The sequence below is a fragment of the Poeciliopsis prolifica genome, unplaced genomic scaffold, assembly GCF_027474105.1.
Source record: "Poeciliopsis prolifica strain line A6 unplaced genomic scaffold, Auburn_PproV2 SCAFFOLD002, whole genome shotgun sequence".
NCBI lineage: Eukaryota > Metazoa > Chordata > Actinopteri > Cyprinodontiformes > Poeciliidae > Poeciliopsis > Poeciliopsis prolifica.
This window is the reverse complement of record NW_026562377.1, coordinates 16,604,641-16,728,658: the sequence shown is the minus strand read 5'-3', so window position 1 is coordinate 16,728,658 and position 124,018 is coordinate 16,604,641. Positions and strand designations below refer to the sequence as shown.

General features: G+C 38.3%; 1 protein-coding gene across 1 annotated transcript; it reads left to right on the top strand.

The window, feature by feature from the left end:
- Positions 1-2,406: 2,406 nt before the first annotated feature.
- Positions 2,407-77,257, top strand: trabd2b (TraB domain containing 2B). Its single transcript, XM_055058584.1, has 7 exons — positions 2,407-2,801; positions 6,474-7,043; positions 45,022-45,168; positions 49,623-49,797; positions 69,767-69,863; positions 72,735-73,013; positions 76,397-77,257. Exons 1-7 carry the CDS (start codon positions 2,688-2,690, stop codon positions 76,620-76,622), a joined length of 1,608 nt encoding a protein of 535 aa, XP_054914559.1. The 5' UTR covers positions 2,407-2,687; the 3' UTR covers positions 76,623-77,257.
- The last annotated feature ends 46,761 nt before the right edge of the window (positions 77,258-124,018 follow it).

Genomic DNA, 124,018 nt, shown 5'->3' with positions numbered 1-124,018 from the left:
AACGTGCTTAAAATACAAATAAAACAAAGTTACTCGGCACTCGTGAAATGGGAAACACAATAAAGGTGCAGAAGGACGGTCAGCTGTGAGCAGAACAGCCCCACAGCAAAAGTGAATGCTGAGTGGCGGGAAGAGGAGTGGAGAGGACGGGGAGAACACGGCCGAGGACAAAGAAACGCTTGTCTAGGGTCTTTCTACCACCAGCTTGGCTGGGGGGTGGCCTGGTGCCACTTGTTTGAGGGGGTCCCCATGATAAATTTCCACTACTTGACTCTGTCACACAGTCTGCCACTTGAACAATAGCTGAGGTCACAGCTGAGTAGTGGAGCGTTGACATCGTGGCCCAGACAGGAAGGAGGGTCACTTTCTCTCAACACTGGCTGCTATTCCAGATCCGCCTGCTCCACATAATGACTAATGAATCTTTAAAAGAAGACTGCAGGTAACATAAATGAAACAATTCTCACTGTTTTCTTTAATTGTACTTATTTATTTGTGTTCATTAATCATGTGCGTAGGGCTCATGGCTCTTTGCCCCAACAAGACCCCTGCACAAGGGTTTTGTCGAGCAAGAATTCAAAAAGGATGCACACTGTCGCATTTGAAATATTGGTGTATTTACATCTTTGAAATGAAGGTGCTGAAAATAATGCAAAACAAACAAACTTCTCAGGTGCCCTGCAGGTTCTCACATTCAGACAGGAAATAGGAGCCATGGGTCCATACCCACTGTATTAACCATTCATCCATCTGTCTGTCCATCCATCCACTGTTTACACCTGTCTAACCATGTAGGGCAGTGGAAGTTAGTTTGATCCGATTGGACACTGGAAAACACTATGATTGTGTGCAAGTTGTGCAAAAAGGAGGCGGCCAATCACTGAAGCTATTCAAGCCTAACATACCATCTCAATGCAAAATATGTTGCAGCTACCATACATGACCCAAACACTAATGTCAGCGTCCAAACTCCACATTTCTGAAAATTTATTTTTCACAGAAATTACACGAATGATCAGGGTTTGAAAGCTGAATGTATAATAACACTTTGCGCTAATCTGATGGTTGAATGACATTCATGAATGTTTTTGTTGTTGAGCTCACATGTGCACTTAATCAATAATTTTGCAGCAAAGCATTTGAATCCAGAATGTTGCCAATTTAGTCAATATATGGGTTTAGATTAAAATGCTTTCAATTGTAATTAATCAATTAACTTTATTAAAAATTTTAATTGAGGTCCACCACTAATTATTAATTTTAAAAAATGCCAAAATTTAATGTCAACATGTGTGATATAATCTAGTCCTTTAAGTTAAAATAAAAAAAGCATTGTTTATTCTCATGGATGCTAAAAATATGATTGATTCAGTAAGAAGTGCTCCCTATAGCCTCAATTTACGTCAGTTTTGGCAAACTTCAAAAGCACATGAAGCTGATATTAACTACATATCTGCTGAGGCAGCCAGCCTGCAACCCAGTGCTTTACAGTCATGCTGCTGTAACCTGTCAACTGCAGTTTTGTAACAATGTACTGACAGCTGGTGCTCCTCTCCACCACAACACAACCGTCCAGGTTCTACTGGACTCTAAATGTTTTCAGTCAAAATGATCTTTCTTGCAAGCAAGACATGCAGTTATTTTTAGCAAGCTGATAAGCAGTGTGCAGCAACAGGTGGTAGTGAGATTTGGGGGGCTATTTTAACCCTTGGTATACCGATACTGTAATACTGAAGCACATGTTATGCACATTTCAATTTTTTTTCCTGTCATTTTACTTAAACGTGATCAAGTTTGATGTGCTAACAAGAACTCTCCTCACACCCCCCCTCTAAAAAAAGACAATCTCAGGCGACAGAAGCTGGAATTTAGCTCTAGGTCATCGGTTTGTTGTCAAAACTTTCAAACTATTGATTTTTTTTTATATGTCTCCGCGTGTGCAAATGTAGTGTGAGCAGCTTCTGTGTTAAGTTATCCTGAGCCCTAAGGCAAGCAGCTGCACCATTCGGTGTTACCAACCGGCCCCTGAACAATCACCAACTCCATAAGATTTGTAGATTTGAAGTGATTATTTGGAGGCACTCGTTAATACCGATTAGTACACTGTACAGATCCGGCTGTGATAAACATGATATTGAAGTAAATTCAAGAATAGAAGGCGACTTAAACCTCGCAGCGTTCTCTCTGCGTCTATCTTTAGGGTCTTTTCTCACGCACGCATGTCCTTCTCCGCTCTGGACCTGCTGGTCTCTCCTCTCTGAAGGGGCTGTGGTGGCGTATGCATACTTTGTGTTTAATGTTATGGAGGGGTGTACTCATGTCGTTCCACCTCTCTCTCTCTCTTTCCCTTTTCTCTCTCTCTCTCTCTCTCTCTCTCTCTCTCGCCCCCGTCCTAACTCGCGCAGCGCAAACTTTCCCCCAAGACTTTTTCAGCTCGTGCCCCCGGAGCGCACCGTGCGGAGAGACACGAGAAAAACTGCAGACAGAAACATAACAAACTCAGAGGCGGAGTGGCGTGAAGAGGCGGGATGGTGCTCCAGCCGAGCTGCACATGTGAGCCCAGAGGCCACCGGTAGCGCTTCTTAATTCAAAGCACAGAGAGCAAGAGGAGAGGACGCAGTCTGACAGAGAAAGTTAAAAAAAAAAAAAAGTTCTGTGCTACGAGTGGCCCTGTCACCTCGGAGAAGATGTTCTACTCGCCGGTGTTCAGCTGGATACTCCTGGGCGGTCTGCTGCAAACTGTGGCACCCTGGAGCGCAGGGCGCACGGGCAGACCGAGGCAGTGCGACCCACCGAAGTCGGTGAGTTTTATTGGGGAACTTTATTGCGCAGAAGCGTCCTTTTATTAGACCCGTTACATAACTGGCTTCTGAGAAAACAAGTCCGTGGCAAAAATGCACAGAGCTGAGTGTTTTGCAGCACTACGAGCAAAATAGAAGACAATTGTTCTGTTTTATGCTTGCATTTACACTATAACAGTTTGTATGGAGAAAGTTAGAAAAAAAAACTGGAATTAACTTCGAATAACAGCTGTAAAACTGAACGGCACAAAAAAAAATATTCAGAAATCTATTTTATTGATGCCTTAATGCTTGAAAAAAAATGCAGCTTTGAACCAAATATATAATTTATAATCAATATATTCTTCTTAATAACAATAATACTAACAATATTAATAACCACTATATTATTATTAATTATTATTATTATTATTATTATTATTATTATTATTATTATTATTATTATTTGTACACATGTAAAAATATAAAGAGATCCTTCAGAGGACTGTATAGATCTCGGCCTTCCCAATGAGCGGGTTTGCCAAAGGAAACCACGCGCCTGCCAACTTTACGGCTGTTTATGTGACAAAGTGGAGAACACCCACGGTTGACTTAACTTCATTTGGAAAAGTTTCATTGACCTTTCAGAAGTGGTCATGTTTCAACACAGTGTGCGGCTTATTAAACAAATAAAGGTTATTACAGGGCAAATCAAAGATTTTCCTATGTGCGCAGAGGAACACTAATCATACATCCCACACGCTTTTTCTTTCTTTTCTTTTTTTTTTGGCTGCTGACAGGAAGGATAGAAAAAAAAAGAAAAGCATCACCTAAGAAACAGGTGTATGACACTTGAAAATCGCCCTCCAAGTATTCGCAGCGAGGCTTTTCTCATTATGTCGTTATACCATTATGTCTAAAAAAAAAAAAGGTTTTGTTTTTAGAGTTCAATGTAAAGACTTCGTACGCTGCGCTTCGTGTGATTTGTATGCGTCAGTACAGTGGTCTCTGTTTTGCATTAGGAGTAATTGCCCTCATAAAAAAGGAGCACCGCGCGTCAAGGCTCTCCAGAAAAAGTCAACACTGCCTCAGCAGAGGGGATCTCTCCTCTTGACGGTTGTAAGTCATGCACGACCACACTTTCCGTGTCTAAAAGTCATCTTAACCCTTTAAAGCCAACATAAGTAATAAGAGTCAGGAAATTATGCTCTTTTAAAACTAAATTGTTTACTGGACTTTTCTTTTTCACAACAACAAAAGAAAAAGTTACAAAATGTCCTCTCTTTTTTGTATTTGATCTAAAAGGTCTGCCTGTTCTCTATGCTTTCTTGACAATATTTAACACTTATAAAAACTACATTGCGTTTTTTGTCTGGCAGTGTTAAATATTTTCAAATATGTTCTGCAACACTTTTACTTCACATGGAGGATTGAACTCAATTATTGAATCCATCCCTCCTTATATTTGCATACGTGCTTGTTTTTCAGTTGTTGATGTTTTCCAATATTTGCCACCGCTCTATTTGTGTTGGCCACATACGAAACGCACACAAATTTGTGTTTAAAGATTATTTAATAATTGAGTCAAGAAAACAGTGTATGCACGTGTCAACTATTTGTGACAAGATCAAGAGGGAACAGGAGCAAGATTGGATATGAACACTATATTGAACTTGGAAATATACAGTCATATTCAGTAAATGATATATCGTTACGAATATGCATTCAATATTAAAATATTTTTTGAAAATAACAACCATTAAGCAGGTAATAAACATGCACTTTATTAAACCCAGATTTCTACATTAAAAATGTTTTTATTGGCCATATGCAGTTGTCCAATCTTATAAGAAATTAAGCATTTTTTGCCATCATAAATAATTGAAATAGAAGCTTAAGACCATCAGTCTGTGTAAGGCACCGCATTACACATTTTTTGTTCAATTAATTGGAGGTTTTGTAAGTAATTACTCCAAATTAATCAGATTTTTCTAAATTAATTTCACTTCAAATGTCACCTTTATGAATTAACAATATGCATTACCATCAGGAATCATTGAGAATGAAATTTCAGTCATGACTGAATCAATCGTGACTATGCACATGCATGAATAGTTTTGTCAGATGTAGACTTACTTATTTTGGCTCTGAGTCCCGTCATCTATTTTGTTGCTGCCTGTTATAGCTAAAGTTAGCCCTGGTGTCAGTGCTCACACAACATGTTTTGCATTAAAGTAAAACTGTAGTCTTGAAGTACTCAATGCATGATCCGTTCGGTTGGCAGACATGGTTTAGATGCATTATGACCATCTACTGGGGTGGAGTGTGTGCATCAGTGTTACCAGTGTGCCAGGAATCAGGGAATCCCCACAAATAAATATCTGAAAATTTATATTCAGTATGCTTTACCCTAATACCCCTAAGATGGAATTCGGTGAAAGCCACTGATTTTGCTGAACACTATAGTGGACAGTATAAAGGGAGGTCAGTAGTGTTGTGGTGGATGGTGGACTTAAATGGAGCTTGGCTCCAAATTGATTTCTGCTTCAGTTCTCAAACTACTTGGGCTGGCACTGGTGCTCAGAACAAAAATACTCTATCCCCAATTCTCAGAAATACGATGAAGGGAGAATTTACAAATCCAACCCTGACAGGAAAATATTAAAAACGAAATAAAACTCAAAATCTACTCTTCTTAAGTACCCCAGCTTATCTGCAAAGACTTCAAACCACTGTAATGAAATCATCCAGACCATAGCAGCTCTGTTTGGTTTGCCCTTGCAGCAGACTGCCAGGAAAAATACTGGATGCTCATTGCAATTAATTAAAGAGAACATCCCGCAAGAAGTCTTTGCTCATTTTGGCTGCTATTTGAAATTTTAAAGGCAAACTTGGCAGTATGCAGGATGGCTGGAGCGCAGATGAGGGAAATCTTGATTTAATTGTAGCGGTAAACATTTTCTAAGAATAACTTTATTCTACTGTAATGGGTTTCATCCCCTCAGTCGCCTGATTACACTGTGCGTCGGTGGCCAGCAGCTTCATATTGTTTAGAGAAGCAATTTTTTTTTTCATATTCGAATAATGCCAACATCAAAGCTATAGCACATGCACGGCACATTCGATGAGCTCTTAACAAGAAACATATTTAAAATGCAACACGGTCTGATGTTTATTTAAAATGACTATGATTATTTAATTTCCTTTGTGACATTGTTTTTTATGAATATAAGCACAACAGACAAATGCTTCCTGTTATGGAAACCACAGAAAAAACACAATGCTGTGTTTAGGAATGTCAGCATCGCATCTCTTGTCTTGTGGCGAGCACAAAAACATCACAAACAAAAGTATCACAGTGAGGTCAGAATGGAGAGCAGGTTTCTTTCGGCTTTTTGTTTTTATAAGCTTCAACGCCGCATTATATTTGCACTGTTGCCTTGAAAATGCTACACATGGTGAAAAGAGGCTTTGGCAACAGAAGTATGTACCTCAACAATACACGAGGGTCTGTTTACAACCCCGGAGGCTTCGCTATAAACTCCTTCAAATTCTCAATTCTGTCACTGAACAAAAACCCGTTTTTATTTTAGTTCCTTTTTAAGCTCAGAGGAAATTTCTTCAGCTCTAGTTCTAATGTAAGCTTAACTACTCTGAAGTGATACTTTTGGTTTTCCTCTCCCTTTTCCACAGCAAAGCGAGCTGAATTCTTTCCTGTGGAGAATAAACCGCACACCTCCTCTGCCACCCTCTTACTTGTTTGGTACCATCCATGTTCCCTACACCCGAGTCTGGGACTTCATCCCCAATAGCTCCAAGCAAGCCTTCCGAAGCAGCAGTAACGTGTTCTTTGAGCTGGACCTCACAGATCCTCTGACCATCTCCAAGCTCACTAGTTGCCAGCTGCTCCCCCACGGAGAAAACCTGCAGACCCTTTTGCCTCGAGACCTGTACCGTCGCCTCAAACGCCACCTGGACTACGTCAAACACATGATGCCTTATTGGATGACGGCGGACCAGAAAGGTCGTGGCCTGTATGCCGACTACCTGTTCAACGCTATCGCGGGGAACTGGGAGAGGAAGAGGCCCGTGTGGGTGATGCTGATGGTAAACTCGTTGACAGAGTGGGACGTCCGGTCCAGAGGGACTCCGGTGTTGGACTTGTTCTTGGCTCAAGAGGCAGAACGAATGAGGAAGAAGACGGGGGCAGTGGAGCGGGTTGAGGAGCAGTGTCACCCCCTTAATGGGCTAAATTTCTCTCAGGTAAGAAGGAGAAAGGTAAACTCCTCTATGTCGTCTACATTCTGGTGTTTTGTTTTTGAGTCCAGACAGCTGGAACATCTGGAGAACTTGAGCAGAATCTTACTTTGTGTGTCGGTCATAACTCTGGCTGCAGTAAAGTAGCTCTGAAGGAGGAGGAGGTTGGGCTTTATAGTCTACTATAAAAGTTTAGTGTATATGGATGGATTCTAAAAGAGCGAGCAAAAAAAGAGGGAGAGGACAATATGAGGAGAAAGAAGCGCTGAAAATGTGTCTGTATGGAGACAGCTTTATGGTTATGGATGTCGCTCCACCTCCCTAGACAAACATGCTCAGCAGCTGAATCTGCAGAACGGATATCAGTGTGAGTGGAGTACATGAGACCAGATTAGCGAAGGTAAAGAGAGCGTGGAGCTCTCCCTTCCATCAGCATAGAGCGGCTCTGTCTCTGCCAAATTGTTTGACTAGGACTGTTACTGGAGACTAAAATATTAGTGAGACACTAATTAGCTGATGAGTAAAACATGAGAATTTTTGTATAAGGATAAAGAAAACATGAATGTAGTTTGTTCTGGCATAAAATCATGAGACGCATTTGATGTAATGGAAAACCCAGCAGTGAGTCGGAGCGGCTAGAAAAGATGCTCTCCTCTACTGTGTAAAGAGGCTTGCTGTAGCCATGCAGAGGCTTCACATAGGAACATTTATGGTGCGCTGCAACAGAATCTGCAGGGGGCCATGACGGCACAGATTGGTTCACAGCTAATTTGAGCGGCAGAGCGGTTTGAGCCTCTCCGCTTTCATCAGTGCTTTCTAACTATGCTGTCAAAACGGCACTGCGTGCACTGCACATGTCTGGGAGCTTTGCTGCTCCTAGAAATAAGCAGCTGCAAGGATCACCGTTTTTTGGTAATGACGAGGGTAAAGGCTTCCAGCTTTGGGTGGGCTTACCAGTGATCTGTTTTGTGCCGCAGACATGGTGTTTCCCTAATGTGTGCCGCAGTATTCTCATCCTATGTGTGTAGTTGAAGCTTGCATTTAAAGTGGGCCTGCGTCGCCATAAAACTTTGTTGCAAAGCATGTCCTGCATAGCTGAACACAAGGTGAATTTAAAAAAATGCTGAAACCCTTTGATATTTATCAAAACCACTAATGACAATGTAACTGGATTTATTGGTAAGGACAAAGTACTGCAAAATCATGAACTGGGAGCGACAGGACAGTTAACTTCCAATAATATTTAAGCATAGAAAATTTAAATTTGCATTCTTATTCACTTCTCTTTACTTTTACAGCCCTAAATATAAGCAAGCTAAACCATATGCCTTCAGAAGTCACCTAATGAGTGAAAATAGTCCACCTGTGTGTAATTTATTCTCAGTATCTTTACCACCAGTCAGTAAAGGCCTCAGAGCTTTTTTGGAGGATGTTAGGAAACAAGCAGTTCCATGAAGTTTAAAGATCACAGCAGTGGTCCGGGAGAAAGTTGTTGTGTTTAAAGCAGAGTTATGTTATAAAATAATGTCTCAAGCATTGAAGTTCTCACAGAGCACTGTTTAATCCACAATCTTAAAATGGAAGGGAAGGAGTTTGACACAACTTCTTACCTATTAAGCTGACAGACTGTGCAAGGACAGCATTAATAAGTGGACCAGGAGCTGTGGAGGATCTGCAGAGATAAACAGCTGTGGTGGGAGAATCAGTTGAAAAAAAAAAAAGGCTAACATGAAATCAGTCCTTCGCTTTCCACATATGTATAAGTTCAATTCAGAGCTGGAGTGAAACTGATATGGCAACCATTATTCTCAATTACTATAATGTGAGGTTTAATCTGAAGATCACAGTTGATTGGATCTTTTTACGCTTGACTGTAACAATGATGAGGTCAGGAGAATGGCTAGACCTCAAGTCAAAAGGGAAAACTGTGTGGGTGTGAACTAAAGAACAGTGAAGCACCAGAAAGACGGTCAAAGACACACACACACGCACGCGCACACATGCACACACACACACACACACGCACGCACGCACGCACGCACGCACACACACACCCCCACATACTATGGATAGACGGTGTGTTGAAACAGCGGTAAGGCTGAGTCTGGGGTGCGTCATTTCCCTGCTAACACGAATCTGAATCACTAAGAAAAGGGCAATCTGAATTCGTAAAGATTCCAAACCTCACAGTATTTTTTTTTCTTTCTCAGCTAGTTATAGCTTGTGATATTTAAAGAGAAACTTTTGCAGAAAGTTAAACTGTCTTGCCAGAGGCTTCTTCAACAGGACGTGGTCCTGAAGATAAATGTAATTTCAATACAATTTCATGCAAAAATTCCATACTTTTCCAGACTCCATTTTCCGAGGTTGCCAAACTTACTCAGTCTGTTCTTAAAGTATAGAAAGAAGAGGTTACATTGGATTTATGGCAGGTAGATGGATAGACAGACAGATGCGTGGATGGACAAATGGACGAGCAGATAGATGCTTACATAGAAAGTAATCTATATCGTGGGGCATATAGAAACGTTAGACACACCAGAGTGTTCTTTTGATAATAAACTATGGCGGTCTAACATGAGCGCTGGCCGTCTGAGACTCTGTGGTCTCTTTAGATCTCATAGAGGTGTGAATATTACTGTGAGAAACAGTTTAGAGGCAGTGGAAATAAAGGCAAGTCATGGTGCATGGCTCTTCTCTGGCTCTTTGAGGGCTGATGCAACTTGACAGGTGGGCAGGACAGCGAGTAGCGCATGCTTTGAGCGCAGATTGGAAAAGGCTGGAGAAAGTTTAGTCAGTTCAAAGAGTGCACACTGCACATCAGTATCCCTTTAAAGGCTTCCTTTTTTCCCACAGGGGTAGGTCATTAAAGTGCCATCAGTATTTATCAAGTAAACGCATCCATCAAATATCTAAAAATTGCTTCAAATAAAAAAAATGTTTCTCTTTGATCAAATCTCTTAATAATATCAGCTGTCACAAAATAGCAATAGCGGTATGTAACTGTGATGTACATTACCAAACTGAAATTGATTATTTATGCGACTTTGTATGTCACTTAGCCCCCTGAACATGGAAGCAAGAAATTTCTCTAATTTAAGTTTTGTTCCATTCCACCAAGCAAACACACATATTTATTTTCCCAGGGTCACGTTTCAGCTGACATGAGGCCAGTGGCCCATGTTGAGGAGAAATTACATCATATTGGTGGCGCCTTTCTCCTGGGCAGAGGTCAGAGGTCATAGTAGGAGGTGGTGGAGTCATGAGCAATGAAGCAGTAAGGAGACTGGCAGTCTGCTGGAGTCTTTTCTAGGTTCTGCTGAGCTGGACGACAACGTCACTGCCCACCTCGGTCTCTGACCAAGTTGAGTTTCCATCGGCTGCTTTTTATGGGTACCAGTGGAATCACAGAGAGAGAGATGTCACTTGTCACTTCATGACTTAGGATCAAATAGGGTTAAAGGTTTTGAGATTGTGAGGTGACAGAATCTGGTTTCCTCTTGGTCTCCTCCTTTTTGTAAGGGCTGCGATGTTTACAATGCCTATTTCAGTCAGCGTGAGTTCTGCAGTGTCCTTCTGCTTAAGTGGGATTCTCCACCAACCAAATGCAACCCTATTGGTCATTTGTTCATGCAGGAATTTACAATCAGTAGTTACAAGAATAGTTTTCAGAAGCAGGTGGCATTTAGTGGGTAGTGGAACAACATATGAAGCTTTAAAAATGTGTTTTAAATGACAGTGAAACACCTGTTAGTGATAGAAGAAAATAAATTGACAGAAAAGCAGAAATCACTTGTTGTATGTGGTCACAGGTTTCTAGTTGAAAGCATTCTGTGTGCAGCATGCATACACGTGCATGTGTTTGGATGCTTGTTTGTATTAATAGTGCTATTTTTCTTCCTTGAGAGGATTCTGACAAGACAAACACTTGATTGAAGTCTGCTGTGAAGTGGAAATGCTCATTTAAGTGTTTATTCTTGTGGTTGTAAGAAGCTATGTCAAACGATCGTAAAAACATAAACAGTCACTTTCGAGCTCTTTCATAACATATGCATAACATAATTTACCCAAACTGTGTCTGAAAGGCTAATTCTTACCATCCTGTTTCCCATCTTGGATGGCGGTGCAACAGCAGTTCGAACTAGTTTATAGGCGCAGGCTGTCGGATGATGCAGGTATTGCTGCATAGAACTGAGCTAGGTGGAAAAAAATAATTCTCTAGTTGGAGGTGTGTCGGAAAGACAAAATAAGGAGAACCTTCCCATAAAATTTGATAAAAGTTTCAATCAAATCTCAAGACAGTGATCAGGCTTAAGCTCTATGTTGGCTAGGCTTCTTCTTTATGGGTTTGTGATACAATTTCTCCTTTCTGAGTCTCAGCACTGAGACGCCTTGAAAGCCAGCAGCTTCTGGTGATGGAAATCATTATGAGAGCTTGATTAGCCAATCAGATGTAGAAAGTGGATTATTTTCAACCAGGTCATACTAGCCAACCAGTAAGAAAAGTTAATTCTATTTTCCTACTATTGCTTATAATAGTTTTAATTTAGTGAACATTTCAGGCTCATAATACTTTTTTAAGATTGAAGATTCAGAATAACATCTGTGTTGGATAAGGAGTGCTTTGTAGCTAATGAAACACTCCAGCAATGACATTTTGAAGGACCTCAATATTAGAAGTATGTGAAATGTCACGGCTGGTGTTTGTAAACATTACTTACTATATTGTAGATTTGATCCTGCAAAAGTAAAAGTAAATCCTGCTTTTTGTTCCACCATCAAACTTGAAATATGAATAAACAAACATTTGTTTTTGCCTCCTACGGTTTAGGAACCAACACTCTCCACCATTTGGCACGGATTTGCTGACTGTGCTTATTATGTTAGCAAACAGCAACAATAAATCTCCAAGTCAAAGGGTGGCGCCAAACACACAGCTGTCAGAGAAACCCGCAAGTTATAAAACAAGTGGGAGAAGTAAAACCAACAACATAGAGACTTTGTAATTTCTTAGATTTGTAGTATCCTTAGTCCATTCTACTTTCATTTCTTATTTGCAAGTGTTCAATTATTACATGTGTTCTTAATTTTGCATATCAATTTGTTTTTCTTTTCAACAGTTACATAAAATCAGAAAATTGGATTTAATTTCATTTTATTAATTTTTTTTTATTATTTTCAAAAAAAAAAAAAATTATACAATGCTAATAAACATTTCAATCTGGAGAGACTCACACAGAGAAGAGAATAGCAGTTAGAGATTTAATAATACAGAATCTTTGGCGCTCGGCCCCGGCTGAAGACTGTGAGTCGCGGATCACCGCGGGCAGGACATCAGCTCGGCCGAGCTCGGACAGTCTTCCCCGGGGCCGAAACCGGTAGTGGAGCTGGGTGCAGAAGAATCCTGGAAACATCCATCAGAACGGAGGTGGAGAAGAGGGGAGGAGGTGGGTTGTGCACAGCGACGAGCGGGTCGACCCTCCGGTAGCTTGGCTTTTGAAGACGGTCCTGGATGTTGATAGGCCCAAAGCGGAGAGTTGCTCCAGCCCTGATTGGTTGAGGTAGGACGTGGCGATTGCGAGATGAATGTCAGCTGGATCGAGTATCCCAGGTTGAATTTACGCCTAAGCTTCATTTCAGTTTATTATGATTTATTATGGGATTTTATGAAAGATGTCAGATTAAGACCCATTAGCAAATTTTTATATTTTTTGCACCACTTGCAGAAAACTGAGTAGATTAAATAAAATTCATAAATAACACAAGTCAGGTACCAAAGTCAGGTGAAAAAACCGACACCCTTTAAGAATAAAAACAATCAACCTGTGGGTGGATGAACTTGGTGGATTCTTCAGACTTGTTTATTGCTATGACTTCAGCCTCATATGTGCTTGGTCATATTATGCTCCAGACCCTGTAGATCTCAAAATATGGCCATGGTTTTAGAACTGTGGATGTCATCAGGGTAGTATTATGTCCAATATGTTAACATTTAGACTTTATTATTTTTATGGAGACATACTGTATAATGAAAAATAAACCCTAATGACACTCCTGAAGATACTTTTTTCTGAATGACAGAACAAAGCAGCTCAATATGGTGAGCAGCTCAATATTCATAGTTCAGAGCAGTAAATGTCTGCACTGACTGAGCAAGTCACAGTCAAGGATCCTCACATGCCATATATCATGCTAAATATTTGCCTTAGATTGTATTTATCCAAAACAACATATTTAAGGGAGGATTTTGAATACCATGCAACCATGCCAAAATCCAAATATTTACATACAGTGATGGGGTGTGTATGTCTATGTTTAAAGACATGTGCGGACCATTATCTGACTAATGGAAAAGACAATTCTTTGTCTGAACTCTGCTCTACTTTGCTCTAACCTTGTGCCTCCCTTTTGATTCTTTCTTTTTTCTTTCTGACATGAAAGAAAGAAGAAAGGCTGTGTCATTGCTCACTTACTGCTCATTTGAACACACAATAACACGCCCACACCAAGAGGAAAAAAGTGAGAAAGGGAAGGAGAGAGTGTAGGTATTACCTTTAAAGTGTGTTGGTGACGTCCAATGCCTCTTTAAGCGTGACATCTGAGTCACGGTTCACTTGGTCAACTAACCTATAATTACGTGCGCAAATATGTGGAAAACTGCTAGGTAAACCCTATCAGGCTGATCATCTGGTCCCTTCGGCAGGCAGACGGCAGTCTCACTGTTACTCTAATGACTTAATAGACTTCTTAATGACCAAATAGCTCTCTGCCATCCAGAAGCATTTAGAGAATTATATCCTGGACAGAACTTTGTAGGAGAGATGGAGCACATTACATCGACTCTGTACACAGTAGGCAAAACAAACATCAACAAATCTTCAGCTTGATTCATATTTTGGGAGAAAAGTAATGCATTTCTTGAACACATGTCTGGAAAAGTCAGCAGTAATTGAAAATTACAAAGTGGCCACACAAAGCCTCGGTAGAAGTTAATCAGCAAATGTTTTTCCTGTATGGAAAAAACATATTCGCTCTCTTCCAATTTAACAAACATAGAATAAATGACTGGAGAGTGTTAATGCTAAAAGTTAATTGCATATCCAGAAGTTTTTCTCTTTTTTCCTTCAAAGAAATTGCATCAAACTGTTTTTCAAAATCATACTCAGTCAAACCAAGACGCCTGTAAAACATGTTCGTCCCTATAAACTTTCAGTCCTGTCTCCATTCCCTGACTCCAACTGAGGCCATGTCCCTCTTTCACTCAGACTACCTGAAATCTAAAGTAATGACTCCACCATATTTTCAGTACACTGGAAAGAATAGATTTTGGGTGGCATTTAATTTACTAAATTCTGTCAAATAAAGAGATACAATATATGGTATTAATTAGATATTTACCACCATTGAGAAGCCCTTCTAATCTAAAAATATATTTTAGTTTTACACCAAAACATTGAGAAATAAATCATTAAAATTGAATTATAATGAATGTAATGTTTAACTGAGTTTATTTATTTTTTTAATCAAGCCATGACTTTTTAACAAAACTATTTTGCTGTCTGTTTGAAAACATAGTCCCTTTTTAAATCCCATGTGGACAGCCACAATTTAATGGCAGAACAAATGTAGCTGACATCTCAGAATCAACAGGTGACAGCTGGGCAGTAAGCTACATGTTCCCTCTGAGTCCATCATGATACATCATTGTTAATAAAAACAAATAAGCCATGCTTTACTGAAAAAACTTTTTTTATTTGTTATAGACAGTAAAACTTATGCCAATTCCTTTGAGGAGAGATCTAAAGAATATCATACAAGTTTTATCGAGACTTGTCTCCGACACTGCAAAGCGCTTTATGTTAGGTTCAGTAAAGGCTTCAACATACTATGGTGTTCTGTGTGTATTGCATATTGCATACATTGCTTCTGACAAATGCCTTAATTTCCCTCAATCCCAATGAATACTCGCAGGTTTGATGATCTAGTTGAACGCCGAGCTGTGTTTCTTCTCTGCCAGTGAAGCCACAGGACAACTGTTAGTGCAACACAAAGTGGCAGTCTTGCTGATATGCATCCCTTCCACTGGTTTCCCTGACTCAACCTTTTCAGCTTGGTGTCGCATACAGTTCAATGTGAATGTCGTTTCCCGCTGTTACCTTGATAGGATCATGCAAATTACCTGTGCAATAATGTTTGCATCGAGTCTACATTGAATGTGTCTCAAGTATGTGCAACAGCTGTGGAGTGAAGTATGCAGGGGCATTAAGACCACCTTTATGAGCCTCTGGATGAGGGGTATTCAGCTTCTGCCCTCTAGGGCCAGTGTCCTGCAACAATGTCAAATTATCAGATCATTAGCAGGACTCTGGAGATTGTAACTGTGTACAAAGAAGATAATTCAACCATTTGGATAAAGTCTGTTGGACCAGAAACAGATCTAGAAGTTGTAGGATACGAGGCTTGAAGCCCAGAGTGGCAGAGCCTTGCTCTAGTTTTATATGATTGCTTCTCCATGCTTCTTTTAACTGGAACACTCACACATAAACACATCTGTCCAGAAATTGTGTTTTTCAGGTACTAAACTTTGGTTAAACAGTTAAACTGTTAGACTTCCACTTTCACTGTATATTTTAAAATCTCTTTTAGCTGCCTGTGTTCAAGTGGCCTTCAGCACAGTGTGTTTATTTCACATTAGTTTTTTTTTTTCCTCCTCTGTGACACAACTTATGTCTATTTCTATTGTTGTGTTAAGTTTTATGTGTTGTACATATTTTATCAATGTTTACACACTTAATTGTTTTGGATTATTTTAACATGAGTTGTAGATATAATTTGGACTTGGACTGTGACTAATTTATTGGTTATGTTCTGACATTTCTTCTCCCCAGTGTAAGCTGAGTGCTGCTGAGACTGGGAGTAAAGCATGGTAGACTAAAGTACTCTTTCATTCCACTTTTCTTCGCCCACAGAGAAAACAAATGTTCCTTACTGCTTAAATTGTAACTACCTCACATCTCTCATCATCTTTATACACACTTCTTCCCTTCAAATGAGAAACAGGCTGCCAAGCACACCTACACAGTAGTTAGTTTCTATGTACTTATTGTGTCAACCTTAAGGAAAAGGAGGAAATTGCAATAAAGGGTGGTTGAATTGTTTTGTTGTTGGCAGGTGGTCTTGTTTATGTTCATTTTTTTTCAGATACAGTATTTGTTCAAAAAAAGAGACGGCTAGACATTACAAAGAGCACGAGGTTATTTTTTGTGCCAAGGGCAGGTAGTTTTAAAGATGGGTTGGTTTGACCTGGGTTTGGCTGGGGCCAGAGGCTGATTGATCACAGACAAGAATGTGACTGACTGATTTCCTCAGAGACCCACGTGGCCCCTCAGGAATGTTGTCTTTTGGGACATTGTTGTTTTATAACCTTTGTTTAACCAAGGATCATCTTTTGTTTGAGGCCAGGAGTGTAGAGAATCAAGGATATTGCATGTCCTCTCTAAAAAAAAAAGTTCAGGAAACAGAGCAGACTCAATGCAAAATTTTGTTTTAGTTCGTAACAGTAGCCTTTTCGATTTCTGAGCAATATCTGCTAATAAGATAAATAACCCATTCTATCAATGTTGCATTTCTTCACCTTTATTAGATGAGCTTCTAATAAGGCTCACGAATCTCAAGGAAATTCACAAATTTTGACCTAGTCCCTTTTCACTCCATCGTCCAACTTCGTAGCTCTACCATCACATAGATGCCCCAAGACCCTGGTGTTTCGTTTTTCTTCCTATAATGTAGGAAAAATATATCTTATTTATTCACAATGACAGCTTAAAGCAGGTGCCATTTAAAACATCCTCTGCATGTCATGCTATTCTAATTTGTGGTACATTCACTGATTTAAAGGAAAAAATCGGATTTTTGAAAATCTGACTTCTTTATTCAGAGCTGCTGATTTTCAAGAAAATTAGTTATCTTTATCTGTTCAAATCTACTATAACAGTTTTTACTCTGCTTACAAAATTATTGCATTTTGTAAAAGTGTTGAATCATTTCATAGACAAATAACACTCTTGAATTATCTTGCTTCAAACTGTACACTGTAGCATTCACAATTTCATTCCCAGCCTGTCACAGATTTTTAGGACATGAAAAAGTCCATCTCATGAATGCCACAGCTTCCCCACATTACATACATAATGCATGTACCTCACTGCTGCAGAAATGACACAACTGTGACTCACACATCACTGCAATGATCCAATAAGACCCTATCCCAATCTAGAGATCAAATACATATACAGTAAGGAGTATTGTCACTAAATGTCCCTTACACTGTTCTTCAAGGTTTTTGTTTTTTTTACCTGATTTTGTTAATTTGTATTTATTTTAGTCCTTACAATACTAGAATTTATTCATTTTTTGTATATATTTTTGTCTCTTCTGTCATTTTTAAATGTTAAATCAGATCTTATAATCAATTCATCTTTAATTATTTACCAAAACATTTTTGGTTCTTTTTACTTTTAGTTGAGAAAAATATGTTGAAGTAGTGGGATTCATACTTGACTAAAGTTTTTAGTAGTCTATGTAACAGAAATGCTAAAGGCACAGCTTAAAGTTTCATTGGGTTTAGGTTTAAGAATCAAGTAATTATCATAATTACTTTTTGTTTTGTTAGGGTTACACTGTGTTTATCGAAAACAGGAAGCAACTGTTTGTAAATGTTAAAGTCAAATGCTTAGTGGAGTCATGAACCCACCCTGAACTCGCTCTTTGTTGACTGTGTAAGTCAATATAATTGCCAGTTTTAGCACTTCCCCTGTTCCCTGTTGCAAAAAGATATTTCACGGGCAAGTTAAAAGGGATTTATAACTATTAAAAAACAGCCTAAAAATCAGTTAGTCATCAATTTTGCAATGTTTATTTCTGCTTGTTTTGAAAGGAACATTAAGTTGATTGTTGGAAACACTACGCACTCTTGTGAACAAACAATAGAGCCTCAGTTGACATTTAACTATACAGGGATCAATTTGAGTCGAAGTAAGTAAGCATAGAAACAGGATCGTCAGCACGCCATGGTATGCAACTTTCCATGTTGTATGCTTGGTCCGTGATTAAATTAGTTTCCTGGTCTGTCCGTGATTTTAGCTACACATACACCGCAGTCCAACAATCCAAAATAGGGAGCCGTGTGTATGTTATTCGTTGTGAGCTCCAGGCTTCTTTAGGATTAAATAGCATTAGCTAAAACCTCTCGCTGAACCTGCTTTTAATATGACCTGTGCTTCTCTTCAGCCCCCCTCAGCCCATTTCTCATTACATACAACCCAGCGGAGCGCTTTGTCTTTCCTCACACTCTGCTCCTGTACCTCTTCCCTGTCTACGCCCCACCACAAAAATGAAACTATAAGATCAAACTTGTTTCTGTTATGTCATACTGCAACTACAAACTTCTTGGGATTTTATATGACAGACCAATACAAAGCAGAGTATATTTGTGAAGCATAAAGAAAGTAATACATTGTTTTATTATTTTACTTATTCAAATGAGTTTCATAAAATATAGCTTGGATTTGTCTTCAATCTTTTATCTGGTGTATCTAAATAAAACACAGTGAAACAAATTGGCCTCCTGAGTTGAGTGAATTAGTAAAAAAAATTAAATAAAAAATATTAAAGCTACTTGAGAAAAGAAAGTAATTTTTGATTTGGCAAAGAACATATAGGAACTTGTGAGTGATGGTGCTTTGGTCAGATGAGAGCACAACCGTAGCTGTCTAAATGCAAAATGCTTTGTATTTTGTAAATTATGTCAGATTAATACATAATTTACACTGCTCTGCTGCATGTTTCCCTTCTCCGCTCTGCTTTGCTGTGAACCGCAGAGGTGCTACAAGAAGCGTGCATGGGGAGTAGTTCTCAACTCCCAAAATTAGTATTTTTCCCTCCACTGCTCTCTCACTTCACCTCTCTTAGGCGGTGATTAACAGCACTCTTGACCTCAGATTGGGACAGATTTTTCAGTTTTTAATACAGTTGCAAAAATTAACAAAATATTTTTATGAAGAACTTTGAGGAAATTAAAAATCTGCACACAAATTAATTTAATCCAATTTGGAATAAGGATGTAGCACACAATGTGGGAAAAAATAAAGACTTGAATAGTTTTCAGATGCAGACCTAACTTTGAATTTATTTTGACAGACCTTAAGCTATTTTGCACAGATGAATTGGAAAACACTTGAGTTTCTAGACGTGCTGCACTGGATTATACATTCACCAAATGTCTTGTAATTGCATACATTGGGATGGTTGAGGTCACGGGTTCAAAGTTTTGATATTTTCTCCAATACTTTTGAGCTTATAAACAAAAAGTATTTTTTAAAAGACCTTTTCCCCCCAAAGGAGTGAAAAAAGAGGACTTCAAACAAGATTTTGCTCATAAATTTTACTGCAGAACACATAAGACTTCTTGTGTTATCTGCATTATAAGCAGGTTTAGTGACTCCCTTTGCACACCTCTCCTTTAAAGAAAGCTTCTTTACTGAAGCCGAAGTGTTTGGGGTCAGTGGGTCAATAGATTAATGAGAAAAGTGATCCACAATCAGACAGGCAGGCAGCCAAGGCGCAGGTAGGTCAACAGGGAAAAAAGGCAGGCAGGGAAGCTGAATAAAGGCTCTTGTGTTAACAAAAACATCAAATGTTATCATATTAGTACAAACAGCATTTTTTGCATAGATGGATTACATCAGAAATGGAAGAAAGTGTAAACACAGAACTTTACAAGTTAAATTGAACTTCATGTGAAAAATACCAGCCTTCACCCAGACATTCATCCTCCCTTACAAACGTGTTCTGAGTTAAAAATGTTTTTCTTAAAGTGTAGCCAGGTTGTCAACCATAACACATAACAGAAGTATGAAGTTTGGGATGATTGTAGCAAACATGCAGACATTTAAAAGAACTATAAATTAAAATGAATGAATCCCAATCAGTAGTTTGGAAACTTTATAACAATAATCCTTGTCATGTTGTCTAGATTTTCCCTGTAAACGCTTAATTCCTAATCCATATATTTCTTTTAAGATGGTGTTTTCTGTCTATGGATTAGAGGACTCTGTTTCACCTTCGAAACTAGAGTTTGAAGAATTTAGTTTGCGTGTTGGGGAGATGGTTTTGCAGTTGCCCTCTGGGTGACCCCACTCCTTTGGCTGAGGCCCAGTATGTTCAACCCCTCCCTGCTCTCCAGTTGTACATGGCATTTTAGTCCTTTCTAATAAAACAGACCTAAGTCAATAAGTCATTGCCTATTTGGCTTTAACGAGATAAGAGGCTTAGTGAACACCTCAGTGGAGGATTATAGCCAAATATTTTTTAAAGTGGGTATAGAGCACCATGACAATAGTGCTATATATTTTCTGCTGCATGAAACTCCCTGTGTGTCAGGAAATTTTGAAAGCAAGACCAAAGAACATGGAGATGAAGCAAGAGAAGCGCAACTGGATGGAAAAAAAAACAAAAAACAAAAGTGTATTTTCCAGACAATTAGTCATTCCAGATTGTATATTTAAAAAAATGTGTCATGACCAAAGCACATATGTCACAATGGATTAAATTAATTTATAAATTGGACCTCATCACTGTTGATGATGTAATCTGATGAAACTTTATGTCCAGTTGCCTGCTTCACAGTCATGGAAATCACTGTCTTTGGCTTGGAGGTCTGTTTGCAACTGTGCTCCACTGGTGGAGTGGGCTGTGTAGCGAGGACACATGCAGTGTAAATCTGTGGCGATAGAGAGGTGGTTCTTGATAACTCCTTGGCTCACATCCATCAATATGAACTAACATTTAGCACATCAGTCAAAAAAAAAAATACATAAGAAACAGGAAAAAGTTTCACCAACCAAACTATGAAAATAAGTTCAGAAAATATGGCAGCTTAATTTGGTGAAACTGATGAGCCAAATCAAGAATTTTACCAGAAGACTTTCGTTCTCCTTTCTCAACAGTTTTCTGTGTGCTGAAATAAAGAATGACAACAAAAAAATGAGAGTCTGCTGCGAAGGTTTCCCCTTCTTTTCTTGTGCTGATTTTTTCCCCCCTCTCTAATCATGCTCAATTTAACCTGCCATTCACCAGAGCAATTTTTCTAGCACAATTCCTCCACTTTTCCCAAGGCATGCATTCTCTTGGCATCCACTGGAACTGTTTAAATATAATATTAACCACATGGTAGAGTGTACAGAATGTAAAAAAATAAAATAAAATTACTTCGTGAGTCAGAGCAGTGCTGAAGTTCTCAGGAGGACACATGGGTGCTACAGTTAAGGGACATCCTAAAAGATGAGCATCTGCAATTACACCCACAAACTGTGTGTGATACGTGAAGGAGCCAGGAGCAGAGGCATCATGGGAGGTGGAAATAGGTTCAAGGAAAGGAAAACCAGGGTGAAAAGGGGAAGAAATTGTGAAAGAGAGGGGGGCTCTCAGTGGGTGGCTCTTTACTCATTTTTCTTTTTCATTCTGTCTTGTGGGTGTGCTTCATGTGACCATGTGTAATTGGCCTGTGGTCACACCAGAGTTGTGCAAACAGATTAGCAAGGAAACATGTCAGCCTGAGGTGAATGTGTGTGTTGTCTGATTCACAGATGTGGGGATAGTGTGGGAAATTGTTTGATGGAGTAAAGCCTGTATTAATAGTGAACAGGTGGGACAGTTGACTTTGTCATTGACAAATTTGCTGTCCTGGGCACTTGAGGAATGTGGTAGAGTAATAGAGGTCTGTTTTTGGACCATTATATATGCACTGTATGTCCAATGCAAACACTCTTGCATAAACTTGCTCCAAACGTTACTAGTCTGCTTATAGCATATGATGTCAAGTTAAAGTTTTGACATTGACCTCAAAACCAAAGTTACACCACAAAAACAACATTCTGAATAAATGTAAAGAGCTGTGGATGCAACAAAGACCTAAAGAGTTCAGGGTCAAGCTCTTTTCCCACTAGTAGCTACCACTGATTTATACCCATGGAATTTGATTTTGTCCCAACCTATTTTCTGTTGGTTAAGTAATTTGATGATTGATTGCAATAAATAATTATAAAATGCTCAAATCCCATGGATAATTTAAAAGTTCACTGTTAATCTTAATATAATATTTATACCTCTGCCCAGCTCCAATTGCAGGTTTTCCTTTAAAACTTCCAAATATGACAACTTTCTTTCCAAGAATAAAAACAAATACTGAAAATATCGTTTGCATTTATAGTCTGATTAAAAATTTAACTCATCAGCTACATTATGAAAATAGTGGCTGTAGAAACTGTTTTTTTCAGCCTAAGACCTGAAATAATAATTCCCAGGTACGATTAGTTTTGGGGAAAAAAATAAAAAATAACACTTCCACAAAGTGAGCATTCCTGGAACTTAACTCTGGAGACAGACAATTAGAGACCAGTAAAGAAAATAACAGCTATAAAGAAATGTCATGGACACACTATATGGGCCCATTCACACTTAAGTTTGACTTGGCTGAGGAAAGTAGGTGTGTAAGCAAATTCAGTTATTGCTGTCTACTGCTTCAACTCTGAGCCGAACCCACCTGCTTTCTGCTGTGTGTGTGTGTGTGTGTGTGTGTATATATATATATATATATATATATATATATATATATATATATATATACTATATATATATATATATATATATATATATATATATATATATATATAATGTCTTGTGTTTCCTAAAAGACATAGTGAAAGGTCATAAAAAGCATTGAATAAAGCTGTTTTTACATGAAGGTCTTTGAAAAGTTAAACTACTGTTTTGTTGTTGTCTGTTATTCCTTAGATTCTACCAAAGATCTACTTTCACTGACATGTATTTGCAACATTTATATTGGCACATCTTTCATTTAATTTTTTTTTCACCCCATCTAAAAAATACGACTAAGCCACCACTGGATGATACAGACAAAGCGACCAAAATAACACACAAATGTGAAATTGTGTTGCAGAGAATATAACAGACAGCTAGGAGTTTAATATTCAAAAGGTCTATCACTTAAAATGTGAGTTTTTCTGTTCCTCCTCCTGTTAAATAGGTTCCAGTTACTGATGAGTTTTGTTCCACTGGTTTTACCTGGGTGTATCTTTGGTAGCATTTGAAATACATTCATTTGCATATCAAACATGTTGTTTTCTAGGGCAAAACAAGAAACGCAAAGAAATTATTTAATGTAGTTTAATCACACTGAGCTAAGCTGCACCACATATGATAAGAAACAGAGATTTTAGTCAATATAACTTAGAATACGTGTCCAGAATGCCAGAGTTTTATATAAAAAAAGCATACAGAGAGGATTACACAGGCCTGCAGAAATGCAGAGAGAAGACTGGTTGGCAGACTAATAGGAAGCGAATCGGGAGAGAGGACGGGTTTAGGACCCCTTAAAACCTCTTTACAGAGCCATGGTGTGGAGCCAGTTGAAGCACTTCAGTCGTAGTGTGAATTGCTTTTTAATGCCTGCTAACAGCCAGGGTGTTTAGTGGGATGCTCGCATGGATAAAGTGTTATGGTGAGGAACTGAAAAGATGGGAAGAGGGTGAGAGTAGCAGAGTAGCAACAATGTTTGGACAAGAGGTTTCAGCTGACCACACTGCTGGCTCTACATGGCTGCATGACTTAAATACTGTTTGGGTTTATTGCTATCAGTGATTGTATATTTAACATTGTGATCTTTCTTTGACTTCAGTCTCATTTATCTTGGCTGTCTCTGTCGGCTTTTGCTCAAACTTGTTATTTTGTTCAAGGCTGACAAAAATTAAATTTGTTGCGCTAAAATCACAGCAGCAATTACCTTTATTGTTCTTCTACCCATACATGACTGTCCAGCTGGCTACTGATTATACACTATCTTAATTTTCAATCATTTGCTGGTAAGAAACTTCATCCAACAAAAGTAAAATGCAAGATCCAATATCAATAGCAATTCTAACAAATTTGAATAGCATTACAGTAGTGGTTAGAAGAGTCATTTGCTGTTTTTATCTTGATGTGAACCAAACTCCTGTTTGATCAGTTCTTGGCCATCTATGCCACTTTTTCCTACAACAAATCAAAGCATAAAAGAGAAAGTGTTGCTCTAGTTTTCAAACACAATTTTCTTCATTTACTAAATAAAATGTCAAGGTTAGATTCTGGAAAATAAGTATGGATCAAATGATAAGCAGCTAGAGATGTCAATTAAACTATGTCACAACCAACCCTATCAAACTGCAGGAAACTGTGTGACCAATCCTGCCAGCATTTTGATTCACTGCACTAATGAGCAAATGTAAATTTTCTGAATGTTTTCAGTTCAGCTTAAAAGGAGCAGAAACATATAAAATATGTTCAACAAAAATTTACTGGGTTTGAATCACAAATTCTCATGTTAACTGAATACAAAAACCAAAAATAACATTTCTATACAATAAAAACTAAATGTAAGAAAATCTAGAAAAAAATTGTCATAAAATGGGATGTAACCCCTAAGAAACATCAGACAAAATAGGCTAGATTCAGAATGTATGAAAATTAATTCAAAACAACAGCTTGGACTATAAATATACTGTCAACAAAACTATGACAGTCTGTAGGTTAGATGAAACTGGGATGGGTTTCTTACTTGAAATCACTGCAAATATAGAAAGTATTTCTGGGAGACCAGTGGTTTTCTTCTAAAATGCATGCACAGACACTAAGTGCTCAATAATGGAGTAATGAACACACACTCAAAATGAATTTCTCAAATTTTCACAGCACAGGAAAGATTTCTTTGTGAAACTTCCTCACGCTGTTTTGGGACTGGATTGTGCAACAGTCCAACTTTTGCTGTTCGTTAAAAAAAAAAAAAACAAGAAAAAAAAAAGGTAATACTCTTACCTTTTTTATGGGTGCATAAATGACTGGAGGACGCAGGAAGGGTTAAAAAAGCTGACAGAAAAACTGATAAATCATAAAACAATAAAGCAAGGATGCCTATAGTGTTTTCAGATACAGATATTTCTATTTATTTTACTTTATTTTACTTCTGTGTTTATCTTTCAAAGACCTTTTATGCAAAAATTCCTGAAGGTTTTACTTTACGCATGAATTGCGACCAGTAGGTAGAATTATTTGGAATTTACTAAAGCTGTCACTTTGTAAGATGATATGAGCCATTCTAAGTGCTTGGCAAGGAAATGGCTTCTTACATATCATGAAATTTTGGTTAGACTACACCACTCCAAGGAATTGATCATAACGTGGAATTTTGTAATGACATCTTTCCTGTTGCATGCTTGTTACCCGACACAGCACAAGGGACTTTAACTTAAATTCACCCCCAAACCTTGTGGGAACTAAGGCTCTTCTATACATACAAGTGATAAATTATGAGAATTCCAATTTAGTTTGTAATGATATATGGAGATATCAAACCAGGATAAGTCTATTGCACAAAACACAACACAGTTGCTGTTTTAGTTCAAGATACAATAATTATGGCAACCTAATGATACATGTTTTACATTTTAAACTATGTAAGTTATGTGTTGATCTAGGCTTGAAAATAATTGATTGAATAATAATTGATTGAAAAGGTCAACGAATAAGACCTATAGGTTGACTGGCTGATACTCAGGGACAAAGGTACTTATGTAGTCCATTACTTTTAAGCAGTTTTCTGGCAGTGATTTTGTTACTGCATTGCTTCACTGAGCAAACAAATTTACTGAAACAGAAAAGAACCCTGATTTGAATGCATTACATCACCATGCAAACCTCACACATAGTTATCAAAATATTTTGTGTGCTTTATTTTGTATGAAAGACATTTCTTGAAACGATGCCATGTTGTGATACAGAACCATTTCGAAAGAATATAAATATATTTTTTGTAGATACTCAATTTTAAAATAGATAAGGAAGGCCTATCCAACTTAAAGTTGCACTGATGTATCAATCTATTGTAATTTGCATGCATACAATTGTGTGGAATACACACACCAATGGCATCTGACCTTGTGTGAAACCTTCATTGTATTTGTGAAAAAAAAAATATATATTTTCAAAGTATTACAAAAATCTTGTAGTTCTCATGAGCTCATTCTTCTACACCTCTGGTGTTCAAGGACTTTCGACCCATCCTTCACAGAGCTAACCTGTGGTGTTTTTGAATTATGGATATGATATCACACTGGATGGGAGGAATTTGGTTTCTAAAAAATTATAATTAGGAATGTTTGTGGAACAGTGGGTATTTCTGTCACTGTTGCTATATTCTCTCACATGCAGTGCTTATTTCGGATTTGCTGGAGTCAATAGCACATCAGGGACTGGGGATTAAATCATTTAGAAAGATATCTGGCTTGGGTTGGACACCATTGCCCACCCAAGCGGTTGTGCTGATCTGGGTCTTGTGAAAAAAAAAGAAGAAAAATCTCTATTTCACTTCATCTCTCATAGAAACACAAATAAATTCCTTTTAATCACCGGTGGATTGTCCAGGGCCTCATTTGGAAAGAATGTAATCGAATCTAAGGTAACATTATTCATAAGGTAAATTTGCTTTCCTAAGCTTGATTTCTTTCTACCACAGCTGGCTTTTGGTACACACAAGGGTGATCTTGTGGTTTACATAAAGACCCAGTTATTGGAGATGAACACAGAGCTTGAACTTTTAAGGGCTGCGCCTTGTGAAATGTAGGAATTCACACGGCATTGAAACTATTTTAACAAATGATTAAATATAAACTTTCTGGTATCATGAGAGCTACTTGGCTCTCACTTCCTGTCTGTCCTGTTTCCTCTGTGTTTGCTCCATTCCTGCTTCCACAAGCGCTTGACACTCTGGAAGTGCTGAGGGAAAAAGGTCTGAGGTTCAACTTCTCTGAAAGGGGATCTAAACCGCCTGCTAACAGGAATGCCAAGCCTAACAGGGACTGACAGCTCATCACACTGAACATTGTTGCATGCATGAGTGCATGTGTGTGTATGTGTGTGTACGGGTGGGAGGTTTTTTTTATAGAGTGTGCCAAATATTTCTGCACATTTATTATGAGAATGCAAACATCCTTGATAAGGCTTAATAACTCTTATTGTTTTCTCTCGTGTGCATGCTAGGAATGTGCCAGCATAAACACATGCAGCTGATTAAACTACGCATACAGTCACACATGCTCCATACACATCAATCAGTCAGCAATAATAATATTTAGGAGCTTGATTGGAAATGTAAGGTATATGTCCTCTTAGCTCCCCCTACCTTACTTAACTGCGTCAAGGCCCTAACCACCAGCTTTCTCCACTCGTCAATCTCAGCTCAGATGGAAAGCAGATGGGTGCTTAGGATCGTCAAAGGGAGTCTGAATGAAAGACATGAGGTGGAATAAAACAGGCGTAGAGTCAGATGAAGGCCAGGAGGTCATGGTTAAAGACAGAAGAGATGAAAACGTGAATAAGAGACAGTATGCCCTTGCGTAATTTAGAGACAGCAACCAGCAAGAGGGAGATAAAGGCAGCCAAGGGATCAAGATGGAAACCAGGGACTAGGCAGCCATTTTCAGATGAAAGGAATCCAACCAATCCCAATCCCCTCAATGATAAACATGTGTCTGTATCACCCATCCTAGGGCTCTATTTATCCATGTGTGTGTTTGTGTGAGACTGTGTGTCATTGCGTTGTTATAGACACCGATTCCTGACTCGCGCAGTGCAGATGAAGATATACACTCAGACACATGACACCTTGTTCACCAGCTTGGCAACGGCAAGGGAAATATCCAGCCGGGGTGTCAACTGACAAAAACCATCATGCTCTCAGCACAGCAACAACCCAGATACACAAATATTGAATCTTTTCTCTTCTTTCGTCCAAACTGCTGCTAGTTTAAACTTTTGGATTTGCTCACAAAACATTGTACAGATAAATGTATGATTAGATCATGTATCTTTAAGTATTTCAATAGTTGTGGTACAGCTTTCTCTGTATAATAGTACTTTAAAAATATTTGGTGACTCGTGATCCTTGTAGTGGTTACTCACATGTATTATTCCACTTTAACAACACAGTATTACAGGGTTCTGCAACAACATCTGATTGTGAAAGAGGTAGGGGAATTACAGTGAACCAAGAGTATGGAGAGATTTCCAAGTGAGAAGGAGAATTTTCAAGCTGATGTGAAACTTATCTGAAAGCCAATAAAGTTAAATAAAGGCAGTCAGGATCTGCTGCAAGTATTTGGATGGTCTTGCCTTGCTTAATTTACTGTTGGTGAGTTAAATAAGATTTATTAGCATCCAGTTTTAGAAGCAGGGAGCATGGTGGAGGTACTGAGGGGTAGGGGTTCAGAGATTAGAGAGAAGGTAGATGAGAGGAGACTTGAGACACAACATGTTTGACATGGCACTGTAGGGACAGAATTATCAATGAAGGTAAAACAAAGATTTTCAAGTTAATGGAAAACCTGCACCAGTTTTTATTAACTTGCTTATTCTAATCAAGTTGAATCAAGTGCGTTTCTGTCTCCACGTCTCATATAGGAAGAGATGTATTCTAAGTACAGTCTTAGGCACAGTGCGTAGGGGAGTAGGAGCTATATGTGATAGTATTAGAGCACTACATAATGTAAATATAGGACTACAACCAGAGGGGTGAACCATCAAGCATCTAAATTACATGCTATCAAATAAAAATATGCTTTTTACTATGAAGCATGTAAAAAAATATTCCCAAGAAATGTCTCTTTGAGTAGCCTGTCATGACAAAATCTAAAACTAAGCTTAGAAATATTAGGTAAAAAATGTAGTACCTATATTAAACATGGTTCTGTAATATTTTGTTTACAGGCTCCGTGGAAACATTTATTTCACATCATTTGACACTTCAATAATGTATTTAAAAAAACAAACAAACAAAAACATGTATTCTGACTAAATTATCAGGCTGCATTCTTCATTGAACTTCATCGTACAAAAACAATTTGTACATAAATTCTAAGCTTTTAGATTTCTATAACAAAAGATTACTGGGGCCACTTTAACAGGAAGTGAACATTTCAAATTTCTTTTAACAGTTTACCCTATAATTGTTCAGAAAAACATATATTGGTCAACAGAGTGTCTTAAACAGTGCAAGCCTTTGCTTTAGAAACAAGTGTGGTTTCCAGCAGAACTTTAAGCTAAAGAGAAGGAAGCACCACTGAACAAACCACTTGAGCACAAGAAAAAGTCAACTTCAACCTTTGGTGTGGTTAGAAATTTAGAAATAAGTTGAGTGTTGTTAAATCAGGCTAAAGAGGGAAAAAAAATCAATAAAGTTCCTCTGACTTGGTGGTCTTCTATGGCAAGGACACCAGACAATTTGTAAACAAGACTTCTTAGGATCCACATTAGCTGATGGTTTGGTTGCGTGTTACAAGCTGCTTTTGCCTAACTTCAATAACATACAGAATATGTGTTTCCTTTTCTGTTGTGACGACTGATGTGTTATTTAATGTGGCTTTGTGGCCATGTTTTGTTTATTGTGATAGTGTTGTTCTTTTTAAATCCTAAGCAAGATAAAATGGATTTTACATACTGTGGGTTTTGGTTTACCTGGTTGTGAGCGGGGTTTGTTATGATGACACTGTTGTTGTGTGTGGATACACAAGTTAGGGGATGTACTGCATGATGGAGATTAGCGAACAAATTGTGTTGTTTCTGCTAAATCAGTACAAGAGCTTTGTTGTCTGTTCTACTGCGTTGGTATTTTGAGGTAAAGCGGATGATTGACGTCTTATACTTTCACACAGTTGAAGGTTTGCTGAAGGATAGAAGCAGAACTTTAGAGCCATTCATTTTATTTCAAAGACCATTTCTTTTTGCAGCCATGGATTTTGATTAGTAATATTATGAGCCATCAAAAATGCTCATCTCCATATTTATAGTTTATTGCTAGGCTTTTGGTGAAAATGCAATCAGTAACGCTGCAGCAGAGCTTCCCATGATCATATCTCCATTAGCAAGCAAGTCCTCTTCAGAAATCTGTCCCATTTAGTATGTGTTTGTGTGTATGTTTACCGATGCATGTTTAGTTTGGTGGGTTTGTTTTTTTCATAATAGTTCACAACAATGACTGTGGGTAACATGGTATTTATTTGTGGGACACAAAGTGTACATTCATTCCTTTTTTATTCTTAGTGTGTAAACCCGTAACTGTTTTGAACATCCATCAGCACATCCCCTTCAGTGTGTGTTTGTGAATGTGTGGAGCCATCGAAACCACGGCTACTCACCCGTAACCACACCATAACTACTGGGTCGCTGGCATGCATTCACGCATGCAGAAGAATAGATAAACACTCCAGGACACTCACTCATTCGTATTCTGCGGTATTGCTTCTTGTGGCTCAGCTCCACTCACTGACTTTGACAGATATTGTTTTAGTGAGGTCAATAACATCATGTTGGTGTGACACCTTCTTATTTTTGTTGGCACGTTGTCGCCTGAGTTTCAACTTCGGCACTTAATTACTGTCAAAGCCAGTACTAAACCAACAGCAATCTAGCAAGATTTCAGTGTTAATAAATAGAGGTTTTGGCAGGTAAGGAAAGGAGGTGAGAGAGATATGGAAGGCTATGTGGCCTAGAAAACAAATGCTTCCCAGTTCACTCAAGGCTATCATTAATATATAAATTGAAGTAAATGTGATGAATAGATTTCATATTTTGTGGGTAAAAAAAAGCAAAGAAAATGGTATCTCAAGAAAATAATGAGACAAAGAGCTTGGAAAATTCACAGAACCTTGAAAAGGAATTTGTTTCCTTTGTGGTAACACTTGGCCTATTAAACCTACACAGTATGAGAAACTGTGAGAAAATGTTTGTTTGTGCCTTTTGGGCTCAAATTTAAGTTGAGAGTTGACCAGAAGTGTTTGTCATTGATCGGAAGATATCATTAAAGTTAGGCCACATGGAGAAAGTTGGTGTTTCTGTGTGTTTGGGTTTTGTTCTCTATACAGACATTTAGAAAAAACGTTTCTCTGGGTTTTACCACTTCTCCTTTTCTAAGAGGGGAAGCATGTTGTTTTGAGTTCTTTAAAATTTGCAAAAGAAAGAAATTTTTTCTATCAAATTTCTGATGATTGTCAATTTTGAAGAGTTAATGTGACTTTCAAAGCTGTATTTAAACAGAAAACAGTGATTTCTTGTTTATGTTTTAAAATGACAAGTGCTGATGTAGCTGTACATATTTGTGCTCACATGCAGATAGGCTGTGCTTTCCAGAGATCATTTGCAAATATGTGGTGGACTTTAAAGGCTTTACAATGTACAATAGCTAACAGCGGTTTACTCCAATACAAGACAATAGAAGTATCATTAAATCACAATTTTAGGCCTACTGTGCAGCCTGCTTTAGCATTGCCTCTTGTTGTAGCAACTCTAATCGCTTTAGATTTTGAGTTAGATAGAGATCCACTGATTGAAGATCTTTTTTACTTATTCAAGTGGAAATATATTCCTTTGTAACTACTATAATTAACAGATTTAATACAGCATAGGCTACTGGGAGCTGGAGCTTCTCAGAAATATTTTGTGGTGAGCTTCTGATCAACCAGTGAGAGGACTGAAATTCAGATATAAAAACAAAAATAGAAAAGAAAGAGAGAAAAAATTCAACTCAATAATTTTAAATGGTAACCAATTCTTAATCAAAAAAAAAAAAAAAAATCTTCAAAATTTCTAAATTAGCTAGTTAAAATATTGTATGACAGAGAAAAGACATTCTGAGCATAGTAATTCAGGGTTTTGTTTTTAAAATTAGAAATTTTAGTAACAAATTTTAAAGGTCCATACCTGGCATTTTGAAAGGACTCATTCTAGAGCAGTACTTGTAGGTGAAAGGTCGGATCGGATGTGTTTATAAACGAAAACAACATAATTACAGTTACTTATTATGATTTCTTTTGTATCTTGTGCTGAAAGAGCTGCTAAACAGCAGTCAAAACATGTACTCTGTGGAGAACTTTCCAAGTCTAGCATGTTCCATGACAGAACAAAGGTGGAAGCTCAAAAGAATAAAAAAGAGGAAGTTTGCTATATGTCATTAAACCTTTCTATAAAATGCATAGGTCTCATGACCTTTGCAGTGACTTTTTCTATCTTACATGTTTTATTCATACTCACAATTTCCTTTGTTTGAGACTACTTGCCTCAGTAGCAACTCGTACATCTTTTCCTGTCTCTGTAGTGTTGCACAAGAATCCGGTTTAAAATTAACCATTTAGGGTCGCCTACTGATTTCTGATTTCTCCAAAGTTAGCCTCATTATTGAGCATTTTTTAAGAGACATGGGCACAATCCAACTACAATATAATGACTCTTGCGATCATTGAATGAAGAAATACACGTTATTTTATGCATGACCTAAAAAGAGCTGTTTCCCACATCTGCCGCTGAATATTCACTGCTAACAGACAGCTCTGAAAAAAAAGGATAAACAAGTATTTTCCTATTTCCTATGCTTGCTTAAACCTCGCAGGATTGTGGGGTGCTAGTAGCTATGGGTAGTTGTCATTCTAGATAGTCAAAAAATCCACCCATACACACTGATTACATCAAATTCTACTCCCTCAGCAAGAATTTGAAGCCAGCACCTTCATGATTTGAGGAAAAAATGGAAACAACTTTGTGGCAGTGAAACCCTGAAACAACTTGTTTCAGAAAACCTTAATAAAAATCAGTGATAAAATATGACATGGTGTCATAAAAACCTCTGCAAGACAAAGACGCATAACAATATGCACAACTTCTGTTTTCTGGAGATACCACTGGATGGTTTTCCTTTACATTATTTGCTACACTTAGACCTTTGTTTAAACATATGTTTAATGGGGACCTACATCCAACCAGACTAATAAGCAATAAAAAAGAAACAGTTAAACTATATGTAAACTGTTAGTCACTGACTGGTGTCAACCCAGATGTCTGGGGAGTTAAAAATCCTCCAATAAACACCTTCATTAAAATGAGCTACATGGCTTATAAGACTAATAATGGAGTTACTTTAGAGATTTCACCAATACCTTTATTTTCTTAGGTTATTACAGAAACATATCTTCCAATCTTTGTCAAGCACTGAACAGTTGACAGAACTGCTGTTGCTCTTTGCCTGTAACAAGGAACAGCAGCTGAACAGTTGTGATATGGCAGACATTTAGTAATGACAGCTGGTTTTTGCATTTGGGTAGAAAAACAGAGCTTGCCTTTTAATTGAGAGTACTGCATCCTTGTTAGCTGCTTCTGTGAGTCCAATTTTAGAAATGTGTCAAATAAATCACGAAGGACATGGTGAAAGCACTGCAAGGGCTCATTAGGAAGCTATGTTTTCTCAAATTAGTAGATACTGTTGCTTAAGAGTTAAGACAAGCATCAAATGGCACATACATTTGAGGAAAGTTTCCATGTGAAATGGCAAAACCTCACATATTGTTGTAATTTGCTCTACTTCCACTCTGAGATTTATTTTTCGCTCCACAGGTTTTATTCTTTGTCTTCTTGACAAACTGCAGAGGTTGTAATCTTGTTTATCTTGTTCTCCTCCTTTCTGCTTTGGCATTCCTCCCCATCGGTGTGGCCTCTTTGATGATTTGTGGCCCACTTAAAACCACAATCCTGTGATCTGTTGGTCATGTTGACCACAAACACTCAGCAAGAACATGAGCTCACAGTTTTACGCGCACACAAGAAGAGAGCAGGGGAAAAAGTTAGTCAGGCATATATTCAGATATGTATAAAGCTCACACTTATTTTATCCACATACACAATCTTAAACACTGGATTATAGGTCTCTTATATAGGCTGATCCTCTCTGTCACAAGATTATGCTGTGCTGTGGTTCAAACCTCTCTATTTTTCCTAATAGAGGGTATGGGTGCTAAGACTATTAGACATAGCAATTATAGACTTAATAATACTGTCTTTCTTCATACCAAGCACTTTTCCTTAGAGGCTGTGAGTGCTGGGTGGTTAAAAGGATGATGAATGACATTCATGTGAGGGCAAAAAAAAAAAAGTAATTTTTGTTTAAGTAAGGATACTCGCGAAACTGAGGAAAAATAATAATTGCCACTCCACAGAAATGTGTTTTGAGCCGAGCACAGACTATAAACATATGTTTATAGTCTTCAGCATATGTTTACATTTGAGGTCATGGAGATCTAGACTTTGGAGTTTGGTAGACAGTACGTCAGCAGACAGCATGTTTTCCATTGTGGGGAGTTCACTGATAACAAATATAATGCAGGGATAAAGAAGAAGCCAGGAATGTGACTGGGATAAATAGAATAAAATATGTGTCGCATTTTCATCAAAGGATAATTTCATGTGCACACCAGATGTGGTGGCACTGCGCGAGAATTATCACTTTACAGTTCTTTGTGGTGCACGAATGCAAGCAAAGTGGGTGTGCTCTCCGTTTTACTTTATTTTCACCTACTTTGCATCTTCAATTCATTCTTATTGAAGATGCTAAAACCTTTTTACAGAGGTAAGTGAAATAAACAAATTCCTGCTCCTGTTCTCCCATTTGAAGTCTAAAACAACCAGTCTGTGCACATGTCTTAAGCCTCTTTTAAAGTAATATTATTATGTATACAAGTATTTTCCAGGAATATAGTGCTAATTCAGCTTAATTATAATGTGGACTGGGCAAAACTTCCAGTCTCTGGGTGCAAATGTAATGGGGGAAAACCCCAAAAGCTTGCAGTAAAATGTGCTTTGACAAAGTACTGATACAGGAAAGCTAAATAGTTGTTTACTTAAAACTGATTTATGATGACAGGAACAGTTGTTAGTGTTATTACATGTCGACATGCATGCATGGGTTTCCTTCAGGTATTAAACGGCATCCTCCCACAGTTGATGACGTGCATTTTTAATTAAATACAGATTCTAAAATGCCACTGAGTGGGCATGCTTTTTTTTCTTTTTTGTCCCCTGTGTCTCTGTCCATGGTGTGTCTCGCTTCTCACCTATTGACTACCCATAATAGTTACCATCACCCTGTAGGCCCCAAGGATTAAGTGGCTAGATAGATTGATGTTGTCATTCCATCATCATCTCCCACTTTTGTACTCTTTGATTTTTTATTTATTTATTTTTTTTGTGGTTCTTGCTCTTGCAGCTACACGCATACACACAGCTGTACACACACACATAATTCAAGGCTGTAAATAAATTAAAAAGACTGTAAAAACATTCTCTAATCCCTGGCCGGGGCTCAAGTCAACAGAGCTGACTGCCTAAAGTGCAGATTTATGAAATAATGAGAGTCTTATGAGGGCAGTTAAATGACCAGTCTCTGATGTGATAGCCAGCGCCGCTCTTCATCAAGGCATGCTAGAGGAAGGGCAGCTAATCTTGGAGTGACATCGCTGCATCCTCTAAATCTAATGTTGAACAGACACTGACTCCCAAACCACTGGTAACATGAAGAGGTTACCTCCTTATCCTATCTTTGCTCTCATTTCCCTTTCACTCCTGTTATCTTGGGGCTTCTGTGAGATTTTCATTTTGTCTCCTTCTTGTCTGCTTTGCCCGGTCCCTGTTGACCTCTTTGTCTTCTGCTCTGTTCTCCCTTTTCAACAGACACAGAGATATTTTTCCCTCTGTCTTTATTTCTCTGTCTGTCAAACTCAAACGTGCTTGAACCCTTGAACCAATGGATGTTTTTTTTTTTCTTTTCAGTTTTCTTCCCTCCAGCTTTGATTAGTTGTTTTGAAGATGCAGTCAGACGCATTCATGGGTGGCTCATAAACATGAATAATTCCTCACAAGTCCATACTTCAGAACAGGCTTGATGATTTGATTTCATTTTCATTAACTGGTCATGGTAATAATGACAAGAATATTTCATTTAGAATCCCTGCATCTGAGCACATGTGCTGTAGGTCAATTTTATGGTCGTAAGACAGATATGATAAAGTCAAGCCAACAACACGCCCTTTTCCTAATTCAGATCCAGTTCAATTCTGATATGAGCTGAATGAAGGCAGTTAAGTAGGTTCAGTTGGATGTGGCTCGTGGATGTAATTTAATTGAATGTATGATTTATTTTAGCTTAATTTCACTTAGCTCAGCTCAGTTTTTTTCAATTCTTTCCAGTTTAATTGACTGCAATGCAATTCAGTTCAACTCAGTCATGCACATTTTCATTTAGTTCAATTATTTATTCAATTTAAATAATTTCAGCTCAATTTTAAACTGAATACATAACTGAATACTTCACTTTGCTGAACCTGCACTACATATAACATATAGAACAGCTCAAGTTAGTCCATATTTGTCTCTTTATGGTGGAAGCAGGAATATATTACATTCATGTTTTTTTTTAGTTTCATGCAGCAAAAAGATACCAAACACATCATGTATCGTCAGACAGAATGATACTTGAAGAGCAATTGAAAGGATGCAGCCAATTCGGTTTCCAAGACTTTGTGTGTTAAACACATCAGAGCTTTCCTTGGTGGTCTAACAATTTGAAGTCCTGGCAGACATTGACTGGCAGCATAATAGGAACGGTTGTGAGCAGTGTATTTGTGAACCCTCTTCACTTCTCCCTGTGCTAATGTTAAAGATGAGTAACATTTCCTGATAGAGCTTTAAAATATTCAGGGAATATGACCTTTCATGCCGGTATGATTTCAGATCTTAAGAGACCATAAATGAACACTCCCACACACACATACACATGTACTCACCATTCAGAGTTTGTGCCGCTTTTGTGTCTGAGAGTTTCGCGTTACAGACTTTCTCTCTGTCTCTCTGTTTTCCTGCCGGCTGAATATACTTGCGTGAAATCGAACATTTCTCCTGCTGATTTGCCGTGAAATGGTGTGCTTGTGTGGTATTACCCTGTCAGCTTCGGCTCCGAGCGCAACACGGGCCAGACTGAAGGAAAGGAGGAGAAGAAAGGAAGCTTGGTCCAAGTACTGTGCCTTATGCCACTCAAGTCTATTAGACAATCAGAGCACTGTGCAATTTAGACAAATTTTCTGGTGCAGACAGATGCATGTAGAAATGCAAACAGGGTATCGTCATGCATGAACATATACACACAAGCGTTGCATGCGCGTTTTGGACTGTGTCAGTGTGCATGATGTGAAGCACAGGAAGGAGGAAGGATTTGAAAGCTAAATAAACAGAGATCAGTGACGGTGGAAGGGGATCTGCCACGAGATGAAAGAAAATGTGGAATGCTTTTGGAGAGATTGGCTTGAGTGGAAGGGAGGCAAAACGTTGAATTTCTCACAGGAAACATATAACCTAGAGACATAAAAAGAGAATGGCAGATATTTGAGTGTAAAAGAAAAAAAAAAATTAAGGTTGATGAAGTAACATGAGTGCTTGGAGGGGATGTGGACAGTTCAGAATGAAGAGGGTGTTTGTGAAGTCAAAGAGGACTGAAGGGGTTTAGGAATGGACTGAACCATCTGTGCTGCAGATCTGTTTTCGACCTGGAGGATGAGGAGGTCAGAGAGAATAAAGCTTCAGCCTTATCTCTTAAAACTCTGGGTTAACTGTAAACATCTTGTCTTTTGTTTCTTCTTGTTATTTATTTTTGTTTTGTGGATATTTAATAGATTAACCCTCCAGTTGTGTTTCTTTTTTTTTTTCTGAGGATCTTTCATCTCATCTCCAAGTCTGTCTTTACTGATTGCTGTTTGCTAACTTCCAACAGAAGTTCACATTTGCACAAAGTGGTAGAATTTGTGGTTTTATGTCTATAATTTGCAGCGTTAAACCATGACACAGGACACAATTATAAATGCAATTTACATTGATGTTAAAATTTAATTTTAGTTTTTCAAAGGCTGGGATGTGTAAGTTTGCATAGAAACAGGCTGAGACACAGATGCCACTGACACTGACTGATTGATATTTTATTTGAAATGTTATGTTGCCAGAAAGATTTTTTATTTATTTGTTTTTTAAGAGTCTCTTCAGTGCTCAACAAGGCATCCAGACCCCATGTGACCTTATTTTACGTTACAACCACAATCTTCATTGTATCTAATTAGGATATGATGTTACAGACAAGCCAAAAATATTGTACATCTGTGAAACGAAAAGAAATAATACATGATTTTCAAATTTCAAAATCAGAAAGGCATAATGTGCAATCTCATTAGTTTGTTTTATTATGATAGCTATTAGATAAAATCGAAATACCTTCAGTATTGACCTAAGTTTACTAAATGACTATAGTTTAAGCATCTCTAATGGCTAATGTATCACATTTGGCCATCCAGGGCATTATTATTTTCACTGGTGATCATGATTCGATATGTTGAGTTACGCTATCAAAAACTGTTGGGGCAGAAAATAATCTCAAAAATAAGACCAACAGATTTAATGAAGCGCTTAAAAAAAGGTTAGCAGTAACAACAAAAAGAAAGTAGCATTGTAGCGGAATGATGTGGAATGAATGGGATGATTAAATGTTTCTGTTACTCACACCTTCGGAGATGTCTGCATGGTCTGAATTCGGCCTTTTGCGAGAAAACAGATTATGTGCTGTTCTTGTGTTTCAGCCAGCCTTCAAATGTGGCCTTTGCAACAGACAAATCATTCTGTAGGAATTGTTTTGAATAAATATGTGAGTCCAATCAAAGCAGACTAAAAGAGATAAGACAAAGTGTTTAGGGCTTGAGAAGGTATGTTTTAAATATGCAAAAACTATTCTTTTCTCATGTTGTGGAGATGGCCCTACTCATCTGGTTTGCGTAGCGTCACACATAATAATGGAAAGCCAGATAAAGCCAAGGGATTTCAATAAGAGCTTTTCTTTTGGAAAGAATGAAGATGAGAAATGTGTTGGGATTACTGGCAGCCATGATGCCAGAGATGGCCCACGAGTTATGGGAAAGATAAGGTTAGCATAACCTGATGCAAGGTCTGTCTGTGCAGGACATTAAATTAGATTTTCCTTTAAAAGAAAAGAAGAGACATAACTCTAGAGTCATGTGAAAAAAAAGAAGCACTCTATGAGGTCTAGTATTTTTTTTTATTATTGTTTTTGGATTTTTGAAATAAATTATACTTCAAAAGGAGGTGTGGATAATAAAAAATGACATAAAAACCCAGACTGAACTTTGTCAGAGAGAATGTAAATCAGGGATATCAATGTCTCAGTGTCCTGCAACATTTATATGTGCCTCTGCTGCACCACACCTGAATAGAATAATTAGGTCATTAGCAAGGCTCTGGAGAACTTATTGACACAAGGAGGAAGTAGTTAAGGTATTTCATTCCAGTGTTTTGGACCTGTCACATCTAAAAACTGAGGGCTTGAGGACTGGAGTTTGACACCTGTGATGCAGATAAAGACCAGAACTTATGGAGTAATTTTCGAGGCATAATTACTTCACAACTGAAGTGAAGAACGGGGCAAACGTTCCTACAGTGACACCAGAAACTTTGATTTGGCTACGAAGAGCATTTCACCAACTCAACAATTTAGAATTTTATAAAAGTATTTTGTTTATTGTGGAAATTATAAACAATGTCAGTTTTTATAAACATTTGTTGTTGATAAATGACAAAAATATCAATTATGAGAAAATGAGAATATTTCTTATTAATATCTCAATATTTTATGTGGTGACCAAATATTTCACATAAATACATGTTCTTCACGAGTATATGACTAAGTGACATAAATGTGTATAACAGGGAAATAAAATGCTCCACCTGAAATTGTGTGACAGTTTGTGCTGTTACCTAGTTCCTCCATGACAACAATGAAATCTCTGAACTTGCTCTACTTTCCTTTTATTGTTTTCCATCTTGCACTACTTTCTGGTGGGCGTTCATGGCGAGGATGACTGACGCAGCAGCAGCAGTTCTGCCAAGTCAAACATGGAGGTTTATTTGTGGACAAGTAGATACGGTGGAGACCCCCACCTCAGAGTTCCCTGAGACTCTCATTAAGAGGGAAGATAGGATGTTCTGGTGACGTTTCTCAAGTGTATTTAGGGATGCATTTAGAAAAATCTACGCACAAGGAAAAGAGCGAGCAAAGTCAGGATACGGGTACAGTTAATCAAAAACAGAAACAATTAGAAAAGAGACTAATGGCTTCTATTATAAAGAGATATTGTACACCCCTGCCTCAGAGGAAATTAGGCAGGATGGATGAAAGAGGTGGGGAGGGGGCTCTGGAGAAGCTGGGAGCAGCAGGCCTCTGCCACTTGGATTGTCCCTCTGGTAATCCCTGGATTTCCTGGGCTGAGACAGAGGTAGACCAGGCACGGCGAAGGACTTAGCGAGTGAGGGATAAAAAGAGAAAGGAAGCCAGAAGAGAAGAAAATGAGGCAGAGGAAAACAGAAATGGCCTTCCAAACATTAGTGTTGTAATTTCTGCATTATGTGGTTTGTATACAGGTATTGCTGTAAGAAGACTGCGGTGTTTGTAACTATTTGCACGTGTGTGTGTGTGCGTGTGTGTGTGCGTGTGCGCGCGCCTGTTGTTGCATGTGTTTTTGATAGTGTATGCATGTGTGTTTGAGCGTACTGAAAAGTAACAAGGATAGAAAATTGGAAGAAAACAGATGTGCAGATGTGACGAACTGAAAAGGCGGCTTACCTTTAAAGAAAAATCTAAATAACTACAGAAATAATAAAAAATTCTGTCAAACTATTTTGGAGTTCCTTTGAGTTCTATTATGTTTCCCAATTTTTTAAAAATCAAAACAAATAACATTGAGTTCTGGGTGGCTCCTTAATAAAACAATAGAAGATGACAAAAAAGACATTGCATGCAATAAACCAGATAGTTTTGAAGTTCTGACACCATCATGTACTGACATATTCAAGCTGCCTTTAAGAGCTTGTGACGTGGAAGGTCAGACTGCAGCAAGCCACAACAGTTTCATTACGGCTATTATGTGTAGACAGTAAAAAAAACAAACAAAAAAAAAAAACAAAAGACTTGTAAAAATATTTTCTCATGAGTTAATTTACGGCCCTGTCCTGTGGCTGTACATTGGAAAGCACAAACTCAAACACACACTCTCTCCTGGTAACTACCTCCTTTGGGGCTCCTCTGTGGGGAGCAGAGATGAGATATCGCACTTCTTCTATTCTTGCGTTGCCCAGGATGTTATTTCAACTCCCTACCTCCTTCCCTTTAGTCACCCCTGGGTGTTGTGAACCCAGTGCCTTCTTGTAGTCTGTATAGCTGAAGGCCAGTTACACCCAGAGGAGCTCAGTAGTGTGTGTTTTGGGTCAAAGGTCCGTCTCTTCTCTTTCTCAGGCAGTGAAACACAAGTGGCTCTCGGGGAAACGAGTGTTTGAGGAGAAAGAAGCACCATGAGACTGTTTTCTTTATTGAAGGATGATTAAATGACCAAAGTAAAGAGCTGCAGGGAGAGTGTGAGCAAAATTTCAACCATTTTTTAAATTTAAAGATATCATAGGTTTCTGTTAAAAAAAAAAAAAAAAGATTGCAAGAAGACACTATTGCTGCAGTTATATATTGTGTGTTCTTTCTTTAGAGCACAGAAAGTAAGATATTATTTATCTTACTGTTTCATATTTCAGATTTATCGAAAATACTTATTCTCATACGCAGAATTGAGGTAGCGATTGAAAACCGTATTTTTCAATTATTGTCCTTTTTTAAAGAAATCACGGTAAAATACCATGCATTTGTAGTCAGTTTCTTCACTCTGTTATCCCTAAATAAGTGTGACATTTGTATGATCTAATCTAATCATTAATGTACCCATTCTGTAAAGATCTTAGACATTAGGGAACAAAGAGATTAATTTAAACAAGGAACACAAAAGAGAAATTAAGTTATGGGGAAATTTAAAGTAGAGTTAAGTTATAGAGCAACAACTAATATGTGTTTGATGCAAAGATCTGAGTGGTTTTTGTTGTGCGTGTGATTCACTTTTGTTGTTTCGGACTGTTGAAAGGCTTTGAAGCCCATAATAAATTATTTACTATAGTCGCAAGTTTTTTTTTTGTTACTCACTCTCTCTCTTGTTCAAAGGCACACATACAGGACTAATTTACAGAAGCAGAAATCTATCGATTCCTGCACCTCATCAGCTCATATAATGCACACAACTAAAAAAATTCAACTCACCTAATGCTAATTTGAGGTAACAGCCAGGATTCAATGTACTTCGCGGTCAATTCCCGTGATACACACTCATGTTAATACATGACATTCCTCGTATGCTTCTGGATTTTATTCATCTCCCCCTCTGCCCAGGCCTTCTTTCTGTTTTCTTTCCAGCTCTCACTAATGAATTTTTGGAGTGCTGCATTTTGATTGCAGCTTCCAAGACCATCCGTCTGCCCTTCTCCTTCCAGCTTTGTTCTTATAAACCTTTTTATTTATTCACAACTGGAGTTTCTCACGCATGGATAAAATAATTTTTTCAAGAAATCACAAATCCGAGGCAGGAAAACATCTTGTTGCAACTATTTAACATCCAAAAAGTGTATTTTTGTTATTGTGATGAGGCCCCATTGGCTAAGGAGTTTGTCACCTTAGCAAGGAGGCACCCGAACTGTCAGTCAGCACACATTCACATGTTCAGATGCGTGCTGGAAAACCCAGAGTAATATTTGCACTTTCCTTTTTAAACCTTCTTCCTGCTTTGCCTCCGGTTCGGCGACTGACGGGCTCCCTCATTCTGGCCGGCACAAACTTTGTCACCATGGTCACCGCTGCATGGATGGTCTTTTCCCAGGAGACAGACAATATTGAAGTAACAGCTCCCTTAACGACACAAGGGAGCTGTGTAATCTCTGTCATGTCTGTTGTGTCTCAGCAGAGTTTACCATGTAAGAGAAACAACTGAAGCTGTCAGGGCCACGGTAATCCTGGCGATTATTGTAGTATTTGCTTTGTCAGCTCCTGACCAAGAGTCTACCCAGAGTCTGATGCACTGTTTCCCTTGGAAAATCCTGAAGACATAGAGGTAGTAACCCAGCGCTGCAGCGTCAGTAGATCCTCAGAGTCTAACTAGCAGTGTTAGCATCTCTGGGTTTGGCATCCTATCCTGCTGCAATATTACCAGGAGTAAAGGTTGTAAAACCCAATCAGATGGAAATAGAAACTAAAAAGATGCATAGTGTCACCCTAAAGCTAAAACTGTTTGATGCAAAGAAGTGAAGGAAAGCAACAAAAAGAATCCTTCTGAGGTTGCTTGCCTCTGGCAAAGTAATGCTGAGTGACATACTGCATATTGCAAAAATATTCATTCATCTTTAAGTTTGTTTTGTACTTTGTCGTGTTACAACAACAAACTCCAGCATATTTCATTAGGATGTTTTGTTTTTCCTTTCCCTGCTGTTGACAAGCATCTCTACAGCATGATGCTGCCATTAACGTGTTTTTAGGAGGGTGTGACGTCTGGAGGGAAAATGGTTGCACTGGATTTTATTTAGTGGTATCACACTTAAGTGTTGAATACAAATGTAATCAAATTGTTATTATGAAAATCAGAAAATTCAGTGCTTTTCTTTGTACTTTTTTCCACTGTGCTTGTAACTTTATGTAGTTTGTAAAAGTTCAAAAGGTTTGAAAAAATTTGGAGGATATTAGAAAAATAATAGAACGGCAAGAAGGGATTAGTAAAATAGCTGAATGAATGACAGTCATTCAGCAGCTGTTTCTATGGAACAGAAAAAAAAAGTTTAATGAAACAAAAAGATGGGGAGATAGGAGCTGAGCTTAGAACTTGATTCTTGTTATCCCAGTGAAAAGGTTGTGCAGAGTTTAAACCTATAATGTGAATAGTACTGGCATATATGATTGTGAAAACCCAATTGCAACTCAGAATTTGACCTCAATCAGTTATGCAGCTGCATCGACCTTTAGCTGCTCCTCAAATCAGTCGAGAATACTAACACCAATGTCCTCTCGGTCATATTTTCCCAATTCAGGATTTCTTTGATATTTAAAATCGTAGACTCAGATCAGCCAGGTTTAGATGTAAAACAAAATATGTATCTGCTGAAGCTCAATACAAAAAGAAAAGAAAATCTCCATCTGACGTACCTCTGGTTTCTGTAAGAGAGCTTTACGATGATTGACAACTTGGCCTTGGCTGCCTGGCCAGTTAGGGGAGGCGTGGGACTGTGGAGAGTGTGAGTGAGAAGGTTAACCCCTGGTGTCGAAGACAGCTGTGGAGTTTTTTTTGGCCGAGTGGCGGCTGCACGCTATAAATTCTTTCTAAAGAGGGTTTACTTCTGATTTTAATGGGTGCTGTAAATTTATTGCACGCTAGTACTGGAGAACACGAAGAGGGATTATATTTAGAAAGTCTCTCTCTTTCTTCGCCTTCTTCTTTATACATCCATTATATTCTTCCTGCAAGAACCTGCAATTGCTTTAAGTGGTGAAGTGGAAGAAAAATTATACTCCATCATTAAAAGGGCAGCATTAAGCAAAATTAACGTTTTGCGTTAGAAAACAATTACCTCATCAAAAACATAACTGGAGTGTTGCTTTGATTCTTTCACGGATATTTCAGAAATCTTTTAAACTTACGTGGCAACCATTCAGCTGTGAAAAATGCCTGGATGGACCTTAGCTCCTCCTTGGAGCTGCATCCAAGCTTCCCCCTCACAAAGCAGCATCTCCCTCACTCAGATGAGGTTCATGTTTTGAAGACGTTTAAAGCAGGTTTAGGTCAATGAACAATCTTCCAACTTTTGTACAGGTCATTAAGCACCGTTTAATCCACTATCTCACAATGTAAAGCATATGACACAACTTAAGACCTAACAAAATTTAGTCAAAGCATCATAAATAGCCCATAAAAACCCACAGCTCAGGTGCATTCTGTTGACAGAACAACCAGTTTATGGAAGTGGAAAAAATGCTTTGGTCATTTCAAACTTGTATTTTGCCTTTTAGTGTGACACTCCTTTACTTTGATCGATTTGTCTGCAGGTGCTGTTTGCATTGAATCAGACGCTGTTGCAGCATGAAGGCGTCCGAGCGGGCAGCCTGCAAGGATCCTACACCACAGAAGATCTCATCACACACTACAACTGTGGGGATCTGAACTCCATCATCTTCAACCATGACACCTCCCAGGTTTGCTACATCACTCTGGAACTAATTTATCAAGATAAAGTGCAGTGTGCTGCTTGTTCTTGAATTCAGTTGTTCTGCAGAACAACCGAAACTTTATCTTTCCAACACGTACAAAACTAGATATTATTTCCCACATTTTGCCACTTGCAAAGCTGCAAGTTGTCCAACAACAACAACATGCTCCAACAAAACATTTCCTTTGAATGTGTAAAGGATCTGGCACAGGATTCTGTCAGATAACAAAGTACTTTAATGCTAGGACTGAAGTGGACTGCAGCCCTGATAACAGCTCATCCAGAATCCAAGAAGTCATTATAACATACATCATCAGTAAACCTATAAATTAGTTTAATTTTCTGCAGATGCTTGGCAAGGCTTATTTAGTTTTATGCACTGAGGCAGTGTTTCCACCAAGTTTAACATCAGCAAAGAGTTTTGTTGAAATGTTGCATGCCGCTGTTAATCAGCTCTTGAGTACTTCAGTTTTGGAAACTGATTTAATGCAAAACTCAAACATTGTTTCTGTACTTTGTGCTCCATTCTTTTCTGTTTTAAAACACATATAGTTACTTTCATGCCCTCTTCTCTACATAAAATAATAGACTTTGGTCTGCAGTCTGCCTACAGAGCATAGTTTTGTCAGTAATTCAAATAATAATAATAAAATATTCAACTATTTTATAATGGTCCAACAAAGGATGTGAATTTGACAATCTATAAATTGCCTGTAATTATCTACTTAAAAATAGAGTTTAGTAAAATGATTATGTTTTCCTGTTTACAGATTAAGCTCAGGCAGACTTACAAAACTAAACTTTGTGATGATTTGAGCCATCGGTATCAGATTAAGCGTTCTTAACCTGAACATTAAGTCTTCTCTATATGACGAGCACCAGCTATTTTTAACCTGAGCCCGAAAGCATCCGCCTCAGTGTTACAAAACACCAAATCTGTCAAGACTCTGGATTTAAGTTGGCATAAATCTCTTCCCTGCTCCTCTGCCATTACATAATCATCACCTCAAACATTTAGGCTTCCACATCAGTTCCACAAATCTGCAAACTGACACACATTAATCCTACTCAACCTCGGGTTACTTGATAGTCTGACACTTTAATAGCTCTGAATGTAACTAAAAACTCATCATCTCACCTCTTACTGACACTGACTCAGCTCCTTTGCTGAAAGCTACCGTCACCATTTCCTTAGAGTTGTCAAAAGGCTATTCAGCCCATAACGTACATACATAAATGCTAAACGCTCACATGGTAGAGCCGTACTGGTTATACAAAAAGCCCTTTTTGTAGGACTGCATTGTCAGTGTCCCTCACTGACCCTAAAGGTCCATGCCACACATCAGGCAACCTCAATTCAAAAGTTTACATACAGACTCTTAATCATTTACACTATGGAGACACATAAGGTCTGCCTCTATCCCTCTATTCTCATGCCAAATTACAATGAACACGATATTTTTATTATTCCCGTCTCTCTTGCTCTTGGTATGCTCATCCATCTCTTTAACCGAGGAGACCATTAAGAGAATATTAGCCCTTAGTTTCACCTGCAGACATAGCTTCAGCTGTATCCATTAGTATGTGGCAGCAATTTGCCCCAGCTCCTTGTGTCATATAAAATACACCAACATTCCTGAGCATTTGGTTAAGCGATCAGATACCCGACTACAGAGAGCTGTTGTAGCACGGTGATCTACGACAGGTTTGGGCCTCTGGACTTACCATGCCGTTTTTAAAACATACAATCGGTCCAGAGGCCTCCAACAACTGTAATAGTCTCTCCAAACTCAGTTTCAACTTAAAAAAGAGAAGCTGATGCTGACCTGCAGTCCACTGTTGAGCAACTGAATGCACTGCAACATCAGACAGCCACTAATAAATTAAATTACGACAAAAAAAGAAAGTTGAAGGGCAGAAGAGAGTATATCACTATTTTTTTTTTATTTATTTCCAGTTGTGTTTGGGTAGGTAGAGTACAAAAATTCTAATAATTGGTGTCTGGAGTTGAGAAACACATAAAAAAATCCCATCAAAAAATAAAAGCTGCTAAGATTTGTCCAAGTGTGATGACATTACAAATGAAACATCAAACTCTGGCATCAATGCACAATAAAATATTCCCCAAGGAAAAAAAAAAAGCATTAGCAAAGTCTACAAAATGAAGGTGAATTCATGGATAACTACATCATTTTCTTCTCTCAGTGATTAGGATGCAGACGGGAGGATTTTTTTCAGCGCAATAACATGGAGACATAGCAAGCTGGCACAATACCCAGGGTTTTAAAAGTGTGACAAACCAGTGCGCCTGTCATTTGCCACAGTGGAGAATGACCACATGAGAAATGTCGTTCAAAAAGCAAAAACTGCATTGCAATGTTCACTCTAATTTTGACTTTCATGGTTGCAGAAAGGCAGTGCGTAGCAGGAGTTAGGAGTCCCTGGGAACTATTGTGGTGAGAAGGTTGAGCAGCACAGTGCTGACCATTATGTTTAATTGTAAATACATTCATCATTAATATATAAGTTGTTAGAAAAATGTAGCAGCTGCAAAGGGAAGCAGAATATAATTTCACTTTTCAACTCATAATAAGTTTAATCCTTAAAGTTTTCCTGCAGCCCTGAAGACATTCAAACTGGAAATCCATCAACTCAGGTTTCTTATAACATTTTGTTTTGTATTATAACTAATTTCCAGTGATTAAAAAAAGCAGCAAAAATTCTGAGAAACAATCTGAAACAATTTGACAAAGTGCTTTTTTCCACGACAATCAGCAATTCACCCATTCAGTCACTAAAGGTGGAAAGCTACAAAGTAGCCACAGCCATTCATTCGGCACCACTGAGCCCTCTGACCACCGTCAGCAGGGAAAGTGGATGAAACAATGATATGCTTGAAACAGGAAAGCAGCTGGTTACAGGACAAACCCCTAAGACATCACAAATATCACTCTGGTGGCGGAGCAACATGAGAAAGACCCACTATAATTTAATAAAGCGAATCTTGAATGTCAACAGACATTTTACGTTGACAGAGGACAGATAAAACGTGAAAATCACGGAATAACAATGTGTTTTATAATCAGCTAATACCTACAGTAACCTTGATGTTACAGTTGTCTTAATGTTCACTCTCTTCTCATGAGTTTCATTGCTTCAATACAAAAAGACCAGAAGACGTTTTGAAAAGGAGAACTCAATAGAAAATGTTAGGAATAAAACCAAAGAAAAGATTCTAGGAATGAAGTAAACTTCTGTGTGACAGGAAACCAAAAAAGAGGGGAGATATAACTCCAATAGAAGAGGTTCGGGGGGATAAATCACCGTTATCCTACATTTCCTGTCTGGGTTGGAACATTGGACAGTAAATGGTCTTTCATTGGATAACCTTCTGCATTCGCTGCTGCAATCGCACCATGAAAGAAAACATAATTTGTAGCCACAAAGCTCCCTTCATTGAGCCGAGTTAATACATCTTTTTGACGTATTTCACGTCAGACCAAATTTAATTATATTTTAAACGTTGGGATGTCTGGCCTTCTCTGAAGCAGTCTCACCAGCCCTAATAAAACACAAGCAAGTGCAACTGATTTTAAGTTCCTTATACATTAATTTTAGTTTCAGCATTAGGAAAAGACAGGTCAGATTAGATTAATTTATTTTCATTATTTGAATACCCTGTGCTGCAGAATTAGACTGCACTGACCCCTACTACATTTTCTAATTAAATAAGTATATCACATTGCTTATTTAATTTGCAATTATTACGTCTACACAGTGATTGTGTTGCTGTAATTTCAAGTTCTTCAACTGTGGTGAAATAGTCTTAGTGGATAGATCACAAATTTATTGGGGTATTTATGAGCCTTAAGTCATAAGTCATTTAAACAACACCTCTGAGTCACTAAAGCATACTTGGATCAGAGACAAGATCCAGTTGTAATAGGGAGAAAGTGCTTGTTTAATGAGTGTCATCTGTGAAACTGTGAAGCCAGCTGAGTCATGGAAGGAAGAGGGTTGGGACACTAAGTTTAGCCATTAGAATCAGGTCAAGTTTTCACACCTTTTTGGTATAATCCTATTCTTGATTAAAAGAGAATCTATTTAGCTGGTTTATAAAAAAGTAGAAGTACCAAATGTAAATACAAGAAACACATTCTGTGTTCTAAACTAGATTAAACAGAGTGTAATCATAATTTTTTGTACCATTTCAGGTTAAATCAGAGAAATATCTGGATTTTTTTATTTTTTATTTTTTTTACTTACATCCACACATTGAAACCTCATCAAGGGAGGAAACAAACCAGAGTTTATATTAAACTGACTAAATTCCTCAAGTGTGAAAATGCTCGAAGGGATTTGTAATATAAGTTTCAGATATATTTTTAATGTAATGTCTTTCAACATCTAATTTTCTCACACTACCTTTCTCTATTTCAGCTGCCTCACTTCATCAACAGCTCTCTGCCAGCACATGACCGTATGACCGCCATGCAGATTGACAACTACTTCCGTCAGGAGCTCATCTACAAACGCAATGAGCGAATGGCTCAACGCGTCTCTGCACTGTTGCAGAAGAATCCCAACCAGACTTTCTTTTTCGCTTTTGGAGCAGGTATAGCATGTCCTTATACAACATCTGGAGTTCGCATTAATGCCGATTGTTAATTGTCAAGTAATGGCCACATTAAAACTGCTGTTCTTTAATTTGCTGGTTATGGTTTGCTCCTCTTGCAGCCAAACTCACAAAGCCGTAATTGCACCAAGACCTGTCAGACTCTCTGTTTGCATTCAGTGAGGTTTTTCCAAGCAAATTGTTTTGCAGCTAAAAGTGTGTTTGCATGTAATTGTGAAGAATCGAGAGGAGGTTTACTGTGGTCTGGAACAATTTCGGTTAGTGTTGATGTCTAGTGGTGTTTAACAAATTTCCTGTTATTTGTGATTTAAAGTAAAACTGGAGAAATGCAGAGTGTTCAATTGGTCCCAGGTCTTTGGCATGTGAAGCTCATGTTCATAAATGCAAAAGTACATGGACACACACTTGCACAAAAGTCCTGTTTACAACCAGTTCAGAAATGAAGAAACCATTAGCTTGTTTGTTTCAATTAGCATTCTTGGCAAATGTTGGTTAGGAAAGTATGTGTGTTCATGTGAATCAATAGGTACACGCAAACAGGTGGTGTTCCTGTTTACTGTCCAACTGTGCACCTCTGTTTTCGATTCTGCTAAAGGGTAGTACTCCCTCTGGCCTGTGTAGACATGGGTGTACCAACATGTGAGTGCATACAGTAAGTGCCACACCGTATTATTACCGCAGAATGCCTGGTTCCTTCCTTTGGGTTTGTTGCTCCCAGTTCCTTTTTGTGATTTTTGGACTGTTGCGGGATCCAGCTGCTGAGTTTGTGTCGTCACAGACGTAACTAAACACTGCAAGTATGCATTAGGCTTGTACTTTGGGTGTAACAGGAGGATGGGTGGACGGAATACCACATAAATGTGCGTCGTGTGAATAAATGAAGAAACGCACCATATTTGTGAAACAGCTAATTGTCAATTTATAGTCAGGAGACTGTTTTAGTTTAGAACTTAAAGGCCCTTGAAACTTAAGGTTAAGAAACATAGAATGAATCTGAAATATTTTGCAAGTTATTAAAAGGAGTTATTTGAATTGAAAGTGACACTGGTTTCAGTGGAATGTGACTGGATTAGTTATAAATGAAATAAATGCAGTAATTTTGTATTTTAGATAAAACAAGAAATTGCAAGAGAGGACTAAGAAAATTTCTGTTTAGTGCCGGTCAAGAATTCAATTTTACTTAATTGTTATTAAAAATCATTTGTTAAAATTGAAGAAGCCATGGTCCCTATATTTTGTGACAATATTTCATCCTATTTGATGATTGTTATGAAATATCACCATATTCTACAAACAAACAAGGCAATTAGTCATCAATTATTAAAGGGTTTAAAAATGAAAGTGGCTGGAGTGTGCCACAGCAAAGAGAAAATAAACTGATGAACGGGTGTCAACAACTTTAAACCATTTATATTCTGCTTTTCTTTGCGCTCTGTGTCGGCTTTACTCTACACCCAGACTTGTTTCATGGTAACACCTCCGCTGTCCTGCAATGCAGAGGATAACACATTGGCCAGAATGCCCTGTATTATAGTTCACTTCCTGCTTTTGGAGCGGTCCTCAGTCCACTTGCATTCACCGTGCAGGAGTTTACTTCCAACAAACCAAGACCAGAGTTACCTTTTTTTTTTTTTGGTCCGCATCAGAGTTGATTGCGCATTCACACTTCCCCAAATGAACTGGACCTTCTAGACAGATGGATTTGAGTTTGATTAAAGCAGACCTCACATGGCCGGTGTGAATTCACCCTAAGAATTCACACCCTTCCACAGATTTACTGTCAGAGAATCTTCATTTAGAAAATAATATTTTAATAAATTCAGTTTGAATCTAAATAATGTAATAATGTAACCATATTCCTTTAGGTTTTTGTCGTTTCCCTTGCTTCTTTTTTTTTGTATGTTTGTTATTAGGTTGAATAACATTAAAAATGATGAAGTTGTTTGTAATGTGAAAATGACAACATTTTCACATTACCAGTTTGACTTTTGCATATTCCATGTCTTAAGATTTTTAAAACAGTTTTCAGTCGAAAGTTTTCTTCCTCAGCAAAGGCGCAGACTTTGAGAAGTTTTCCACCGACTCCATTTTGAGCACACTGGAAAACTACAGTGCATCCAACCGCATGCTTTAGAGGTGAACGTGTGTGTTGGGTCACTTGCAGGTTGTAGTCACTACATGTGACAAGACCGACAGCTAGTGTGAAGTGATAGGAACCATTACATTACACTGAGCCTGCTGAGTGAGCTCACACATGTGTGCTTACAGACATGCTAACACAAAGCAGTGCATTCAAAGGTGTGTAACACAGCGCCTCTCACATTTGAGTGTGTATTTCATAATATACACAGTTGCTCTAATATTCATGTAACAACATGAAATTTGTGTTTGATTTGAAACAGTTGGAGTTTTAAATCAAGCACACAAAAAAAATCAGATTTATGTCATTTGAGGAAGTGCTTATTAATGGGTTTATGTAATGTTACGACATTATGTAACAAAAAAATATTTAAATATACGCAAATAATTTATCGCATAAAACCTTTGCACATCCACAGAAATCCAAGCTACAAGTACTGCGAAATGAAAGCAGAGTTTAAATTCCACATATGACCACGTTTTTATAACTCTTGAAAAATGAAACTTGTTAAAAACAACAAAAAGCAAGTCGTTTTCAACAAGTTTGAAGTTTTAAATCAAAACAGATAAAAATCCTCTGAAATCTCTCCCACATTTTAATCACAAATCACTTCCTTTCTCTAACGTCTCTTTTCTCAGTTCAGATCGCTGACACACATCTTTATAGTCTTGTAAATGTCCCTACTGGTCCCACTTCCCCACTGGCCGTAGCCAGCAATGAAATTTTATCATCCAGTGATGCCAGTTTGTATTATGTGACAACCCAGACTCCCTAGATTCTGGCCTTTCTTTTATATCTCTCCTTCAACGTTTTTGGACCTTGTTCTTAGAGCGGCGGTGGTTGCTGTTATATTTTAAAAGACTTTCCTCTAATAATTTCAGAACAGAGAACATTCTAAGTAACAAAGGGATATAAAGAGGTGAAGCTTTGGAAGGTTTTGGGTTTTGCAGACTTTAAAATAAATAGAGCTGATGGAGACGGATGACAGGCATTTTCAGGGCAAATGTGAGCGAAGAATAGTGGTGATCATGTCAAATTAAATCTTTGTTGTTGGATCTCAGATCACGTCAGATGGCATGTGTGTTTACCTCAGAGCAAAGCTTTATAGGGAACTTTATGGCTGACTTGAAAATAGTCATAATATGGATTACATAATATTTTTATTGTAGATGTGTTTCCTGGTGTAGGCTTCCAAGTTTCTGGTTACTACTTTGTTTTTCAGTACATTTCTGCATTACGTCCATATTGATGGGCCTTGTATTGGCGGTTGCTTTCCACCACTAACTTTGGAAGATGGAGAAAAACAGAATTTTGATTTCAGATCAAACTTCTGAAAGTTACCGAGCCGTAGAAGCTCAAATGGAGGAACTTTTTCAAGAACTAATAAAGATATATACTACGTCTATAAAGTGATTCAAGCAGATAAAACTCTTCTCTGCTCACCTCAGCACCTTGCATTCTGCTCTTTCCTGTACTTTGGAAACATTTTCTTCTCGGTTGAGAGCTTAGCACAATATACATGGTTTTCTTACTGATGTTGTTTGACCTATATGTTCCATAACATCAATAACAGAAATAAAAACGCCACAAACATCATCAAAGTCTATATATTAAGACAACAACCCTTTGAAGAACTTTGCATAAGTTGTGTTACAAAAACATTTAATATTCCCTTGGGATCAATGCAGTATTTTTTGAATTTCAGATTCAGACTAACTTTATTTTGATAAATTTACAACATTACGCAAAACGTAAACAAGAAATAAATAGTCCTGAAAAACACAATTTATCAGAAAAGGAACAGGCTGAAGCCAAGGGTAAAACTCATCATTTTACACTAATGAAAGACATTTACTGTCCATATACACAATACACACATTTATATAAATACTCACATTACATATATACATGGTTATGTAATGCATCTATACATTTACATAACAGCATGACCTTTACGATAGCTTCATAACTTTAGATTTTGTCTTTAGCGTTTTCAAATATTAACAAACCTCATGAATGATATTACTCTTTCTTAACTTAAATCATTTTTGAATTCCACAAGGAATACTTTTGTTCTAAGCTTTATGCATTATTTCAAGTATTTTTATTTGTACAATATCTTTTCATTTTAATATATCACTTTGAATAAGAGGTTTTTTAGTTGGTCCATAATGTCTCATTGTATTAGTAAGCCTAATAGCATATTTGTAAATTAACTATGTAATTATCTCAATTTCTCCATATTTCTGAACAATATGGCAAATAGGGCATAACTAAGAACTAATATATAATATTTTAAACGATACTGCAAAAGTTTTAGTTGGTAATTTTGAATTTCAATTTGAGAGCATGATCCTGCCACCACCATGTTGGTGTTCAGAGTGCGGAGCAGTTTTAGTTTTCAATAGTTATTGTTTTCCAGTCAAGTTCATTCTCCTGAAATCAAATGAGTATATATTTATATGAGAGCATTTATCAGTGTCCATCAGTGGAAAAACAATCAAAGATTTTTATAGACCTTAGTTACTTTATATGAGTTTGCGCTTAACATAAAAGATCAGTTTATGGCAAATAAACTCAAAGCTTAACACTATTTTTCTAATAAGCCAGATTAAAGGAAAGGAACCCCCGCTTTTGCAAAGAAAGAAAAAAGAATTAGCAGTTACTGAGTTTAGGCTATTAACAGCAACAGTGATTAATACAGAAATTCTGCCTCTTTCCTTTGGGCTGTTTCGCTCCTGAAGCTTTCTGTGGTTCTTGGCCTGGAGTTCTGTTACTCTATCCAGCAGCTAATTTTGTGTTCTGATTAAAGTACACATTCTAAGTGTGCCTGCGCTATGTGCTCTGCTTGTGATGATGGAATAAATATTTTGAGTCACATTTATGAATCTTTGGGCATTCTGACCAATGAGGGTGTTATATCATGTGTTTTGAGACAAAAAATGTGACAAAATACTTTGAAGATTTACTTTTACAAAAGAGATCACTTCAACATGACTTTCAACATAAGACACGAAAGAAAGCCCTGAAGTTACATATTTTCAACTTTTTTCATTCGGACTCAAATAGCTCTGTATTCTTTATACAGGAGCTTCATCTCTCATTGCTATGCATGTTCAAAAGGTGAAGTTTTCATGCCATCGGAGAATGCGTTGAAGTTGGAGTTTTGTGAGTAATTGTAGACAGACATAAAATAATTTTTTTTATTGCTTTGTGTGTGTAAGATGCTTTGAATGAACTCATTTTACCGTGTTAAAGTTTCACATCAGCTTTCTTTAATCAGTTCTTCATGTCATCTTTTGAGCATCTCGATCAACAGTTTCTCTGATTTTCTTTTCCTCTTTTTCAACTTAGGCTGTTTTTTTCCACAAATTTATAAAAATTGATTTTAACAGAAGAAAAAGTGTTCTTTCTACAAATAATTGGTCAATTAGAAAAAAAGTTAAGTTGGAGTTGAAGACTTTTTGTTGCTTGCAGCTTATTACAGTAGCACACTTTGTTCCCATTTGTTTTGCTGAATGTATGGAAAACAACATGCAATGTGGAATTGTATTTTAGCTCCAACCAGGTGACTCATTAAATAGCTTTTATATTAAAAGTGAATATGCAGAAAATTATCATATAGTATACAACTAGAGTGCATTGATTTGATGATGTCCAAATCATTGAAAGTTGCTGTATTTCATATCTAGATAAACAGCTTTCTTCTTACTTATAAATTGTTTGTAAAAGTAGCTTATAAAGTGAATTTTTCTTCTGATCTATAGAATAAAAATTTGCATAATATACAAATGTGTCTAAGAAATATTGAAAGGGCTTTGGTTTTACTTAGCAGTCATTAGTAAAGCAAACAGTTAATGGAAAAGGACAATTTGGAAGTCAACAGCCCCTTTTGGTTCATTTCAAAAAATGAAGTTACTTGACGCAAGATCTGGCAGCACATCTTCTAGTAGTAAAGGCAGTGCAGAATGGAAAACTCTGGGTAACATGCAGCTTTTGAGGAAAGGGAAAAGCCAAGACACACTGGCAACAAACATGACAATGATGTAGGACATTGGTGTCCCGATCCAGTCCTTCTGGCCCGGTGTCCTGCCAGTTTTAGACATGTCTCTGCTCCAACAACGCTGGTTCAGCTGGTTCAACGCTGGCATGAAAGCCTAGCATGCCAGAGTTCTGCTAGGCTTGCTAATGGACTATCATTTGATTCAGGTTTGTTGAATCAAACTAAAACATGCAGGATTCTGGTCTTTAAAGACTAACTTTGGACCCCACTGATATAGGAACCAGTCAAAGCACTTTACGCTAGAGTAACAGTCACCCAATTCCACTCATTCACACACCAATATGCAGATCAGTGGGGGGAAGAACAAATGGTAGTGCAGTGCTGGTTGTAAAAAAATACAATAAATAACTCCTCAAATGTGCATGTCACACTGTCTAGAATACTTGTAGCCAAGTCCTGCTTCTCTCCAGATCTAGAAAGAGGCAGATGCTTGTCAGGATGAGAAAACTATTACACACAACCTGCTACCTGTGGTCACTTGGATGAGCTAAAAGTAAAATTCTCAGTCAAATGTGAACATGCTAAACAAGCAGGCAATATCAAGTTTTTATCAAACAATAACTTAAATCACAGGTGAGAGCCCAACTTCCTGCAGCGTTTTGTGTGGATGATGGGCTCACACACCACATGTTCAAATGAACCCTAGTTAGAATATCATTGTGTATTACTAAGCTGATCTTAATCAGGCATTTATTTAGGCTTTTCCATGTTCCTCCTCTGTTTATTGGTCTTTGTCTCCTCCAAGTCTCTGATGCTGTGCAGCACTGTGGTCACCACTGTTCACTCTTAAGACCATGTAATGGGGGCTAATTGGTATAATCCACTACAGCATGACCAAGCGTTCAAAAGGCCAAATAAACACTTTGCAAACTCTTAAACACACTTTCTTCCTTGACAAACTGTCACTGCATCACCACATAATAACAGTAAAATCTGTCGCTTACAAACTTTTTATGAAAGCTCAATGAACACTTTTTTTGTTCATTATAAGCCTCAGTTGTAAATGTCTGTGTGTTCTCAGTTCATTGGGTCACAAAAGAAAATCTGTGATCTTACCCAAATGCACATGTGAATTATCTGTGCTAAATTGTGGAGCACTTCAAGGGCAAACAATGTACCACCATGTTCTTCATCGGGTTTTCATTTGCCACTTCCCTGGCTGCTGCAGCCCATCCTTATTGAAAACATCCCCTGGAATTTCCTGACGGTGCACTCACACACAAGTGGCCCTGTACGTTGCGGACAAAAAGAAAGAGTCATATGATCCGCAGATATTTATCGCCAAAATAGTAGCCACTGACAAAAGTGTAGCTTTTTTGGTTGGAAGTCTGGGATTTTGGCGTTATTCTCTGTTTTTTTTTTTTCAGCCAATGATAGTAAATTGTACAGACAGCATGGATCCATGTGTTTTAGGTCCCTTTGTGGCATTGTGATGTCGAGGTGATGAGTTGGGGAGAGAGCCTGCCTGCAGAGCGTGTCACTCTGTGACTCTTCCCCTTTCAGACCATATCTGCCTTTTCAGCCCTTTTCCTGATCTGTTTGTCTGCCGTTGTGTCTCAGCCTTCGCTTCAGTCTGTCTGCAGCAAAACTCGGCTTTCTGTTTGTCTATCAGTCTCTGTCTTATGTCTGCTTTCTTAATCCTTCATATCTGTGTCATTTTCATCAACAACGATTCCACCATCCCTGGATTTTGTCCACCTCTGACTGACTACATGTAGTCTCTTCACTTTCAGACAGTTAGTGGTCAAGCAGTGCCAATTATTGTAGTGATTTTCTTGTTACAGTTTGGTCCCAACACATACACTGAACGAATATAAACATGACATTTTTGTTCCCATTTCTTGTGAGCTGAACTCCAAAGATTTAAAACATTTTCTAAGTACACAAAATAAGAATTTCTCCCAAATATTGTTAACATGTCTGTCTAAATTTGTAACAGTGACCTGTGCATATGCCACATCCCAGGTGGAGCATATCACAGATTAGAGAGATGTGTGATCAATATTTGAGAGGATTATTTTGTGTATGTAGAAAATGTTATAGATCTGCCCAGGTTTTATTTTTGTGCAGTGCATCTAGAGTTTATTGTTTGACTTTGTTTTCTAAGGGGGTAATTGTCTATCCAGCTCCAGTGTCAGAGTTGAACTGCAGCTTAAAGACCAGTGAATTCATTTCTTAAGTGATGTGTTTGGAGTGTGAATCTTTTGAACAAATTGGTTTGGACATGTGGTCAAGGTGTGACACTCATGTTTTCCATTAACATCTTCTGCTCTCTTTGAAGTAGTGTGCTGGAAAAGATTGGCGGAAATAGCAATATTTAAAAAAAAAAAAAAAAAAAAAAAAAAACCTTCCAAGGCTTTTTAGGTGAAAAATGGAAATGCCTTTTGGGAATAAGCTGTGATATTACAAATTCTGGCAGAAACATGCATGACGAGTTGTCTACGTTTGTCTTCCTCATGGACATCTGGATGTGTTGTGTGCTTTGGTTTCCAAAAATCTAGGTATGCATGTTAAATAACTCCACATCAGAAACTTGAGGGAAGCCTTGAATTGCTGCTATGCAATATTTAAGATAATAAAGTATTGGGATTTATGATTGCAGTATCAGTATAATATGCACCTCTGCTGTAGGGAGATTTAGTGTTTCTCCAACACCCAACATGTTTTAAAGAATTTTGTCAGAATGACTTCACTGTACTCATTGAATTAATTGAGAAACAACTGACCATTACAGAAAAACCGTTTGTCCGCCGTCATTGATGGCCATGCGAACTATCAATTAGAACAATTGGGAAGTGCCACTAAACTGTATTTTGGGTCATCAGAGTAAAAGGCAAAAATTACAAATAATTCCCAAGTTTTAGATTTTATTAGGAAATTTGAAACCATGTTCAAAACTGCTCTTCAACCTGTAACTTAGTCAGAAACAAATTGTGCAAAACAATTTTGCCTTAATTTCAGAAATTATACTTACAGGTTTTAGTTATTTCTGTGATAAATTTCTAAAACTTAAAAAAATATTTTTATGAAAAAACAGTCTTACACTTTATCATCAAGCTGCAGTGTATAACTTTTATAAACAACATGCTCTTTTTTTTACATATTTGTTAAAACCGTCGCTATGTTGTGACAGTATAAGATGAGACAATCTGTGAATAGATCAAACTCCTCTGCCTCCTTGCTAACTACCTGCAGAAATACACAGTCAGAAAAACAATCAGAGCCAGGTGGAGGGTGTTATCGCTGTCAATCACTCCATATATGCTCTGCTGGATTCCAGGTAGTTCTCCATACCAGATTCTGTCGTGAATGGTAATGATAGACAGATTCCTCTGGTGTTCACTTCAACCCTGCAGATCTGAGCTCAAATGTAAGTTGCTGCCTCTGCTACATTTGAGCTCAGATCTTGTGCATTTTAAGAAACATAAGCTTTGGGTTTTGTGTATTTTGGTAACTCTTTACTGCACTGATTAGATTTGTCTCTATAATTAAATCAGTACAGCTCATTAGGTTGTTTGAAGATTTCGCGCTTCATTTGGAAGTGAAAATACATGTTATTGCCCGGCAAATTTGATGCAACATTAAACCCACAGTGGTCGCTTCAGGCTCTTTTCTAGTATTTAAACGGGTCTACATGCTCTCAGCAGAAATTACATCTGCTGCAACAGGGACCTGTTCCTTAACTGCATCCACCTGTTGTCCCAGGTGTAAATCAGATCCTGATTAAAGGGGAAGAATAAAAACCAGGTGGTCTGCAGGCTGTGAAAAACAGCTAATGTGATACATTGGATTTAGCCGGGGCCGATACAACTTGAAAGAAAAACACAAAAGAAAAAAAAAAACCCACATACTTATAGTTGGTTAAATTCACAGCCACATTCCTGAACACCTCAAACAGAAATATGTTTGTGCAATTGAGGCCTGCATTTGATTTCTAATTAAAATTATAACAGAGGAAAAAGGCAGTAATAAGTGAAAAAGGAAAAAAATAAAAAGCAGAGGGCAGATGTCACATGTTCTTTCATTACGGTATTTATTTCCTATTAAAGGCTATATTTAGACTAACTTAATAAATGTATTTATAAATGTCAAATGAAGGAAAAATCTAAAATATTTGTTTTTTTATTCATAGAATTTCTTGACCACAATTCTGATTTAAATTATGCACAATTATGAAGGAAAAAACTTCAACACTATGACTTTCCACCTGTTGAATGGAGTTATGACACAGTGCTGAAAATTTAAGTTATTATATCATGTTTCAGCTCTCCAAAATTATGCACAACTTTAATAAACAAAAAATGCTTCTACCTGGCAATCCTGATTGGAATCTCCAAAACAGAGCACTGAGGGTTGTGGTGTTTGACCACAAAGATGTAACGCATCACTCCGCCTCCTTCAAGAGCTCTGAAGACAAATGTATGTTTTGGTCCCGTTTGAAAAACTGCTTAGAAATGTGAAGGATATTCATACTATATATAACAAATACTTTCAAAATGTGTGCTTATTTGAAAACCTGAAGTCGTCTTCATTTATTTTCACCTGCGAAATAAAGACATACAATTTTTATTTCAATATGTGGAGTTCCACTTAATGTTTTCTTTTCTATTTCCTTTTAATTCCTTGTCCCTGTCCAGACGGAAGCAGCAAGTTCAGTCTAAATATTTAAACGTAGAGGATTCCCAAGTCCCCAACAATGGGCGACTGAGCCGTTCCACCAGGTTTTGTTTTTACAGAGACCAGTATCAAGACCACCATGTCTTGACACTGCCCCAGAAACACGTCCTGGGGCATGTGTTTCATGCCCCAGGACGTGATCCCTGTAGCTCTCCTGATCTGTCTTTGACCAGAACTTCAACCAGAACATGCACATGTATGCTCCATCAATGCTTGTCATTCATAAACCCTCACTGCGGTGCAATGGGACAGACTTACGCCTTGCCGCATGGAAAGGAAATGAAGTCATTACTGAGATGAGGAATGGGTGACAGAAGACCGATGGTGAATGGGGCTGTTTGGCAAATACCCATTTATGCTTTTAAAGAAATCCAGCACGATTCTGAAATGTGGATTATAGTTCTTTAGACTCACACTTGATGTGAAAGGCATCAGAACTATGGGGGCAGTTGTTTCTGCAGCTCTGCTCTGTTAATAGAAACGCTCATGTGTGATTTATAGAGGGAGCCCAGTGCTGTTAAACTATACATGGAAGTTCACTGCAAGGCACAGGGGTGCTGGGCTTATTAAAATCTTTGTTGCATTACTCATGCCTTCTGCAAAGGAAAATGTGGGGGTACAACACATAGTTAGTCATAAAGAAACTTTTTCATACAACACAAACAGGTGTACAAATTATTGACTGCTTCTAACAGCAAGGTTAGCACATTTGCGGTTTCATGACCAAGTCTTTTGCAAACAAAAAAGGCATGCATTAGAACAAGTATTCTTGAAGCAAGCTTTAGATATTGATTGCAATGATTCATATTATACTGCACTTGCATTAATACTGGGTTAATGGTGTAAAGTGATGCTAATATAGAAATATATTTTTAAAGAACCATGTAAGATCATTTTGTTTCATGCTGTCTGATAAAGGGTTTTCCTCTAGTGTCAGAAATTTTATTTAAAAAATTCCCATCTCACCCACCGCGGGTGGTTCTTATCCTCTGAGCTCGGGTCCTCTACCAGAGGCCTGGGAGCTTGAGGGTCCTTCGCAGTATCTTGGCTGTGCCTAGGACTGCACATTTCTGGACTGATACATTAGAAATATTCTAACATTAGATAACTGATCCAAAATGTTGCTGTGCATACAAGCTGTCATACCATCTACAGGGGCCAGTGCTGGAGCAGAAACCATCAACCCTGTGATTATGGTACAAGTTTGCTGCTGCCTAAACCATAATCTCTGAAATGTTACATTTCTCAGTGTTTCTAATAAAAGGTTACACATTTACAAAGATAAACAAAATGAGAGACACAGTGTGGAACAAAAATGTGAAGATTCTCATTTTTTTATTTTTTATACCGGCTTAAAATGTTGATGTTTTTCACCTAGTTGGACCAGCTGGAAATAAGTCTTCATACTTCACTGAAATCTGAAATTCACATTTTATGCCATGAAACAGCAGACCTACTCATCACATCATGTCATCCCTTTAAATGTGCAGTTTAATTAATTTACATGGTACATGGTAGAAAATGAAATGAAACCAGAGGAAACAAATGGATTTCAATTTGATTTAATAAGCTAAATTTGTGATTTTAGAAGCTTATGTAATGTCATTTTTGGAAATGTCATATTCCCTTACTGTCTGTTTTGATTTCACACACGTCCTCACACTACACTTTTGCTATTTATATACTGGCTCTCTATTATATTCTGCATCTTCACCAAAAACAAAAGGAAGGGCTAAAAACCAAACCTCCAAACATCCAGTTGGCTTAAAACCGCTGTCGGCCATAGCCACCATGGAGAAGTGTGTATATATATAATCAAACATGAGGAAAAAAAGTCACTACATTGAGCCAATGTACTCGATCAAACAAACATAAAAAAATGACCAAAGTGGCTGAAATGTCACTGAAGGCAGTGAAAAGTACCGCAACTGGCTGCAGTGCCTGCTTGACTTCAGAGACTTGTAAATTGCATTTGCAAAGGCTTTGATACTCCTGTGGTGATTCATGGTGGTCCAATACATTTGATGTATTTATTTTACTACCTCTTTAACACCTACATACACATTGGGAAACACTTAGAAATTAGAGGAATTTTCCCCTCATCATCTCTGTCTGGACATAGATGAGACATTTTCAAATAACCCTAAAGAGGTGCAAACCCACGTCAAATCTATAGAAACGTTTTTCCCTCAGTTCACTGGACTTGTCTCCTTTTTCTGTTCTCAGTTTTGTCTTCCTTTAATTTCTGCCAAGAAAAGAGCTTTGAACAATGATATAGTAACAGTACCAAACATGTAGTTTCAGTGTGGTGGATGGTTCCCACTATTGCATTTTTCTCTTAGTTTATGACCGGACTATATCTCTACTGTTTACAGTTTTGTTTCTTTCTTCTTTTTTTTTTTTTATCCCATATAACTGTAGTAATAATTCTGCTAGCCTGAACCCTGTCTTTCCCTCTTACTCTGCTATTTGTTTGTGCAATTTTCATGTGAGGTGGTCTGTGTGCAAAGGCTTGTGGGATTTTCTAAACCAACCGACATATCAGTTGCTACAGTGTTTACATGGTCTAATTGCAAACACATTTGCTTTGTGAAAAACAACAAAATACATATCGTTCTCATCCGGTTTTCTTCACACTTGGATGAACCTCAGATGACTAATTATTTTTCTTTTTTTCATTTGCTCTTTCTTCTATTCTCTCCACTGTTGCTTTGTAGTTCCACCTGCACATTTCAAAAGGAAATGTTCGCAAGCACGATGAACTGACTGAAGAACAGATAAGCATGGAGATGGAGGCTATGTTTGCGCAAGACCGCTGTCTGGAAACTGCCGGTGTTTTCGGATGTTTATTGGGAAAAGTTCCACATTTAGACAAGACTGCAAAGATTCCTTGAATCCTTAGGTGTCATGTCGAGCCACTATATGGCGCAACAATCTTCAAAACATGGATGTGCTTCCATCCCATTAGTCCAAAAGGTTTCACTCTGACACCTGGTTTCAAAAAGTGCTGGTGTCAGAAACAATAATCACTGGAGATGTGAAACATGTGATCTAATCACTACAAAAATGTTACGGTTTCTCTGAAGAGCTGCTGCTTGTAAAAGGTTTATTGACTCGCTTGGAGTTACACTGTAAAAATGTAACCAAAGACCAGCATACATGGGAATTAAAATGACATTTTTCAGTGGAGTGTTGTGAAATATTTACCAACAACTTGAATGGAAACTTGAATGGAAACTGAAAAAAAGTATTACAATACTGGACCTTTTAATGCATTGTCCAGCTTTGCTGTACCAATCGAAGAAAATCTTACTCAGCATATTGTTCCCAACACCTGATTAGTACTTTAGATAGAGAGATAGGTTGTGACAGGTTTGCAGTTTTACCATATTGTTTTCACTCTCTGATGCCTGTTGAACTTTGTGTTGTGGAATGCTCAAAATGTGGAATATTCTTCTGTAACGTGATCCTATCTTAAATCTTTCTATGACTTCATCAACAACCTGTCTCCTTGGACTTCTTGAGTCCTGTTGCTTTTACGTTCACTTGGAAATCTTTTAGGCCTTCATAAAACAGCTGGAGTTATAGTAGGATTAAATTCCACAGACTTTTACACACAACGTTTATCTTATAATTAGAGGACCTATAAAGACAATTCATGAGTTCAATTTCAGAAGTTGAACAATTTTTTCCAGAGGGGTGTCAGAGTTTAATACAAATGCAGGCGATACTTTTCAGACTTAAATTAACAAAACAAGCGGTTGAGAATCCTGCATTCTAGTTCTTCTACTTGAAAATGATGTGCGGCTTCATGTTGGTGTATCACAGAAAATCACAATAGAATAAATCAAAGTTTGTGGTTGTGGCAAAATGTGAAAAAGCTTAACCGGTATGAACACTGTGCAATTACCGGATTGACAACAGCAAGTAGTTTTTCAGAGAAATATGTCTGTAACACCAGACATAATGACACTGAACTCGGTCAAAAAATGCTTCCAGTCACAGCACACAGATGAAGTGTGCTAGACCACCAATGTAAGATCGGATCAAGATGGAAAGGTTTTTAAACTGAGGAGTCGCTGGGTCATTAACTCTGTTCCCTGGAGCGGCAGATAAGAAAAATCTTGGTTTAAGTGGCATGCGATGCAAAAAGACATAATTGCGCCTCGTGACCAAATATTTTTTAAGCAAACATGAAGTATATCTGCTGAAATAGTGATGACAGCAAATTGGCAGGAAAAATCAGAGGTTGACTGATATGTGAAAGAAGTTGTAAGTGGTTTGTTGCCGCAATTTGCCTGGTGCAGAGCCACAGCTTACTGGAAAGATTAACCACCATGATGATACTGATGAGGATACAATAAACGATGTCTGGTCCAGCAGTTCATACGCCATGAACCTACAAACCTGCCATTCGCAGAGAAACAACATCTACAAACTACTAAAACTGCTGGAAAAACAGACCCTCAGGACACAAGAGAGATCTGCACCATGCACTATATCCAAAAATCACAATTAAATTTACATTGTGAAATATTGTTATGAAACAGTATTTACAGAATTACTGTCCCCTATGGAAATAAAGGAAAACTATAATAGAATAAATGGATTATTCTGGGATATATTAAAAAAGAACAATAAGACTTAAAACAAATTGTAAAGAGCTTGATTTTACTTGATCATTTTTAATATTTTAAACTGCAACACAGTTTCAGTGTTTCTATTCTGACAAGATGTGTTATGTTGTGGTGTTTTAATGTCTGCTTTACATTCTTCTTCGATCTTTAGGTCAAATTACCCAAACCCCTGGCAGGTTGAAATTTTAAGGCAAAACTGATTCAACCAACAGGTTTGTTTGACAGGAAATTTGTCGGGCATCTCCTGCTTCTTCTTGTCATGGTGGTGGCCTTTGGTTTGGTTTGGGTAATGCAGTCTTTGGGGATTCAGCATAACAACATAACAAACACACCTTTTATTTGGTTGTGGTGGATAATATTTAGACTGCCCAATTATACCAGCAAGGGCAATTCAGTTTAATGACTGCCCTCATTTCATAAAACTAAGCTTAAAACTGAAGTTTTATATTATGCCCTTTTAATCGTTTTGTAAAACAAGATTCAGCCTCCCAAGATGTTGTTTTATATGCCAATCCCCACCATGACTCACAAAAAACAAATAAATCAGCAATTAAAAATAATACTCTTTATAGATTAAATTACCAGTTGTTGTTGTTGTTGTTTTTTTAAAGAGGTATTACAGCAATGTGGCCAATGCCAAACATAGACCAACACAATTTCAGAGAAACAAAATACTTTTAGTTGGGTTTTAATAAAATTTTCTAAGTGAAAGATTACAACTATGGATCTGTCACTGTAGATTTTACTGGAACAAGCAGTTTATTTTTTATTGTTTAATCTTTCCAGCCAAATAGGGCAGAGGTGCCATTAGGGATCAGCTGACTTCTTATTACATCTTGACAAGTGAAATTGTTTGTTGGGTCTACTCTCTGCTTCTGACGCACCACAATTTACCGTCTGGACACTTCACTAACAAACACACAAGCTCATCCACCCATGCACATTCAGGAGTTTTTATTTCTAACTCCTTCACATATAGGGAAGAAAACTACGTAAGAACGAAAACGTTTGCCACTGTTGCAAGATGAAAAGCTAGTGTGTATTTCTTGTTCTTTTCCAAAATACCAGATCTGTACGAAACTCGGACACAGCTGTTTGCTTTGACAAATTGCATCAAATCAAGGAGAACCATGTAATCCCTCAAATGTTAGTTCAAACATAAATTTTTAGAAGTGGGTTTTTTTTTCACCCTGACCAGGACGGCTTGATTGTGTTTTGTTTTGAGTCGAGACCCAGACCAGAGATTTGTCATTGTTTACCAATTTTGTTTATGAGTACAGAAGGTTTTTCAAGGACGGGGTGCATGTTAATGATCCTGAACATAACAAACCATCACAATGAACAATGTGGACCGTCTGAAACCCTACAAGGGTTTGGAGGAACATGGTGGAGGAAATATTTTTTTATTAACAGCTTTTACTAAAAAAAAAAAAAAAGCTATTATGTAGGTGAGGTGAACCTTTAGTGACCAAAAGCTGTTTTTTTTTCTTAAATAGTCTTTTATAATAGTGGCCTTTTACTAATATTAGAAATTGTTCCATATTGTTAAGTTTGTTTTTATCTGCATTTGGGTAGTCTGAATACAACACAAAATCGTGAAGTTTCACTTTTCTAATGTCTGTAATTAGAATATTTATTTCACACTTTATGTTTTAATGGTAAATTGTCTTCATGTCAAACTTTCAGACTTGCTTTCAACCTGTGAAAAAGGTTATATAGGTTAAAGTTGCCTCAGTGAGTAAGACAAGTAGTCTTTTGAATAAAAAAGGAGAATATGATGGTAGGATGTTTCTCAAAGATTTCTTTGTAGCTTCTGGGGTAACAGAGAAATAACTTTCAGATAAAGTAAATTTTTGCATCAAATCTTGATACATTTTATCACTTTACATCACTTTACATAAACTAGACATTTACGTAAAGTGAATAAAAAGACGTATACACATTTTTTTCCTCGTTGTCGGAAATCAAATCAGGCCAAACTTCTCCTGTTTTAAGTTGGTTAGAATTACTAAAATTATTTCTATTTGCATATTATTGGAGAATTTAGAAATAGCATTTTTTAAAGGCTTTTTTGTAGCTTTCTTCGAATTTAGAAACTTACATACATTTGGTCAGGGATAATTTTTTTAAACACCATCACTTGGGTCAAACCTTTTGGTGTCCCTTTACAATTGTCTGATAGGTTATGTAGCACATTTGAGTTAATTGGTGGAACACCTGTGGAGTTGTTTTAAGACCATAGCAGGGACAGGTTGGTTTCTTTTTTTGACAAGATGGGAAGGTCAAAAGAAATCAGCCAAGATTCAGAAATCAGGAAGATAATTGTGCAGCTGCATACATCTGGTCCAACGATCGTACCGCTCAGAAAAAAAAGCGAGTTCTGTGTCCCACAGATGAACATATAAATGTGCAAATCAATCCCTGAACAAAAGCCAAAGACCTTGTGAAGAGATGCTGACGTTGGTGATGCAGTGTCATTATCCACAGCGGAAATCTCAGTGAGATGCAAGTGATACCAGATTGGTATTTCTGCGATAGAAATACCAATCTGGTATAAAATATAATACCAATTATATTCATCGAGAAGCAGTTTCTAGCTCTACTTCTTTTGCTATGTTGCTCCAGTGCTACGAATGAAAACAACCTTTCACTGCTGTCAAATGTTTGCCATTAACAGTGCAACTGTTTTTAATAAAGTTTATTGCTTTAACTTTTTCAGTATGAATGTCATAAAGAAAACACGGCAATAACTGAGAAAATTACCTAATTTTACCCTTGGTTTATATTGCCCAGCAGATTAAGAAGCCACTTTCATACACATTTATACATAAATAGACAGAATCACTTTCACCAAGACAAAACCTCACACTCGGTCCTCTGTGTAATCCCATCTGATCTTGCCGACACTGCTGTTAGCAGCCTCCTCTGACTCCGTGGCCTCGTCTTGGACTGCCTTTGAACTTGCCTGCCAAGAAAGTGTAACGCTGCATGTTTCTCTCATTGACTTTCAGGAATGATTGGGAACATTATAATGATAAAATTGACAGGAGGTGGAGAGCTGAGTGGGAGCAGAGGGCCCTGACAGAAAGCAAATAAGAGGCTTGATTATTGTCAGCATGTTGTTAATAAGTTGCTGGAGAGAGCCGAGGTGTGTGAGTGAGAGAGCGAATTCCTTTGTGTGAGCACAAATATGAATTCCTCTCATAGAGCATGTGTGCTTGCAAAGGTGATGTCAGGCTAAAGAACGGCTTATTGCTGAGTTGAGTGACATGCAGGATTATCGGCCGACGGCAGAAATAAAAAAAAAGCTTTCATCAGTGTGTGTCTGAGGCCTGCCTGTTTGATGTTAGACTGAGGGAATCACAGACAAGGTGACTGAAAGTGATGGATGATTGGAGGGAAGGTGAGAGGTTGAGTGTCAACAATGTGGGGTCATTACCAAACAACAAGTAAGCCCAGCAGATATATGGCATGACTGCAACTGAACACTCTCTGCATTTGAAAGCTTCTCTGCTTTTTCTCACTAACAAAATCTAAAATTGTTTGTTAAAGCAATATTTTTTTCCTAAAATCCGTACAGATTTAGTCACCTTGTAAGAATTATTTGAAAGACAATTATTCTCTAACAAGTGTGAAGTTTAAAACAGGAGTGACATGAGCTCTTTTTGTCCCACCTAAAGGTTCTTCCTTAAATTTGACAGCTATATTGACATGCCGACTCTCTTGCTTAATCAGAGAATGCTTGCTTTCTGTGGCAATGATCAGATAATCTGTTAAATTGAAGAGTTCTTTATTTTTTATTTTTTATTTTTTTACCAGTTTGCGGTTTCTTTAAATCTTATAGTGTATGAAAGATGAACAGAATGTTATAAAGACCAAAAAAGCCCTCTGTGAAAAAAAGATACAGAACATGATTTTGAGAATGCTGACTTTCAGCTAAAATTGTTTGGACAGAACTACATAAAACGCGCGATGGTTCACATAGTAGGAAGGCACCTTTTAGACATGCATTATATTTAGTACAATATTCATTGCTACATCAGTCAATGATTTTTGCTATTGCAAAGAATCACTTGCAACATTTGATAATACAGTTTTTCATGTGTTATACATACAAACTGCAAATTAGTAATATATTGTGTATTGATAGTTGAATGGAGTCCAACTTCCCTTAATCCCAATACCAGTGGCTGAGGTAGAAGAGCTCATGAAGAGCGCAGACATTTTATTATTATTGATAAAGAGAGAAACATGTGGAAAATGCATTATCAATCCTGAAAATGTGTCGATTGTTTCATACAGGAATGTCTTCTGAGCCTTTTTTAATTTCCATCAAGCAATATTCTGTCATTAAGATAAAACGAGAACATTGTTACAAGTTGTTTATAAAGTGCATTTTCCCATTACTTTTTTGCTTTTTTCCACTTTTAGGTCACTTCCTTGGAAACCACAGTGTGCTGGATATACTCAAGCTAGACGGTTATGAAATTGTTCACCTTCTCGCTGACCATCATGAACAAGTTACAGAGTAAGTAAGGTAAAAGGGCAATTAACTGTGTGGTAAACAAATCCTACACTTCACAGTAATACAGAACATTCATCAGAAAATTAGAGCTGTTATTTGAAGATCTCAAACGTATTTTGGAGAACATTAATGAAAAATCAGCATTAGAATGACCAAGGAAAACAGCAGATATGTCAGACATAACATTGTGGAGAACTTTGAAGAGGGTTTAAGCTATTTAATCATATCCAGAGCTTTGAACATCCCACAAAGCACCGCTTCATCCATCATCCAAAAATGATGAGTGTGACATAAGCGCAAACCCAACAAGACATACCCATCTAACTAAACCAATAAACTAGACAAGGAGGGCTTAAATCAGACAAGCTTTCAAAAGATCACAGCAACTCTGGAGGAGCAATAGAAAAGATGTTACTCTGGTTAGAAAATTGTATCTTGAGTAGTACTTACTTTTGACTACAAAATACAATGTGTTGATACAGTATATCAGCTTGAATGTACCTTACCCAGAGTAAAACATGGTGGTGGCTGAATCTTGCTGTGGGAATTCTCTAGCAGGGAAAAGGAAGTGGGGCCTTTGGGACCATGCCCCTAATCATTCAAGCTGAGGTTACAACAGACTGGTATTTGTCAAAATCTATTCCTGCGTATGAACGACAGACACAGTCATGCTGTGCTTCAGCAATCATGCAAAGAAAACTGGTCGTAAAGTTCAGTCTCTAGATGTGTAAAGGTGATATACCCCAAAAGACTTGCAGCTGTTATATCAGAGAAAAGCAACGTTACAAAAGTATTTATTCCAGTGGGCTAAAAACATATGCTCCCCAGATTTTCAGATTGTTTGTTGCTGCCAGGTGACGAAATAGGAAAAAAGGTCAAAAGTTTTTTTTTTGTTTTTTTTTTTGTTTGTTTTTTTTTCTGTGTTTTTTTAATGCATTGCAGCTTGGTTTTACTTATTTAATTCTCGACAGCTGAGTTATCTAGACTGTAGATTAATAACAGCTCTTTGTGGACAAATACAACCCAAACTGAGATAAGTAACAAATTCAACTCAGCTATGTTGGAATACTTTTAAACATCATCACCTCCATCACTTTAGTCCATCTCTTCTTCACCACCCTCTGCTCTAATGTTGCAAAAGCAAGCTGCCAGCAGTTGTTCTGCTTGTTCTCACCACAACACATGAGCACATGCCCACACACGTGCTTGCAGGAGTGAGTAGAATGATATACACTGCCAAGGAGGGCCAGTGCTGCACACACTTAAGCTCTCAGATGTTCACTACATGCAAGAACCTCACAGAAAATTGGAGTTGGCTTGGCTGAGAGTCTTTGCAAAAACTTTCTGCCAGCCAGTGTTTGAGTTTGTCTACCTCCAGGTCTTGGCATTCTGCAGCTTCCCTATTACCGTGGGCCTTAATCCATCTGCCCATAAAATGATATCAAAAGCAACTTAAGTCGGAGTAAGACAAAAATAAAAGCAAGGTAAAACAGGAATAATCATGTCGCTGTCATAAAAACAATAGCGTTCATCAATTTAGAGAATTAATCTTTGCGAATTAAAGCATCAAAACTAACCCTCCTAACCCTCTCTGTACAATTGAAGGCTTTATTCATTGGTGGTTTATGTTGTTAAAGTTAACGAGTGAGTTAACTTGCTGTGGTCACAAAACCCACACATGCATGCAAAGATATATTTGCACCTTCCTGATGTGAGATGATACAATATCATGTGTACTTCTAGATGCATGACAGGCGTTCCTGAAAGTTGTAACCCTGATACCTGGATTGTGTCAAGAAATAACCTAAAGAGCAGTAATGCTACCTACCTTATGACAGACAGAACAATTTGAAACTGGGTTTGGCTTCACAGTAACTCAACAGCAGGGCTGGAGATATGACACTGCTGACTGAGCCACTAAGATAGAAATTCCTCTCACTTGCATGAATTTATTGATTTCCTTGATAAGTGAAAAGGCTCCATTTGCGTTCTTCAAATATGATGCTTATATCATACCATGTTCTTTCACCTCCAGATAAAATCACAAAGTAGGCTCATTTTCTTTAATAACAATAAATAACACAGATGATTGTGCAGTTTTATGTGGATTCATCTTAATTACTGTAAAGCACTTCAAAGTGAGACACATCACAAGAGAAGAAAGCTCCAAAAATTTCCTCCTGCAGACCCCTGCAAGCAACTTTTATAGAAAGTATGTGTCTCAATTGACACAAAATTTTCTTTAGCAATATTAGTGTTTAACATCTGCACTGTAAGGAAGAATTCTTAATTAAGTTTCATTTAATTAACTTCCCTTTGCGTCCAATAAAGTATTTTTTTAATTCAGCTAATTGTTCATTGATTTTAAACTGTAATGCCTTGGATACTAAAAGAAACGAACATAAAAAGAGAATGTCAGAAAGATCAGTACGTTGAGTTTTTCAGGGAAGATTCTGGGTGGTCTTTTTTTGGTCAAATTGTTTGTCTTGGTAGACAAAATATGGCAAGCACAAATGTTGAACATTTCTCTAATGTTGGCTGCTTTGTATTTAAGCCACTCCGGGTATCATTAATAGAGTGAGGGTTTTCTTGTGGTGTTCATGTCCTTGATTCAAATTGGGGTATTTGACGAGGAAAGTGACTGAGTGGTCAGAAACCACTAAGAAATAACATTCACTAGCTGCAGGTTAAAACTTGTAGGAAAGCGTAGAGCTACACACAAAAAAAAATCACTCCCATTTCCTATTAGCTGTGGAGCTAAATTGTTTTAGTGAAACCTCTGATTATGTTGGGGTTTATACAATCAAATGTTTTAATAATTGACTCCATGCATGCCTTGTTTTATTTTTCTCTCTTTCTCTTTTTCTGTTCCAGGAGTAAACGAGATCCAGAAGTGCCTGCGGCAAGGTCTGTTGAAGAGCCCTTAGACACCAGTACAGTGACTCCCACCAGCTGGCCAACCAGTCTGGAGGAGGAGATGGAAGACCCAGATGATGTGCCTGGGCTGCAAGGGGAGGAGCTGCCTCACATGCTTCTCCCCGACAGCCTGAATCAGCTGGAGGAGTTTGGACGGCACAAACGGCCCCACAAAGCCCACCGCAGCCATGGAAGGCCCAGACTGTTCAGTGACCTGTGGGTTCGCTTTGGGGATAGGTGAGACGTTTACTGTGATCAAAGTCAAAGCAGACTTTACCAACCAGCTTATGTTGGGGACTTTATTGAATTAATTTAAATTCGGCTTACTTGCACGGCGCCAATTCACAACAGATGTCGGCATGATTTGCAAGACAGTTTACAAGACAAGCGGGTTTAATTTATACCCAGTTCGGTCAAAATGATGTTTAAATTAATGGATTTCACCTAATCTAATCCAATCAGATTCGGATGCAGTTATTCACAGACCAAATCAGTTATAAAACAACACAGTTTTACTTGACTGATTATAAAATGCCAATTAGTAAAGAGTTCTTTGTTGAGGAAACCAACAGATTACTTTCAAAGTTGGTTTTAAAGTGATGCTTCATTCTCATTAAGCATGTTTGGTCAATGAAGAACAGCCACTCCTGAAAGGTTCAACATAAGTAGAACTGGAGAAGAAAAACCAGATAGAGTTTTTGGATAACAATATTTAAGGCTATAAGTAACTAATGGACAAATGATACAGTTTTCTAGCTTTACTCTGAGACCAGTTGTTTTTCTTCTTTTTCAAAATTGTACTTGTGAAAGAAGGGATGTCACAGAAATAGTTTTTAGCAGAGTTTCCTTAAAAATGTTTTAGACAAATTCGAATAATAAGCTGAGCTTACTGGACTGTTTGAAAACTAGGATCAATTAGAATACTTGTGCTATTAATTGAGTTTATTTGTTGCGAAATGGCATAATGAAAATAAACTGAACTGAACAGAATTTGCCTGGCAGGTTCTTGTCAAAGTTAACTCCAATATTCTTTCTAAAGGGTTATTTAAAATCTGGGTTCTTTCAAATTATTGTCAAAGGCCAAATAAATACTTCTAAGTGACTGACTAATCTACAAATGACTGATCCATGAAGAAGATTCATATTTAAAATAAACATTACAATAGCCACTTACTACTGTAACATCAAATATATTCAATTTTAAAGAAATTAGATATAGGTCTAAAAAGTTTAGATCTTTTTTGGGGAGATTTTGTTGTGAGCAGTCAATGTCTTACCTGTAGCAGATGATTCACTAGGGAGTCCTGGTCTATGAGGTACTCTGGTCAATGAGCTTAACATGAACTTATTAAGTGCATTTTATATTGAGTTATTAATGATTCAGTTAGCAAATAAACTTAGACTTAGACTTAGACTTGACTTTATTGATCCCTTGGGAAGACTCCCTCAGGAAATTATAGTTACCAGCAGCTCACAGGCAAAAATGTGGCACACAGTAAGCATACACAAAAGAATACAAAAAAATACAAATTAAATACAAAACAAAGAATATAAATACAACACAAAAGGAAATTATAGCAATTTGGTGGATAGATTGACCAGTGATATGATATTGCACTTTATGGTTTGGCCTGATAAATATGGAGTTCACATTTGTAGAAAAACTACTCCTTCTTCCCTCTGTCCTGTGTCACCTCCGACCCCCCAGTGAGGAGTTGTACAGTCTGAAGGCGTGTGGGACAAAGGAGTTCTTGAATCTATTGGTCCGGCACTTGGGAAGCAGCAGTCTGTCACTGAACAGGCTCCTCTGGCTGCTGATGACGGCGTGTAGAGGGTGGCTGCTATCGTCCATGATGTCCAGCAGTTTGTTCAGTGTCCTCGCCTCTGCCACCGTCACCAGAGAGTCCAGCTTCATGCCGACCACAGAGCCGGCACGCCTGATCAGTTTGTCCAGTCTGGACGTGTCCTTCTTGGATGTGCTGCCTCCCCAGCACACCACGGTGTAGAAGAGGACACTGGCGATCACTGACTGGTAGAACATCCACAGCAGTTTGCTGCAGATGTTAAAGGACTGCAGTCTCCTCAGGAAGTACATCCTGCTCTGCACCTTCCCGTACAGGTGGCTGGTGTGTTTTGACCAATCCAGTTTACTGTCCAGCCACAGCCCGAGGTACTTGTAGGAGCCCACGACCTCAACCTCCGTTCCCTCTAGTACGACTGGTCTCGGCTTTGGTCTGGACCTCCCAAAGTCTATAACCAGCTCCTTCGTCTTAGAGGTGTTGAGTTCCAGGTGGTTTTTGTGGCACCAGAGAGCAAAGTCCCTCACCAGACAGCGATATTCCTCCTCTCCGTCGTCCCTGATACATCCGACTATGGCTGTGTCATCAGCATACTTCTGTATGTGACACAGCTCCGAGTTGTAGTGGAAGTCAGAGGAGTACAAGGTGAAGAGAAGAGGGGCCAGCACTGTGCCCTGAGGGGCTCCTGTGCTGCTGACCACAGTGTCAGACACGGTGTCCTTTAGCCTGACATACTGCGGCCTGTTGGTGAGGTAACTATGGATCCAGGTGACCAGGTGCTGGTCCACTCCCATGCTATTTAGTTTGTCCTGGAGCAGAAGGGGCTGGATTGTATTAAAGGCACTGGAGAAGTCCAAGAAAAGGATCCTCACTGTGCCACTGCCCTTATCCAGGTGGGAGTGGGCCCGGTGCAGCAGGTAGAGGATGGCATCCTCCACACCAACATCTGCCTGGTAGGCGAATTGCAGGAGGTCCTGAGCATGTTCCACCTGAGGTCTGAGGAGGCCGAGGAAGAGCCGCTCCAACGTCTTCATCAGGTGTGAAGTGAGTGCCACGGGCCGAAAGTCATTCAGCTCGCTGGGCCTGTTCTTCTTGGGCACTGGGACGATGCAGGATGTCTTCCAGAGGGTGGGCACTTCCCTTAGCTGCAGGCTGAGGTTGAAGATCCGCTGTAGTGGCTCTCCCAGTTCAGCAGCGCAGGTCTTCAGCAGCCTTGGACACACCTGGTCCAGCCCTCCTGCTTTCCAGGGCTTGAGCTTCCTCAGCTGTTCTCTGACCTGGTCTGTGGTGATGTGGGGTGGAGGTTGTGCTGAGGTGTGTGGGGGGGTTGTCAGTGTTTTGTTGTCTGTGGGGAGGTGTGTGGTAAGGAGCAGAGGTGGCTGCAGTGAGAGAGGGGTTGGGGGGGCACAGACTGGTTGAACCTGTTGAAGAAGTTGTTCAGTTCGTTTGCCCTCTCCATTGTTCCCCCAACGACTCTGGTCTTTGTGTTGAGGCCAGTGATGGTCCTCACACCTTCCCAGACCTCCCTCATGTTGTTCTCTCTCAGCTTCTGCTCCACCTTTCTCCTGTAGCTGTCTTTTGCTACATAAACTTCCATGTAAATAATCATAGAATGCAGATTATGTATTGTTTAATGTTATCAGAGCTACAAGATCAGCTCTGGCAGAAATTGAATATGGAACTGTTCCTGATCTTATTAACTTATAGACAGTTGCAGAGTGAGTAGTAAAAACATCCTAATAATTTCTCAAACTGAGACAACTCTGAATGGTTTGACAAAAAAATTGTTTTAATTAGCTATTTTTTTTATTCCTCCTCCAGCACACCACCACCTAATGTGAGGATAATCAACGGGTATATAACAGTGGAGCCTCCGCTGACCCATCAAGAACAGCACAGGCATCTGGAAATCTTTTCTATAGAGCGACACGCGGACTCTCCTTCGCCCACTCTGCACAGCATCAGCTCAGCCCAGCTGGCTCACACTTCCCTCACCTTGTCTTGTATTTTAGCCTGGTTTTTATCACACATGCTGCTCACCTCCTGACCACAAGACAGAGATATCTCACGGTCAGACACTTAAGACGCTACTACATCCGTACCAGAGCAGAGGAATGTATGTGATAAAGACAAGGGTGGCCAACATCAGCACGTGCAGACATGAGATGGAGAGAAGCTTCAGCCAGCAGGGCGGCGGATCTTCGGAGGGAACACTCCTGACGCCAGCCTTCTCAGTTCAGAGACAACATGGCCGGCATGTTGGAAGTGTTTAATGACTCACTAGGTATCAAATTGTGAGGAAGAGGCTTGTAACAAAGGAACAACAACAACTGGCCGTGGATGAAGGTTTACAGGCCTGTTGAACTATTAGAATAACAAACACATAGCAGTGAATTATTCCAAAGAATTGGAGTCTTGACCTAATGTAATTTTAATATTGTGTACAAAAGATTTACTTTAACATTGAGATTTGAACATATTAATGACGGTTACGATTCTGTGATAAATGGCTTCATTGTACACAGTGCTGTGCATGAGTTGTCACTTTGTAAATTGTGCATTTGTTCATAAGGAAAATTTGTATTGTATTTATTAATTCTGGAAAACAGAGTATATTTTCTTTCTATTTGATAAATAAATAAAAAAAAACTAATGGAACTAATGGAGTTGTTGTTTTTAGTTGATATACAAATTGTGGAAGTGGATTAAAAATAAATAAATAATAATACATCGATAACTACTTCTGTGATGAAGCCAATGCAAAAAAGTATCTTGTTTGATTTTTTATTTATTTATTTTTACTTTTTTGTGTGTGTGTGCGTAGATTTTTGAATCTTCAAATGGAGCAATGAGGAAGTAATTCTCAATCTCCAGTGGTTTATTTCTATTTTTAACTGTATAAAGTTTTAGAGAAGTACAGAAGGAAACTTGTGCAACAGGTTGTCTTAATCCGCCCTCTGCTGGTTAAGTTGAAGACAAGCAGTGAAATTAAAACGTCTTCTCACATTTGTACTTCAGTTTCAGTAATTGTGGAACAATTAAAATCGGCAATGCAAAGAGATATGCTTACAAAAGGTAAGTTGACTGAAAGAAATTAATTCAATACCATGAAATTATTTGTTTGTTTGTTTTTTCATTACAGCCTATAAAGATACAGAGTGGCACTATCTAAAATTACACCAGACAAACGCAATATGATGAGCAACAACTCAGGAAAAGTTAGCCTTCCTCTGTTTCCTCCCTAGATTCCAGTACAGAATAGACCATTAAAAAAAATGGCGACCTCCACGGGTGAAAAGTAAAACAAAAGATGTACATTTTTTGAAGTGATTACGAGTTTTGGCGTATTTCAGACTGCAATTTTTAATTATTCGAAAAAGTACAATATATTTCGGCCAACAGGTTCAACTAATCCTGGATCCCTTTAATACATACATCACCAGTTCTGTCTCATTCATTCTTGAAAAGACCTCCACTACAGCACAAGCTGTAGTTATTATTACTGCCACTAGATGACACTAGAGTCTCGATCTAAGCAGAACAGAAGCAAGCAGCGCGGATGACAGTTTCAGTTTACAGACCTCACGCAAAGGAGACACGTTTAAATTGGACACTGCGTTTGGCAATTCCTTTTTTATTGTCTCTCCTCTCTAATGATGTGCAATTAATTTTAGGACACTGTTAATCTTAAAACGTTAAAAGATTATTAAGCCGCCATGCAACAAAAAAGTGGCATTAGAAATAACTTTACTTTAAAAAACTTTAGAAGAATTTACAAGGAATAATACTCCAAAAAATATAAAATACAATTTCCAGTTTGATACCTATCCATACATATTTTAATATCATAGTACTTTTGCAACTTTTAATAACGTCAATATCCAGCCTCCTATTATCCATAGCAGCTTGTCTTTGCAGACTTGTGGCGGAATTGATCCCTAGAATATTAATACTTAATATTCTATTATTACTGAAAATTTAGGTTTGCAACAAGCATTTGTTTATTTTCACATAACAAAATGTTATCAACAAGAAAGTGAATATATTATATTAAAATGAAAATTGCAACTTAAATGGATCAATTTCCAAAAAAATATCATTATCATTAGATGGACTTGACTGCATTGTTTGTTAACTATAGGGTAAATTTGTAAGGAATTAACTTACTAATATTGTTTGATTTAACTGATTTTTTGGAAAATCTCTTAAGAAAACATTTGCAAAATTGTGCTACAAAATCAATTTTATTTAACTTATGTATTAATTAGATTTATGAACAACTAATTGATCTTTATTTAATTACTTAAGCACTTTTTATGTAAGTAATTTCAGAAGTTCTTTAATAATTTATAATTCAGCAAAATAAATCAAGAGAGCCAGATATGCTAAGAATTTATTTAATCTTATAATGACAAAGTTAAAATGTTAACATCTGGCAATAATACAAAGACTCCAATATTAGATGCCTGAAATGTAATTAATATTACTGTCTCTGCAGAGGTTTTTGTCTGGAAAGGTATTCTATTAATTTTGAAAAAGAGGAACAGACTTTTTTTTTTTTTTATTAAGAGCAAACAGCCCCTTAAGCCAAGACAGGGCAATATTTGCCTTAGTTAGAATACCATTTTCCCTAGGCTTTGGGGTGTTGTTTGAGGGTAGGGGGCCTTGACAGGGTGCTCTGAGGGCTGACCCTCCCTCCACCAGGGACACAACGCCGGCCGCATATAAATAAAAGATTACAGTGGAAAATCAATTTCTGAGCAAACTCATTAAAAATGCCCCTCACCTTAAATGATTCCCATTTCCTTGCATTCAACCTGTTAGCGCCTAGCTGTCCCTTACAACCAACCACACTCACATCACCTACACCTCATCCAACTCCCCCTCCTTCCCCTTCTGCCTCTTCTCCATCCTCCCTTCACCCTGTTGCTCTCCCCCAGTGGTAATTACTTGCACAAGTCGTTTTTGCCCTTTGATTTGCACCGTTTCACAAATGAAGGTTAAGTTTGTTTAACCGTGGTGGATTTGCCAGTCATGTTGGAGCATATAATGTGGCAGATCCTTGGTTTTTTTCCGTATACCTCAGACATGGCTGAGTCTAAAGACACCCACCCACCAAAACACCTCCTTTTCCGTATCCACTTCCCTAGAAAGGGGGACAAGGGGAGAGGCTCCAAGGTTAAGGCTTTGTGGGACTTTGGAAAGCTACCAAGGATCAAGCTGCAGTCTCACTCAAAGGAGACCAGGAAGTTGTTAAAGAGTACCTTTGCTAAAAACAGTTAGAAATCAGAGTTAGATTTAGATTCAGATTTAGAGGCTTATGGATAACTCACAACTCAAAATAATAATTTGTTAAACCAGTTATAACCGGCACTTTTCAAGACCTCTGGGATCCTTTGGGGGCACGGATGAACCTGTGATTGGTGGCTATTAAATGGGTTTCAAGGAGATAATTCTTAGTTGTGCAGCACAGCTATGAGCTGTATTTGTTCCCACTTTTTACCGATAAATGTTCCATAGCAAATCCTACTTGAGGATCATGTTTCAGCTCATTAGCCATCTTTAAAACCATTATTTAAAATACATTTTCAATTTAAAACTGCAGTAAATATTTCAGTTTGTTGCTAAGGCAAAAAATTTAAAAAAATTGATTATTATTATTATTATTTATTTATTTATTTATTTTTTATCTTAATTTTGTGGTAATTCCAGCACTCTTGAGAGGAGCTTACTGTTTTAGACGCCCTAGACAGTCTGAGGGGTTGTCCACAATAGAGCTATTTTAGAAATCTGTGTGCTATGTTTGCATCTCTAGTCCATGTAAAAAAAATTTGGGAAAAAGTCTATAGCATTTCTAAAACTACTGTTGACATTTAAGATTTTTGGAAAACTCATTTTGTGTTTTTACACTGGCTATCCAGTACACATGTACACAGAAGAATTTAAGATAATAAAAAAAAAAGTTAAGTAAACAACAAATGTAAGTAAACAACAAATCTTAAGCTTCCACTGTTTTACTGAACACACGGGAAACATTTTATTGTTCTTATTTTATTTTCAGTGGAGGACAAAAAAAAAAACTGTTTAAAAAATATCCAGGGTGGTGTAGCCGTAGCTGTGGTTCGTCTGCCTGAATCCATGCAGTGTAAAGGACACAATGACAGAAAATGCAGAGTAGCAGATAGAACAAGTGGCATAGCTTAAAACAGGATCAATACCTGATAAAGTGTCACTAGAGCCAAGGAGAACATTGATTTCAGGTAGCTGCAGCTGTTAAGAGCATTTCAAGAGTGTGTTGCTTTGACTGTTAAGCTGCAGCATGCAGACTGATGACAGGGATATTCTCCGGTGGACTTTGCTATCACATTACCCACGAAAAGTGACAGTTCCAGTTAGCTCTGTTTTCTCATATAGTAAATCACGTCTATCAAAGTATCATAAAGAATTTCATCGTGGTTATTGCTGGACTACGAATAAATAAAGCAGCGTTTATTAATTAAACAGTGTATTCGTAAACCTCTCAGTGACCGCGTGTCCTGCATACCAAGGAGAACTTTGATAGTCTGTCTAGCCGAGAGGGAAGCCATAAAGCAATGGGACAACAAAAAGTGTGTTTAGCCCAAGAGCAGATAGCTGTTCTCCTTTTTAGATAATCCCCCTGATAGCGTGTAAAGCAGGGCTTTTTGAATGGTGTTGCAAACTCGCAGTTCATCTCTGTTTGTGTTGGGTGAGATATTATTTTCACCCATTGTCCAAATCTTGTTGAAGGCTTTGTGGGTTAAGCTGCTAAATTGAGCCAAATGGCCTTGTACTGCCAAAACACAGGTCAGGTGCAAGTTGCAAAAAAAAGAAAAACAGACCATATTATTCTGGATTTTATTTAAAGGGCTTATGAAAAGATACACTACGTTATGTCATTAGCTAAACTTAGACTAGTTTATTGTTATTCTGATTGAACTTTCTTTATCTAGATTTTAAAGTTAAAAAAAAAAAGTTTGAACTATATATACATAAAAAAAAAATTCCCTTCTCACCCACCGCAGGTGGTTCTTATCCTCTGAGCTCGGGTCCTCTACCAGAGGCCTGGGAGCTTGAGGGTTCTGCTCAGTATCTTGGCTGTGCCAAGGACTGCACAATTCTGGACTGAGATGTCTGATGTTCCTGGGATCTGTTGTAGCCACTGCTCCAGTTTGGGGTTACTGCCCCGAGGGCCCCGATGACCACAGGCACCACTGTGGTCTTCACCTTCCAGCCCCTCTCCAGTTCTTCCCTGAGGCCCTGGTATTTCTCCAGTTTCTCGTGCTCCTTTTTCCTGATGTTGCAATCACTTGGTATTGCTACATCTACCACAACGGCTTTCCTCTGATGTTTATCCACTACGACAATGTCTGGTTGGTTCGCCATTACCTGGCGAAGGATGAACCATATATATATATATATATATATATATATATATATATATATATATATATATATATATATATATATATATATATATATATATATATATATATATATATATATATATATATATATATATATATATAAAAAAAATATGAGAATAATAATTTTAAATAAAAAAAATGCTTTGCAATTTACTCAAATGTTCATACCTTAACAAATAAAATAACCTTTTGTTGGCAGTAGACCTGCTGTTCATGATAAAGGTAAACAGCCATACAGTGGAGTTCTGTATAGAACACCCGGCAAGACGGGATAGTATGTTTTTAAGTGGCAGGCCAGACAGTGTGAATGTGTACCAAGGAGTGTAAAGTCGCCACAAAGGGGAAAGGAATACCATGTGTGATTGTGTGTTCATATGCACACATGTGTGTCCTTGGGTTGTGCATTGAAGGATGATGGCGAGAGTGTTGTGTTTCACAGTTTTTTGCCATGATGCACTGCTTTATTATTCTGCACAAGGGGCACTTCACATGCGGAATGGGTTCTCTTTGATATCGACAGCAGCTTGAGGGAGAGAGTGCACTCAAAAACAGGCGAGGGCGAATTTATTCTGGGGGGAGAGAAAAACAGATAGTTGTGTACTTCCCTGGCAGCGGTTTCCGCACATATATACGGAGAGCCAACCGCTTTGATGCTCCAGCGGTGACACTCCACACGCTAATGAAATATGGTAATTACAGCCACATGAAAGCCCTCCTAGACACAGTTGGGGGAAAGGGCATAAAACAAATATGACTTTATCCAAAGATACCTACTGAGATTAATTCTTCTTTTCATAAACATATTCTTGTTGTTTACCTGCTACAAAGCATTGTGTGTCAGTTGATCCTAGAAAAAAAGCATCAGGGTAAAGTCCTATGATTAAGAACCCAATTGTTCCCTCTTTTGCCAGAAAATGTTTAAAACCCAAAAGTGACAGATGTGGAAAAAAGAGGGAGAGAGCACTAACTGTGCTGCTGTAACTTGACAGTATGCAGAAAATGACATGTTTTTTTCTAATTGGAAATTCATCCAGTCCAGAGTCCTAAACTCAGGACTGCAGGTCTCAAAACAGGCTCCAACACCAGGTGGCTGTATTTGAGGGCAGGGGCTGGAGGGGGGAGAGCGTGAAAAGAGTTGAGTCAGTTCAGAATTTAAGTGCTAGATATTTATGCAGTGCACTTCTATCATACACTTAAATTTTAAAACCCTCAAGAAGAAGGATCAAAGCTTAATCAGCCACTTGGAGGCTGTAAATTGGGACATTAAATTACCAATTAACATGGAGAATTCAACTTTGGTATGTCTGTAAGAAAAACACTGACACGTCAGACAAGCAAATTAGCAATGTGTTGGAAATCGTTTTTTAAAAGATATTGCATTTTATTGCAGACAACAAAAATCAACAACAAAATCGCTTATCGAATTTTTTTTACGTTTTTGAAGGGGAGAAAATTATATTGGATGATAAAGTTTATTTTTTTTTTAATTAAATTAATTGGTGGCATAATTATTGATTTAAAGAAAAATGTATGCATTTATTTTTTACTTTTAGAATTGATCTGAATGTCATCTGTAATGTTGTGGCAATGGGACATGAACATTACACAGCCTGAACAAAGATCCATATTTATCTGTGCCACCATGGACAATGACCGAGAACTTAAGGAAACTAAAAATAAAACTCTTCGCCGTTAGAGAAGCGTAGCAAAGAGTGGCATCTTTGCATCACACAGTCACCACATCACCTGGAGACAACACATACATGCGAACCGAAAAACATCTTTCATAAACACAAGACTTCTAGGAAATTCCTCTTTGTGCGTATTGTGAACAATGTATGATGTACATTTTAGTGCTGTGAGTATTTTTTATAGCTACAACACCTGCTGGCCTAAATGGACCTCATCATTCAGGTGGTGAGACCCTGGAGGGCAAATTGAAGAGAAGACCCAGAAATCTGGTTGAACTAGAGACATTCTGTAAGCAGGAATGGTCAAATGTCTCACGGTATTTAGTAAAAATTTACAGAAAACCAAATAATTTGGGGTCGGCAGTGATTTTTTTTTTTTTTTGTGTGTGTAGAAGATTTCCTTTTTTTTCTCAAAACTTTAACATTTCTAGTTTTTCAATATCACATCATGTCACGTATGTAAAAGATTAATTTATTTAAATTTCTTTATAACATATGTACCAATTGTGAAAGCTGATGCGTCTATGTCTGTACAGGCAAAACAGAGATAGAAATAATGAATGCATCACCTCTATAACGGCTGTGTTTTCAGTTTTCACTCATGTTACACTACCAAAAAAAATATTAATAATGCATAAATATATGCTCTTTCTATATGTTGAGTGTAGGCAAAATATAGTCAGATATTTTTCTGCAGTTTTGAGCAAAAAAACAAAATATAATTAGATAAAATTGAGCATTTCACAAGCCTACAGTGAGATGCATTACATAACTCTACTGCAAAACTTTTTTTTCTGTAATTGAAGAAAAAAATTAGCTGTGGCTGTGATGTAAATCACACCAAGTAGGGAGATGGCAGTGGAAGTGAAAATGCAAAGGGTGGAGGAAGTGTGTTTGACCATCAGTGTTTGCTCACGGTCAGACAGTGTAGCAGCCCCTCTGTCCCTCATACACGCACTCACACACTTTTGCCCCACTGACCATGGCTCCCCCAAGGGATGGAGCTGGAGGTCAGAGAGAAGGTGGAGGTCAAATGGGCCTTGATAAGTCCTCCTAATAGGTGGCTGTGTCTTTGTGTGTGTTTGGAAAAGAGCGGTCGGGCTAACTGGGAGCTAAAAGCTAAGCGAACAAACACACGCACACACGCACAGGGTCACGCACTGTGTGCATGCATGCTCAGTCTTTAAGGTCAGACCACAGGTTGAGAATGTTAAATGGGGAGGCTGGGGACATCAAATATTTTCCTACCCATCACTGTCTGCAAACCACCTGAAATCCTGAAGTCCCATTTGTGTGCGTGAGTGCGTGCGTGTGTGGGGGTGTGTGCGTGTGTGTGTGTGTGTGTGCAGAGGATATGGATTAAGGTTTAGTTTATGAATCTGTGCACACTGAAACAGACAGATGTGCAGACATAAAGGCAGACAGACACACAGACAGGGTGTGTGTCATGGGCGCCAGTCAGACAGATGGACTTTTGGGTGCAGACTGCGGCCACAGAGATAGGCGCTCACTCCCATCGCTTTTCTAACACCCACTGCTCGTTTTATCGCTCCCCTCCAGATGTATCCAGGTAACTCCAAGGCCAGCCCGGTCTTAAAACCCTGCCAGTCAAGGCAACAGGTAATTGCAGAATGGTACTCGTAAAACAGTGTGTTTGCTAACAGCTGGGCTCCGCCCACAAGGTTTTAATCACCAAACTTGGGGAGATGGCGAACAACAATGCACACTGTGACATAATTGGTCGCTTAATCTGTTTTTTCACTCAGCTTTCCTTTTCCTTTACATCCTGACTTGTTTTCACTTACCAGCATTTGTCTAAAGTTATCCCAGTTGTGACTTATTTTCTGTCTTTGTCTAAACCTCCTTCCCCCTCCTTCTGTGCCTATATTTCTACAACTTTATGAGCGACTCTGGCACCCTCCCTCTTTTAATGTTTGATTCCCGGTGATAAGGCAAGACAGAGAGATGAGTCTGATTGCACTGGTTAATGTGGTCAAAGGTCAGAGGCTGTGTGCTGGGAGTGGAGAACAGAGGAGGGAAGTTAGTCCCAGTGAATCCCAGTTGAAACTAGAGCATGAGCAACTTTTGAACCATCAACATATCTGACACATAAGACATGAAAACTGAAGCGACTGCCCCTATCAGCCTGAAAGTCATTACTTAACAATCTAACAAGATACGCATCAAGAGTTTGTATATGTATCTACTGTCACATGTACTTACCCTCTGAATGATGATAAGATTACTGATCCTCTTGGCAAATAGGCCATTAAATACACTTAAATGGACAAACCTAAAGATCCACAAACATCCCCCTACAGAAGCATTCACAACCCTTGAACTTTTCCAAAGTTTTTACCTTCCACCAGCAAACTTCATTGTATCTAGTGGGATTTTATCGTGTGGGGAAAAAGTGGAAATTAAAAATTATACATGGTTTCATGTTGAAAATAGAAATCTTAACTTTTTGTCATGCAGTTTTGTACAATCCTGATCTAAACCTTTTATAGAACGAACCATTGTTGAAATTATAGTCTTTTAAGATAAGTATCTACCAGCTTTGTGCCTTCAGACTCAGATGTTTTTGGCCACTCCTCTTTGAGAACTAAATGGGGCTCATTTGATTTGGATGGAGAATTTTTAACAATTCAAATGTTAGATTGAATTTAGACTTGGACTTTGATTAGGACAGACTAAATGTGCTTTGATCCCAACCACTCCATTGTAGTTTTTCTGCTCAAGGAACAATTTCCAAAGTCTAAAATATTTTGAATCCTCTAAAAGATTGTGTCAGTATTTAGCTCCATCCATCTTCTTATTATCTCTGGTAGCTTAGTTTAACTTAGGCCAGTGGTGCCCAAAGTCGGTCCTCGAGGGCCGGCATCCTGCATGTTTTAGTTCTCTCCCTGGTTTAATGCACCTGCATCAAATATTGGCTTATCAGAAGACCTAAGAAGAACATTGACATGCTGAAAAGGTTGGTGCTAACACCAGGGAGAGAATTAAAGCATGCAGGATGACTTTGGGCACCATTGGCTTAGCGTGATGCTGAACTTCTCATGTTTCAACATGAAGATAATATTTGCACTGTCGGGCGGTGTTCGCTTTCCACTTCACATGACCCTGTACGTTGAATTGTGTCATGCTCTTCCCATTTTCAGATGATGGCTCTTTTTAGGGGTATGAGAGTAAAGGGGCAGCTGAAAATAATTTTACTTGTGTAGAAGTTCGGAAAGCATAAATCGTTTGCCTTCCACTTTACAATTACGGCCAACCTTTTGTTGTTTTTTCACATACGGTTCAGAAAAAAGACACAGATGTTTTGTGTGGCAAAATGTGAAAATGTTTAAGGGGGGGTGAATACAGAAAGTACATGTGAGCAGCTGCTTGATAGATTTAGTGCACATACAACCTACGCCAAAAAAAAGACATGCAAACATGAAACTTCACACACATGTATACAGTACAGTTTACTGTCAAACAAGGACACAGTTCATCTCCTCTCTCCTCAACAATCTCTTGTTTGTTTCAGACCACAAACAAACAACACACTCCCCCACAACAGTGGTCATTGACACAGACTGAAACTCAATCGTCCTCCGGCTCTTCGCTTCACCCTCTTCTGCTCTATCCTAAACACCCCGACCTTTCTTCTCCCTCTCGTTCGCAGTTCTCATCTGATTCCATTCTTCGCTCGGATCCGGCTATTATAAATTCATTGTGTGCTGTTGTGGCTGATTGAAGTGATGGGCTGATTCCTCAGGGCTTCCTGCCTGATGGAGGGTGCTATAACAAATAGCCCAATGGGTCTGTTTAGATAACACTGACCTCTCGCAAACCACTGCCACATCTGCTGCGAGGGGGAGCTTTTGTGGGATTTGCTGTCATCAGTGGGTGAAAGGAAGGAAAGTGAAACAGACAAATTGGATCAAATAAAATAAATAAATGAAGGTGAAGTTAAAGGAAGGGAAAAGAGAGGTGGGGGGTGCGGAGGAGGGGTCACAGAGGGAAGGAAGTCTTGGGTGGACAATAATTTGAGACGTATTGTAACTCCCACCTGCCCTCTCGAAGAACAAAAGTGTGAGTCATCATCGGGGTGAATTGTGAAGGGGCCGCTGCTTCGTTGGTCTGCCTGATCTGCATTCTGCCCATGAGGTAACCAGGGTAACGAATACAGAAGACAGAGGGGTGAGGAGGGTGAGGGGGTGCATGGAGAGGGCACTCACCCTTTTCCTTGGAAATGGATATTTGTGCCTTTGTTCTGCATGGGGTTATGATCGCGTTGATTAACAAAAATAAAAATTGTTTAAACAGCCCGCCCTCTCCACGCCGGCCTCTAATATCATGAGGCTGATCAGACTTCACCTGGCCAACTCATCAGCATTTAGAAACCTGTGCCCATTAGAAATAGGTTAGATAAAGGAACACACATAATAACCACGGATGAAAAAGCTCAGTGTTGGGAGCTTGACATAATGCTTAAAAGAGAGGGCAATCAGCTCAGTTTTCTTCCACTGACAACCCATCTGCTTCCATTTTGTGGACTTTTTCATACATGAAAATATTTAGCGAGAAGCATCAGCACAGTCTGTTTGGGGTAAAGGCTGATTTTTTACCTCATAACATCCGTCCTATTTCAATGTGGCTTTCTTTACACTGAAAGTGTGCTTCAGTGGTCAAGTCACTTTTTGAATTACAACGGCAAGACTGGCCCAAGGCACAAGCAAGCTAAGCATCAGCTTCAGACCTCCAATAAAACAGGCAGCCCCCAAGGAGTATTGGAACCGTTACACAAATCAGGTTTACAAATGTACGTTTTTTTTTTTTTTGTTGTTTTGTTTTGTTTTTTTCTAGTGATGCATCAGTGGAATTTGTGCAAAACAAACCAGGGCTTCATAATATTTTTAAAAAAAAGTATATGCAAAGAAATGCAATAGGACTGGAAAGATTTTAGTTTGGGTAAAATATTATGCTTAAAATTTTAGAGACTGGATGTCATTGTGCTCAAGAAGCCCAGTTTCTCCTTGAATGCATAAGGACAAACTGCTCAAAAGAAGCAGAATTACTTAGAAATCATCTTTATATGTTTTTTAAAGGCTTGAATGGAAATTGCTGCAATCATTTTAATTCTCTACTCAGTATGTATCATGTTCTGGGCTCCAGAAATTACATTTGACTTTTTTTTTTTGAGCATCACAAATTATATAATTAAGTGATTCAATCAGCCCAGATTTTACAATTGCGTGCCTGGAATTAAATTTTATTTCCGATTCTATTTAGAGCTCCATGCAGCCTTGAACCAGCTCTGACAACAGAACTCACATACTTACTGAGCAGCAGTTAAAAATAATGATCAGTGGCAATATGCATGTTTTCACATATACTAAAAAATATTACAAGGTACAAGATTATAGCGCATCTTTGAAATCCAGCAGCTACAAACCATAACTGTAACTCTCTCATGTGACAAAATGTTTCAGAACCACACTATTAAAAACATTGACCAAGCCTAGGCCAGCGTTTGCAACTGCATGCTATCTATCTTGCCTGACGCAGCAGTTAAAGTAGGACACTCCTCATTCTGAGACTCACAGCTGCCCCTTAAGATAATGTTGTTCTTTAATTAAGCTATCTTTGCTGTGCAGTTTAAAGAAGCAGAGGAGACAAGGGGCTGCCAAAAACAGTCATTTCCAGCGCAAGGGTGGATCATGGGTGTATGAATACATGCTAACAATGCATTGTAAATAAGCTGAGAGGAGGGTTGTTGTTTCCTAAGAGCAAAGACACATCCAATTCTTCAGACACCACAGATTTATTTCAACTTACTAATGCACATTACTATTTATCTGAAAGGAGAGCAGTGCAAACTATGGCAGTGTGTTCGAAATGGGACTGGACATTTGTCTTTATAGTTTCATTCATGTTGTAGCATAATTACATCAGATGGGACTTAAGAACACACAGACTTCTAGTTTAGTTACTTTTATGCTAATTTTGGACTAACCACAAGAATAGAGAATATGAAACATAAATGCTCAGGGTTAAGTGGGTGACATTTTATGAAGGATCTCTGAAGTTCAACCCAAACCTTAACCATGTTATTATTTCTATCATCTAGCAAATTTGTAAACTTTGATGCACAACCTATCCTGATTCATACTGTCAAGCAAACATAGCTGGCCCAAAGTCTTTTGAGACCCTATGATGAATTTCATTATACCTCCAAAAACTTCTATTTGTGTCACACGTGTAGTTTCAAATTGGATACGTATCCAGTAAAGTCCGCTGTCAGAATGGTTATGTTGCATTTTATACCATTGTGTCATAATTTTTCACCAGCAGTAACAATGGCTGAAGAAAGCAGTGCCATACTCAACTTTCTTTTTATTCTTTTAGCTTCCTTCATCTTATGATTATGTAACAATACTCCCATTGTTCAACATATTAAAAATCAATCCACGGACAACGGCATCTATTTCTGCTATTTCTGTAAAATATGCACTGTACTCTTCTGTGCATGAAAGTCACTGAAGGGTCATAACTCGCTATACTGAAGTCTAATTGCAGTCATGCTTAATTAACAGTATGAACAAACATGTAAAACAATTGGATTTCAGTAAAAGAATCAGCGTCAAGACATGCTGTGTAAATGTAGCTTAATGCTTTTTTTTTTTTTTACGTGTCCTGTCTGGGAGTGTGATACTCAGAATTGTTGTCTGAGAGCGAACATGAGGCCCAAAAGATTCACTTTCACAAGCGCAGCATCACAACTATCTCCATTGGCAATTATGAAGCTGTGTTTTTAGTCAGTGGTGATCAGCTCTGCTTTTATTCTGCACATTAACTGCTAGAAAGACCCGACAGCATCCTCGACACAGTGAGGGTAAAGAATGAACAGAAGGATGGAAAGACTGCTGCTCATGTATTTCATTCTGTAGGCACTAGGAGAAGGTGTGAAGGTACATGTACATGGATTCCTACAATAATTCTTCTGCAATGGACAAAAATGCACCAGCATCTGCAACACAAAGACAAATCCAAAATATGTTTCAGGCTATAAATTAAAAAAAAAAAAAAAAAAAAAAAAAAAAAAAAAAAAAAAAAAAAAAACAAAGGTTAGGTTGAACTCCATCAAACATCACATGGGAGGTTTTCAACTTTCAACCTTTATAATACACCACAGTAATGCAGTTTGGCATTTATATGATAATTTATAAATACCAAGGCAAATTAGAAATTTGAAAAGGCGTATATCTAGTCTTTTTTTTTTTAAACACATTTTAGGGTTCAACCAGTGGCAAAGTATGTGCAAAAAATTAATCGCCTGAAGTGGATTCAAGCGGCTTGGCCGAGAGAAACATGTCATTTAGGATTCAAGATTTTCCATTTGGCCACCTGAAAGAGACTTAACGCCAATTGTCCTGCTGGTCATCTCACAGGATAGAATGCAAATGCAGGGGTCCATATAGGGCCTAGTGCGGGGAAAGCCATTGATTTGAGATGAATACAGTGGCTACTCTCAGGCCCTTCACGGTTATTAGGGCTAATGGAGAAACATAAAATAGTGAGCGAGAGAAGCAGAGATCCAGCACAAATGCTCTAAATAGCTGGCTACTCCACAGGCCTCTTGGAGAGTTTGGCTTGCAATTTGCATTCCTTTGTGCGACAACTTGTAATCCTCCCCTCAGCATGCCAAGAAACACACAACAGATTTATTGTCCCAGTCAACAAATCGTTTAGGTCATCCCGAACCTATTACTGCCTAATGCGGAGGGAGACGCCCCTCCCTCACCCTTGTCTCCACTCCCCACCCTGTCCACCGCCTCGTATCCTCCACCGACCAGAGACTTTTGCAAACACAGCCCCCTTTGCTGAGCCGGGGCCCCCAGTGCTCTATCGCTTTGTTGGGGCCCCCACCGGTCCATTCAAGCTCCATATCTACTTCTGGAGCAGAGCTACGACTTCTGTGCATGTCTGCTTGGGAGGTTGGGAGAGACTGAGAGCAGCGGTTGAGGCTCGGATAGTTTGCAGCGCTTTAAAGACATGAGGTTTTCACCGCCGCAGGCCCACACAAGCTGCGCGAAGATTTCACACGACATGACAAAAAAATAAGGGCAAGTTTGTGGGATGACAACGTGTGTTTGTCGCTTTAAAATAACTTCAAATCAGCAACTCTGTCTTCGCTAGCGTTTTATATCTGGGCTGAACGAAAAAAAAAATTGTTTTAAAAAATAAACGCCACAAATCCAGCTGAGTATAATTTAATACTTTTGTAAAGACAGTTGTATAAATCCAGTTATTTTTGACTGTTTCTCATGCTGTTGTTTATATTATCATTGTGCAACAAATTTTCTTTTTTTTTTTTTGAAAGCTTGGGCAGGAGCTTGAGTAAATCATGGTGCGTCATATTGTTTTTGGAGAAGATGTCCCAAGTGTGACAGTTGGTCACTCCTGTTATTATGTTTGATGGAGCACAACCACATCCTCTGTGTGTCAGCAAGAAAACCCAGAAACACTGTATTTTTGTCTGCCTGGGTGTTTGTTGTGGGTCTGAGACAGAAGGATGTTTTTATTATCTTTTTATAGATAGATAGATAGATAGATAGATAGATAGATAGATAGATAGATAGATAGATAGATAGATAGATAGATAGATAGATAGATAGATAGATAGATAGATAGATAGATAGATAGATAGATAGATAGATAGATAGATAGATAGATAGATAGATAGATAGATAGATAGAATTCATATGAAATGAACTGAGACTAATTCTGAGATAATGAAAGCTTGAGAATCAGAGACTGCAGTCCATCTGTGTGTGTTGGCCCCGCTCTGCAGGACTCAAACAAGGGGTCAACCCAGAGAGAACAACTCCCCCCACCGTCATCTTCCCACTAACACAACGGGCCTTTGATTCGTTTGTTTGGACACACACACTCGCGTCTAATCGTTGTTTTTCTTTTTTAGTTTACCCCCACAAGGCGCACATGCATCACGCAGGACAAGCAGCGCATATGGGATCGGTACTCCTCGCAAACCACACCAAACACATTGTGAGACCCCCCATCCCTCCCTGCACCCCCCTACCCCCTCTGTCCCCATTGCATGCAGAGAAGCGGTGCTCGGCGCTTGTGGCCCAACAAGCGTCACTCTTTCTCCGCATTTACGGAGATCAACACGGCCATAATTACAACGCATGGGATTTCTGTTCCATTGAATTGACGTGTGCAAAATGTGTCTCCGAATCAGTGCAAGGCCTGATTTTCGTCGTTAAAATAAATTGAATTGATTAAAAAAAAAAAAAAAACATAATAATTTTAATTGTGTGCTTTGTTGTGCCGCAGAGAAATAGTCGAGACTGATGCGTGATATAATCCACTCATCTATCTATTTCTCAAACAACTGGGCCTGACAACGTCTAATATCCATGTCTAATTTATGTCAGAGGCCGTAATCCGTCTTGTTCTCCTTCTATCCTGGCTTATTGCTCCAGTACATCCTTTTTCTTCCTTAATGTCAGTAATGCATAGGAACGACATTGTACAGGTGAACGAAGGGGTTAAGAAAATAATTCTTCATCTCTGGACCACGGGATGAAAGCTGCATAATAGAGTTAAAGCGGAAACACATGTTCACCATTTCCACACGCTGACTTTGAAGAAGCTGTTGCATCGCATCCAATGAATTGCATTACCTGGAGGGAAATATTTATTCATTCATCAATGTAGTTATAGATTTGTTTTTACACAAAAAATATAAAAGTGTCATTTAATAATAATAATAATAATAATAATAATAATAATAATAATAATAATAATAATAATAATAATAATAATTTATTCATAAAAATAAAAAAAGAAACAACTTCATAAATAAAGATTGTTATTGTTATGCTATTGAGAAGTTTGAAATAACTTCAGTAATAATAATAATAATAATAATAATAATAATAATAATAATAATAATAATAATAATAATAATAATAATAATAATAATAATAAAAGCTTTTCTATTATACGTAATCCAGAATCACTTAAGAGTCCATTAAGAGTGAAAAGCGCTGCGACGTTGACACATTTTACAAGTGCCTTACATCCCAGCAGAACCAGCTACATGACACTGCAGCTGCACGTCCGTTGCAGTAGGGCGCTGGTATTAATTTATTTTGTCAAATTGAATTTTCTCTCGGAGTGCGTCAAGGCCAATAGAAGCGAACATCGGGGGGATGTTTGCAGTTGTGCTTGGCAGAGAAGGCAGGCGACTCCTCAAGACTGCAGGGCCCCGCGGTTCAAAGACAACTTTTATGCGTTTATTTCATTTTGAAGTGTAATTTTTCTTTGGCCTGAGAGCGCTACATTTAAAAAAAAAAATAGGAGCCCCTATGTAGACAATATTCCGCGATAAATAAAAAAAATAAAAAATAAAAATAGCCTAATAAAAAAGATCAGATTTTAAAACCACTCATGGAATGAACCTCATTCGGTTCTCAGAGAATTTTTAGAAGGAAAATTTTCTGCAATAATATCCAGACAGTGAAAGATGGCAAACAAAAGCACCAGATTTGAATGCACAATGCCGAGAGATGATGCGAAATCTAGAGATTGCAGCAAGAGCGCCTCGTTAAGAAATACAAAGGGCCCCAATTAAATACAGCCACCTTGGGTAACATGAATTTGCTTTGAATGCATTTTCTGGGCGCACCGCTCCCTGCACACATGCCCTTGGTTAGGTCGACTCCTTCTGTGATTCCCGCAGAATCGCTGGTAACTCTATCTGGCGACAATCAATTCCTGGCCAGGAGCTTACTAGATGTAGGCCTATACATTATCCAGTTGTTTGCGCCACACCTTGCAGGACTTATTTTGTTTCTGCCATTAGCTAAGGAAGTTGAGATGAAGCTGCATTTGAAATTAGTTGGGAAATTTAGTCTAAAAGAGAAAACCGAAGATTTACTTCTCTATATCTGAAGTGTTTAACTCAGTTAACCAACATTTTAAGAGAAATATTACAAAAGTGTTACTATACTATAACCTGGGCACATTTTTTGATCACACTTCTTTATCCTTTCACTCAACTTTCCATTGATAAGCTTGGGCAAAAAATTTTGGCACAGTTCTTTTCAAAACTTTAGCTAATTCTACTTTTTTTTTATCGTGCACATTTTATTCCGCAATCTGCAAGGGGCATGTAAAAATAGAAATTGAAAGGCTACCCTCCATATGTTGCTCATGATTCTCTCCCAGGATAGCTGCCAACTCAGGAAGTTTCCACATGATTACAAACTATAACATTTCTGTAATTCAACTTCTTTTTTTAATTCAGTCAAATCTAATATTCCAATTTTGTTAGAAACAGACTTTTTATGGGTCTGAACCATAACATATAAAAAAAATTACATTATATATATGCTGTATATACATGTATAACATTTTGAAGTTAATTGCCAAAATGCATGCATTTTTGACAACATATTTTGTTTATTTATTTATTTTATATGCACCTGTAAAAGCCAGATGAGTGCATTCGCAGAGCAGGCGCCTTGTCTCGTTTGAAACAGTCCAACCAATTTAAGCACACAGTCATCCTGGTTCTGCAGCTCTTGCTCCCCCTCCTGCCTCTCTCCTATAACCTCCTCCTCCTTTGGGGCCTGTGATCAAAGCTGGCCTCTCTGCCACAGCTGCCCATCAGGGGGCTCCTCACCCTCACCTACAACAACACTGCCTGCTGGGCTTCCCTCTCTGATGCACACAGCCAGAAAAATACAGAGGCAAATGCTGGAACCCACACACAGGTTCACACACACTTCAGGCCTCCCAGAGTTTCGTTTCCCCCCCCCCGTCCCCCTTCAAAATACAATTAATCTCCAAGGTGAAAGCAGATGACACCCTAAACTCAGTGCAGATCAAGCTGTAAACTCAAGATATTGCATGTATATTTTGAGCCATGAGAGGCCACAATCCTGCCAACGTTTGCACCAGGCTTCACAACTTCACACTATGTTTTGGAAGAGAAAAAAGCAGATGCGCCACACTGTCCAGGATATTAGCAACCCTCTGCATGTGCAAACACATGATGCAGTGGCCAACACCAGAAAAAACAACCTCCATAGCTTGCATGCGCAGGACTGTGTTTGGTTCCACCTGTAAGCTTTTATCCATTGGCTTAGTACATAAGTTACTTCCTCTTCTGTGCTTGACCTCAGCACTTCTCTCATTTGGCATGTGTGCTCCCAATTACACACATGACAAACACTTTGGTCTACTTCTAAGAGTCACTAAGAGCACTCTGGTGTGGAAACCTTCTAAATGCCCTTGTTTTGCTCCTCATGCCAGTTTGTTGACTCCTTCTGTCGTTTGACGAAACGCGCTGAGGGTTTCACTTTGAAAATCAACCGCCCCACTCCAGAACTGGAAGTAATCCTGTCGAAACATCTGGTGATGACTCAGGCTGCGTATCGGATGCACATCACATGCGATTCATTATCCTGAGGTTGGACTGTCCCAGGCAAATTGGTCTTTGTATATTTTCAGACAGACCCATACATATACATAAGACTGTGCTGTGATGACACATCGGCACGATGAAAGTGTTTCCAGTGTTTTTCGTCTGAGTTCAAAGGGGTTGAGGGGAAACCTCCACCGGTCATGTGACACAGGAAAGACCTTAGGCCTATCCTCTCCACTCTCACCTGTGCCCCGCTCCCCTCCATCACCCTGTTACCCTAATTCCCCCAAGACTGTGGGGTCAGTTAGCTAAATAATTACCCATTAAAGCATTATCTGCTTCCTGAATGTGGTAAGGTAGCGCTGGGTTAGGAGATGGATAAGGTGGTGTTTTTCTATTACATCAAAAATAGTAACAAAGAAGTCAACTGGCCACTGTGGTGAGACAGGATGACTTCAGGGTATTTAAAGTGCAATAACATCACAGTTTAAACGTGATGGATCAAAGGGATCAAAACTGATTTTTTCCAACCATTGTTCTCTGCTTTCAGCAGAATGCTTAAAGTCTTGAGCCAAATATGGCATAAAATTGCAATTTTAGTTGTTTAGCTACTTTATTATGCTTTAAAAGGCCTGTCAGTATCCAGACATCACCATCTTTTAAATAAATGCATTTTTTTCTTTTTTAACACCTAAAGTTTCCAGACGCTACAACACCATCCCAAATCAGATTAACTTACTTCCCCCATGATGATTGTTTACCCTCCCTCCATAACCTCTCTGTTGTTCTACCTGGACATAGCAATATCGTTATATTCCATATTTCTTTGTTCAATTGCAGGCATCTGGTGACAAATTTCCCATGTCCCATGTTGTTAGTGTAGACAGCATGTTTAGAGATGCAAGAGGAACAGAAAGTTGATGAAATAAAACAATAAATGGCCAGAAAATTATCTTGAGGAGTGAATAAAGGTTACAAATTCTGAGAAACGCATCTCTTGTTGAAGCTCTACATTCCTTATAGAATATAGACTCTAATGCATTTGGCATTGAAGCTTCACAATAATCTGTGTTGTGATTTTGTTTGTTTTTTGATTTTTTTTTTGCTTCTGTCATTTGTAAGCCATAGCCTGATCCACAGCTTGTGTTTAGCTGTGTTTCTTTTCTTGATGTAGGCATTTTCACCATTAACTTCAGGTCATTGACTCTCTTTGATTTTCGTCCCCCACTACTCCCGGCTTAGCTTTTGTGCTTAGCTGTTTCTCTTTCTTTGAGGAAGCCACCAATGGATACTCTGCTACGATTAACTTAAATTTCTTTTTTTTTTTTTTTCCCATGGAAAATGCTCATAGTTCAATGTTTAACAGTTTAGTTCAGCATCCTTTGTTTTGCTTTTCAAATAACAAGTACTCTTGGCTAAGTCCTACTGTGTTTAATTATTTCCTTGACAATGTTACTGGTGGAAACATTACAGATCTTAAATATGTGTACTCCCTCTGTTTTTGTTTTGTTGCAGTTAACGTTATGTACACTCTTTATCTTTCAGAGAAAAAGCATCTCTGACTATTTTTGTCATTTTGGTTAAGGATTGCCATTTGTAATACATATCATGTTGTGTCCACACAAGAATGACTAACATTTTGAAAATTTTTAAAGCATTTTAAAAGTCGCACAAGAAAATTGCACAATAACAATATAACAACATGAATATAGGTTTTGTGTAAGAGTAAACGTGTCTATCTCTTCATCCAACATAAGCAGGGTAAGTTAGTATGCCTTTACAGCCATAACACAGTGGCTGAAGAAACACAAAAGGACAAACAATGTTAGAATTATAAGCAAACGTAATGATTACCATGCATGTACCAATGCAAGAGCCAACAAACATGGAAACAACAGCATTACACTTATTGTATTGCCATCTAGCAAGTTTAGAAAACCTTAAAATAGACCAGGGGTCTTTGACAGGCCTCAAGGGCCAGGGGCCAACAACTTTTAGATGTCTCTCCCTGGTCCAACACCTGAATAAATGGCTAAATTACCTCTTCAATGTTCAGTAAACTTCACCAGAGTCCTGCTAATAACCGGAATATTTGACTCACATGTGTTGAAGCAGACATTCAAGGACTGGAGTTGAAAACCTCAGAAATACACATATGTCAATAATAACTAATTAGACAGTTTATTTAATTCAGTAGTTATGGACGACACAGACACACTATATAATTGGGTAACATGAGCTAGTTTAAATAAAATAAAAAAGTAAAACAAAAAAACAGTAGACTATAACAACAGAAAATCGTGATGAGTCACACATGCACATGTGTGTGCACAAACACAATAGTGTTTTTGCCACATGCTATTCCAGGAGGAGTGAATCCTGCAAGTTAATGACTCAATGCAATCCGCTCAGATTCATTGAACTGGAACCGAACTGAACCGTATTTTCTTTCAAATAAAATGTATACTGTTGATTGAAAAAACAAGACTTAGTTTTTTGTTGTTAAATATAACAGCCCATCTTGATCTTACCTGTTATTGTAAAAAAAAAAAATAGCAATAATTTTATCATGTTCTAAAAAACTACGCAGTGAAATTCGTACTTCACAAACTACATCCAACTCTATTGAAATAGTTTGTGACATCACAGTTTAAACTTTTATTAATAATAATAATATACATTAAAAAAACAAACAAACAAACAAACAAAAACTACAGTCACATGCTGACTGTTAAGTTTTCTAAAACTTAGAAAAAGATTAAATGATACTGAGTGTAAGTAAGTGTTGGCTCAAGACACTTCTCACAGGACCAGTTACTGATTTTTTCCCCCTTCAACAGGCTGCGTTCCTGGTTCCCCCTCCCTCTGTTTACTTGGGCCGGTTGCCACCTCCCTTTCAGCAGGTTCACACAGAGTTCTGGGCTTTTTAGCTGGCCCAGTGATGTCTCCATCACTCGACCTCATCATGACAAAGCGGAGAGAATGCAGTGACATTCACTGTAGCTACACAGACCAAGGGATCCAAATGGCGAAATAGCTCTCAGATCCTTATTCACAGATACTGAAATGTTAAGAGTGGGGCTGCTTTGGAGGAATGAAGGGGAAAAAATGCAACATGTGAATGGTAAATATTGTCAATGGTGGGAACTAAATGGTGCAGTTCAAGTTGAACGAGCAGGTTTGGCTTGGAGGTGTAATCTGTCTCACATTCTCTGCAGTTTATAGAGACGGGAATAATTGATGAGAGACAAAAGTTTTCATAAGCTCAGTGGCTTTCGAGGCATTCATGCAAGTGTTATGTGAGACAGGAGGAGAGGGAAAAAGACACCATGGGAGTGAAGCAAGGAGGAAGGACACAGAAAGGATGAAGACAAGGTTCACGTTCACAAGATCACAACACAAAGACCTAACTCAACAACCTCCAACTGTTGCGCATTGTTTTCACTTTGTAAAGGATGATATTCCTGCAATGCAAATAGACGCACATATATTTCTATAAATACAGACACTTGGAAAATCCGCGGAATGCTGACAGCAACTGCAGCTTGCAGCCCTTTGAGTTGAGAGAGAATCTGAGGAATGGTACCAAAAGGAATTCTAGTTATCTAAAGCCATCTTTCACTTTCCTCCTAGTAAAGGAATTCAAGCTCTTACTGTTTTTGTAAAAGCGCTCAACATCTGAGACTGATCCGTCAACTAGCACCGCTCATGTGTTACCGCGAGTCAATATGCCGACTCCACAGAAAACCAGGGCGAATGCTTCTGTTCTGCAAGACGCAAGTCACGGGCTCACAGTTAAACCTGCGGCCCTTTAAGTGAAATATTACTCCAACTCCACTCTCCCTCTGTCCTTCATTCTTTTTCCTCTAATCTCTCCTTCGCTAAATGTTTCTGTTGGAACCGAGCTCCCCTGCCTGTGTGCATCAACAAACACAAGAGGAGAAACCAGCAACTGTATTAACAGATGGCCAGAGTCAATAAAACACACACAAATCAAGCGCCGGACACATCTGTTGGACGCAGAGGCCGACTAATCTTTCTGTGTGGCTCGACGGGAGTGATGGAATCACAGCAGCTCAGCCAGATTAGAGGCGAGCAGGGCAGATCACCCAGGGGACCCACAGGGAGCTTTGTAATGGATTGCAGAACAGAGATAAAGCATGATAAAGGCTCGGAAGGGGGGATGACACGATTTAGTCAGATAAAGTAAGTAGCACTAAAAGGAGCAGGAAGTAAATGTTCCATCGTGCATCTCTGACTGCTTAGAGACGTCTGATTTAGATCCCTGCTTTAACTTGGATGTTTGGATGAGTAGATGTAAAGTTGCTGCGTCTCCTTTGGCATGTTCATTGACATATAAACGTAATACACAACAAAACGTAAACTCCTACGTGAATAATAACCGTAGAGTCTTGGAGGTGTAACACAATAGCTTAATTATATTCTAAATATAAAATAAGTCTCATGCTTACTGATGATCAGTACAAACACAGAGGTCAAAATCCTTTCTTTAATTTCAAACCGGTTTACCTTTAGCTAGACAAAACAAAAATAATTTGCACATAGCTAAGATATATGACTTCTATGGATGATGGCTTATTTGGGACATTTATCTTACTAACTGCCTGAAGGAGGGAATAATATTTGCTGGTCGCTACCGCTAATAAAATACACAGATGGGAAAATGTAGGCGGAGCAGACAAATGTTTAAACAGATCAAAATATAGACACCAATCTCTTTTACTCAGATTTCAAAATGAGTTGAAACCTTGTCAACATTTCTACATTGAAATATAAATGTTCTTTTGATCTTTTTATTTATTTATTTACACACACACACACACACATACATACATATATATATATATATATATATATATATATATATATATATATATATATATATATATATATATATATTTATTTATTTTACCTGATTTAATCACTTGAAATAGTCTGCACTTCAGGGACAGGTATGGGCTGATGTTAGGAAATAAGGCACTTACAGGTTTTTAAAGGGTTTGGTCATAAAACCATATAAACAGATAGACAGAAAGCACTTCCCCTCCCTTACCTATTGCTGCTGGCTTTCGTTTATAAGACACCTTGAATTTGGAAATAATTTTCAACATTTGGACATTGACTTTTTGATTTGTTGCTGTGTGCAAAAACTGACAGGATGTAGAGTATAATGGATAGTATCAGCTAGTTTCTCTTAGCATAATTATATTGCACATTTATTTGCCATAAGTAGAAACTTAAACAGTACCACTATGATCTAATTAAGAATAAGAAATCATTTAATCTCGAAACAGCTCTACCTGGAGAGATGTAACAACATTGTTGACTTAGTCTGTTGAAAAAAATAACAAGAATGCAAGAAGTGTGCTGCAAAAAAAAAAAAACACAATAAGTGCTGGAAAAGAAAAGCATCAAACATCAAACAGACGTAATCAGATGAAGTTGATAAGCATATGAGTTTGGTTAATTCCCAACAAATTATCTAATCCAGATGTTGCACTCTGAGTGTAAACACAGTGCCCTGCAGAATCATAAAACAAATAAGCATGAAAAAGGTTTAAAGTTTCAAACAAAGTCTGACCCCCAGACTCAGACTCTTCCAAAAAAAAAGGAAAAGAAAAGGAAAAAAGCAAAAGCAAATCCACAACACACACTCCCACTTTGCTGCCTTTTTGAAACAGGAAAATGTAAATATGGTAATATTTAGCACGTGTTTTAAAACAGATCAGTTTTCTCAACAGGGAGAAGCTGAGAGAAAAGGAGCGAGAGAGGTTTAGACGGGAAGGAATGGAGATTAAAAAAAAGAGTGGCCCACACACGATATAAGGCCTCCACACATTTGTGTGCGTGCGTGCCTGCGTGTGCATGCGTGCGTGCATGTGCGTGTGCATGTGCGTGTGCGTGTGCATGCGTGTATGTGTTCTCCAGCCTGTGAGATATGGACCAGCGCAGCTTCACACTTTCCACCCTGAGCTCCGGCTCGCTGGTGACGGCCTCAGCGTGCTGCAAATCGCCAAACTGGATCTGTCATCCAGTTTGACTGTAAACAGCCTCTCCAGACTCACAGTCTGGAGAGTCAACAACAACTTAACAATAAGAAAACACCACTCCAATGGGTCACATCATCCATCCGCAGAGCAAACCTATTCTTCACGAACAGGAAAAATTAGATGAGGAAGATAAAGGAGGAGGGGGTAAAGAGAAAGAGAAAGGGAGACAGCAGCAGGAGGAGGAGCAGAAATGGAAACATTCTGGACATATGGATGTGTTTAAGGACCACCAGGGAAGGGAAGCTTGTGCATTTTCGCATAAACCCTGATAAACTCCAAATATGTAATTACACGGGGTTTAGGGCTTGTCTGTTGCCGATTCATTCAGGAATTTTTGGTTACGTCTCTCGGAGAGTTCGCCATAGCGGGGCTCTTCTTGTTCTCAAGTGGCGGATCTGCATGGCTTTAGCAGCAGCCCAGCCTTCTACTTACCCTAAGACCTGCTCGGGGTGAGAGTGCCATTGTCCCCCACCCACACCCACACCTATTTAACAAGGCGGTGTGCGAAAGAAGAAAGCAGTGAAAAGAAATACCTCCTCCTACATAAAAAAGGCAAGAGTGGGATCCTTGTAAAGTACCTGCAGCACATTTAAAGATTTCATCGCACAGCAATATTTATGGTTCTTCTAGTCCTTGTCAGTGTTTGTAGCCAATTTGTTGAGCTCCAATAAATAGACTGGCCTATTTATCAGCAGACCACATGGCAGCCATTTATGGCACCTAACAAGAGGCAGATGTGTTTTGTATATGTTTTCACATGCAGGTTTGACGCGCTGACAGGCCGAGACAGATAGCCGAGATGCACAACCTCTGTCCCGACTGCTGGATGGGCAGTAAACATCGGCTCTGATTAGACCGTGGAAAACACGTGACCAACCCAAAAGCTCAACCTTCCAATCGAATCAAGATCTTCGATTCACAGGTACGTCACTTTGACTGCGGGAAAGACATGCATGCGCAGAGGGACTTTGCACCACTCCTGCTGCCTGTGAGGCCTGTTCGTGTGTGTGTGCATAATGTCTATTCCAGAGTGTAAACACAATGCGTACCTACCCTAACTGTGTGTACATTTAAAACTGTCTTTTGCTTTGTACTTCCTTGTGTTTTGTGTTTGTGTGTGCAAGTGTGTGTCTGCATGTCTGAATGTTGCCAATTACCCCAGCTATAAATACAAAGATCCCCATCCGTCACAGAGTTTCTGGGTGGCTGCAGAGCTGCCATAATTGGTTTCAGATGGTCACCAAGATCTCGCTCCCTCTGCTGCAGCACCATCACCACGACTGTGTGTGAGAGAAAGCCGCAGGGGAGAGGGAGGAGAAAAAAAAAAAGATGAGTGACAGAAGTGAATAAATACAGAGCGAGCACAGGAATAAACAAGGAGACACTAAATGTTCCTTTTGTTCTGGAATGCTGCTCTTGCCAGTGAGCAGTGAGCTGGGATGGAAAGGAGAAGTTAACTTGTTAACTCAATAAGCGCTCATGGAGTTTTAAGCACTGTTTGCATTTTGACGTGATACATGGCAATCAAATGAGATTTTAAAGACGGGATATTTGGATTAGATTTGATATGTTTGTAATCCATCAAGAATAAAAGTGAAACTCTACAAAACAAATTATATTTGTATGACATTAACACGAAATGCCATTAAAGTTCCCTTCATAAAATGTAATATTCACTTCATAGAACCAGTAACTTAGCTTTAAGGACACTAAGCATCTAATTGAGATTCATGTAATGAATATTTAACGGTGTTTACGTCATTTAATGCTACTTGGCAACTTAGTTAAAATCAGCTTAAGTGTTGTCCACTCCCATGGGGCGTGTGATCAATGGACATATTAACAATAAATTGGCTGACAATGAATCTATTGACGACTTAAGCATATGGCACAGGGAGACTAAGTGACAGCTGGTTAGAGGGTCAGCTTAAAAGGTTGGATCAAAGAGGAGCAGACAACAGAAATCATAAATTAACCACCTAAAATTACAGCTTTATTGACAGAATAACTAGCCTCACAAGATGACCTCATGAGTGAAGGAAGATGTTATTTATAAGGATCATATTTTGCAATTACATGCCATATCTTTAGGACTTATTAAAACTATAAACTGGTCAATAACATTAACTAAGACTACATTGGAAATTCCTACAATAGTTTGCAAACTTAAAATCTATTTATTAATAAGGATGAATTTATGCCTTTTATCAAGTTTAGGATTTTTTTTATGTGCAATCAATCAAGGTGGCTCAAACGTATGCTCTTATATTACACATTATGTGCTGTATATGATTCAAATGGATTTACTTTTAGTATGCTATTGTTATAGGGAATACTAGTTTTCACCAAAGGGGAAAGTCATGAGACACTTTCAGCCTCTGTCACAGTTTGCGTTGAATGCTAGTCGTTTACTTTGTTCTGCTGCTTGTGTTTAACCTGTAATTACAGGCAAACATCTCTCAATTAATTGTCAGTTTCAATCAAATCTGTATTTAAACATTTTTTGTTGTGGCTGGTGGGTAACAAAGCTAACAGGAAGAGGCACTTAGACCAAATTCAGTGAAGATGTGCATGCAAAATAGTTTTACCTGCACTTTGCACACACTTCTTTTCAACATGGAACTGATAAACAAATAAATAACTTATTATATTTTGTTGAACATGTCACAAAATATTTTTGTTCGTGCTTTAAAGAGGCATTATGACTTTTCCAGTTAAATATGGGACTTATTAGTTCTTTTTTTTAAGACAGTGTTATGATGGACCATTGATAAAGCTTTCTAAAAACAACCAACTTTAAATTACAATGCATTACACATGCATGCAGCAAAAAAATAAAAAAATAAAACTTCTCAAAGCCTTCCTGATTTTCTCACTCAACTCCGTTTCCAGAGCGCAGCATCTGGGCCGCTGCAAACTACCTGTATCGCTCCGTGGGAAAGCAGCGGAGATGCACGCTTTCCTATCTTTGGCTCGTGTTTACAAAGAAGGCGGCTCACCAGTTTATTACAGAAGTTACTAGTTGGCGAAGCCGACAGCGGCTGCGGACCCACAGGAATCCTCCTGCGCTATAAATCCATTACATCCCCTCTCATCAGAGCGCGAGCCTCGTCACGGCAAGGCGGGGACAAGTAACTGGGGCGCGTGCAGTTTCTCACAGTGGGTGTCAGCGTGCCCCCGCGCGCCCATTCCGCACTGAAGCTATTATCGGCTTGCTGCGGCTTTAATTGCCCAATTTTACTCACAAAAACAACAACATCATGGCGGAGGGATAAGTCACTCTCGTATAAAGGTCGGAAAACAGCTTAAGCGTGTATGTATGGGGCTGTATTTCACTGGGAACAACTAAGACAGTCCTCTTGAAGTAGTTTGAATTAAGGTGAGCAGATTTACTTGTGTTGTTACTTGAATAGTCTCCCAGTGCTGAGGCTTGTTTAGGGGTAATCATGGTACTCCTATACATCTTATGACCCCCCCCCCCACACACACACACACACATAAAAAGCAGTGGAAATAATCAGAGGTATGATCTTCTGAATAGTATCCCTTCACTGTAAGCAAACTGTTCACAGAAGTGATAAAATGTTTCTTTCATTATGAAAGCTTTTATTTTGAAAGCAAACAGTGTGGGACCTCCGAACAATAAGATATCCCAAAAAAAAAAAAAAAAAAAACATTGAGTATATATATATATAGTAATTTCACAACTAGAATTAAGGTTTTCTAGATCTCTTGTTATCTCAAAGGATCTCTGTTTAGTTTAATTGAATTCAACTGAACTGAAATGAATGCAATGAATTGAGTTGCATTGAAATAGCATTCATTTAATTTAATTATTTGAACTGGGTTGAGTTGAAGGAATAATCATATTTAATTACAATATTTAATTATGAATATTTACATTACAAAACATGATGGATGGATGGATGATGGATGGATGATGATGGATGGATGGATGGTGGGATGGATGGATGGATGGATGGATGGATGGATGGATGGATGGATGGATGGATGGATGGATAGAATACAGTAACGGGTATTAAGGCTCTTTTCAGTCCAAATGTTTATCCATTCGACACCAACACAATAAATTAAACTAAAAGACCAACATCAACTACTATAAACAGAACTCAGTTTAATTTTAAGACAAACATTAGTACTTTTAATTTAACATAATAAACACTGTTCCACTACAGCTATGTGCTAGGAGCTTTCAGCAGAACCATAACCAAAAGTATTCTTTTACAAGGAGCAAGAGCAAAGTGAGGTCCAATTCAGTCTGAGGCTGTTTTACAGTATTATTCTATTTCCTATAATATAATATGACACACTCTTATTTTTTATTGCTCAGCTGGAAAGCAATGTGAAACAGGATGCTAAAATAACAAAACCCACATTTTTGCCTGGGTAAATTTATTGCAATTCAAAACATTTAACGGGATCAGAGCTCCAGTTTTAAATAGGAAAGAGAGTTGTTCCTATAATACAGTGCAGCCCCAAACTTGATTTATGCACAAGTCTATAAATCTTTGTGGCGTTTTCAACTGTGTCAGCTGAATGCTGTTTTTCACAGTACACTCTACACTGTCTGTGGGGCAGCAAGTGATACATCAGAGTCAGATAGGCTTAGGATGCTGGGGCCTAACAAGTTCTGTCTTTTGGTGAATATTTTTGATTTTTTGCATTTGACAACTGAATGGGATGGAGTCAAGGACTTGACAATAGACGTGAAGAGTTCATGCAAAGGAGAGGGCAATAGGAGCATACGAGCAAGGAAGATATTGGTTGGCGATGGAGAGGTAGTGAGGAAAGCGAAAGGAGGAAGACGGGGAGGTGAAGGAGAGGGCAGTAGGCACTCATCAGGAGGAGAGCTTGGAGGGAAATGAAGGCCACAGCTTGGAGAGCAGGCCCTTGTGTAAATGGAGATGTACTAAACCTTTGCTAACCTGTATCGCCCAAGATTAAATATTTATATATGCTATTGTGTGACAGAGCGCTGGGCTGAGTAGAGCCTTAATTTGTTTTTCTGCAGGGTAAATTAATTCCCTCCCCATCATCAGTGGAGTGAACCCACAGTGATTACTGCACGGCCTTCTGGAAAAAGCACTTGAAAGATTTCTGTGGTCAAAGTCCACCTTACAATTATACTTCCTGTGTTCCATACATTTCCATAGATTAAAGGTGAGACAGAAACACTTGAGGCAAATGAACACTGATTCATTGCCGCTTTGAAGCTCCCACTTTGTTTCTATTTCATTCTCAGCCATCAGTCCTTTTATGCTCAACCTCTGTCTTATTTTCATGCTGCCTGCTGGTCAACAAAACAACAGATTCAGCAAGTGAGAGCCGTTGATTGTGTATCTCTGACAGTGACAACTGTGACAACTCTGCTTAAGGTGGAGCTTTAGATGGAGGAATGCACATTGCTAATAACTGTGTATATGTGTTCAATGCTCTGTGGATCTTCATAAAAGATCAAACAGGCCAAATATAAGTATGCTAACCATATGTAAAATGCAGAGTCAAAGGACACAGTGTGAACAGCATTTGAGCCCTGGACAGATTGACACTGATTGTGATGCTATTACAGGCAAATAGCAACACTTGGTCGGCCTTTGACAGGGCATAATCATGTGTGACTAACAGCGATGGAGAGAGCGCTACAAAGGGAAGGCGAGATGGTGGAGGTGCAGGCTCTTTGTCTCCCCTGCCATCTTTCCTGTCTCTGAGTAGCTTGGAGGGGCGAGCAGAACAGGAGATGATAAGAAGATAGAAGCCACTTAAAGTTCAAGGCAGATATGCCCTTTCATCTGTTTCAAGACAATCATGTTGAGTTCTACATGTACATTACTTCAAACTATCAATCTTTGCTTCCTTCACAAGGAGCCGAAGCCAGGGTGACGTTAAGAGGTGGTGGTACAACTAACTTTTGAATAATACTTTTTGTAACCTTGGTGGCTCAGACTGGAGACCAAGTTTTTGGAAACAAATAAAATTGCAAATACATTTTTATGCATTGCTTTCTATAATGAACAACTGGAATATCTTCATTTTCTTTTACATTTGCAACCTCAGCTTGTTTTATTAAAGTAAATATGTATTTTTTTCTAACTCTTCAATTTTCCTTAGGATTGTAGCTTAGAAATGTTACAATGACTTGCATTTTTTTTTTTAGTCAAGAAATATACTCAAGAGCAACATTAAACCTGGAGGACCTACTTTGGTAACAATAGAGCTGCATTGGGTTAAAAAACAACATCTGTCTTGAACGTAAATTAAAATATATTTTTAGTGATTTGTGTCTTGCAAATCAACATCTTATCCAAGAGATATGGAAAGATAATGTGGTGGACCCAGTGTATTTATAATTTACCAGAATGAACGATAACTGCTTACGACCAGGATTTTTTTTTTCAAAAACACAAATTAATTTGGGTAAAAATTAATAAAAAAGACTGTTTTATTTCATGCACCAGAATTATTTAATAACTGTGGAAGAGTTCAATGGAATTAGCTGAAAATCTGATGATGGTGTTTACACATTAATATATAGTCACTGTCCAAACATCCAAGGCAAACTCTGTCACACTCCTCTAAACCTACGCTTAGTTTTCACACAGGGTATATGTGTTGATACCTTAAAAAGCCTCTCAGTTTCTTTTTTGACTTTGTGCTCACGCACAACATCGACAGCTCCCTCAGGGAACTGGTTTCTGACTCTCTGTCGTTGTCTGTTATGAACTGCAATGCATCCTCGTTCCGAAACCGTGAGCTACTCATTTAAGCTAAAATTCTGCAAAAGACTGCAGTCTTAGGTGTCATACTCCCTGTGCAGAAGAACACATTTTATGGGTGTATAAACGGTGTTTTCAGAGAACTTTATTACTACTATTAATAGTGTTAATAAAAAACGGGCACACTGTACGTGTTTCATTAATTTTTCTTACTTTTAGTACTTCAGGAATTTCATTGGCTCTAAAATGAGATTAAATATATCTATCTGTGACTAACACATCAGACCGGACTGTGAAACTACCATAAAAAACTATACTAACTTATTTTCTTCATGACAACTCATAGACATGTTACATAAGGATTTCTATCAATTTTGAAAGTTTTTAACTCCTGGGATGAGTTTTTTGATGAGTTTGTCGACACATGGTTGTTAATATGTACTTATGGATGAAATTTCCAAAACTGTTTTCTGTTAAACATCAACAAGACTGAATGAAGGAATAGTTTAGGGTGGTGGGAGATGGAGGTGTTGGATCTCTAAATCTCCAAGTTTGTTTGCATCTCCAAATCCTCCTGAAGGAAAAATCAGTTTTACAAATCAGAAATAAATATGAATTTGTAATTCATATTTATTTCCCCTGGTGATATTTGTTAATGTTTGTTTGTTTAGTTTTTTTTATGATCAACAAGTAATTTCTGAGAAAAAAATATTATGTTTGCCATTTAATTATTTGTAAATATATTTCAAAGGAGACTGGGAGCAAAAGTATGAAAAGAGAGGCACTTACTTGATAACTTTAAAAAAAATCAGTTTCATGGTGAGTTGTCTTATGAAAATACTTTGACAGAGGTTTAAACATTTTTAAGCCCTCATGAATGACAAAATAAAATATGTTTCAGTATTAAACTCAAAATATGTTTGAGTATTAAACCTTAATTTAGGTTTAATACTCAAAATTCAAATGTGTTTAGTAGCAAAATCTTCAATTTAGACAGTTAAGTTGATTGTAAGGCATTTTTTACATGCCATATTATTTTTTTTCTATTAACCACACCTGATGGTGACATTAACTTAATTCATCTTGGTTAATTAGAATTTTAACAAATAAAACCAGAAAAAAAATGAAAGCCACACACTGTTTCTTGCTGAAAGATAACTACCAGCCTGTTACAGTAATCTCTTACTGACTCCATGTTTGGCTTTAGAGTAATGTTTATGAACAGAAAACAGTAGGTCAGTCAAGGTTACAGTAAGACCTCAGAAGCCTGAGCAATGATTGTCACATCTCTTAGCATTTCCTATGTTTTTCTTCCACTTTGGTGGGCAACCACAGCTAGAAAATTACAAACACCAAGCCAGATTTCCTCTCATACAGCAAGTAAGTATAGCTCTAATTTTAAGAGCTGTTTTGATGCTGCTACAAGAACCAGAACCACAACTGGAACTGATGAACAATTAACTTACCCTAGTCAGTGCTGCAGAAATGTCATTGAAGAAGTGTTATTTCCTGTTACTTATCCCGTGCTACTCATTCGTTAACATTGGATATAAATTTTGTTTTTGTCTGTGCAAATTTCACGTCACGCTTTTTGATCTCCCAGTAATCCACTGGGGCCATCAGATCAGTCGACTGGGGCGACTGGGAGTCAGCCAACACACCAGTCAGCGAGCAGACAGGCGGTACAAGAATGTCTCTGCCATGCCGTCTGATAACGTATGCATTACACCCTTACAGTGGAGCAGAAAGCCACGGTTTAATTAACGTAATCTGAGCTTTCTCTTAAACAAACAGACCGAACCTGTGAAGAGAATCCCCACATCGCCCTTCTCCTCTTCTCTCATTAAAATCCCTCAGAGCTACAGTTCAAGCCAGCCTAAATGGCTCCCTTCCATATCTTTAATCTTTCAAGTTGTCATTTTGCATATTTTTGTAAGGAAACATTAGCAGTTGCCACTCATGCATTTTGCCTTTTTAAAGAATTAGGATGAATGACCTAATTGATTAGTCTTGACTTCTATGTGAAAAGCAAAGCTCTTCTAATGTATGGATTAGGACTTTTAGTACAAAATTGTTTTCCTTAATGTCGATTACTCTTTTTTCAAATCACCTGTCTTCTTAACAAGTCACTCTAAACAGAAGTGTCTCAGTTTTATTTTAACTTAAAAATTAGATTCAGTTCTGAAGATGGTAATTCTTCTCAGCACCATGTGTTTCAGGCCTGGTCTCCACTTCAACAGGCTTGGTCTCCACTTCAACAGGCTTGTGGATTATCAAAGTATATAGTTGAAGCTCTTGCAGCTGTGTTTTACTCCTTAGGGAAAAACTCACAGTTGCTGAAAAATCCACATCAGAATCAAATGTTGCTCATCCAACATAATGTTTTCTAGAGCAGATAAACGACCCTGAAACTTTGAAACCAATCCCCATAGAATGCTATGCTGCTATTCCCATCATCCCTAAAGCAACTTGGGATGTTCACTTTTCAGTACTAATTCTGGATTTGAAACGCATATTTTTTATTTTGCTGCTTTGTTGTTAATTACTTGTTCAGTTTTGGAAAAAAAAATCATGTCAGGTCATTTGCTTTTATCTTGTTGATCTAATGATCTGATGTATGGGTATCTACTCAAGTTAATTTCGCATTTTTATTTTTTAAAAAGTCAGAAAATGTGTTGTACCAGTCAAAAAAGAAAAAATATATTTGCTAAAACATCCCTTTGAGACCTGTGTGGGCTTTAAACCCAGCTGCCTATCAAAAACCAATATCCTTAACTTTGACGGTTGTGTTGTTGTTTATAATTCAAAGAATCTGTGTCTAATGCAGTTAAGCAAACCTGGCTGCTATGAATTTTCATGTCTTCCATGCATTCCCCATTGGCCATTCATTCCCACCCCCCATCCTCCTCGCTCCCCAGCAGATCCCTGTTCAGCCAGTGCTGCTACAGGACCATGAAGACCCGGGATTTAGAGTTGTTGCCCTCCCTTTGCCACTCCGTTCATCCCCTCCTCCCCAGAAGCCCTTCTGCCCCTCCTTTTCACTCTCCATCCTTTTTTTTCTCTAAATACAGTAACAAAATCTTAGGAAAAGCTGATATAATCTTTTCTAAGCTATAAAAGTCAGTCACCCAGAGAAACATCTGCACGGTCAAATTTAAAACAAACTGTCAGGGAATCCGGTGTCCCCATAAAGAGGGAGCAGAGCAGAGCTGAGGGGAAAGGGAGGAGGGCATGGTGGAAAATGAGGGAAAAGGGAATCATTTTAGAGGGGGAGTGAGGGGGGTTAAACGCTTTCCACTTAGATTACATTAAAACAAACTTCTCCCGGTGCTTGCAGAGCAAAGCTAACTAGTAATGCTACTAGTTGTTCTTATGGTTGAACTATAAAGTGATTTTCACTGTTTAACAGTCTCCTGACACCAGAGACAGACTCTGGTGTCTGTCTCTGGTGAAAACCATAAAGGTCAGTACAATTATGGACAATCATTTGTTTTCATATGAAGCACAGCCAACTTGCTGTACACATAGAACATTTTTGTCATTATACACATTAGCCTAACCTCTCAAATACAATGTTTTTTGTGTAAGCTTCCTACCAAACATACAAGTAATAATTTTCAGTCAGACCTGGGGAATTAAAAAATGAAAAAAATAGAAAAATCACTGTAATATGTCCAAATTACTGCATGTGTCAAAATAGTGGGGCACACATACATTTTTCAAATAAAACAATAATTGTCTTCAAAGTTTTTATTTCTAGGCATTCATGATCGTTTTGCTACAAACTACCAACCGGGGTTGATCTATACAACAAGTAACAAACTCCAATCCCTAAGGGCCACTGTCCTGCAGTTTATAGATGTGCCACAGGTACAAAACACTGAAATGAAATACCTTAATTACCTCCTTCTTGTGTAGATCAGTTCTCCGGAGCCTTGCTAATAACTTAATTATTCTATTCAGGTGTGGTGCAGCAGAGGCACATCTAAAAGTTGCAGGGCACTGGCCCTGGAATTCGACACCCCTGATCTATACAGTCATAAGAAAAAAAAAAAAACAGAAATCAGACTGGACATATTGTTATTCATCTCAGGGTCGAAAACGTAAACGAGCCTCTACAGAAAGCATTATCCTAGAGTGAGTGTGGCGAAACAATCTAACACAGTTCACTCCAATTTCCATGGGTTTTAGGTTAGAATGCCACTGAAGTACACGCTGAACGACAGGGGGGCACGGTGCCTTGCTCTGCTCTGCCCTGTCTGTTTTCAGGTGAGTGTTGGATTGGCTTAATTGATTTAATGGGAGTGCATAGTGTCAGAGTGGGAGATGGGGAATAAGGGATGCTTTAGGAGAGTCAAGTGTGTTGCAGAACCTCAACTCAATCTTAGGATGCCAGTGTCAGCCACCAGAAACAGCCTGACGGTGATGATACGTGAGGGTAAACACAGCAAATGTGTGAAGTTCCCTTTTTGAACACAGAAATTTATACGCACTTGTTCCTATCCCAGAACATTCTGCTCCCTGCTAATGGTTTGAATAACACCCAGAGTGGTCTGGTAATGCCTGAGCTTGAGGCTGGTTTGTGAGAGTGTGTGTGAGTGTGAATGATTGTTGTGTGTTTGTTTTCACACAAGGTGTAAGGGACACAATGACAGGAGCTAATGTGGCTCTGAATGGTGTGTCTAATTACTTGGCCTACAGATAGCTTTTAGCTAAATCACCTCACCTTCTGAAGAGCGTATATCAACAATGACGAGGGCTTGGACAATTACATTAGCCCTCTCCCCATCCACTGGGTCCAGCACTAACAATAAGTGGGATTTGCTGCTGCTTCATTGTTATCATCCCTCTCTTCATCATGGCAGTGATGTTTTCCATAGTGCGGAGGGAGAGGGGAAGAGATGAAAAAAAAGACAAAAAAAAAGAACGCAAAACAGGGTAATATAAGAAAGGAGAGGAAAAAAAGGGACGGTGAGAATTGTCAGAAGAGGGTTTACTTATGCTAATGTTTTCCCTGCAAATGTGTTAGCCGGCCCAGAGAGCTAGAGGAACCTGGGTGACAGCCACAAGTGGACCGAGCCGGTAGGTTTAATTGCCAGTCGAGAGAGGTCCTCTGGCTGGACAGCTCAACAACCTGACTTCCACAGTACAAAAAAAAATCTAACAACTCAACAGCTCCAAATCACATTACAGTCCAAAGAAAAGTTTCTGTCAGTTTTACCTAGTGGCTCATACATTTACAATATACCACATAATGGAAAACATGGTTCCTAAGAGCTTTTCATGGTGGTCTGCTGTGTATGTGATTTCCTTTTTTGTTTCAAAATCATTCATATATTTGATTTTGCACAAAGTCTTTTTGACTTTGCAACAATTTTCAAAGTGCTTGTACCATAGTGTGTTTGAAAAACACACTTTAACAAAATACGACAGACTTTTTGGAGAACTAGCCCACCTACTATTAAAACTAGGAATGAGGTGCTTTTCACACATATGATTCCTTTGATTAATACCAGACCCACCTGGGTGTGACAAAAAAAAAAAGCTCAGTCTTAGTGTCATCTGACCAAAGCACACAATAGTTATATTGGTAAATTTGGGTTGTTATGGAAACTATGTGACCCTAAGATGCCACTCTTTGCTGCAGTTTTCTAAGAGTGAGCTTTGGAGATTTTACTGTACCTTCCTCACCATTCTCTTAACTTGTAATGGTAAAGTCATGCACACTTCAGCTTTGAGGCAAGAAGCTGCAAGAAATAATTCCTGTCATGTTTTTCTTGGTTAGGAAAAGACATATTTTGATTTCTTTGTAAAGCAAAGTTATAGATTAGTACATACAAGTTCCAAGAAATTCTCTGATCAAATTGACAATGTAGAAATTAGCATAATGCATTTATATTTAATAAAGTAATTTTAATACAAATATTTTTTTCAAAAGATCAATAATAATGCAATCAACTTTTTATGAGTCATATTTGGTTTAACATGAGACTTTCCACTTAATAAATGCACTCAAAATGAAGGTTGTATCTTTCAGAATTGTCCTGTGTTGTGATGGCTTGTTGTACCACAGATGAATTATTTGGTGTTTTACCTGAGGAAACGTTGCAATGTCTTTATGCAGCGAAAACCCAAATTGGTTTGAAAAGGACCATCTTTCGACCCAGAAAAACCCTGAACCTCAGGATGCAGACACTATGAGGAGCTGAGTGGTGCCAAGTGGCATTAGATCACTTGACAAAAGCCTGTCTTACCCCATTACCCTTGGAGTACCCCTAACCCATCCCACGGGCAGCCCATCAGCATTGAGGTCACTCCACCAACCGCACTACTCTGACACCGCAGTCGACTATTTTGTCTGAACGGAAACAGGGACTGAATGAGGGAGAGGAGTCTGTCAATGGCTGTTTATGCTGAGAACTTTACAATTAGTGTGCATATTTTATAGATGCTTAAGGCATTGCAACAAACTTGCAGAGTGTCAGTTCCCAAGAAGTAATTTCCTCATTGTGAAAAACAAGTGTTTTGAGATAAAACATCTCTCAAAGTTAATAAAGTAGTGTGTGGCATGTCAACAAATTGGAAAAGGTCCACATTTCATACAAATAACAATCAAATTATGTTGTGGTGTAACATAGGTAGAAATGTAACACTATGAACTTTATGGATCTGTATGCTGTCTGGGAATACTCCACTGCTTCTTTCAGAGACAAAAAGCAAACATTTGTAAAGCACTGTTGGACACTGTCCATGTGAAGCGCAGAAAAAACGCAAGAAAATTGACTTGACACAAAGAATTGCAATTAACAAATGGGAAAGGTTGGCAGATAGGATAGGCCCTGACTTTGTAATTTTGATCCAAATTATTAGTTGTTTTCATAATGGTTCTCAGTGATTATTTATAGTTATTCACCTCACAGTATCAGCAAAGAAAATTAGGCACAAGCAAACAGATACAAATAAGTGTGCATCAGACTGCAAATTCAACAAAATAACTTAATTAAAATGCTAACTAAGGAATACATCATTACTCAAATCTTTGAATAATTAACAAATAACATTTATTTTATAATAAAATAAAAATTCTGGGAAAATAAACTCTTTATTTACTCCGCACAAGTTATGAAAGTTTGAAAAAATGATACATCAGATTCTAAACCTTTATTTAATAAGCAAGAATGAAGCAACAATCTGAAAGCTGTACACCTCATTATTCACTGGGTTGTAAAATCTGTGGTTTATTCAGATGCAAATTTAAAAATATAGAAGATGGCAGTTTTATTCTTTTGTTTCTAATGTAACATTTAACTTGATAACTGAGATCTGTGAAGAGAGATAAAAGCTCCTGGGTGTCTTTGAGTCCTGCTCAGAAAGCTGTTTTAAAAGTTTTCCACTGGTTAATGACAGCTTTTATAGAACTGATCAGCCTTGTGTATCATCTGTTGACATTTTTTTTTTTTATTGACCACCTGCTACTATTCCTTTCTAAATCCACAGGAAGCAGCAAGAGTGAACTTTGTTTTTCCCGTAACTATCCAGGAAGTCATGGAAACTTTTGTTTCCATGACTTCTTGAGATCTTTTTCTCCATGTAATTTAACTGATTTCACTTCATGAATTAAACTGCTCCACAAGTGTTCTGGGAGGTCTCCATGATAAACCTATTTTATGATGTTTTTCACAAGCTTATCTGTTGTTGGATGAGGAATCTATACAATATTTCATTTTAATTATCATAAGAACACAGAGTACATTTGGCAACTTGAGTAAATTGCATGTAGACAGTTTCCACCCCAGCCTAAAGGTCGAGAACAGCAGCACAACATCAAGCAGACAGGACACACACCATTCCACCATTCCCACCACTGCCCACCAAACCCCACTGTTTACTCTGTTTTGTTTTTAATCACAGCAAGCCTAAACTCTAGATGTAATTTTCCACTCTGCATACACCTAAACACAAACACAGACACATAGAAAGACACACACACACTAACACATACAGTACGGTAAACTAGGCTCCACAATTACCCCTCAATTAGAGATAATAACATGACCACTTCCTGACCAATCACCTGCAGCCTCTCCATGACTCACACAGTGTCACACTGCAATCTCTCTCCCTCTCTTGCTCTCTTTTTCCTCCTTACCCTAACCCCCCCCCCCACACACACACACACACACACGCAGTTAGATGGCCCACAAAGTCAGTGGTGGCTGTAGAAATCTTTGGTGTTTTTGTCTGACTGCTGTGCTTTATGATTTTCTCTGTATCAGGCAGGTGGAGCGCACCATTCCCTCATTTTATGGAGATAAATGTTTGTTTTTTGTGGTTTTCCATGTGCACTAACTGCTGTCAAGACACACACCCTTACACACACATCTCTACACGCCCACACACACACACACACACACACACACACACACACACACACACACACACACACACACACACACACACACACACATGTACAAGCACATGCACACCCCTGCACACACCAGGGGTGCACACAGCACACATATACTGGACACAGGAAATGTGTCCAGTATAAATGCAATACTGGACACATTTCTTGGCAAAATGACAAAAAAAAAAAAAAAAACTTCCCTCTCTCCTAGTCTGTCTCATGGATGAGTGAAAGACCGTTTTTTCCCCACACCATAACCACCAAAGAGAACCTAATATATACTTTCCTTTCCTTTCTGTCCAACTGCTAAGCTACATCTTATTTTCCAATAGCGGAGATATGGGAAATGCAAAAGCAAACGTAAATTATAATACTGTCTTGTAAGTAATCCATATTTTATTACTAAGTGGAGATTAACTGCTGGCATTTGCAAGTCACTCTCAAAAGCATACTTGAAGAAAATGTAAAAATTTCCAATGTAGCAATGCTGAAATGCAATGGATCATTTATCCAGACAAGCAGGCAACAATTCTCCAGAAGGCTGATTAGTGGACTTAACAAAAATGCTACCATTCTTGTGACTTGTACCATGTTTTCACAAATTTCATGGTTTAGTCATCTGTCGTTATTTGTTGCAAAATGCTGACTGGCTTGGGTTGTTATTCTAAGTGTATGGATACCATTTTTCTTTAGCTGAAAGGGATTTTATATTGGTCTGTCTTCTTTTATATGCTTAATCCATATAAAAGTACCACATATAATATGTGATACTTTTCTAGACTCCTCTCTCTTTTGTTTTCTTTTTGGTAAGGCACTGAGTACACGCCAGTAAAACGGGCACAGACATTTTCACTTCCTTTAATTTGTAGTTTAGTTTACCTTTCCAAATAAGCTATTTTGTGATCATTTAAATTTTTCTTTTCTTATTTGGAAATCTCCCTTAAATGGCATAGTGCTGAAAATGTATAAGTCCCCTCTTAAATTTTTCATCATTTTTCTGTCACATTTATTTCTGTAATAAATGTGACAATTGTGCAAATTTCTATGGCAAAATTTGCATTTAAAAGCTGCTTTCAACGACTCAGTCCATTTATATGGAAAAGTTTTCAGGTCTTTGTGGCCTGAATGAAGTTGTGCTACAATAATAAAACATTATGTCCAAACTGTATGCTCTCATGGTAGCTCAAACCTGCAAGAGAGGTTTTCAAAAGAGGCCCACCTTGCTGAATGGAGCAGTGGAGTGGGGAAGAGTGGCTCAATGCAGCTCCTAAAACTGTCGGTTTTCAAAAAAGATTCATAGCACCGGTGGAAAAGAAAGCCAGGTGTGATGCTTTCTCCAAAACTCCGACTTTTCAAAAAAAGATTTCACAAAATTCAGTTTCCCTAAACTGAAATAACCCTTTAGCTCTAAAAAAAAGTTACATAAAAAACCAAACCCAGTCAGCACCATCCAGCACATCAATATACAATCACACACAGCAGCAGCAACAGCAGAGGCCAAACACATGTACATCCCTCTTCATTGAAAGCTGTCCCTCTGACACTCATGGGATCATACAGAGTCCAATATAAAACATTAGCGGATTGACACTATCACACCAGCTATCCAGCAGAACCCCTTTCACACATAATTACAGGCTATCATTTACCCTGCCAGGAGAACAGGTGCAAGGGGGAGGGAGAAAAGCCCAGGCCCGCTGTCTCCTTGGGCTTAGGGCTTTTTCCTGGCTCTGAGAGGCCTGCATTGACAGAAACAGAAGGGGGGACGCAAGTGCCAATAAATCACGCAAACGTGTAAATGCCAGGGCACCGCATTCCAATACGCAACAGGAGGCCAAACGGCTACAAGTCCCTTTCTCTTTCTTTTTCTGTTGTTTTAAGACCCACCATCTCCTCCTCCCACCTACCCACACACATATTATTCATGGCTGTTTTTTTCCCCTCCCGCCATCACTCTCTCGCTTATTCATGCTCTCTGCTCCCTAAAGCAGCTAATAGCATAATTTGAGGAGGAATGTTCCTGGAGTTTCCTGTGAATTCTGCCATTAGTCATCCGAATGACCTTTCTGTTCCTCCCCTTTCCCCTCCGTGTCACTAACGCAGCACTGCTTTGGAGCAATGGATGCCTTGGGAAGAGGAGGACAAATAAGAACCATTACTATTCCATCCACAGAGCATAAGTCTTTCAAAAAAACATCTATGTGTTCTGGATTTGAAGGTTTGTTGTAAATGGGTTCAGTATCTGTATGTTTTAATGAACTCACTTCTGTGAGTAAATGTGTCAAAAAGGTTGTTGCCAGTTCTGCCCGTGTGTGTGTGTGGGTGGGTGTGTGTGTTCGTGCATGTGTGTACGTTTGCAGGAGAAAGAGCAACACCATAGAGAAAGTTCAGAGGTAGGTCTCCGGTACTTACCCCTTGACACAGAGCTGTTAACGTGAAAAAATAGTGTAGCTGAGCAAGAAGTAGTAAGTGTACTGGGACCTTTTATGCTTGCCATGTCTGAGGGCTTTGTTGCAGATAAACTGTTGGACTCTAACTTTAAGTGGAGAATAAAGTCAAAACGGCTCCAGGTCAGTTCACCTTTTCCCCTTTTTGACTCCCTTCCAGTTCCCAAGCATTGCTATTCCATCCACACCTGCTCTCATTTAGCAGCTGTAAGCAAAACCCTTCATACCATGGACCCAGACACAATCACTAAAATGATTTAGTGATTTAGTGATTTAGTGATCACTAAAATGATTTAGTGTTTCATAAACCCAGGAGTCAGACAGTTTATTTCTAAGGTTTTATTTGGTAAAAGTAGATTAAGTTGTATTTCTATTTCTGTATGTAAAAAAAAAAAAATAAATATATCTATATATATATATATATATATATATATATATATATATATATATATATATATATATATATATATATATATATATACGATCAGAATATTTTGATATGTAAATATTAACAGCACATATTTTGTTATCAGTTCACAGAAGTTGTAGTTAATCTCAATTTTAATTATATGAATAATTTCTGTCATACATCACAAACATTCTTTGCTGTTTCATCGCTGTACTTTGTCCAGTTGATGCTTATTTGGTTACTAGTAAAGCAGCCAAATTTGTATGTAGACATACTATTAATTAATTAATAATTCACGAGACCAACTGTTGTTTATATTTAGCTGCTTATGAGCTCACATTTGATTTTCAGTAATAATCACTAATGACGATGATGACTAATGGCAGTGTTAAATAGCCATTAATTGGAAGAAGTTTTACTTTGTCTCCTGTTATAAACATTTTATAAATTGTTTATAACAGTTTGTTTTTGTTTTAGTAGTTAGCAATTTGCATTGTAAGCATAACGGTCCTAATTTTTTACATTAGTTGGGTAAGTTATGTTAGTCTACTGTAATTTTTTTACTCTGCTTCTCAATAATGACTGTATTGCCTATTAAATATAAATGTGTCGGTATGAAAATTTGCATGAAAAACCTATATTTAGCATCGACATAAAGATCAGATATTTCCTTACACTTTTGAGACTATGTAAAATTGGCCACACAACATTCATTCAGTTAAATCAACCCCATTAACCTGTGATGCATCACACATTTCTCTAAAAAGATATTAAAATCATTTTCAGTGGAAATATAAATGATGTGTTATGGTTAGTTAAAAAAGTGTGTCAGAGGAACCAAACAGGATAGCACCAAACCTGAATACTTGTCCAGACAAGGAATTTTCCAAATGCAACTTTCATTGAGGATGTAGAAAAAAAACAAAAAAAATGGTCTTTGAGACAAACAAATAGGCCACACAAAGGTTTAATGGATGGATGGATGGATGGATGGATGGATGGATGGATGGATGGATGGATGGATGGATGGATGGATGGATGGATGGATGGATGGATGGATGGATGGATGGATGGATGGATGGATGGATGGACATTTCATAGAATTTCTTTGCAATACTATTGAAAAATGTAAACATACCGAATATTGCTATAGGTTATTACTCTCTTATTATCAGTAATAAATTATTAGATCCAAGTTTTTGTGATTATACCCTAAAAATTTTAATATTCCAGTTTTGAAACATTCAGAGTAGTAACTTACTTTAAAAGGTCAACCACATTGCAGTACCTCTCCTCAGAAGAATCAGTTTCTCAGCCCTAATTTCTGTGAAGTTTCCCAATCCTAATTATCCCGTCCTCCATCCCAACACCCTGAGCCTCTGTACCGCCACTCTCCATCAACCTCCCCCCCACATCAAAAGCCATCAATCTCCCACAGTACAGGGGGAAAGGCAAATATTTAGAGAAGTACTGAGCCCCCATTAATCTGTAGTAGGAGAGAGAAGGAGAACATGATACTCGCCCTGTTCCTCTAAACCTTTACCCTCACCACAATCGTCAAGGTCCCTGAGCAGTCCTTCGTCTTGATGGCTGTAGGAAGCCCTGGGAGGCACAGGAACCAAAGAAGACGAAAGGAGGAGGTCTCTCTGGCAAGAAAGACGACGGAGATTAGGAGATTTAAGGAGCGAGAGAACATCTTATGTCACTCAAAGAAAAACACAATTTCAAACACAAAAGACAGAACTCACAGAGACACATGGACATAGTGGTGAAACTCCTCTTCTTAGGCTCTGATTTATTACAACTCTCAGTTGCACTCAAGTAAGACTCTTGAATATTTGCAAGTATTTATGTCCTTTCTCATTTGAAAACAATATGGCTTTCAGCAATAAAAAAAGGAACGCTCCGCCAACAGGGCAGGGGTGGGAGGTCACTGAGAGGGTAAATTGGAGGGAGAATAAAATAAAGCTTGCTCCTTCAAAACCTGCCTGGATAGAGAGTGAAGCTGTTGCTCCTTAGCAACTTAAAGGGAAGCTAACAACAAACAGAGCTATTTCTGACATCCACAGGTCGGGTGTCAGAAACTGAGGACAAAAGAGACAAAGTTTGTGGTCAAATGATAAAGAAGTCAGAGAAAAATAACTTTTTCAAATAATACAGGTAAAGAATCAAGGAGAAGATATTAAAACATTTATGTTCTCTTCAAAATCTTCTTTGTAGGATTGTTAGTTTTCAAATACCAACCAATTCAAACTATAAAGAAGTTTGACATCGATATTTTAATGCCACAAAGAAAGATGTTTCTTATGCACAATTGTACATGTACCTTAAGGTATACAGTCATAAACCCAAACATTTGAATTACATTGTTTACAGGAAAAAAAAAATCATCTGGCAAGTGTTATGGGGCTTGACGGTTAGCAGCTTCGCTCGCTGTCTATTTCCTGTGGATCGTGTGTGACGAGGCGACAGTCGCTCAGCCTCCTGATGCCATGTGATCTGTGAAATTTTGAGCTCACATGTGAGGAAAGTTAAATAATGTTCAACTTCTGTCGATATTGTGTTAAATGTGTTGATTCACCCCAGAAACTGACGCTTTTGGCTGTCGTTTGTTGTCCCCCTTCAGTCGAGCCCATTATACTGCAATCAGCGACTTTTAGTCAAGAGATATCTATCTACGAGGTTGCACAAACGCAATAAAAGATTGTCCCCTTCAGACAGCTGCCAAAGTAATGCAAGGGGTTTAAGCAGCTTTGCATTGTCCCCTCTGACTAAGCATGGGTCCCACGGGTATGAGGTATTGATTGCTTGGCAGAATTTGCAACCTGCTTCCCTGAAAGACTTGTTGATTGACTTTTCAACCCCACAGGGACGCAAGACATGCAGATAGAGACGTAGGAATGCTTCAACATGAAAGTCCTTTGAAAGCAGCAACTATAAATGAAAGACAAAATACACACATGGAGTCAAACTATTTGTCCTCAAAAGTAAGTACTCAAAAAAAAAGATCCAGTATATGCACTTGTCTCACAGATAAACAACGATTCCATTATTACCTCCAAAGCTGCCATATTCATGAGAGGGATTTGCCCCGAGCTGCATTATCATGGCCCAGCTCCTGCCTTTGTTCTGGCCTTTGTTGGCTTTTCTGCCTGCCCGTGTCGCTGTCAAATGTCACGTCTCTAAAGACCTTGTACTTGGAGCATCAATGTCAATAATTAGATATAAAGATTATGGAAGCCTAAGGACTGCTCTACGCAAGAAACTCTAAGGGAATTATGTTTGGTACTGTACCAGGTCTTTGAAGTAGTCATAGTGGCACTGGGTGAGAATGAATCTCAAAGCTGTCCTGTTTTAGAAAGCTGTTTTATATGCTGAAGTTGTGACTAAGAACAAAGCAGGAAATCAGGATAAATCAAGCCTCTATCACCAAAGGCAACAGCAAAAAGGCATCCATGTCAAGCACATATAGTGAATATATGACATATAAAGATTGAAAGATCATACTAACTCCACTCAGACAGAGCTGCACATCAAAGATTCAAATTAAAGTCAAAGAAGCCAAAAAGAACAGATGTTTGATTCATTCTCTGCCTTCTCCTATAAATCTAAATAGTATTAATTTAACCAGTTTTTTTATTTTATTTTTTTTATTATTTATTCACAAACATTGTAATTTGCTAGTGAATGTCTTGTGTATTGGAGCTTTATCGGTTTATCGACTCAGTCATGCCTTATGTCTCGCCTGCTGATTTTTTGCCTTATTCTATTGAGATTCGATGCATCTCAAC

What these genes read in the sequence shown, in the direction of transcription:
- trabd2b (XM_055058584.1), top strand. Translation starts at nt 2,688, where the DNA reads ATGTTCTACTCGCCGGTGTTCAGCTGGATACTCCTGGGCGGTCTGCTG. An exon ending in ATGGGCTAAATTTCTCTCAG is followed by an intron (nt 7,044 to 45,021) that starts GTAAGAAGGAGA and finishes ATTTGTCTGCAG; the next exon opens with GTGCTGTTTGCATTGAATCA. An exon ending in CTTTTTCGCTTTTGGAGCAG is followed by an intron (nt 49,798 to 69,766) that starts GTATAGCATGTC and finishes TTCCACTTTTAG; the next exon opens with GTCACTTCCTTGGAAACCAC.